At 37.9% G+C, this 130,677-nt stretch overlaps 11 protein-coding genes, 3 long non-coding RNA genes and 1 pseudogene across 18 annotated transcripts; 10 read left to right on the forward strand and 5 right to left on the reverse strand.

Annotated features, from left to right (window-relative positions):
- The first annotated feature begins 11,164 nt into the window (after nucleotides 1–11,164).
- Nucleotides 11,165–17,794, forward strand: LOC103400066 (probable sucrose-phosphate synthase 1). Its single transcript, XM_008338757.4, has 13 exons — nucleotides 11,165–11,748; nucleotides 11,848–11,937; nucleotides 12,491–12,732; nucleotides 12,903–12,966; nucleotides 13,100–13,798; nucleotides 14,010–14,126; nucleotides 14,279–14,410; nucleotides 14,547–14,723; nucleotides 15,364–15,417; nucleotides 15,528–15,590; nucleotides 15,701–16,636; nucleotides 16,847–16,974; nucleotides 17,260–17,794. The coding sequence occupies exons 1-13, from the start codon at nucleotides 11,563–11,565 to the stop codon at nucleotides 17,537–17,539; spliced, it is 3,168 nt and encodes a 1,055-aa protein (XP_008336979.3). The 5' UTR covers nucleotides 11,165–11,562; the 3' UTR covers nucleotides 17,540–17,794.
- Nucleotides 17,795–18,672: 878 nt separating this feature from the next.
- Nucleotides 18,673–19,612, reverse strand: LOC139191684 (uncharacterized). Its single transcript, XM_070812678.1, has 2 exons — nucleotides 19,328–19,612; nucleotides 18,673–19,215 (listed from the first exon to the last, which is right to left on the reverse strand). Exons 1-2 carry the CDS (start codon nucleotides 19,610–19,612, stop codon nucleotides 18,673–18,675), a joined length of 828 nt encoding a protein of 275 aa, XP_070668779.1.
- Nucleotides 19,613–26,529: 6,917 nt separating this feature from the next.
- On the forward strand, nucleotides 26,530–28,898 carry LOC139192329 (heptahelical transmembrane protein 1-like). 2 transcript variants are annotated; one of them, XM_070814271.1, is made up of 4 exons: nucleotides 26,530–27,017; nucleotides 27,224–27,316; nucleotides 27,803–27,851; nucleotides 27,986–28,898. In XM_070814271.1, exons 1-4 carry the CDS (start codon nucleotides 26,683–26,685, stop codon nucleotides 28,679–28,681), a joined length of 1,173 nt encoding a protein of 390 aa, XP_070670372.1. In that variant the 5' UTR covers nucleotides 26,530–26,682; the 3' UTR covers nucleotides 28,682–28,898. The 2 variants fall into 2 exon arrangements, with proteins under 2 accessions (XP_070670372.1, XP_070670373.1); XM_070814272.1 differs by having other exon boundaries at nucleotides 26,545–27,017; nucleotides 28,031–28,898.
- Nucleotides 28,899–36,580: 7,682 nt separating this feature from the next.
- On the forward strand, nucleotides 36,581–40,188 carry LOC103400069 (probable glycosyltransferase At5g20260). The gene is made up of 4 exons (XM_070814689.1): nucleotides 36,581–36,871; nucleotides 38,767–38,918; nucleotides 39,025–39,388; nucleotides 39,469–40,188. The coding sequence occupies exons 1-4, from the start codon at nucleotides 36,611–36,613 to the stop codon at nucleotides 40,129–40,131; spliced, it is 1,440 nt and encodes a 479-aa protein (XP_070670790.1). The 5' UTR covers nucleotides 36,581–36,610; the 3' UTR covers nucleotides 40,132–40,188.
- A 15,537-nt stretch (nucleotides 40,189–55,725) lies between these two features.
- On the forward strand, nucleotides 55,726–57,610 carry LOC103424896 (probable glycosyltransferase At3g42180; annotated as a pseudogene).
- Nucleotides 57,611–59,014: 1,404 nt separating this feature from the next.
- Nucleotides 59,015–61,425, forward strand: LOC103400348 (probable glycosyltransferase At5g20260). Its single transcript, XM_008338997.3, has 3 exons — nucleotides 59,015–59,163; nucleotides 60,223–60,577; nucleotides 60,763–61,425. Exons 2-3 carry the CDS (start codon nucleotides 60,236–60,238, stop codon nucleotides 61,423–61,425), a joined length of 1,005 nt encoding a protein of 334 aa, XP_008337219.3. The 5' UTR covers nucleotides 59,015–59,163; nucleotides 60,223–60,235.
- A 710-nt stretch (nucleotides 61,426–62,135) lies between these two features.
- Nucleotides 62,136–68,274, forward strand: LOC103400071 (uncharacterized). The gene is made up of 16 exons (XM_070813781.1): nucleotides 62,136–62,476; nucleotides 63,161–63,228; nucleotides 63,505–63,660; nucleotides 64,033–64,200; nucleotides 64,487–64,637; nucleotides 64,735–64,814; nucleotides 64,943–65,215; nucleotides 65,299–65,442; nucleotides 65,540–65,674; nucleotides 66,024–66,122; nucleotides 66,367–66,423; nucleotides 66,736–66,940; nucleotides 67,074–67,192; nucleotides 67,483–67,551; nucleotides 67,690–67,788; nucleotides 67,869–68,274. The coding sequence occupies exons 1-16, from the start codon at nucleotides 62,347–62,349 to the stop codon at nucleotides 68,106–68,108; spliced, it is 2,193 nt and encodes a 730-aa protein (XP_070669882.1). The 5' UTR covers nucleotides 62,136–62,346; the 3' UTR covers nucleotides 68,109–68,274.
- Nucleotides 68,275–72,531: 4,257 nt separating this feature from the next.
- LOC103424797 (putative clathrin assembly protein At5g35200) lies at nucleotides 72,532–77,216 on the forward strand. 2 transcript variants are annotated; one of them, XM_008362890.4, is made up of 16 exons: nucleotides 72,532–72,754; nucleotides 73,181–73,334; nucleotides 73,421–73,490; nucleotides 73,603–73,700; nucleotides 73,879–74,020; nucleotides 74,093–74,193; nucleotides 74,434–74,517; nucleotides 74,653–74,703; nucleotides 74,789–74,854; nucleotides 74,942–75,007; nucleotides 75,100–75,180; nucleotides 75,273–75,350; nucleotides 75,631–75,777; nucleotides 75,874–75,949; nucleotides 76,139–76,251; nucleotides 76,375–77,216. In XM_008362890.4, exons 2-16 carry the CDS (start codon nucleotides 73,239–73,241, stop codon nucleotides 76,741–76,743), a joined length of 1,638 nt encoding a protein of 545 aa, XP_008361112.3. In that variant the 5' UTR covers nucleotides 72,532–72,754; nucleotides 73,181–73,238; the 3' UTR covers nucleotides 76,744–77,216. The 2 variants fall into 2 exon arrangements, with proteins under 2 accessions (XP_008361112.3, XP_008361113.3); XM_008362891.4 differs by having other exon boundaries at nucleotides 72,575–72,754; nucleotides 73,207–73,334.
- An 8,885-nt stretch (nucleotides 77,217–86,101) lies between these two features.
- Nucleotides 86,102–88,651, forward strand: LOC103400072 (uncharacterized). Its single transcript, XM_008338763.4, has 3 exons — nucleotides 86,102–86,937; nucleotides 87,306–87,490; nucleotides 87,965–88,651. Exons 1-3 carry the CDS (start codon nucleotides 86,433–86,435, stop codon nucleotides 88,484–88,486), a joined length of 1,212 nt encoding a protein of 403 aa, XP_008336985.3. The 5' UTR covers nucleotides 86,102–86,432; the 3' UTR covers nucleotides 88,487–88,651.
- A 644-nt stretch (nucleotides 88,652–89,295) lies between these two features.
- On the reverse strand, nucleotides 89,296–89,701 carry LOC103400073 (uncharacterized). Its single transcript, XR_011576226.1, has 2 exons — nucleotides 89,562–89,701; nucleotides 89,296–89,464 (listed from the first exon to the last, which is right to left on the reverse strand). It is a non-coding gene; the product is annotated as an uncharacterized lncRNA (long non-coding RNA).
- Nucleotides 89,702–92,014: 2,313 nt separating this feature from the next.
- LOC103400074 (uncharacterized) lies at nucleotides 92,015–93,127 on the reverse strand. Its single transcript, XR_523752.4, has 2 exons — nucleotides 92,967–93,127; nucleotides 92,015–92,462 (listed from the first exon to the last, which is right to left on the reverse strand). It is a non-coding gene; the product is annotated as an uncharacterized lncRNA (long non-coding RNA).
- Nucleotides 93,128–99,810: 6,683 nt separating this feature from the next.
- LOC103400077 (36.4 kDa proline-rich protein-like) lies at nucleotides 99,811–101,297 on the forward strand. The gene is made up of 2 exons (XM_008338767.4): nucleotides 99,811–100,503; nucleotides 101,036–101,297. Exon 1 carries the CDS (start codon nucleotides 99,908–99,910, stop codon nucleotides 100,487–100,489), a length of 582 nt encoding a protein of 193 aa, XP_008336989.3. The 5' UTR covers nucleotides 99,811–99,907; the 3' UTR covers nucleotides 100,490–100,503; nucleotides 101,036–101,297.
- Nucleotides 101,298–102,041: 744 nt separating this feature from the next.
- On the reverse strand, nucleotides 102,042–103,702 carry LOC103400076 (uncharacterized). The gene is made up of 3 exons (XR_011576227.1): nucleotides 103,439–103,702; nucleotides 102,880–102,959; nucleotides 102,042–102,170 (listed from the first exon to the last, which is right to left on the reverse strand). It is a non-coding gene; the product is annotated as an uncharacterized lncRNA (long non-coding RNA).
- A 2,657-nt stretch (nucleotides 103,703–106,359) lies between these two features.
- On the reverse strand, nucleotides 106,360–113,523 carry LOC103400075 (uncharacterized). Of its 3 annotated transcripts, none has more exons than XM_017323100.3 (7): nucleotides 112,898–113,504; nucleotides 112,131–112,217; nucleotides 110,240–110,404; nucleotides 110,023–110,109; nucleotides 109,873–109,944; nucleotides 106,705–108,659; nucleotides 106,360–106,582 (listed from the first exon to the last, which is right to left on the reverse strand). In XM_017323100.3, the coding sequence occupies exons 1-6, from the start codon at nucleotides 113,084–113,086 to the stop codon at nucleotides 106,752–106,754; spliced, it is 2,508 nt and encodes an 835-aa protein (XP_017178589.3). In that variant the 5' UTR covers nucleotides 113,087–113,504; the 3' UTR covers nucleotides 106,360–106,582; nucleotides 106,705–106,751. The 3 variants fall into 3 exon arrangements, with proteins under 3 accessions (XP_017178589.3, XP_028949969.2, XP_008336988.3); XM_029094136.2 differs by having other exon boundaries at nucleotides 106,360–106,587; XM_008338766.4 differs by having other exon boundaries at nucleotides 106,360–108,659; nucleotides 112,898–113,523.
- A 12,260-nt stretch (nucleotides 113,524–125,783) lies between these two features.
- Nucleotides 125,784–127,091, forward strand: LOC139191686 (uncharacterized). The gene is made up of 4 exons (XM_070812679.1): nucleotides 125,784–125,958; nucleotides 126,187–126,372; nucleotides 126,550–126,652; nucleotides 126,788–127,091. Exons 1-4 carry the CDS (start codon nucleotides 125,784–125,786, stop codon nucleotides 127,089–127,091), a joined length of 768 nt encoding a protein of 255 aa, XP_070668780.1.
- The last annotated feature ends 3,586 nt before the right edge of the window (nucleotides 127,092–130,677 follow it).

A 130,677-nucleotide genomic window follows, 5' to 3' on the forward strand; every position in this document is an offset into this window, starting at 1 on the left:
TTACAAAAATTTCACCATCATATACACCAACATTGTTGAATTCTTGAATGGCATACATGACGATTGATCATTGCATTGTCGAGCCTTTCTAATTAATTCAAGTGGCGAAGAAATGTCAAATGATGTTTTTAAACGCAAACTAGGTCAGTGATTCGATTCCGTCGGGCGATAAAGGTGAAAAAAATTCATAAACAAATAAAAGTACCAAAATAAGCATGTTATTGGGCAAGGCCTACTTGTTGGCCCTTTTGATTAGATGTGTGCCAAATTTGCAAAAGCAACAATGTTCTATCTGAAGTCGTGTATTGTCGATTGGACGTGAAGGAACATATTCACTAATATTTTTTACTATACCTTCAAGTATTTAGCCCTATATCTATATGGCTATATGATAGTGCATTAGGTACCAAATATATGATAAGATTATGTGTTCCAATTGGCAATTAACGTGTTTTAATTGATGCCAATGTTAAATAACAACAATATCATAGAAGATATAAGGATATAGTATCTTAAGAATTTAGTATCCATGAGCACTAAGCATTGCTTACTTTACTACTGATTAGTCGCCTTTGCATATATTTTTGTGACGTTGATCTACTTGTCGACTTTACAAAGTTTTGTATGATTCATTGTCAATGATTTTATTCATTGACAACCAACCATAAAGGGCATAAAGCGTATAATGTATTATTGTTTTTCAGGTTACAATTGTTTCTATTACCATTAACGCATCCAACGCAAAACTAACATTGCTGCTTAAAAACGGAACTAATTGCATAACATTTATGCGATCTATTTTTGTAAAGTCAAGTATTGTTCGTAAAGTAAACCAGTCGGGTTTTTTTTTAGTAAACTATCATTTAACCCCTTGAATTATTGTGTAAGTGTCAATTTTCCCCTTTTAACTATTTTTTCAGACAATTTGACCCCTACCATTACGTTTTGAGGTATTCATCAATTTACCCCCTAAACTTGTGACCATTGGCCAATTTCCCCCATCAACTCTCATAATTAGTCAATTTGCACCCTACTATTAATTTTTAAAATTTTCCATCTATTATTCTGTTAAGTACGTATCCGCATGACTGCCTTTTAAGGGCAAAAAAGGACAATTTGCACCCTACTATCATTCTCCTTTAAGTAGGTTTCCCTACACCTTACCAGAGGTAGACGAGGCTAAGGGAAGAGGCGACGGGGTGTGGGCAGCTGCAAACTGCAAAAGCACCATATCAAATGGACTGAGCTGCAAACATCGGAGGAGGGAGGCGTTGGTGGCTGTCACTATTGAGTATATGTGACATGTCAGCAATTGCCACATCAGCATGGTTTTCTATGTTAGCTTATTTGATACGCCTAGTAGTTTTAAAGCAGATATATAAGACTCTTTTTCCCTCTTGTAATTCTGATGAATCCAATATTAATAAAAATAGATATAAAGTTTCCAAATCTTCTTCTCCTACAAGCTTCTTCTTATCCTCATTTCTTCTTCAATTCTCAAAGTCGGTGATTGATGTTCATCTATTAATATGGTATCTCAGAGCCTTTCTTGCTTACACAATTGATCATGGACGGATTTCCGCTGCTCCGTTTCTCGAGGTTTTTCTTTGTTCTTCGCTACTTCAAGATTTTGGTGAAGTTGATTTTCTGGGTTTTTTTTTGGACATTAGTATAATAGTTCTGTATATTACAATCTTGATTTTTGTAATGATGAAGGCCGATGCCAAACCTGCTTCGTTTGATGATGATAGTGATTTTGATTGATTGATGATAATCTGTTCTGAAGGCCGATGCCATTTTGTCTCTATTTCTTGATGAATTAAGGTCGATAACCATGTGTTCATCAGGATCTAACAGTTTTGATTGAGGAATTTTACGATTTCAAGATTTTTGTGAAGTTTTTCATTTGGGTTAATTTTGTTTCCATTTGGGTCTTCTCTGTAATTTTCTGTTTCCTGCCAAATCATGTCTGAATCGGTGAAGTTGGAGAGTCTTTTAGGGATGTTGACTATCAAACTGAATGATGATAATTTCATCAAATGGAACTTTCAGTTTTGTTCTGTACTTCGTGGGTATGATTTGTTTGATCATTTCACTGGTGATTCTGTTTGCCCTCCTAAATATGTTTTGACTCTTGAGTTAGGTGTTACCAAAGAAATTAATACTGCCTATAAAGATTGGATTAAGACAGATATGGCTTTGTTAAGTCTTCTCATTGCTACACTTAGTGATGATGCTATGGAGCATGTAGTTGGTTGTAAAACTTCTCATGAGGCTTGGATTGCATTACAAGATAGATATATGGCTGTGTCTAGTGCTAGTATTAATCATTTGAAGGCTGAGCTGCACACTATTCAGAAATGTGGTGATAGTGTAGACAAGTATTTGTTGCGGTTAAAGGTCATTTAAGATAAACTTGTTGCTGCTGGTGAGAAAGTCTCCGATAATGATATTGTTATAGCAGCTTTGACTGGTCTTCCAACTGATTTTGACATGATCCGAACAGTGATTCTAGCAAGAGAAACACCAATCACACTGAAGGAATTTCGGGCACAATTATTAGGGGCTGAAAAGAATCTTGAAACTCGGATGCAGTCTCTTGTTCATACTATGGCTGCAATGTATGGTAATGCCGGTTTGCCTACATTTAATCCTATGACTAGTTCGTCTGGTTCTTCTAGTGCTTCAGGGTCTACAGTCCAGTTTCCTCAAACTTATGGATATGGTTTTGTAGCTCCTGGTTCTTCCACTGTTGGGTTTTCTCAGTCTCCTAGTTTCTCACAACCTACTGGTCTTTCTCCGCAATATGGTTTTTCTCAGACTTCTAATGGGCCTAATTTTCAACCTCATGGAAATCATTTTCAACCTAATGAGGACAATTTTGGTGGTCAAGGCAATCGGTCATATAGAAATACTACAAGTTATAAAGGCTGAGGTTCAGGTGGTTTTAAACCCAAGTTTAATGGTTTTAAAAGTGGTAATGTTTGGTCTGGCAATACATCAAATAGGTAAGAGGTTATTCCTGAGTGTCAGATTTGCTTAAGGAAAAGACATACTACAGTCACTTGTTTGTATCGAAATGACAATACTCAACCACCTAAGGAGTTTCAAATTTGTGGTAAACGCGGTCATATTGCAGTTGACTGTAGACATAGGGGAAACTTTGCCTATCAAAGGGCTCCTCCACCTCATTCTCTCAGTGCCAATTATGCTTATCAAGATTTAAGTCCTGTGTTTTAGTATCTTACCTCTGTGCATCCTACTACATATCCTGTTACTTATGGGCTTCAAGGCAACACTTATACACAGTCTTATCCTTAAGGCTTTTCACCAACTCCTGCCCTTATGACTTAGGCTTCACAGTCTCATATGTTCTCTAAAATTCCAGGAGTTCCTATGCCACCAAATATGCCTGATTTACCTACACAATCTGTTTCTGAGGGTGAGTGTTGGATGGTGGACACTGGGGCTTCACATCATATGAGTCATGATATTAATCTATTAGAATTTGCCGTTCCTTATAATGGAGATAAGAAGATTATTGTTGGGAATGGTACAACTTTGGATGTTCAAAATATTGGCACTGTGACTATTCAAAGTCCACCTAATACTCTTTATCTTCGTAATGTTTTACATGTTCCCATGTTGACCGTTAATCTTCTTTCTGTAAAATAGTTGTGCAAAGATAACCACAGTTGGTTTATCTGTGATGATTTAAACTTCTTTGTGCAGGACAAGGCCACAGGGGTGATACTTTACAAAGGAAAGAGTAGCAGTAATGAACTGTTTTGAATCCCTGTACATGTGTTTCCCAAGCTACTGACTCAAGGTGTTTTCTGTTCTTCTGCGTTATTGGGAAAAGTTGTTAAGTCTTCATTGTGGCATCATAGGTTGGGCCACCCTTCTAATGACATTCTAGCAGCTATGTTAAAGAATTCTCAGGTTCTATTAGCTAGTGATGTAACTACTCATGTTTGTACTGATTGTCTTAGTGGCAAGATGAGTAAATTGTCCTTTTTCATATAAGATAGATAGAGTTGATATTCCATTTCATAAAGTTCATTGTGATATCTGAGGTCCTTCACCTGTTGCTTTTCCTGAGGGTTTCCGATATTATGTGTCATTTGTAGATGAGGCTACTTGATTTGTATGGGTTTTCCCTTTAATGAATAAATTAGAAACTTTTGGTATTTTTGTTCGCTTTTGTGCTTATGTTGAGAATCAATTTAATATCAAGATAAAAGTTTTTCAAACTGATGGTGGTGGTGAGTTCTTGAGTAATGTTTTTAAGGACTATCTTCATACTCATGGTATCCTACACTTTATTTCTTGTCCTTACACCCCATAACAAAATGGTTTAGTCGAAATGAAGCATAGGCATATTGTAGAGACTGCCCTTACTATGATGAATGCTGCAAAATTGCCTCTCAAGTTCTGGTATCATGCTGTTGCGCATGCTGTGTTTCTGATTAATCGAATGCCAGCTAAAAATCTTGGAATGCAGTCTCATTTTAGCATTTTGTTTCACAAGACACCTGACATATCTTCTATCAAGATTTTTGGTTCAGCTATCTATCCTTATCTTAGGCCTTACAATGCTCATAAGCTTCAGCCTAGATCTTCTTAATGTGTCTTTTTGGGCTATTGTTTTGGATACAAAGGTGCTATATGTTACAATCGTGTTACAGGCAAGATTTTAATATCTAGGCATGTTATTCATGATGATGAGTGTTTTCCTTTTGCTTGTACTTCAGTTTCTTCGCAGTATTATAATTCTGGGCTTGTCAATACTACTAATGTGTCTACAAGGCCTATTGTTGTGAATTTAGTATCTTCTTCTCTGAGACAAAGACATGCTTCTTCTAGTACTAATATTCCACATGTCTCTGCATAGTCTCATACATCAGTTGGTACTGCAAATTCAAGTCAATCTATTTATGAACACAATGTTCAGGATTCCATTCCTTCACCAAACAGTTCAGTTCAGTTTAATTCTAGTTTAGATGCTACTCTTTCCCATTCCCCTGTGTTGCATGTCCATTCTTCTAGACAGTTGGAAGTGTAGTTACCAGATATTGTTCCTCTGGGATCTGCAACATTATCAAATGACTCCATTCCTCAAGGTATTCAAACAAGGTTGAAGACTGGTACTATAACCCGAAAAGATTATAGTGCTCTTGCTACAATGTTTCCTCAAATTGAATCCTTGGAATTACATGACAGTAATCATTTTTTTGAAGGGTTTACATTTCTTGCAGATATTATAGATGCCTTTGAGCCTTCAAATTTCAGAATTGCATCTCAAATTCCTCAATGGCAACAAGCAATGCAAGAGGACTCTTGTTCCTTCTCCTTTAAATAAGAACATTATTGGCTGCAAGTGGGTATATAAAATCAAAAGAAATCCTGATGGGACTATTTCTAGATACAAAGCTAGATTAGTAGCCCAAGGTTTTAGTCAAGAAAAAGGTTTAGATTACACATAAACCTTTAGTCATGTGGTTCGGCATACCACGGTGCGGATTATTCTTGCTTTAGTAGCTACACCTCATTGGTCAATTAGGCAACTTGATGTTAAGAATGCTTTCTTACATGGTGAATTACATGAGGATGTATATATGAAACAACCTCAAGGTTTTTTAGACTCTAAGCATCATTCATATGTCTGTAAACTTGTCAAGTCTTTTTATGGATTGAAGCAAGCTCTAAGGGCATGGAATGCCAAATTTACAAGCTACTTGACTGTTCTTGGTTTTCAAGTGTCACTCTCAGATTCCAGCATGTTTGTTAAAGAAGTGAATACATATGTGGTCATTCTTTTACTCTATGTTGATGATATTCTCATCACAGGTTCGAATTCAGTTTTAATTCAATATGTGATAGATGATTTGGCTGGGGTGTTTGATCTTAAGGATTTGGGTCAGCTTACATACTTTTTAGGTTTACAAATACACTATAAATCTAATGGTGATATCTTTGTGAACCAAGAAAAGTATATCAAAGATCTGATACATAAGGCTGGTATAGACAATTGTAGGCCATGTTCTACATCATGTCAGCCACATCACTCTGTTCTTGTTGATGAATGGGACATATTGTCCGAACCTACACTTTATCGCAATCTTATGGGAGCTTTACAGTACTTGACATTTGCCAGACCGGATATAGCCTTTGTTGTCAACAATGTATGTCAATTTATGAGTGCTCCAACAGATGTACATTTTGGTTTGGTTAAGCGAATATTGAGGTTTCTTCAGGGTACTATGAACTGTGGCTTGACTTTTACTGCTGGAACTGATATGCAAATCAAGGGTTATAGCGATTCTGATTGGGCAGCTGATGTTAATACAAGGAGGTCCATTACTGGTTATGTAATTTTCTTGGGTGCTAATCCTGTGTCCTGGCAGTCTAAGAAACAAAATTCAGTTTCTCGTAGTTCCACAGAAGCTGAATGCAAAGCCTTAGCTCATGCATCCGCTGATATTGCTTGGCTCAGATTGATTTTAAAGGATTTGTGTGTTGTTTTGCCTAATCCTCCTTTGTTATATTGTGACAATCATTCAGCAATTGCCCTTAGTTTAAACCCAGTGCAGCATTCCAGAATTAAACATTTAGAAACATACTTTCATTTCATTCGTGAACATGTCCAAAAGGGTGATTTGATAGTTCACTATGTTTCTACCAAAGACTAGGTTGCAGATGTTCTCACTAAAGGATTACATGGTCTTGATTTTCTTCGACATACTGGCAATCTAAAACTGGGACTTCCCAGTTATGATTGAGGGGGTATTGAGTATATGTGACATGTTAGCAATTGCCACATCAACATGGTTTTCTATGTTAGCTTATTTGATACGCCTAGTAGTTTTAAAGCAGATATATAAGACTCTTTTTCCCTCTTGTAATTCTGATGAATCCAATATTAATAAAAATAGATATAAAGTTTCCAAATCTTCTTCTCCTACAAGCTTCTTCTTATCCTCATTTCTTCTTAAATTCTCAAAGTCGGTGATTGATGTTCATCTATTAATAGTCACAAGCTCAACATGGACACAAGGAAGAAGAAGAGAAAGTTCGAAGAAAAGGAAGAAGATCGAAGGTGTAGGGAAAATGACCTTTTTGCCCTTTAAAATCAGTCATGTGGATACTTACTTAACGGAAGAATAGATGAAAAATTCAAAAAATTAACAGTCGGGTGCAAATTGACTAATTATGAGAGTTGAAGGGGGGAGAAATTGACCAAAATTAAAGTTGAGAGGTAAAATTGACCAATCCTTACAAGTTCAGGGGAAAAGTTGATGAATATCTCTTAAGTTTTTCAAATTCCATCCTAATTGCCTTCAAAATTAAAGGCAAATGTGTCATTTAACAGGGTAAGATAAAATAAAATAAAAAACAAGAAATTAGTAAAGCCTAGATCTAGTCCACCACCTAGGCTTCCATCGCCCTCCGGCCACTGTCCACCTCGTGCCACATCACACACACGTAATTTCTTACCAAACTTTACGCTTTTTTCCTTGAGGTCTTTTGATATGAGTCAAAATAACTAAAAATTAGACATATTTCAAAAGTTAGCCTATAAAATTAGACCTATTTCAAATTTTCCCTTTTTACATTGCACTTACCAAACTTGTCTCCAAGTCCTTGGGAATATACAAGTAGATTCTCCTAGCTCCATTATTCTAATAATTAAAAGTATTTTCTCTTTTTCACTCAAGAGAGAGGATTTTTGTCGGATTTTCTTTGTGAAGATCTTGAAATCTTCCAATCACATCTTTTCATCGTGTATTGTGCGGTTAATTTTTATTAAGTACTGTTCATATTCAATTTTAAATAAAATAATTTATAATAATTTATGATCGCATGATGTACGATAAACATATGTAATTTGAGAATCTGGCGATGATGATCACTCACTCAATCATTAAGTTGACGTGAATTTCAAACACACACACTTTACGTGTAAAGGCCTCCTACTCTTCACATCTCTTCGACACCTGTCCAAACTAATCAACACTGTGAGTTTGGACATTAATTAACTATTTAAAATAATTACTTTATATGTTAGTCTTTATTTATTATTTATTTATTTAATATTATGAACTTACTTATTCGGACAAATAAAATACTGTCTTTTGTTGTTTTCAGATAATTTTTGTGATCTCCACCTAACGCGTATTTGTAATTTGCCAACAAACAAAAAAAGCTTATTAGTTTCCAAAAAAAAAAAAAAAAGCTTAATATTTGAATTGATTAGTTGGCTAAATAGCCTACCTTGTAAAGGTTCTCCTGTTCCAAACTTATAAATTATTCATATATACAATACAATATTATGTTTTTTTTTCTTACCAATCAACAATATTTATTAAAACAAATTCGACAATATAATGAAAGTGTACATATATAGATACGAAAAAAATCTTTAAAGAGAGAAACCTAAAGTGAACACAAATTACACAAACAAATTCTTGTGGTTAAATTGTCATAGCCCGTCCTGAATTAAAGTTATTGATAACGTGAATTGTTGAAATTGCCTTTGAACGGTTGGTGGTGGTGGTGTGTGTAAATGAGCTAAGGTTTGGACTCAATCAAATTTTAAAGTTTTAGATGTTTGGTTGGTGACCCAATTTGGACCACACACACACAAAAGTACATTTCTCTCTCTTCTCTCCTGTGCTCTCTACCTCGGACTCACTATCTCTCATTTTCTCCCGTACGGATTAACGACAAACTATTCGAAAGTTTGCAGATCGAGGGTTTAAAGGACACCATTGCGTTCCTAAGGTTCATATGAATTGAAGGGTACCATTTTTAGGTAAGAACTTCTTCGAAAACTCGTGAAACCCCTAACTCGATTTATGTCACTATTCATGCAATCGTAAAATCGTGCGTTTTTGGGGATTTCAAGCTTACAGGTGGCTTAAGGAGGTCCTCACGAGGCTCGGAATGGTTCGTTGGAAGAATTTGGACGTCGAATTATCGAGAATGACGAGTTTAAGATTTTCCAGAATATCGAGGCTTTTTCCGACGGGTTTCAGGGCTCGACTCATGTATGGTTTTGTTCGTCTTGGTGAGATCTTCAAATTGGTTCAAATTTCATGGAATTTGGTTAAGAAATGAAGAAGATATAAGGTTTTGAAATAAATTCCAGAAACAGGCGAAGTCACCAGCGTCCGGCGACATTCGGAGAAGACAAGGGCATATTCCCCCAGTTTTGACGGAATATGCTAACGGCATTAGATGATGCCGTTAATAATTGATGGTATATGCTTGCTTTTGGACAGAATATTCCTGACGGCGTTAACTGCCGCCGTCAATGTGCCTGGCACGTGCCCGTGCGTGGGCGGTGCGTCTGGCCGTGCCTTGGCCGATGCGTGGCGGCGCGTGGGTGGTCGGAAATTTTTTCTAAAAATATAGGGATGTTCGTGAGGTTGTGTAGATCACATTAGTATATTCAAACATCCCATTTGAACAATGTATGAGAAGTTATTAGCTAGTATTGGTTATGTGCTTTAAATTAACGTTTTTATAGTTGTTTCGCATATAGGGGAGGCTTATCCCGAGGACGAGCGCAGTCAAAGGCGACTCGGGGGCTACAATCCTTCGACATACCAGTGAATGGGTTTTTTTATTTTAAGTATATATGTATATGCTTGATATTTTCCCAGAAAATGCATTTAAATGAGTTATGATTTGAGTTGCCATGCCAAACGTTTTATATTTAGAATATGCATATGATGTTTGCATATATATATATATATAATTGTGGTGTTGTGGACGCTTAGGTAAGTCCAGGTGAGTTATGAATTGTGAATGTGATTAACGGTTGTGATTAATTGAGAAACATAGAGCTCATAAACCTGCACCCCAGTGTTAGTGATTAGGCAGAGATATGACACATGCTTGTATATAATGTCACCTCCCGCACCATATGCTCACATTGGATCCAATTTAGGTGCATAGTCTTGTCGTACAGACCATCGTAGGTGGTTCCGACTCGTAGGTGACTAAGGATTTATCGCCCAGCTATCATGAGAGCGTAATATTGAGTATAATTATATTACACCAGTCTTGTCGTACAGACCCTTGTAGTGGTTCCGACTTGTGTGCAGTGTAGTGCCGTATAGGTCATTGTAGTGACTCCGGCTAGATTGACTAATGAGTTATGAATTCAGCCGTACAGACTTTTGCAGGGGTTCCGGTTCATGTATTATTTTCCATGAATTTATTTTCACCTGAGTTACTTATCCTGTTTATATCTTGTCATGGCATACTTATGATTATGAATATGTGTAGCATGATTTGAATTGATATATATATATATATATATATATGCATATGTTTATATTCTATTTCTGGGAAAAAGTATACATGTTTTATGGCGAGGGGTTAGAGCATTTTGAAAGTTAAATGTGTTCTTAAAAGCTTTGTTTTTGCCCACTCACGTTTTCTGTTTTGCACCCCTCCAGGTATTAGGTAGACTTGCTGTTGGTGGCATTGAGGATCTCAGCGGTTCTGACAGAATAAAATATTAGTAGGATATCTTCTTATACTGTTTAACTAGTACTTGTCTTACTGGACTACACCTAGACTTTCTATGCTCTGATTAGGTGTATTTACACTTGTATTTCACTCCTAGCACTTCCTGTTTATAAGTGCACATTAGTAGCTTCCGGTTTTTATTTCTTCGTATATTTTTTCTCCTTATTGCTTCCGCACTGTGTACATGGCTATGTCACTCTCACATGACGGTCAGCATGCCTCGATCTCGGTCAGGGTATGTCATAAATTATAAAGATTCAAAATTGTTTCAATACGCAACTATTTCGTTTCATAGTGACATATAGATTAAAACGATAAAAAAGGAATTAAATTCCCATATAGAATATTCTTAAAAAAGAAGAAAACACATATATGGAATAAAAAATATCAATAGGTAAGGATAACCGAAGCAATTTTTATATATTTAAAATTATTGTATTTGTTATAAAAGAATTCAATTAATACCCGCGTAAGAGCACGCTAAGAAATTACTTTAATAAAAAAGGCATTGTATTCATAAAAAAATTCAATCCCGAAAGCGCGCCGAGAAGTTGATATATATATAAACATTTTTTTTATTTTTGGCAAGGGATCACTTCTAACTTCTCTTTCGTTAGTGTCCATTTTACAAAATGTATTTAAATCTAACAAAAAAATGGTTCAAATTTTGTTGTCCTAAACTTTAAACTTGAAAGCATCCTTTTGACTAGAAAGTAATTTTATGTAATTAAAGATCCTGGATTAGTCAAACAATTGTGGACAAAGCGAAAATCCCAAATTTGAAGGCGAAAACAAAACAGAGAAGCTCGTTGTCAAGGCCAACACCACCTCCTCCCTCCCTCCGCCCCCGCATTCACATGCATAAACACCCCCCCCCTCCCTCCGTTTCTCACTCTCCTCCACCGTCCACAGCTCTCTCTCTCTCTCTCTCTCTCTCTCATCTATCCTTCTCTCTCTGAATTTGCAATCGGAATCAGCTGCCGAACCAGCTGGCACTGAAAAGCTCAGATTTGGTGATTAATGGCGGGGAACGATTGGATAAACAGTTACCTGGAGGCGATTCTGGACGTTGGCCCGGGACTTGTCGACGACGCCAAATCCTCTCTGCTGCTCCGGGAGAGAGGACACTTCAGTCCCACCCGATACTTCGTCGAGGAAGTCATCACCGGCTTCGATGAGACCGATCTCCATCGCTCCTGGGTTCGCGTAAGTCTCACTCTCTCTCTCTCTCCTTTATTTCTCTCTCTAAATTATGTTTCTGCTCTGTTTTCTGTTTGATTGATGATGGGTGGGAATCGATGGCAGGCTGCGGCGACGAGGAGTCCACAGGAGAGGAACACTAGATTGGAAAATTTGTGCTGGCGGATTTGGAACTTGGCCCGCCAGAAGAAGCAGGTTTGTTGCTTTTCGCTTACGTTTCGGCTTGAAAATTTTCGATATAGATTGTTCTTCGTGCGCTTTGTGCCTGTTTGATTCGTGTGCTGATAGCTTGCAAGCTAAGATTGCTGGATGTGTGTTCTTGCATTAGTGAATAATAATTTTTCCGAGTGTGCTAAATCCAATGTTTTATATAAAAATTGTTCCTTTTAATTTCTAATTATTACTATGTACTAATTGTTCGTAGGGTCTTGTCAATTTTGGAATTTGGAAATTGCTGATACATGAATACGTATTAATTAACGAATGAGATGGTAATTTTTGGTGGAAAACAAAAGAAAGAGAAGATAATACTTATGATTATTTTGTTTAAATGTGATTTAACGAATGAGACGGTAATTTTTCGTGGAAAACGAAAGAAAGAGAAGAGAAAACTTATGACCATTTTGTTTAAATGCAATTTAACAAATGAGACGGTAATTTTAGGTGGAAAATGAATGAAATAGAAGAGAAAACTTATGACCATTTTATTTAATTTTTTTTTTCCTTCTCATTATCTATTCTTCTGCAGCTTGAGGGAGAAGAAGCTCAACGGATGGCGAAACGCCGCCTTGAACGTGAAAGAGGTCGCAGAGAAGCTACTGCTGATATGTCTGAAGACTTGTCCGAGGGAGAGAAGGGAGATTTGGTGAGTGACATATCAGCTCACGGTGATAGTCACAGAAGCAAACTGCCTAGAATTAACTCCGTTGACGCAATGGAGACATGGATTAGTCAGCAGAAGGGGAAAAAGCTATACATTGTACTAATAAGGCATGAACTGAACTTTAGTTTTTTAAGTTTTGCATGGGGCTTCTTAAATGATAATATCAGTTGATACAACCATCAGTATTTAACGGAAGCAGGGGGATGATTGTTTAACTAGCTGCTGCAGAATTTTTCTGTTTTCATAATAATGTTTTTGACAACAAGTATTCGTGCAGCCTTCATGGTCTTATACGAGGTGAACAAATGGAGCTCGGTCGGGACTCTGACACCGGTGGTCAGGTAATATTTTGTTGTTAATGTGGTTTCACTTCCAGTCCCGGTTTGCACTGTGCATTTGTTGTTTGATATAAAAATACATTTTGTAGTAGCTTATATAGCTACCTGCATAATGCTGGGTTTATATTCCATGTAGGTTAAGTATGTAGTAGAACTTGCAAGGGCTTTGGGTACCACACCAGGAGTGTACCGAGTTGATCTACTAACAAGACAAGTGTCTTCGCCGGATGTAGACTGGAGTTATGGTGAGCCCACAGAGATGCTGACTCCAATAAATACAGAATGTTTTGAAGAAGAGGTGGGAGAGAGCAGTGGTTCTTATATCATTCGTATACCATTCGGTCCCAAAGATAAATACATTCCCAAGGAAGAACTCTGGCCACACATACCTGAATTTGTTGATGGTGCATTGAACCACATAATGCAAATGTCCAAAGTTTTGGGTGAACAAGTTGGTGGTGGGAAGCCAGTCTGGCCTGTTGCCATCCATGGGCATTATGCAGATGCTGGTGACTCAGCTGCTCTTCTCTCTGGTGCTTTAAATGTACCGATGCTTTTTACTGGCCACTCACTCGGCCGAGATAAGTTGGAGCAACTTTTAAAGCAAGGCCGACTTTCAAGAGATGAGATCAACAAAACATATAAAATAATGCGTCGGATAGAGGCTGAGGAGTTAGCCCTTGATGCCTCTGAAATAGTTATTACCAGCACTAGACAGGAGATAGAAGAGCAATGGCGGTTGTATGATGGTTTTGATCCTATACTGGAGCGTAAACTACGAGCTAGGATCAGGCGCAATGTGAGCTGTTATGGAAGGTCCATGCCCCGCATGGTGGTAAGTGCTGAGATCTTCTTTCATATTCTTGATGAGTGCTTTTCCAAACTCTAGGGGAGGACTTGAAAAATTGGTCCAATATGAGTGGGGTGGGGTATGCTTCTGAGTATTTTTTTTTTCTTGCTAATCTTAGCAGCACTGTTTTAAGGTCTATGTACTCGTGGCTTGCTCGTTTTATATACATACCTTATAAATTAGTATCTCTGTGCAGATAATTCCTCCTGGAATGGAGTTCCATCATATTGTTCCGCATGATGGTGATATTGATGCTGAAACAGAAGCAAATGAAGACCATCCTACTTCTCCAGACCCACCTATTTGGTCTGAGGTGCTAGTTATTCTTTATTCATTTTACTCTGATTTCTTTCAGAGATATAGCTGATCAGTCAGTTTCAATGTGTCCTGCTTTGTAATTTTCAACCCTTGTGTTTTCATGAATTATGCATTGACTGGTGCCAACTGAATTTTTTCATGATGCAGATAATGCGTTTCTTTACCAATCCTCGCAAGCCTATGATTCTTGCCCTTGCTAGACCAGATCCAAAAAAGAACATCACAACTTTACTCAAAGCATTTGGGGAATGTCGTCCACTAAGAGAGCTTGCTAACCTTGTATGTTAGAATCCTTAATGGCACTTTCTTGCTGTAGATACCTTTGTGTTTTATTTGACCAGCTGATTGGCTTTGTTGCTGAGCCAATGGTACTTGCTTAATCTTTTTCTTTTCCTCTGTACTCTCTACTCTGCAGACACTCATTATGGGTAACCGCGATGGAATTGATGAAATGTCAAGCACAAGTGCTTCTCTTCTTCTCTCAGTGCTCAAGCTTATTGACAAATATGATTTGTATGGGCAAGTCGCATACCCCAAACATCACAAACAGTCTGATGTTCCTGAGATATATCGTCTAGCAGCAAAGACAAAGGTACCTATTGTTGTTTAGAATCTAGAAATGGGAAGTAAACTTATTTATCTGTGCACTCTATATAGGAAAAAGTGAAACACTGTTATAGATCTTCCACTAACATAGTTTTGTGCAGTGTGCATTTGGATTTACTTTTTTTCCTTTGTTTGGACTCTTTTCTATACAACTCATGCAAAGGTTTATTTAACTGTACTTGTTTATATCTTTTGCCATTCAATTTTTTCCCAAGTGTTCAACATTGTATACCTGCAGTGCTCTGGTAGAATTATTTTTAATTTGTAGCTACAGAAACTTTACTATTATTCTTACTTTATTGTGGCAATTAGTTTAATATTATTAGCTATTATTTCATACCCATAAACAAGAATCAACTCTCAGTCCACCTAACGTAAAACTGGTCCTGTTAATGCTCCTCTTCTTTTTAACTTAAACGTACTGTAGAAACTTTCTCTCATTTTTCTTAAGTCTATCATCACCACTGTGAGAAGTAGGTTTTTCAATCCTGCCTCTGCCATGCTACTTGCTGTGACTGCTGACCAGAGATTGCCTTAGCTCTTGGCATTTGGTTTGCTGGTTGTCTGCGGTGCTGTCCTAGGTTCTTGATGGTTGTTTAAATATTTCATTTTAATCCTTTTTGCAGGGTGTTTTCATTAATCCAGCTTTCATTGAGCCCTTTGGACTCACTTTAATTGAGGTGAGAGTCTAAAACTTATGACTTATGAGGAGTTGTGTGCTATTCGACTATTTATGATTTCTTGTTCTTTTTTCACGAATGAGTTTAACTTCTGCTCTTTCATTGTACAGGCAGCTGCTCATGGTTTACCTATTGTTGCCACAAAAAATGGAGGCCCTGTTGATATACATCAGGTATGCCTGCTCATTGGTCGTAAAGAATTAATAGAAGGTTTTACATGTATTTTACAATTTACATAGACTAGTTGTTGGAATTCGAAAACTGATTGGAGCTATTTCTGCAGGTACTTGACAATGGTCTTCTTATTGATCCTCATGATCAGCAGTCTATTGCTGATGCTCTCCTGAAGCTTGTTGCTGATAAGCAGCTTTGGGCAAGATGTCGGCAGAATGGGTTGAAGAACATTCACCTATTTTCGTGGCCCGAGCACTGCAAAACTTATCTATCCCGAATAGCCAGTGTCAAACAGAGGCAACCACATTGGCAGAGAAGTGAGGATGGAGGAGGCACTTCAGAATCAGATTCCCCAAGTGATTCCTTGAGAGATATACAAGATTTATCTTTGAACTTGAAGTTTTCAATGGATGGAGAAAAGAGCGGAACTAGTGTAAATGATAGTTTAGATTCTGAAGGAAATACTGCTGATAAAAGGAGTAAAATAGAGAGTGCTGTTTTGGCATGGTCAAAGGGTATTTCGAGGGACACTCGGAAGGCTGGGTTCTCAGAGAAAGCAGACCATAACAGTGCTGGAAAGTTCCCAGTTTTGAGGAGGAGGAAACATCTTATTGTCATTTCTGTGGATTGTGAAACCATTACAGAACTTAATGAAATTACAAAAAATATTTTTGAGGCTATGGGAAAGGAGAAGGCTGAAGGCTCTGTAGGATTCATATTGTCAACATCCTTGACCATAATCGAGATACGTTCATTTCTGGTTTCAGGGGGCTTGAACCCTAATGATTTTGATGCATATATTTGCAACAGTGGCAGTGATCTCTACTATCCATCTATTAATTCTGAGGAGCGCCCCTTTGTGGTCGACTTTTATTATCATTCACACATTGAATATCGTTGGGGTGGAGAAGGATTGAGGAAGACATTGGTACGCTGGGCAACTTCAATTAATGATAAGAAGACTGGGAGTGAGGAGATTGTTTCTGCAGCTGATCAACTTTCAACCGACTATTGTTATGCTTTCAAAGTGCAGACGCCAGGAAAGGTAAGTGTTCATCAATTTTTTTTCTGGATGAGTTTGGTATGAATTCTTAAATTAATGATAAAAATGATTGGTACATTGGTACATTAGTGCACTGGGCAACTTCAATTAATGATACAAATGAACCTCGATTTTTTATTGAAGCATGTAATATTTTATAGTGTATTACATTGGATTTACATCGTTGGAAATTCTTTTATTTCATCTTTGCAGCTACCCTCGGTAAAGGAGCTCCGGAAGGTGCTGAGGATTCAGGCTTTACGGTGCCATGTAATTTACTGCCAAAACGGGACCAGAGTGAACGTTATTCCAGTATTGGCGTCTCGTTCTCAAGCCCTCAGGTACAGTATTTATGCATAACTTCTTTCAAGCACATCTATTCTTATCTAAACTATTGAGTTAATTTAGTGACTTTTCGCTTTATGGTTTATCTGACAAGAATGAACTCATCACGTCCATGGTAAAAGTCTAGTAGAATCTAATTACATATATTACTTAAAAGTAATAAAGTGAATGCTTATGTCCTGTTGTCGACAAATCCAAATGATCATTGGTTTAGTAAAATTGTAAAACTGCTTTGAAATTGCTTTTGAATCTTTGATCACTGAAACGAGCATTTGCTTTAGGTATTTATATCTCCGATGGGGGGTAGACTTATCGAAAGTGGTGGTTGTCGCGGGAGAATGCGGGGATACAGACTACGAAGGGTTGCTTGGTGGACTGCACAAAAGTGTAGTGCTGAAAGGAGTTGCCAGCAATGCAATCAGTCAACTCCACACGAACCGAAACTACCCTCTATCCGATGTCCTGGCACTTGACACCCCCAACATAGTTCAGACCAGTGAAGGTTGCGGGAGCGACGATATCCGTGCTTCCTTGGAGAAACTAGGAGTTCTCAAGAACTAGAAATGTGCATTATTAAAGCCTTCTCAGTAAGCAGTTTTTTTGTTCTATATCTTGAACCCTTTGCGTTTTGGACCCCCCCCCCCGGGGGGAAAATTTGTCTGCCGGGGGATTCGACATAATGCTCAATACTTGTATTCATCAAGTTTAAACCTTATGTTACTTTCTGGCTATATTTAGTTAAGAAATAAAAGTAGGCAACATGTGTGGAGTTTTGGAGGAGGATGCTCTCTCTGTCTCTGCGATTTCATATTTTCATCTAGAGCTTGCTTTTACTTAGCTGTTGATGTCAAGACATAAAACTAGGAGAGCAATTTCCACCGGACTGGTACACCGTTATAGTGGCGTGCGCTCACACATAACATTTTGACATGAGACGTTACAGTTTTGGTGTATCCATATCATAGGATTCCTCTCTCCAAAAGTATGTTATTAAAGATGTGGATCTGGCTCACTATTTGTTTGTGGTCCTGTGGAGAAGATTTACATGAAATAAATTCATGGACGGTAATTGTGTTGAACTCGTTTCTTGGTAGTTTGGTAAATTGCTTTCATGTTGATGATTGCAAAAGTGTGGGTCCCCTCAACAAGTACACGTGTTGACTTGCCATTGCCAAACTTCCCCTGGAAGGGCATGTGTCCGTAGGGTGACATGTATATTTATGGAAACGTGTAATGTTTAACGTACAGCTTTTCACCAGTCGAGAATGAAGACAAAACACCAACTGAATTCACCAAAAAATAAATGCAAGAGATTTTTTTTATTAATACAACGATATATTTTATATTAAAGAGAATATGGAGTTCAGCTAAACCACATAATGAGCAAACTAATATGGTATCAAATTTGTCATTCACGAGATTTGAACATATGACCTCTTACGTATAAGTGAAGAAAAATACTATCAGACCGTATTTTTTTTTTTTTAAGAAGTACGATATTCATTTATAATAAGAACAACGTACAATCAAATAGAGAGTCCTGACAATGAGCCTCAATAAAAACCTTCCCAAAAAAATAACCTGAATGAAGGGAAAAAAACTCTCCCGCACCAAACAAAATAACAATTAAGACTGAATCTTCCAAGGAAATAAATACTAACAATGAACATTATCCTCCGCCAGAAGATCAGTAATTAAATCAGGGGATCCTCAAACCAAGAAACTGGGTGCTCCAAGGTTAGACCGAATCGAGCTAGTCGATGCGCCACTGAATTAGCATCTCTACGAACGTAGCCAGCTTTCCACGTTTTGAAAGACTGCAGGATCCTTCGGGTATCCTCCAACAAATGCCCAAATGACCCGTGATTAACCATCGCTTTATTTTGAATTGCGGCGATGACCAACAATGCATCCCCTTCTAATATAAGTTGCTCAGTCATCCATTGCAGCGCAAAGACAGCTGCTTCAGGAGCAGCAGCGATCTCAGCCTGCATAGGAGACCCAACAGCCGTCATTTTCATAGCCAAAGCTTCTATAAAATCTCTAGCTGCATTCCTGATAATGACACCAACACCACCCACTGCCGCACGTTCATCCCACGCTCCATCGACATTACACTTAAACCAACCTTCCTCCGACCTCCGCCAAGTGTGCACAACATTAGGTTTGTCATGCTTGTGTACCACGTTCCACTTTTTAAACTTGAGGAGCCAAGTATGCGCTTGCAGTTGGATTTCCTGAGGTTGTAACACTTATCCCTGCCAAATCATTTGATTATGAGTAGTCCAAATCTTCCATATCAAAACTAGTGCCAAATCAAAGCTCTCCCTTGAGAGAGACTGTGCCAACCGCGCCAGCCAATCTTGGAATCCAACTTCTCTGTGCCGCCACATTTGCAATCCCAAAGGACTGAAAAACCAAATTGCTACTACACGTGAGCAATACAATAGTCCATTCAATTGTTTCTGGTACATTGGCACAAAAAGGACAATAATTATCACTAATGACTCTCCTATTCCTCATATTAACTCTGGATGGCAAAGCATTCAAACATCTCCAAACACAAACTTTAACTTTGCCTGGAACCTTAGCCCTCGACAAAGCTTTCCAAAGAAACTGGATCTCCTCCGTCATCGTTGAAACATTCGGTATATTACCATAAATTTCACTACACGACCAAGCGACGAAGTAAGCACTCTTAGTCATAAAATTTCCTTTGGGTTATTTAAACCAAATCAGCTCATCAGGTGGACTAAACAAACTCAACGGAATACTCATAATAAGGTTGGCCTCCTCTTCAAAAAACATCTTTGAAATCAACTGTGTATTCCATTGAACGCGATCCAAATCCACCAAGAGAGATCTAACGGTTAGATTTGGATGCACACCTATTGGTATAGGACTGAGCACCTTTGCATAATTAACTCGCGGGAGCCAACTATCACCCCATATGTTTATACTCAATCCATCACCCACTCGCCAACGTGCTCCATGTTGAATCAAAACTCTTGTTGCCGCCACACTTCTCCAACAATATGACGAATTTGTCTTCACCGGAACTTGAAGAAAATCCGAATCAGGAAAATAACGAGCTTTGAAGATTTGAGCAACAAGAGAATGTGGGTGGTGAATTATACGCCAACCTTGTTTAGCCAGCAAAGCAAGATTAAAAGCATACAAATCTTTAAAGCCCAACCCTTATTCACTTTTTGGTTTACACAATGTCTGCCAACTTACCCAATGAAATACTCCGTTTACCCGCTTCTTTCCCCCGCCAAAACTGAGCCACCATCTGATTTAACTCATCGCACAACGTCTTAGGGAGAAGGAAAGTTTGCATTGTATATAGAGGAACTGCCTAAGCCACTGCTTTAATGAGAATCTCTTTTCCTGCACTACTAAGAAGACTCCCCCGCCACCCATTAAGCTTGTTCCACAGCCTATCCTTAATATAAGTAAACGTTGCCTTCTTAGATTTACTAGTGAGCACGGGCAAACCAGGATATCGATCATGGTATTCCACCTGTTTCATCCCCAGGCAATCATCAAGTAATTGAGCATCAAACTCATGAACATTCGCACTAAACGCCACACTGCTTTTTCCAAGATTAACCGCTTGTCCCGAAGCTATCTCATAACATTTCCACAACTCATTCAACTCACAACATTCCTGCAAAAAGCTTCTGGCAAAAATGAAGCTATCGTCAGCAAAAAGGAGATGATGAGTGCTTGGCGCCCCATTACAAATCTTAATTCCTTGTATCCGTTCTTTCGCTTCCCACACATCCAACAAAGCTGAAAGACCTTCCGCACAAATCACAAACAAGAATGGTGATAACAGATCCCCTTGCCGATCCCTCTTTTAGGCTGTACCAAACCCACGGGCTCCCAATTAAGCATAAAGGAGTAAGACACTGAACTGACACACATCATAATCCAATTAATCCATCCCTTCGCAAAACCTAATCGTCTCATTATTTGCTCAAGAAAAGACCATTTAATACGGTCATATGCTCTACTAATGTCTAATTTCAACGCCATCACACCATTCCAACCACTATTCTTCTTTTTCATAGCATGAGCAATTTCTGAAGCCACCAAACAATTATCTGAAGCCACCAAACAATTATCTGAAATCAGCCTTCCAGAAATAAGCACATTTTGGGATGGTGAAATAATGTTGGGTAAAAACATCTTCAACATGTTCGTAAGAACTTTTGAACAGATTTTGTATATCACGTTACACAAACTGATAGGACGGAGTTGAGTCATGGAAGTGGGGTCCGATTTCTTAAGAATAAGAGTGACATGCGTAAAATTAATTTTGCGCATCATATTCCTAGAAGAGAGGAGAGAACAAACACCTTCACATATATCATGACCAACAATAGGCCAATGTTTCTGATAAAATCCGAGTGTCATACCATCAGGTCCAGGTGCATTTGTAAGATGCATTTGAAACAATGCAATCTTGATTTCATCATCAGAAAATGGTGCCAAAAGACTAATATTCATCTCAGCCGTTATTTTAGGGGAAACGACACTAAGAACCATTGACGCCTCAACGTCCCCCGATGAGTCAAACAAGTTTTGAAAGTAATCCACTATTACCGTAGTCATCCTCTCCTTACTTTCATGCCATTGCCCATTATCATCGAACAACCCATACAACCCATTCCTTCGTTGATGACGAGTAGCTTTATGACGAAAGTACTTAGTATTATGATCACCAAGTCGCAACCAATTCTCTTTGGAACGCTAACGCCAGAAAGCCTCTTCTTATGCCAATAGCGAATGCAACCGAGTATATAGCTCGTGCCTTTATGCAATAGTTATTTCAGTAAAAGGCTTACCAAAGAAAACTTGTAGTTTATCTTCCATCTCGACAATTTCACCAGGAATAAAACGTTATGTGTTCTTGACCCATTTAAGTAATTGCATCTGTGTCGCCTTGATCTTTTCCACCACTCGATACATAGGAGAGCCCACGCAATTTGAAGACCACCCTTCCTGAACTACATACTCGCACCCATCCCTCACGGACCAGCGATCTTCATACCTAAACCTCTTTTTAACATTACCACATTTCCTGGTCTCCTACTCCAGTAAGATCGGAATGTGGTCGGAGGATGTAGGCTTCAAATGTACAACTCTGAACCCTGAGAATAAATCAAACCACTATTGTGATGCAAGTATTCGATCTAACCAAACCTTAATACCACCACCCCTCGTAGTTGCCCACGTGAACCTGTTACCAACAAACCTCATATCTTTCAATTCATAGTCCCTCAACGCATTTCGAAAACCTTCAATTTGTCTTTCACTACGTACATCCCCCCTTCCTGCTCAATGGCCTGAAGAACTTCATTAAAATCTCCTACACAACACCACGGTAAGGATGAATTCTCCTTAAGACACCGAAGCAGATCCCATGACTTGTAGTGATCAGCTTTAAGAAGAAAGCCATAAAAGAATGTAAGCCTTCAGTGAGCAGCATCTCCCATACCTCCCACTTCAAGATCAATATGATTGGAAGAATAGGTTCGAAGGGAAATTGGCACATCCTTTTACCACATCACATACAAACCACCAGACCATCATAAACTCAAAACCATAAACGCAAACCAAAACTGTAACTGTGATTTCAACTTCTCCATGTGTTTTCTGGAGCTTATAGTTTCGCATAGGAAAGTCACAGCGGGGTCTTTAAAGAGAACCAGTCTCTTTAGAGCTCGAATTGCACGAAGGTTCCCAAGCCCCCGACAATTCCAACCGATATAACTCATTGCACTCGGCGGGGCTGAACCTCGTCAGCCTCTTCCACTTTAACAATCATAGAGTTCGAGAAAACACGTTTTTTCGTAGTATGAAAACGTGTAACATAGTCCTTATTGCGAATCACCCTTTTCCCCAGCTTAGGGAGAACCATCTTATCCCTCTTCATCCTCATTTTTCCTTTACTCCATCCTAATCGTTGGGGTAACTTACTCCTCTCCAAGTTCCCAGTTCCAAAAATGAAAGGGTCCAGATTGAACGAATCAGAGCTCAGCGACAATAAGGGTTCGCGCAGGCTACCATTAGCCTTACCCTCCTCCATCCGAAACCCCTTACCTCCGTTACTAACTCAATACCAAACAATAACAAAGGTTGAGATGGGCAACCAGTAGCTCTCTCACTGGTGGCCTGTATGGCCATATTGCCACACCATTTGTTTCCTCCATAAGGTCAACATTAAGGTCCAGAATATCCTGAAAATTTTGCCTCCCATCAACCAAGCCCTCAGAGCATAACTCTAAACCACCCTTATCCGTATTCCCCTTCCACGGGGCTTGAATTCAAGATGCTAAGACAATCTGATTCCTTTAACCCGACTCCTCTACAGGACCCTCATCCTTCTTTATAGTCTCTACAGGACCATCATCCTCCTCCATAAACTCATCCATGTCTATAACCATCGGTACTGACATGGACCAACCCCCCTCAGGCCCTAAACCAAATTGTTTACCCACTGGCTTTCTATAATCCTTCCCTAAGACATCATCTTGAAACCACCTCTCATACGGCTTAGAATAATCATCATCCTGGCTTCCATGGTATTTTTCACATTGCTCCTCTACATGATCCATTATTCCATATAAAAAACAAGTAAATGGCAGTTTTTCATATCGAATATCAACATTCAATGTTCGATCGTCAAGCTACAATACCATATACCGTCTCAAGGGTTTTCGAATATCCAAACAGACCCTAACTTTGAGAATGCTTCCGAACTGTTCATCATTTCAACTCTGATCAGTGAGTACATACCCCCTAACTGGTTACCCAAGAACTTCCCCATCTGGCGTGTCATATAACATAATGGTAACCCCTTAACTTGGATCTAAAATTCCTGAAGAACCAATGGAACCATAGAAGGATAGGCCATATTATCTGCCTCCGCTAACACCATCAGAAACTGCTTATTAAACAACCAGGAACCCCCCCTCAGAATTGTAGTTCTCTCAGACTGAGAGTTGAAACTAAACGCGAAGCGATTATCTTCAAGGTTAAAAATTAGCACTTGCGCCTTAGGGCGCCATAAACTCTGCATCTGTCGCTTAAAGCTTTCCTTGTTAAATGGTTTCGAGGTTAATACCTTCCCCACCAGAAAAACCTTAGAAGATTTCAGCGACCCCATCTCATGCTTATCAACCACAATTACTTCCTATTCCTCATCAGTAATAGCAAACTTGCCAGAGAACTTTGAGACAATTTCTTCCATTGTCGTCAATCCTGTTGTAAACAACGACCAACCCCACTTACACGTAGTGAAACACCTTATAAAGAATTGTATGATGCACTTCAACACCATTAGAGACCTGGGCCGCACCTAACCTTCACGCCTGCCTCCTAGCTTGAACGAGCAGCCTGAAATAACCCCAGAACCAAGGTTTCCCGATACTAGCAACCAATGCTCTCCTAGGGTTTACGTAGAAAACCTAGAGAGCCTGATGAATAACCTAAGGGTTTTAACTCCTATAAGAAAGGGTATTAGACTGTAGTATTGAATGACAAAGAAAAAAATAATTATACCATTTTTTTTTTGTTTGGTCAAAATCAAATTTGTTTTCTGGTAAAATTTATTTTATTATTCGTACAGAAAAATAATAGAAACAGCTGAGCTTCCCACACCAGAATCTGAATGTACTAGATTCATCTCCAATTTGTTTAAACAAAAGCATTATGAATTGAAAATCCAAATTTTCTTGGAAGTTGTTAACCAACATTATCTCACAAATAATGCTAAGTAGATCTATTTTTTACTATTTAGATTAAATTTGTAAACTATGTGATGTGTCACAAATAAATAATAATCAAATCATAAAAACCATATCGTATAAAATTTAGTCTAAATAATTGGTCTCTCTAACATTATTTTTTACTCACAAATGTTTTATTTCTTCGTAAATATGAAATATTCGAAATATTGACATGCCTAAACTTAATTACTTAATAAATCAAAAATAATATATCGTTTTTGATCTTGACCAAAAAAACATAAGTGCTTTTCGATGTAAGGAAATAAAGACAAATAAAAGTATGCTTGTAAGTTAACCGTTAGGTTGGTAAATGACAGTATCAATGGTGTGTAGGATAACGAGTAGGAATTATAAAATAAAAATTCGAGGTTCGAAACTCTTTTTTTTTTTTCACTAAAAAACAAGTGGTTAGGTTTGTATATAAAAAGAAAAAGACAAAAAAGTAGTTAGGTCAATTTAAGGTGAAATAACTTATCATTGACCATCCACAATTTTAGAAGCAACAAGGTTATTTTTCATACAAATGTGTTACTGAAACCATGCATTGATCGATCCACGAGCCATCAGATTTACGTATATACATTTATAATTTTTAAGGGAATTTTAACGAAAAGCACCCGGTACTGTTCACTTTAACGAAAAACCACATTTTTACACTAAAAAGTCAATCCTGGTACTATTCACTTTACCCTTTATTTTGTTCTTATCATTAAAACTCAAAGTTTTCAAGCCTTTTTCATTAGTTTTCCTTATTTTTTTAGCTAAAATGATAAATAAGATTGACATACCTTTTATTTTGGTCCCTGGGGTGTAATAAAGTAACAATTATACCCTTAATTTTTGTCAAATCATTTTTATTCATTGTTTATAAAATGCACGGTATTTTTATTATTTTGATCCTTATTTAATAGATAATTTGCATGGAAGACTAAAATAATTGACAGTGGACAAACTCAAAGACCACTTATATCGATTTCGAATATTAAATATCAAAGTGAAGAGTTATGCCAATTTTAGACACTATTTTGACTAAAATGTCGTTTTAATTAATATAGTGATGAGTAATGTGAAATTAAGAATTAAACCAAATTAAAAGAGGATTTTTATGTAAATTGGTTGATCAGTTAGGCTTGGTGTGAACGTAATGAAAATATGGTTAACCAATTTGTAAGACTCTTCCTAGAAAGACCAGGCAAAGACGTCATGCATTATTAATGGTTTAGGTATGGATTGCTGAACCAACTAACCATGCCTAGCTAGCTGCTCGCCCCACGCCACCATTCCATGCAAAAAATTCTTCCATCTGCTAATAATACTACACACATTATTCGACTCAAATTATAACACGTAAATTTATTTTACCATGTTATTCACACATCATAACACGTAAGGTACTACCATGCGTGGCTTATGTTTCTGATACCCATAAAAATGTCTTTGTCAATGTCGAGAGATTTTTCACTATGACCGGTACACGGAATGGTATATCACATGTCACTATACAAATTGTGGGATATGTATGCTAAAAAGTTAATAACTTAAAAAATAAAATTTTCCACCACTCTTATTAAAACACGCGGTGTACCACTTATGTTCCCGTCACAATTAAAAATTTCTTGTCAATGTCCAACCATTTTTTTTTTCCATTTCATGTAATCAAAACCCTAAAAATTTAATTGAATGTTTGGCGGTTGGTAGGTGCAGTTGTGCGACCTCCAACTGCACTAAATAGGCAGCCCCGTTATCCCATCCAATCCTCTCCCCTTCTTCAAAACCATAACCCCGTCCCTCTCCATATAAATTTTGTCACCCTACAAGCCCAATTTCTCTCTCTCTATCGTTCTCTCTCTGAAGCGAAAGCCTCCTCCCTCCACAACCTCCTTGTGATTATTTTGTCCGGCGACAATGAGTCCCAAGGAAGGAGGAGCTCTTGCCAGGAAGAGATATTCATCAAAACAAACAGCTTCTTCTCCCACGTCTGCCAAACAAGAAGAAGAAATGAAGAATCATCAAACCCTAATCCGTAACATCTCTTCTGCAGATATTAAGAACAAGAGGAAGAAGAAGAAGAAGCAAAACAAGGTGAAACCGAAACGGTACGGGTTGATGTCGTATTGGGAGTTGCCGGAGTACATGAAGGACAATGAGTTCATACTCAATTACTACCGCGCTGATTGGCCTCTGGCGGAAGCCTTCTTCAGCGTGTTCCGGTGGCATAACGAAACCCTCAACGTTTGGACGTATGTTTTTTAATTTTGTTATGATCAATTCAAAATCTAAGTTAATTTATTCATCTGTTCATTAATCAACCTAATTTTCATATTCTTTGATGTATTTTATTTTGTTTGATGGGGTTTCTTGTTTAATTTCATTGAATTTGATTGTTACTTAAATTATGTTTTTTTCTTATAAAAATTTTGGATATTTGTTTTGGAATTATTTGCAGGCATTTGATTGGGTTTGTTCTGTTTCTGGGTTTGACCATGGCGAATCTGTTGGAAGTGCCTCAGGTAGCGGATCTCCTTGCCTTTTTTTCCAGGTTTGTTGAGGATTTTCTTTCTTTATCTTTCTGATTCTGTTTTTGGCAACTTGGAATTTTTAAAACTAATTTTAAAATTAGAATGGATAATGACTGATCATAAAATTAGAAACTTAGCTTTGGATTTTCTATCTTTTGTGGATAAATTTATTTTTAGACAAGCAAGAGTGGGAAAATAAGGATTGAACATTATTCCATATATTAGTCTCAAAACTGCAAAACCCTATGATTTTAGAGTACATCAATTCATTAATATAAATTGCTAATCTAATTGTTGGGTGTGCTCTAAAAAAATTTCAGGGAGTTTACTAATAGCTAATTTTGGGCCATTTAAGAGACAACGTATATATGTGATGGTACACAATGATGTATACTATTTTAAGTATGATTAAGTACTTGATTAACAGTTGTAGCTAGGAAACTGTACTCTTAATAATGCAAATTAATTCATCAACTTCTCATTTAATTTGTAGTTGTATGATGCAGGTCCACGCCTATTCGCGCAGTCACAAATGTCTCCCATAATTTCATTTCGGTAATTAACTTTAGCATCTAATTAAGTTCCTAATCCTATAACGTTATTTCTCGTATTTATATGAGATCACTACTTCTTGTGATCACAATTTGTTTTATATATGACTTCGAAAATTAATATTAGAACTTTAACAGGGGATGACAACAAATCTTACTGAACTGAAGCAAATGACATCTCAGGATATGGAATTTGCATCATCAGTAGCATCAGCTGAAATGGGCGTGACATATTGGCCATTTTATGTGTTCCTCGCCGGCTCTATGTTCTGCCTCCTCTCAAGCACCATTTGCCACCTCTTTTCATGTCACTCCCACCCATTAAACCTCATGCTCCTCCGCATCGACTATGCTGGCATCACCACCATGATCATCACCTCATTCTTCCCTCCAATCTACTACATCTTCCAATGCGACTCGCGCTGGCAGTTCATCTACCTCGGCGGCATAACGGTCATGGGCATTTTCACTATCGTGACATTGCTCTCGCCTAAGCTCTCAAGCAGCGAATTTCGCACATTTCGCGCCTTGTTGTTTGCTTCAATGGGGTTGTTTGGTATCATCCCTGCCATCCATGCCAGCGTTGTAAACTGGGGCAATCCAAAGCGCAACCTCACTCTATTGTATGAAGCTGCCATGGCGTTTTTCTATTTGACGGGGACCGGATTTTATGTCACTCGAATTCCGGAGAGATGGAGGCCGGGGTGGTTTGATTTGGCAGGGCACAGCCATCAGATATTTCATGTTTTGGTGGTTTTGGGTGCGTTGGCGCATTATGGTGCAATTCTTGTAATGCTAGACTGGCGAAACAGCTTTGGATGTGACAGTAATTAAAATTTAATCACTATGTAACATATCAGCAAGAAGCAACTTTATTTATTTATTTATTTTTTTTGGTTGTCTTAGGTTGAGGGTTGAGTCTGTGATTGAATTGTATTCATGGGGTAGGGGAAATTGTTAATGATTTGTTGATAGCCAGCTTAGAGAAAAGCTGAGGCTGTCATTGTGTTATTTCTTAGAAGAATTCCAGGAAAAAAGAAAAGTTGAAAAATTGTTTTCTGTGATTGATTTTTTTTTTTTTAAATTGTCTACTACATCATATCAGTTTGTATACAGAATGCACATATATTGAATGATCAAATTGTACAAAGCTTGTTCACATGTAAAACTTCTTTTCTTCACAACGTGTGGATACTGGAAGATGGTTACAAATATAACAAAAATATCTTAAGTAGAATTAACATGGTTCTCAGTTTCTCATCCAAAACAGAAACTGTACTAAGGAATTGAGAACTGATCGATATAGAGAGTATGGTAACAAACCTAGATGAATATTGGACTGTTAGGAGACATGGATAGCCACACTCTTTGCATGAAATGACAACATATAAACAAATACATATACTCCTGGTGTAAGGTACATTTACATAATGGGTGGAGTGGCCCAACTACATCATTCTTATGACTTTTCTCACAAGGAGGAATTCATGCATTAGGGATGGGAACAACATGGAGCAAAGTAAGAGTGGTCACACAACTAGTCAAGCCGAAAGTTCTTTGTTTAGTATGTTTGTAGTGGATTTTTAGTATTAGTGTTTGAATAGATCAATTAAACAATGGATAATGCTTGTGTCCTCTTGGGGTCGTGGGGGATTTACTTGTTCCCCACAAATGGTCAACGAACATTTATCGTCCGAACATCATAATTGAAACTATTTTATTTGTAAATAATTATTTAATTTGGAGATCGTTTAGTCATCCATATATGTTACATCAATTAACTGTTTTGGTAACAAATAGCATCCTCATGATGATCTTTCCATTTATTTTATGCATATGAATGCTCAAAGATCTCCAAATTGAATAAATTTTTACATATATATGATCTCTAGATGATGATAAAGAGAATGTTCAAATTATGATGTTCGGATGGTAAGGTTCTTTAATAGTAAATGGGGGACAAGTCTGTCACCCTATGGGGTGACACAAGCATTATCGTTAAACACTTGAGTCTAAAATTTCATAAAACTTAAAAGTCTCTCACGATGGGCTAGCAATAATGCGATTCAAATTCACCTTTGGCGAGAATCAAACCTAAGACCTATTACTTACAAATGAAGAGGAATACCACTAAACCATAGTACTAAGTGACATTTTGTAAGAATTCTTAAATATTTAGTTTAGGTTATAATATATACTTTGCTACGCTTATTATGATTATGTGTAGCACTGTCTCACATGGAATAGTTAAGAAAGATATCATAGCCTTATACTGTGACAAAAACCTCAAACTTTCTTTAATGACATTAACCATGGTTTGACCACCAATACAAATAAATTAGTTTTTACATCAACAAATGTAGGATTTACACATTGATCTATTATTCTAGTGAATAGAATATTGAATTTTTACTTATGCATCTAGGATTTCAAACTCTCCATTCTTAAATTAACATAATAGTTAGGAAACCCCCCCTTAACATTAATAAATTTATCCTATTTAATTTTTACAAGTTTTATTATTAGACCACTCTAACCATTAGGAAGACCCAATTTGGGTTCAGATTTGACACCCAAATCTTGAGCGGGCTCCAATTTTTTTGAATTTTAAATGTAGCTGAATATTAGAGTTAGTGGCCAACAGTCCAACAGTAACTGTAGGCCTTTCGATTCCTAGACCATTGGTTATCAATAGTTCAGATCAAACTCCATTTTTTGAACAATTCTTTGAAATTTATCTAACGGTCCATATTTGTTTTTGTCAAATCCAAAAGTAAAAATAAAATATAAAAAAATCCAACAGCTGAAATTAAAATCCAATAATCAAAATAATAAAATACATATTTGGTATATGTATTGAAGTTTGGTTAGTTAGAGTGTATATTGAAATTTGGTTGGTTAGTATGATTTGTTTGGTTTTGGAAATTTTGTTGAAATGTAAAGGTTAAAACATTCGTAAAACTAAATTAAGGTGGAAATGTGTTGAGTCATTGCATAACAGCGTGAGTTTGAACTTGAAAAAAGAATTAGAGTTAAAACTATTCCACAACAATTAATACATTTTAGGTCCTGAAATATAGGTCTGGAAGGTTGAGTGATGTTGATGCACAAAACTGGATGTCTTGGAACAACGTAAATCCGACCGTGAATCTGCAAGTAATGTAAATAACACAAGATGTATCGTGGTTCACCCCAAGGTTTGGGCTACGTCCACACTGATTGTATTGTATTTCTCTGTTGAAGAGGGAGAGAGAGAGCTTAGAGCTTAGGGGGTGTGAGGAAGCTTAGGGTTTGTGAGGGTGAGGATACCCTTTTATAGAATAAGGGCTCCTCCCCTAATTACATATTTGTCCCTTCCTTTATTACATAATTACATTTAAGTCCCTCGAGTATTTATACGAGGTCTAAATACGAGGCCCTGAATATGGTATAAACAGTAGTCCCCCAAGTCTTCAGTCAAGAGAGTCTTTTGGCTGGAGACTTGAAATTCAGTCCATGTGTGGGCCGAAGTAACTAGATGCTGTCTTGAACTGATGCTCGATATGAGGCAGTGCTCAATCTGAAATGACGCTCAATTAGAAGTAGCACACGCTGTGAGGCTGCTTAGCTCGTGGCTTATGTTGCCTTGGTTGGCTCGGCTTGCGGCATTTGAAGGTGAGGGAATCCATTTTATAGAATAAGGGCTCGCTCCTTAATACATAAATGATGGGTTAGGAGTGATGCTCGCGGCGAGGCGGTTGCTCAGCTGGTGGCGTTGCTCTCTAATGAAGGTGAGGGAGTCCCTTTTATAGAAGAAGGGTTCTCTCCTCAATACATGAATAATGGGTTAAGTCCCCCCAAATGCTTTCATGAGGCCCAAATGTAGAGGCCTAATGTGTGGTACTAAAGGTGATGCTTGTGGCGAGGCGGTTGCTCGGCTGGCGACGGTGAAGGTGAGGGAGTCCCTTTTATAAAACAAGGGTTCGCTCCTCAATACATAAATAGTGGGTGGTGCTCTCTCTAATAAAAGTGAGGGAGTCCCTTTTATAGAATAAGGGCTCGCTCCTCAATACATAAGTAATGGGTTAAGTCCCCCAAGTATTTTTTATGAGGCCCAGTTGAGGCCCAATATATGGTACATAATGTAGTCCCCCAAGTCTTCGGTCAATAGAGTCTGTTGGCTGGAGACTTCAAATTGAATCCATGTATGGCCCGAAGTGGCGGTTGTTCGGATGTGGTATGTGTATACCCTACACTGAAGCTTTGTAAGTGAAGCTTTGCAAGTGAAGCTTTGAAGCTAGAGCTCTGTAAATGAAGCTTTTGAAGCTGATTGACATGAGTGATGCTCATGAATGTTTATGTTGATTGACATGAGTGATGCTCATGGATGTTGTCATGAGTGATGCTCATGAATGTTAACATGAGTGATGCTCATGAATGTTGACATGAATGATGGTCATGAATGTTTATGTATGATTATCATGAGTGATGCTCATGAATGTTTATGTATGAATGACATGAGTAATGCTCATGTATAATTTGGAGTACTTGGCGTACTTTTGATCACCTGGTTGGTGGTATGAAGGAGAGTACGGGTTGTACATTTCATCACCTGGTTGGTGGCATGAATGGCGAGTTGCCAAATGATATTAGAGTACGGGTTGTACATGTCATCACTTGGTTGGTGGCATGAATGGCGAGTTGCCAAATGATATTAGAGTACGGGTTGTACATGTCATCACCTAGTTGGTGGCATGAATGGCTAGTTTCCAAATGATATTAGAGTACAAGTTGTACATTTCATCATCTAGTTGGTGGTAATAGCGGCAGGTTGCCGAATAATTGTGGAGTACTGGGCGTACTTTTGATCACCTGGTTGGTGGTAATAGCGGTGGGTTGCTGAATAATTGTGGAGTACTGGGCGTACTTTTGATCACCTGGTTGGTGGTAATAGCGGTGGGTTGCCGAATAATTGTGGAGTACTGGACGTACTTTTGATCACCTGGTTGGTGCTATTTCGGGCTTATGGACCTTCGCCCTCCACAACATGCCAGCCCATTTGTTTTGGGCTTTGCTGTTTTTTTTTTTTTAGTTACCCTCTGATGGAGTTTAAACAGATGTCTCCGAAAGATAGGAAAAATGAATTACATCATACAAAAATAAACGTTTCGACAGTTGCCATCCTCATCATGGTTGTGGACTACACCACCTCACCATGCATCCCATTAATATTATCTGCTGCAGCACCATGACCATGCATATGCAACTGCTGTCAGATCTGAATTCGAATGAGCTGGCTTGTTGGTCCATCATCATCATAGTTGTGAACCGCACCACCCCACTATGCATCCCATTAATATTATTTGCCTTTGCTTTTGTTTTTGTTTAACACTGCACATCTCCAAAACCGAACCCAGTATGCTTTGCGAGCCTTACAGCTCGGACAGATAAAATGTCTTATCCTGAGACCAACGTAGCCTTTCAGAATCCTCGAAACGGGTCTCTTTTTTACAAAGGTAGCCCTTACTTTCTGCTTTTTCGAAATCTGAGCACATGACTGCCCATCATTATGTTCCCCATTCAAATCGCTTTGCAGCTGAAGCTTCAAAAATTCATACACCTTCTCTTCTTTGGCATCTGCACATTTAGGGAGAAGGTTACCATCTTCCTGAACTTTCTTCTGTTTAAGTAGCACAGATCCAGGGAAAGGCCCAGCGGCACAGTGGTTCTCGTATGAGGCCCAGAAACTCGTCTGAGGCCAGGGAAAGGCCTAGTGACTTGTGTTGTAGATGAGGAACTCGCAACTTGGTCATCCAACGACAGGGTTGGGGTTGGCATTGAATCATGCCCCGTCTCTTGGCCTAGATCCCTTGAAACATCTTTCACAGGCACCTCGTCGGTTATGTCAAGATCCTTATCAGTCTCTGCTCCGTCAGAGACCACCACTTCATCATTGAGATGTGGGGCTTGCGCGGCAGCAAGAAGTAGATAGATGAACTCACAGTACACCCATGCCTACCCTCAAACTCATGAGCTCCAGGTCACCCACCATCTCCTGCATCAGCTCGCATGGACTGTCGGAGCGCCATAAATGAAGCCTCTCGGATCTGGACGCCTAGCCGTTAGCAGCATCACCGGCATTGAACTTGGTGCAGCAGCCGATGAGGTTGAGGCTGGGCTCGGCGATCAGGTGGTCGAGAAGCGTTAAGTTGAAGTCGCTAGGAGCGAAAAATACATCATGGGCTCCGATTTTGACCAGTCGCCGAGTCAGGTGGTGGCCCAGCGTTCCGCTGGAGGTGGCGGGTAGGATTGGCAGCGGAGCTCCGCTGTTTGTTGAGCTGATATGAGTAGCAGCTCAAAGCTTTCGAGATCTGGGTTAGGTAAATGAAGCCCAGTCAAGGGCACACGTCTCAGGATGCAATTGGAAAAGTCTTAAGCATGACCTGACCATCTTCGAGATATGGGTTTCTTGGCGGTCGTCTCAAGCACGGCCTCTCTCTTTGTTCTGTTCTTCTCGAACCTCTCCACCTTCAATTGCATAAACCCCCACCGATGGTTGCTTTCCCCTTCTGATGGAAGATCCAAAATCTTCTCGAACCTATCACCCCTGCTCTATTTCCTAATCCCAGCTCAGTGGATCAGTGGATCTTGGCTTCAAAATCAACGAAACCGAGGTCGGAGGCCAGTTCCGGCTGCTGTCAGAGATAACGGGGGTCTGCCAGCGACGCTCGTCGCAAGCATCGACAAAAGGAACCCATCGTACCACTTGAAATCGACGCCTCGGATGGCCACGGCGGACAGCGAGCTGTGCAGAAGAACCTTATGCATAAGACAACAGCGAATTCCAAGACCCGACGATGCTCATTTGAAGAGATAAAATCTTGCAATCCTTCGTACGCAAAGATTGGGATGAGGGAGATTCCGGAGAGAACAAAGCTTCCATGGCCAGATGCACCAAAGGTTGAAAAGGGCATAGCTCGCTTACAGAGAAAATCATTGCAGCTGATCAGCTTAAACTCTCTGGTTAGTGATCTGAGCATATCTGCAGTAAAGATCTGATGAAATTCTGAGGATGCAAGAGAAAGAAAGATATGAGAGAGAAGATGATACGATGGGGTGATTTGGGGGTTTAGAGTTTGCAAGTCTGAAGATTGGAGTGAGGAGAGGTTATTGGGTTTCTGAGTTTTTGTGTTCTTGTAGATTTACGGTGGAGGTGAAAAATTGAGAGATAACCGACATAGTTTTTTTGTGTCGATTCCCACAGACGGCGCCAAATGTTGATGCACAAAACTGGATGTCTTGGAACAACGTAAATCCGACCGTGAATCTGCAAGTAATGTAAATAACACAAGATGTATCGTGGTTCACCCCAAGGTTTGGGCTACGTCCACACTGATTGTATTGTATTTCTCTGTTGAAGAGGGAGAGAGAGAGCTTAGAGCTTAGGGGGTGTGAGGAAGCTTAGGGTTTGTGAGGGTGAGGATGCCCTTTTATAGAATAAGGGCTCCTCCCCTAATTACATATTTGTCCCTTCCTTTATTACATAATTACATTTAAGTCCCTCGAGTATTTATACGAGGTCTAAATACGAGGCCCTAAATATGGTATAAACAAGTGACATTTGCGGCTTACAGAGCTAAATTCTATCTTTTAATAAACCTAAATATTTGATTCAAATCCAATTTGTCTCCTTAGCATTATTCTACCTAAAAAGTTGTACAAAAACCAATTTTTTCAATGATATATAAATCGAACAAATTCCAAGGTATCCATTAGATTTTCAATTTTTATCTCTCTATCAATCAGAAGATTATGATTCAAGCCACCTTTAACAGCACATTACTTTCAATTCAATCAAAACGCAGCACCGCAGGAGTTTCGAGAATTAAATTGGTGCGTGGCGATCCAAGAAATGGACTTCAATGAGTTAAACGTAAAAAACTTATAAACAAATGAGTTGGACTTGCTAGTTAAGTACTCAATATACCTTTTGGGATCAGAGACGTTTCAACCCTCAAAATCCTAAAAGATATCATCCCCCTTCATTATGATACTTTATACTAAGTGATCATTGGACTTCTCATGTAGGTTAATATGTTCTGATACTATAAAAAAAGTTAAAGTTATACTATAAAATCAATTGTTAATATGAAAAGTAACTCAACTACTTATAAGCATATGCAAATTCCCTCATTTCCCCGATATGAGATTGCATCACTCAACACACTCCCTCACGTGTGATGAATTTTCAAGTCTAGCACGTGGAAACCACAATTGGGTGAGGTGGAGCATATGTGGCCGTTGAGCTTCACAAGTGTGTCAACCTGCTCTGATACTATAAAGAAAGTTAAGGTTTTATCCTAAAACCAATTAGCAATATGGAAAATATTCTTACTTATAAGCACATGTAATGTCCTTTCATTATCAGGCGTGAGACCGATACTCTCAAAATGTGTGAGGTCAAGTAAAAGTACAGAAAATATCATACTGTGTAAGGGAGGCTCTTCTGTGATCATATACATGGAAAAAGACCGATTTATAATTTATCTAATACATAACTTGCAAGATACTCATCTTGAAATTTTATGTAACTTTAAATTTATCGATATCTGTAGCAATTTTTTCCAAGTTCAATTATTTGCATTAGTATCAGTGTGTGATAATCTTCACACAGTTAAACCGCTAAGAGCTACCCATTTATATACAAGTAAAAAAATGCAGCTCTGCAGAGGTTCTTATAAACGGACACGACATTGAAGAAACAGTCAAGCTAGCTAGCCAGCCATGGCCATGAATTCAGCTTTCCGCTGCCCCACACTTTTTTGGCTAATTATCTTCTTTTTTCTCGTTTTCTTCGTCCTAACCTTCTCGCCTTTGCTTCGTGAAAACAATGTCATTATTCCCTTTGTTTCCTCTTTCAATACTACTACTATACCTTCCGGCCTAACAAAGAGAAACCACACATCTCTACCTCAAGTTTCATATTTTGATGAGCTTCTCACAGGCTCCATGTATCAAAGGAGACACAGGGATAATCTTACCAAAGTAAGCATTTCAATTTCAACTTTTCAGGTTGATAACTGTTTCAATTTTCATAACTTGTTAATTAATTAGTAACTGTTTCAGTTTTCAATTTCAAAAAATGATAGCCAAATTTGGAAAATTCATCATAAAAGTGAGGTTTATGTTTTCATTATTTTGAAAATTACTGTACCTACTATATATATAGATATGAATTTTGAAAATAAATAAAAATTAAAAACAAAATATTATGAAACGACCCTCAATGTAATCATTCTCATGCATGTATTTATTAGAATCAAGGGATGGTAATTATTTTGATAAATTAAAATACTTGATTTTGGTGAATGGTGATCCAAGGAATTCACTTCAACGTATACATTATTGGGATTTTAGCCCTTACAAATTAAACCCAAAAAACTGATAAACAAATGAGTTGGACTTGTTAGCTAGCTTTTGTTTTTATTTTATTTTTTTATTTTTTATTTTTGTCAAGCTAGCTAGCTAGTTAAGTACTCAATATATATACCTTTTGGGATCGGAGTTTAGTCTATCAAAACCCTTATATTTTGGTACTTTAACTAAGCGGTCGATGATGTTTATCCAGGTCATGCAAAAACCTAATAAAGTGATACGTGTTGACATACTCTCTAATAAATGTGAGTGATCATATCATTGTATGTAGGATCCACATATATTAGAGAGGGTCAAATGGCATTCATGATTGAGTAAACAGTGACTAAATACAAATGAACTAGCTAGATATTCTAATTAATTAGGGTAAATTCATAAAACTACCTCAATTATGGATCACAACAGAATCTTATACCTCATGTTTTAAACATTGATATGTCATATCTTAACTTATAAATTTGTTGCAATGTTAACCCTCCGTTAATTTATCTACATGGTCCTCCATGTCAGAAAAATATGGACCCTGCATTTGTCATGTCATCACTTAACGGCCTACTTAATGGATTAAACAACGAAGGTCTAACATTGCAACGAATTCATAAGTTTAGGTATGAATTTGCAATGTTTAAAACATAAGGTATGAGATTGTGGTGCGACCCATAATTGAGGTAGTTTTGTGTAATTTATCCAATTAATTAATTACATAGATTTGTTCTTGAAGATCTATCTATGTATGGTCCTATCCGCATACATTTTTTACCCTTAACACACTCATTGTTAATTTCTATTATGTGATCCTCGGCAATCCATTTAATTTGACGGCTAGAATTTGAGAAGAGTGTGAGAAAGGTAAAAAAGAGTGTGTGGATATAAATATCCTATACCTATATTATATACACTTCTCTATCAAAACCCTTGTTTTATTTTGTTGTTTCTTCGTGCATGGGTTGGTTTCACCTCCTAAGCCTTGATCTATTTTTCAACGCATGGGTTGTTTTATTTTATTGTATTTGGCTTTGTTTTTACCGTCTTTTTTCGTGTTCCGGCTTAATGCATATGCAATCTATATTTACCAAAAAATGAAAGACTGAAAGATTGTACGCGTGCGTATGTATATATGCTAGCTAATCCATAGAACCAGAACAATCAATCAGTACCATATGACGATTACTACTACTGCAGGCGCCTTCCGATCTCCCACAGTAATTTTTTTGTTAGTAACGTTCTTGTTTCTTCTCTTCTTCCTCCTAGTCTTCTCACCTTTCCCTGAATACCATCTCAATAATTTTCCCTTGATTTCCTCTTTCACTACGTCTTTCAATCGTAAAAAGAACAACTACACAACCCTACCACACGTTCTTTCGATGGGATTCTGGAAAATTCCATTGAAGGAGTAGTACGCACAAGGTTAGTGCATGGAACCAAAATTAAGCTCTGTTATAATTACGTATTTGGTAAGTTAACTTGCATTGACTAATTACAATTTTATTGTGTTCCATGATTAGAATAAGACTAGTTTGGAGAGAATCGAAGAAGATTTAGCTAAAGCACGTGCAGCGATTCGTGAAGCAATTCAGTCCAGAAACTATACTTCAGAGAGAGAAGAGACTTTTGTCCCAAGAGGAAGCATTTACAAAAATTCTTATGCTTTTCATCAGTTGAGTATCTATATTGCTAACAAAAACCTGCTTTTATTTTCTTCCCAAAGATAAATTTCATCATGATCGATGTTTTCTTATAATGATTGTGATGCTAATTGTCAGGAGTCACATAGAGATGAGGAAGAGGTTTAAGGTGTGGACGTACAAGGAAGGAGAGTTACCATTAATACACATGGGTCCTATGAAAGACATTTACGGCATTGAAGGACACTTCATAGATGAAATAGAGAGGGAGGAGAGCCCTTTCAGGGCTATGCATCCTGATGAGGCTCACACATTCTTCCTTCCCTTTAGTGTTGCCAACATTGTCGAATACGTTTACTTACCTATCACTAGAATACAAGACTACCATCTCGATCGCCTGCAGCGGGTAGTCATCGACTACATTGGCATCGTGGCAACTAAGTATCGATATTGGAACAGAAGCGATGGCGCTGACCATTTTATGGCATCATGTCATGATTGGGTAATGCTTTACTAAACGCTATCTTTTTGTGAAGGATATGTGTATAGGTCATCTCAATCAATAACTTTATCATATTTCAGGCACCCCGCATCTCATTAGGTCACTCTAAACTCTTAAAGAACTTTATTAGGGTTCTTTGCAATGCCAACACCTCTGAAGGATTTAAACCCCAAAGAGATGTCTCCATGCCTGAAGTTTATGTACTCCCTCGAGAGCTTGGACCACCAGATTTAGGTCAGGCCCCAAACAACCGCCAGATTCTAGCATTCTTCGCCGGCAGAGTCCACGGACCGATTCGAACCGTCTTGCTACATTATTGGAAGGACAAAGATGATGAAGTTCAAGTCCATGAGAAGCTTCCCCAGGACCAAAACTACACAAAATTAATGGGTCAAAGCAAGTACTGCTTGTGCCCCAGTGGGTTTGAAGTGGCAAGCCCTAGAGCTGTGGAGGCAATTCATGCAGGATGTGTACCGGTGCTAATTTCTGACAATTATACATTGCCTTTCAATGATGTTCTTGATTGGAGCCAATTTTCAGTACAAATTCCAGTTGCCAAGATACCAGAAATTAAGACCATCTTACGAGCAATTCCGTATGAAAATTATCTGAAAATGCAGAAGAGGGTGTCCAAAGTTAAGAGGCATTTTGTGCTTAATCGGCCGTCTGAGCCGTTTGATGTAATTCACATGATTCTTCACTCAGTGTGGCTGAGACGACTTAATTCTATGCTCAAAACTTGATCATGATTCATCAACCTAGTCATCACCTTGTGTATTTTTTAACCCCCTTCATTTTTTTTTGGGTATCTGATCAGTCTGTAGTCTTCCTTGTATGTAAAAATTTGTCAGCAGTAATTATAATGGGACACAAGCTAGCTAGCTATATACCTACGCTCATAAGAGATATATATATCAGATCTTGTTGCATTTTTTCCTCTCAAGCTCCATATCGATCTTTGGTTTTATAATAAAACCAACCTCATTTCTTATATATGCAGGGATATGTGGAACTCACGTGAGACCTAGCTACATATGCAAGCAAAGAATCCCATACCTTGATTAGGCAAGGTAGTTTACTAGCTAGGCACCATTTGACTTTTAATCACATGATAAACTGAGGAATTAATCTTAATGAATCGACTTAAGTCCACTCATCACCTGTATGAGAGTACTAAGTATTTTAAGTAGGCCATGTATAAATCCAGCACGGCTTAATTACTGTAGTACTCTTGAAAGTGTCTTTGAGTTCTACTTTACACTCTGAAAATTATTTTGTTTCACTTTGCCATCTAAATCATGTTTTTGCGTCCCAGTTTACCCTATGCTGTTAAATTCATTTCATTACTCCCGAAGATCAAGATATTCATCAATTTTCACATCTTGATTTCGAATTTTGATATGAAAAATATGGAAAAAAAAAGTTAAAGGAAATAATGGAGAGCTTGTGTGCGGTAGGTGAGAGAGAGATATGAAGGAAATTTTCCATGGGCAACTTCCAATCAAATTTGAGTTAATTCATACCAAAATCGTTTTCCGTCGACAATCTTTTTCTCCCTTGTTTTTATTTCTTTTTTCTCAACTATAAACTATGATTTAAACTAATCTTTTTAACAAACCAAATTTATTTATTTTTCTGCCCACGTGGTGTTTACATGGCATACACATAAGAAAATTATGAGTCCTTCACAGCCACTGTGGATGCAAATTTCTGCCTTCTTCTTCTTGGATAAAATTGCACCTATAAAACAATTAACACATTTGGTCAAAGCCAAGAGCCTCACGCGCCCACGATAAATGGAGAGGGCTTTGGCCAAAGAACCTCCGATGCCAAAGTTAGAATTTGAGGGAAAAGTGTTTAGAGAATTTGGAGAATTTGCAAGAGTCTCACGCGCCCACGATGAATGGATGGGGCTTTGGCCGAAGAACCTCCAATGCCAATATTAGAATTTGAGGGAAAAGTGTTTAGAGAATTTGAAGAATTTTGCAAGAGTGTTGAACTTAGGTTTTTGGAGAAAATTGGGTGGTATTTATAGTGGTGTGGTCGGCCCTTTTGGGAGAGATGAGAACCGGCCACTTTAGTGGTTTTTTTGGGTGTAATTTACAATTAATTGAGTGATAAATAAACTAATTAGCTAATTAATGTAATTTAGGAGAAATAGTTTGGGAGTTACATTCTGAGGGAGATTTGATGAGGATGGATGAAATAGGTTTTAAATAAATACCTATTTTGATCACTTTTGACCTTGTTTGTCCGTTGCTTGCGCGTAGAAGCTTCGATGTGCCTCGAGGGTACTTTTGTCTTTTTTGACCCTAGAATCACGTGTCGCCTCCATATTTTTCTCGATTATTTTTTACTCCATAAATGCCCCCATACCTGTTGGGCTGCTCATAGGAAAAGGCATAATATTAATATGTAGAGATCTTCAACTTTGATGTAGATTTCCACTTGGACTTGGAATTAGATTCTTCTAGAAAGGGGAAATAGATTACCTCTAAAGTCTATTTAGGACTACCTTAAGTATGGGATTAAATCAACTTCAGAGGGAAATTATTTGTCCATACAAGAAAGAAAGAAAGCTAGATGATATTTGTTCCCCCTCCCTTAGCACTCTTCTTTGCTTGCTCGTGCAAAGAACCGTCTTCTTTTAATTTCTTTGTCTTCTCCGCACTGCATCGATTTAAGAAAACCTTAATTTTCCTTGTCTTCTTCTTGGGTGGTGCTGCCACGGGGCAGTTGTCGGGGTGGTGCGGCACGTCAGCTGGCAAGGGCCAGGAGTCGGCTTGGCATGGGCAAAGGAGGAGGTGTGGCAAAGGCCATTTGCTTGTGCTACTTGGCTTGACTGAAGCCAAGGCCTGGCTCGACATGGGCCGAGGAAGTGGCGTGGCATGGGCCACGATTTGGGCTACTTGCCAAAAATGAGGAAACTGTTTGAGTTTAATTTCTCAGCTGTCGTAGATGAAGCAGTCAAGGATGGAGCTGCCAAGATCAAAGTTGCTGAAGATGAAGTGTTGGATGAGCGAACTGTTGGGTGCAAAGTGGTTGCTGCCCCCTGACCATTTGTTGCTTAGTTGGTCTTCAAGCATTCGATCTTTTGAGCTATGTGCCCTTTTTGCACTGGAGAGCTTACCCAGATAGGTGTCAAGGAATTAGTTTACCCTTTCGCACTGGAGAGCAATTAGTTTACCCTCTCGCATTGGAGAGTTTACCCATATGGGTGTCGGGGAATTGATTTACCTCTTGCATAGGAGAGTAATTAGTTTATCCTCTCGTACTGGAGAGCAGACCCTTTTGGGTGTCGGGGAATTGGTTTACCTTCTCGCATTAGAGAGCAATTAGTTTATCTTCTCGCACTAGAGAGCTTACCCAGATTGGTGTCTGGGGATTGGTTTACCCTCTCGGATTGAAGAGTAATTAATTTACCCTCTTACACTAGAAAGCAATTAGTTTATCCTCTCGTACTGGAGAGTTACCCATATGGATGTCATGGATTTGGTTTACCCTCTCGCACTGGAAAGCAATTAGTTTATCCTCTCGCAATAGAGAGCTTATCCATATGGGTGTTTGAGCAGTTGTTGTAGACAACAGTTAAGCTAGGCTTATGAATAACTTCTTGAATCTTCATTGAGAATAAAGAAAGGAATCAACTTTACTAGAAGATAGAAACTGCATAATAAGTTGGATAATCATCGGCTTGCGAGGCCTTGTTCGTTGAGCTGCTTGAGACTTCGAGCTTATTTGGAAAAGCCCTAACGGGGTTCAGGGGGTGATGAAGACTTCCCTTGCTTGTACAGGCCTTATCGTTGACCTGTCAAGATACTCGTCGCACCAGCCCTCATTTGTCAACTTCTCAAGGTATTGCTTCCACTTTAGACAGTCGTTGGTAGTGTGGCCTAGTCCTTGATGGAATGCCCAATACTTTGTATGATCCAGCCTGATAAGATTGCCTTTCATGGGTGGCGGCAGTTCAAACCAAGGTTCATTTTTGAGCTTGCGGAAAATTTGACTAATTGGAACTGTGAACTTGGTGAATGTTTCGGACACTAAGTCTTCTCTGGTCGGGGAACGTTCCATGCGTTTTTTTCAGACTTATTTTTGTTAGACTGCTTGGCCTCGTCCCATAGTGCATGCTTGTCCGTCAAAGCATACGAAACTGCTAGGGTCAGTTCTTCTCCTATGATCAGTTTTTTCGAATAAAGGGTGTTCGATGGGAAGCCCATTTCTAAATGCTGCCATTGTTATGTCCTCTTTGCAGCCAACAATCTTGGCCTTATCTGTTTTAAACCTCTTGATATAGTCATGAATTGTGTCCCAAAGGTCTTTTACGATGCTGAAAAGATGGTCGGATGTTCTTTTGATTAAGCGGTTAGATGAATACTCCTTAGTGAAAACTAAGGAAAGTTCGTTGAAACTCCGGATCGATTGCGGCGGTAGGGTGTGAAACCAGTCTTATGCTTTGCCTTGTAGAGTTGTGGCAAAATTTTTGCACATAAGCGCGTCGTCATTCTTGAAGAGGATCATGGTTAGATCTGTTCACTCAATCTCATCTGTGAATGGTAACATGCCCATGTTGGTCATGTCTCGTGGAAGCACATCGTCTGCAGCCTCGTTGTGCTGGAAATTACGCAATCGTTTAATCAGAAGGCTGTCAACTTTTTCTTAAATTTGCCTCTGCTGGGGCAATGGAACTTTCGGCTGCCCCCAGTCGTGACCTATTGGTATAAGCCGTTCTTCCTTATGTTTGACTCATCTATGATGTGGCTACGGTGCATGTGGTACGTTCATGGCAAACGAGCGGGCTGTTTGCAGGCTGCCAGTTGAACTTGAGCAGGATTGAGTAACTGCTTCTCTCAATCCGACGTGCTGCCTACTCCGATGTGAGGTAGAGAATGCTCATTGCTAGCCTAGTTGTGAATGAACACTTCACCTGGAAGGTTGTCCATGTTGATAATCGGAATGTGGCCTCAACCGTGAACGTATGCTCGTCCGTGGGCTTGATCGAGAGCGAACGCTCCTCCGTACGCTAAGACGAGAGTATATGTTATCTTGATGACCTATGCGGGAGCGTAAACTGCAAAAACGCTAGGATCGTGGCTGGTTGAGGGGCTGTTTGCCAGGACGCTGCTGGAGAGGTTCGTCATCTGCCCTTGTCATGCTTCAGGACACCTCATCTAGGGCACGTTGCATCTTGGTGCATTGCAAAAGTTAATTCACCAAGGTCGTCTGCTGTGCGAGGGTGTTTGTCAATCCTATGACTTGTTGAGACAAGTGTGGTTCTCCATTTAGGTTGGAAGAATTTGGAAGGAATGCATCTCCTTGAGCAATGGAAGTGTGGTAGACTCCGGACCCAAGATTTGAGTTGAGAAATGTAAAATCCATGGAGAAATGTGGTGAAAATGCCCCTGGTTCAATCGTAGGCCTAGAAATTTGAAGCCGGGACGATTGAACTAATCTTGGACTGATTTGGGCTGCTTGGAAGGCCACGGGAATGGGCTGCTCGGCGTGTGGTGCACGTGGGTGCGAGGCTAAGGCTCGACTTGGCAACGCGTTGGGTTTGCATTGAGCTTAAGTGGCTCGGGCCGTCTCGCCTTGGGCTTGGGCCTGTGTGGGTTTGAATGGCACAGCTTGGGCGATGGTTGTGGTGCCGTGAACCTTGCCAATGGTGGCTGCCGTGGTGGTTGCCACGATGGTGCCCCGTGGGGGTGGTGCCGCTCCACTTATTGTTGTGTTGAGCTTTGTAGATCGTCGCGATCCTAATCCTCAAACGTTGGAATTTCCGTTTGTTAAGGTTCTGAATCTCTTGCCATTGTACTTTTCTTTTACGTTTTATCAAAGAATTTTTAGAAGAAAAAAATCCAAGAATAAGAATGTACGAAAAATCTACAAATGAACAAGAAAACGAAAAACCTTGAATGCGAGAGTCTTCTACGAGCGTTTGATCAAGACTCTCAATGAAAGCACCAATTTGTGGATGCAAATTTTCGCCTTCTTCTTCTTGGACAAAATTGCACCTACAAAACAATTAACACATTTGGTCAAGGCCAAGAGCCTCACGCGTCCACGATGAATGGATGGGCTTTGGCCGAAGAACCTCCGATGCCAAAGTTAGAATTTGAGGGAAAAATGTTTAGAGAATTTGGAGAATTTTGCAAGAGTGTTGAACTTAGGTTTTTGGAGAAAATGGGGTGGTATTTATAGGGGTGTGGCTGGCCCTTTTGGGAGAGATGGGAACCGGCCACTTTAGTGGTTTTTTTTGGTGTAATTTACAATTAATTAGCTAATTAGTAAATTAATTGAGTGATAAATAAATAAATTAGTTAATTAATATAATTTAGGAGAAATACTTTGGGAGTTACCTTGTGAGGGAGATATGATGAGGATGGATGAAATAGGTTTTGAATAAATACCTATTTTGATCACTTTTGACCTTGATTGTCTGTTGCTTGCGCGTAGAAGCTTCGGTGTGCCTCAAGGGTAATTTTGTCTTTTTTTTTACCCTAGAATCCACGTGTCGCCTCCATATTTTTCTCGATTATTTTTTGCTCCACAGCCACATCAGCATATTTAACGGAATAATAAAGCACTTTATTAGCCGCAAATAAATTGGGACACAAAAACATGATTTAGAGGATAAAGTGAAACAAAATAACTTTCTGGGGGTATAATGAGACTAAAGACACTTTCAAAGGGCACTACAATACAACTCCCAGGTATTTAGTTAGATAGGAATGCTAGCAATCTTCTCATTATGAACATCCTCATTCTGCCTTCTCTATTCTCCTCCTCATCATGAAATTGGGGTTCCACCATAAAATCAATTGGCAATATGGGGGGTAGCCCAAGACCATATAAGCACATAGAAAACTTGTCCCTTCATCGATGTGGGACAACTCTCAACACGCCCCCACGCATGTGTGGCCGATTTTCAAGCCTAACACGTGGACAACACAATAGGGTGACGTGGAGTGCGGCCGTTGGGCTTCACACGTGGAACAACCTGGCTCTGATACCATGTTAATTACATTGAAATGTCTGGGAATTGAAGAGAAAATCAAGAAGGAAGATGAAGAAGGATGAACACAGAGATCTTAGAGAGAAAGAGTTTAGAGAGAGAAATATGACTTGTTTTAATTGAAAGAATGAAGATTACACACTTTGTTTTTATACTAGTAAGCCTAACAACTCTAATCAAATATTAACAAACTTGCTAACTATATTTCTAACTGTATTTCTAACTTGTACCCTTAATACTCCCCCTCAATCTCAACTGGGGAAACCCAGTTTGAGATTGGAAGAATTGAGACATGATAGCACTAAAACTGTAGATTTAGGAAAATCACCATTGGATTGATACCCAAACATCTGTCCACATGTAGCACTTTGACTAGAGTCGCCACTTTGGATTAGCCTGCTGCAAACAAGAAAGACAAGACTTGATTATCTTTGAAAAAAAAATCCGAAATTGTTTATTCATCTAACACTAATCCATGACGAAACCATATTTCTCATTTAAACACTACAATTTTAACAATATTGATTGAATAGTTAAACAATTTCTAATTTGATTGAATTTTGTACTGTCAATTTTTCAAAAGTGACTTGAAAATTAGACGATTGCGGTCATTAAGAAATATGACAAAATAAAAAAGACAATCGAAAACGTAAAATGAGAAAGTTTGAGTGAGGAATTAATTAGATATTATTCATATGAGGGCCGAAGGGCACACTCTCTATCTCTCTCTCTCACCATTGATCGATCGGATTGACGACTTATAACAGCACATTACTTGCAGTTTAATAAAAAGGCAGCAACATCAAGAATTCAAGATGTTTGCGATCCAAGAAATTCATTTCGACCTCATATATATATGCATGTTGGCCTCGCGCACACATTAAGCTGATAAATAAATTAGTTTGACTCAATGTACCTTTGGGATTAGGGTTTTTTTTGTCCATTCCCTAGGGAACTAGCCTCAAACTACGACTTTCTACTTTTGGTGAAATATATAGAATCACTTGACAATGATATATTCATTGGAGTCATTTCATTTTGACAACTCTCACGCAAGAGTGAGTTCAGGTTGAAGAAACTTGAGGTTCCGTTATAAAATTAAGGGAATTTTAACGAAAAACTTCCGGTACTGTTTATTTTAACGAAAAACCATATTTTTACAATAAAAAGTCAATCCTGGTACTATTCACTTTATCTTTTATTTTGTCCTTATCGTTAAAACTCAAAGTTTTCAAGTCATTTTTATTAGTTTTCCTTAAAATTAATTGTTAATAAAAGAAGTAGCGTAGCTTACTTATTAGTCTTGTAAGGTTTATTCTTTTTCCGATATAAAACTCTTTAAGCTTCATATCCTCACATGCGCTCTTACGTGTAAGAAAAATTTCAAGCTATACACGTGGGAAACAATTCAGTGACGTAGAGCACGTGCGGCCGTTGGGCTAAACACATGGACCAACCTGCTATGATAACATGAAAATAGTTGAAATTCCACCATAAAACCAATTGGCAATATGGACGGTAACACAACTATATATAAGCATATGCAAGGTCCCTCATTTCCCCGATGTGTGATCGCTCTTAACATGCCCTTTCATGTGTGACGAATTTTCACACCTAACACTTGGACAACACAATTGGGTGATGTGGAGCACCTGTGGCCATTGGGCTTCACACGTGGATTAACTTGCTCTGATATCATGAAGAAAGTTAAGGTTTCACCAAAAAACCAAATGGCAAGAGGGATAGTAGCCCAACTACTTATAAGCACATGTAAGGTCTCTCATTTCTCCGATTGTAAGATTGATAAACACGCCCCCTCACGTGTGGTGAATTTTCAAGTCTAACACGTGGGCAGCATAATTGGGTAGTGTGGAGCACGTGTGGCCATTGGGCTTCACATGTGGGCCAACTAGCTCAGGTACTACGGAGAAAGTTGAGGTTCCACCGTAAAACCAATTGACAATATGGAGAGTAGCCCAACTATTTATAACATGCAAAGTCTCTCATTTTCCCAATGTGAAATTGATATCTCAACGCGTGTCATGAGGTCAAGTAAAAGTATTTAAAATCTCATACTTTGTGAGATATGCTCTTTTAATGACATGGTCGAACACCCCTTCAAAATTAACTCTCCTCATATTCATCACATATGATAACGATTCTTCTTCCGCATGCTGTGATTTTATACACGGCAAATTACTGATCAATAATTTATCTAATACATAACTTGCAAGATACTCATCATCAAATTTTCTATAATTTTAATTTTATCGATATCTGTAGCAATTTGCCATGTTCAATTATTTTTCATTAATGTCAGTGTGTGATAATCTTCACCCAGCTAAACCACTAAGAGCTACCCTTTTATATACATGCAAGTCAAAAAATGCAGCTCTGCTGAAGTTCTTAAATAAACCCAGATGACCACTCAGATCATCCTCTTCCTCGCCGACTCGCCGACTCATCCCTCTCACTGATTCTTATAAATGGACACTGTTGAATGATATACCACATCAGCAATCCACATCAGCAAGGTTGTTATCCTGTCAGTTAGATAGTTAGTTGGGATTGTAGGAAGATATAAGGTGGTTATGAGTTTGTTAGAAACTGATTAAGACAGAAATGAGCATGTATAAATAGAAAGGTTCTCTCTAAGACTTGTATTCCAATACATTCTGAAATATACAAATCACCATTCATTATCTCGTTCTCTCTCTCTCTTTCTCTGCTTCTTTACTTAAGATTGTTCTGTTCTTCTTCTTAGATTCATAGTGTAGTGTTAATATGGTATCAGAGCCATGGGTGATCGTTTGGTTTCCGCTGTAGTCTCTCTGGAAGTTTGTTAATCTATGAAGAGTGTTCGTTTTGTGGGCAAGGTTTATATGCTTCGATATGGAGGTTTCTTGGGTCAGGAAGAGCAGTGCACGCCAGGTGTTTGATGTTTTGTCTCAGTGAGTTTTCTGTTTGGTATTTTCATTGCTTTACAAGGCCAATAGCCAATTGAATGTTTACATAGGCTGATTGCCATTTTCTTCTTGATTAGTATACTCTCTCCTTAAAGGCCGATTGCCGGAGTTAGTACAGTTTGTAGTAGTTTGATATTTTTCCTCTGTACAAGGCCGATTGCCAAAGAGGATTGCTTGAGTTGAAGTTTGTAGTCATCTGATATTTTGAGTTGAAGTTTGTAGTCATCTGATATATCTCCTCTGATAAAGGCCGATTGCCAAAGAGGGTTGCTTGCATTGATCTTGTTTTGTTCATCATATACAAAATCTTGGTTGAGAAATTCTTGAAATCTTGATTGTCAATATGTCTGCAAATACCATAGAATCTGTGAAGATCGAAAATCTTTTGGGCATGCTCACTGTGAAGTTGCAGGATGATAATTTTGTTAAGTGGAATTTTCAGTTTCAGTCTGTTTTGCGTGGGTATGACTTACTGGATTTCTTTACTGGTGATAATCCCTGTCCACCTAAATATGTCATACATACTGAAAATGGTGTGACAAAAGAGATCACTACTGCGTATAAGACTTGGGTTAAACAGGATATGGCTTTACTCAGTTTGCTTATTGCTACTTTATCTGATGATGCAATGGAGCATGTTATTGGCTGTAAGACATCACAGGAGGCATGGAGTGCTTTACAAGATCGTTATGCCTCTGTGTCAGTTTCGAGAATCAATCAGTTAAAGACTGAGTTCCATACTGCACAGAAATGAGGGGACTCGATTGATAAATTTTTGTTGAAATTAAAGGCTATAAGAGATCAGTTAATTTCTGCTGGAGAAAGAGTTTCTGAAAATGATCTGGTTATTACGGTTTTAACTGGATTACCACAGGAGTTTGATATGATTAGAACTGTGATTTTGGCAAGAGAGACACCAATTTCTTTGAAAGATTTTCGTGCACAGCTTCTTAGTGCTGAACTGACCATCGACTCTAGAGTTTCAGTTCTTACAGGTTCAATGGCAGCAATGTATATGGATGGGGGTAATGGTAAAGGTCATCCTGGTTCCTATCAAGAAAATGGTACTTATCATGGTGAAAGCTCTGCTATGGAGGCTAGTGGTTATCAAGGGGGTGAAAGTTCTAACATAGGGACTACTGACTATCAAGGAGGATATGGGTTTACTGGCAGTAATCAGAGGATTTTTCCTTCTCAGAATAGAGGGTCATTCAATTCTACCAGGAACTCTTATGGAAATAATGCTTCAAAACCTTATTTTGGCAACAAGAATAAGGGGTCAAATAGCACATTTTCTGATTCAGGCAGAAATTCTCAGTCCAGTTTTAATGGTCAGACATCTAATGGTGGATCAAAGGGTAGTTCAAATTGGCAGAATTGGAATGGGAATACTACTTATAGATCATCAATCACTCCTGAATATCAAATATGCTCACGGAGAGGTCACACTGCACCTAATTGTCATTTCAGAAGTACTACTACTGTCAATCAGTATCCAATCTTGGTGTGTCAGATTTGTGGAAAGAAAGGTCATGCTGCATTAGAGTGTTTTCACAGGAACAATTACGCATATCAAGGGGCTCCACCACCTCCATCACTCACTGCATTATCTGCACAAGGTCCATCTAGTTTCTCTCCACCATCAACTGAGTCTCACCCACATGGGTTTTCTGCTGCTGATACATGGGTGCTCGATACTGGAGCTACTCACCATATGACTGCAAATCTTAATAATTTGTCTCAAGCTACTGCATACACTGGAGATGAAAAGATAATCATTGGAAATGGTCAAGGTTTGGATGTGAAGCATATTGGTTCTACTAACCTTTTTACTCCGGATCATTGTTTATTCCTCAAAAATGTTTTACATGTCCCATATATTACTGTGAATCTTTTATCAGTAAAGCAATTATGTCATGATAATAACTGCTGGTTTATATGTGATGATACTGTGTTTTTCATACAGGACAAGGCAACCAATGTGGTACTCTACCAAGGAAGGAGTGATGGGGAACTCTTTACAATACCTGTGACAGTGTTTTCAAGATCTGGCTCTGTGAATAAAGGAACACAAGGTGTAAAGGCTGGTTTTGTGGGAAAGATGATCAAGACTGCGATTTGGCATAAGAGGCTGGGCCACCCTTCTGAAGAAATATTGACTGCAATGCTAAAAGCAGCCAAAGTACCAGTTAGTCTAGATTCTTCTCAGATGTTATGTACTTCCTGCATTTCCAGTAAAATGTGTAGGCAGTCTTTTCCTGTAAAACAAAGTAGTGTTACTTTTATGTTTGAAAGAGTACATTCGGATGTATGGGGGCCTTCTCCAAAAGTATCAATTGAAGGATATAGATATTACATCAGTTTTATTGATGAGTTTTCCAGATTCTTGTGGATATTTCCTTTGGTTAATAAATCTGAAGCTGTTTCTGCATTTATCAAGTTCCATGCTTTTGTATCCAATCAATTCAACACTGCCATTAAATGTTTGCAAACTGATGGAGGAGGAGAGTATATGAGTAAAGTGTTTGGTAATTTTCTAGAATCAAAAGGGATTGTTCATAGAATATCATGTCCATACACTCCTCAACAGAATGGCATTTCTGAGAGGAAACATAGACATTTGGTAGAAACAGCATTGACTTTAATGTCTGAAGCAAACTTGTCTCCATCTTTCTGGTATCATGCTTGTTCATATGCATCCTTTTTAATCAATAGAATGCCAAGCAAAGTGTTAAAAATGAAGTCTCCATATCAACTGTTGTTTGATAAGGTTCCTGATATTCACAATTTAAAAGTTTTTGGAACTGCAGTATATCCATTTCTTAGACCTTATAATGCTAATAAGCTGCAAGCAAGGTCTGCTCAATGTGTTTTCCTTGGTTATGCTTTGGGATATAAGGGTGTTGTATGCTACAATGTGGAAACAAGGAAGATGATTTTATCCAGGCATGTAATTCATGATGAATCAGTCTTTCCATATACGATCTTGCACAGTACTAAGGTCAGTGACAGTTCAAAGACTTCGGGTATAACTCAGAGGCCTATTGTTGTTCAGATTCCTATTGCTACTGTTCTAGAGGATCAAAATACTCAGAGGACAAATAATGGTGAGGCTGTCCAGGATATGTCTCTCTCTATATCCGATCATGGTGCACATTCTGCTGACAGATCAGGTTCCTTGAATGAAGTATCTGGTTCAGAATCCTTATCACTGTCACAGGGTATCTCATCACTTCCAGATTCCTCTCTCATCACTCCTAGCTCTATTGGTGTACCACAAATGTTGCCTGTCCACAATGATACACAGCTTGAGGTAATTCTACCTTTTTCATCTCCTATATCTTCTAATCTTGGTGAATCCAATAATGCTTCTGTTCATCCAATGGTCACTAGGTTGAAGAGTGGTACAATACCACATAGGAGTTATAAGGGCTATTTAGCTACATTTCCTGAACTTCAGTCACTCCAATTAGCTGAAGACACTTATTTTGGTGGAGGTTTTTCCTTTTTGGCTGTTCATAGTGATGATGCTGAACCATCAACTTTCAGAAAGGCTGCTACAATGCCACAGTGGCAGAGTGCTATGCAAGACGAGTATGACTCTCTTCGGGCTCAAGGAACTTGGGAATTGGTTCCACCTCCTAGTGATAGGACTATTATTGGCAGCAAATGGGTCTACAAAATCAAAAAGAATCCAGATGGCACAGTTTCAAGGTACAAAGCCCGGTTGGTGGCACAAGGTTTTTCCCAAGAGCAAGGTGTTGATTATTCCGAAACCTTTAGTCCAGTTGTGAGACATACCACAGTTCGAATTGTCCTAGCATTGGCTGCTATTAACCATTGGGACTTACGACAGCTTGATATTAAAAATGCATTCCTGCATGGTGAATTGCAGGAAGATATATACATGAAACAACCACAGGGATTTGTGGATGTCACTAAGCCAACACATGTCTGCAAACTGATTAAATCTCTCTATGGGCTTAAACAGGCTCCAAGAGCTTGGAACTCTAAGTTTACAAGCTATCTACCTGCCATGGGATTTAAAGCTTCAACATCAGATTCCAGTTTATTTGTCAAACAGTGTGAAAACGACATGGTCATTCTACTTCTCTATGTAGATGACATTATTATTACTGGTTCCAATTCCAGTACAGTTCAGAGGATAATCACAGAACTGTCTGAGGTATTTGAGCTCAAAGATATGGGTAGATTGACATATTTTCTTGGTTTGCAGATCACTTATAAATCCAATGGAGATATTGGGGTTAATCAATCTAAGTATGTCAAAGATCTTCTTCACAAGGCCGGTATGGACTCCTGTAAACCCGCATCAACACCATGCAAACCTCATACTCCTTTGCTTCTAAATGAAGGAGATCCTTTATCAGATCCTACTTTATATCGCAGTATTGTTGGTTCACTGCAATATCTAACCTTTACACGGCCAGATATTGCATATGCAGTAAACACTGTGTGTCAATTCATGGCTACACCAACTGAGGTCCATTTTGGGGCAGTTAAAAGGATATTACGGTTTTTGAAAGGCACTATGCATCATGGAATCACATTCTCCGCTCATACAGAAGTGGGAATTCATGCATTCAGTGATGCAGATTGGGCTGCGGATTTGAATACCAGGAGATCTGTTACTGGTTATGTAGTCTATATTGGATGCAATCCAGTTTCTTGGCAATCGAAGAAACAGGATTATGTGTCCCGCAGTTCTACCGAAGCTGAATATAAGGCCTTGGCTCATACAGCTGCTGATATAGCATGGATCAGAAGTGTGCTCAAAGATATGGCTGTCATTTTAAATTCTTCTCCTGTGATCTATTGTGACAACAAATCGGCTATTGTTATAAGTGCAAATCCAGTATTTCATTCCAGGATTAAGCACTTAGACACTGATTACCACTTTGTACGGGAGAAAGTTCAACAGGGAGATCTCCAAGTTCACTACTTGTCCACTGAAGAACAGACTGCTGATATTCTGACAAAGGGGCTGCACAGTCCATTATTTCTCAAGCATTCTTTCAATCTCAAACTAGGAAACCCAGTTGAGATTGAGGGGGGATGTTGAATGATATACCACATCAGCAATCCACATCAGCAAGGTTGTTATCCTGTCAGTTAGATAGTTAGTTGGGATTGTAGGAAGATATAAGGTGGTTATGAGTTTGTTAGAAACTGATTAAGACAGAAATGAGCATGTATAAATAGAAAGGTTCTCTCTAAGACTTGTATTCCAATACATTCTGAAATATACAAATCACCATTCATTCTCTCGTTCTCTCTCTCTCTCTTTCTCTGCTTCTTTACTTAAGATTGTTCTGTTCTTCTTCTTAGATTCATAATGTAGTGTTAATAGACACCACACTGAAGAAACGGTCAAGCTAGCTAGCCAGCCATGGCCATGACTTCAGCTATCCGCTGCCGCACACTTTTTTGGCTAATTATCTTCTTTTTTCTCGTTTTCTTCGTTCTAACCTTCTCACCCTTGCTTCGTGAAAACAGTGTCATTATTCCCTTTGTTTCCTCTTTCAATAGTACTACTACACCTTTGAATCTGACAAAGAGCAACTGCACATCCCTACCTCAAGTTTCATATTTTGATGAGCTTCTCACAAGCTCCATGTATCAAAGGAGACACAAGGCTAATCTTACCAAAGTAAGCATTTCAATTTCATTTTTCAGGTTAATAACAGTTTCAATTTTCAAAACTTGTTTAGTAACTGTTTTCATTTTTCAAAAAGTGACCAAGCCAAATTTGGAAAATTCATCACAAAAGAGAGCTTTATGTTTTAATTATTTTGAACAAAATGATTATGAAATGACCCCCAAGTGTAATCGTTCTCATGTAGTTATTAGAATCAAAACGATGGTAATTATCTTGATAAATTAATTAATTTGACTAATACTTGATTTTAGTCTATTTAATCTTGGTGATCAGGGTAAGACTAGTTTGGATACAATTGAAGAAGGCTTGGCCAAAGCACGAGCTGCAATTCTTGAAGCAATTCAGTTTAAAAAGTATGCATCACAGAAAAATGAGACTTTTATCCCAAGAGGAACCATTTACAAAAACCCCTATGCTTTTCACCAGTTAAGTAATATTAAGATTCTATGTACAATACGATTTATACTCTTCTCTTTTTTATCTTGCTAAGTGATCATTTGCTTTGACCAATTAAGAGGGTTTTCTTACTAAGGTTTACTTAAAGTTTGAATGGCTAGATTACGATTGTCAAACTTCAGCTGTGCAACTCCAATCGTCCACTGCACCAGTGCATCCTATACATTGTCATTCGTGCATTCTAAAGTTTTTGCTAACCATAATATGCATGGTGCAGGAGTCACGTAGAGATGATGAAGAGGTTCAAGGTGTGGAGCTACAAGGAAGGAGAGCATCCATTAATACATTTTGGTCCAGTGAATGACATATATGGAATCGAGGGACAATTCATTGATGAAATAGAGAGGGAGGAAAGCCCATTCAGGGCTACACATCCTGATGAGGCACACACATTTTTCCTTCCCTTCAGTGTTGCCAACGTTGTTCGCTATGTCCACATGCCTATCACTCGGAAGCAAGATTACCATCGCGACCGCCTGCAACGGGTTGTCACCGACTACATCAGCGTTGTGGCTGATAAATATCCCTATTGGAACAGAAGCAATGGTGCTGACCATTTTATGGCTTCATGTCATGATTGGGTACGTATATATGTTGCTTCAACTGTGTCATCAAAATTTTTTTTTTCTTTTTCGTATGAACCGTATTGACACTCTGAAATAGTCATTTCCAAATTTCTTATTTGAGACCACTAGTGTGGAGCCAAAAATATTCACTAGGCGACACGTGGATTTTAGGACAAAATAGGACAAAAATACCCTCGAGGCATACCGGGTCTCCTACACGCGAGCAGTGGAGAATCATCCATCAACCAAGTCAGGAGTACCCAAAATGGGTAACAATTCAAAACCTATTTCATATATGTTTTTACCTCATTTTTTCCTTATTCAATTAGCCATTTATTTCAAACATTCCATAACATCCTCAACCAATTAATATAATCAATATATTAAAGGCTATTTATATCACCAAATCACCCCAAAATCACACCAAGGTCCGGCCATTCCCATCCAAAAAGAGCCTATCATATTCTCTACCTTTTCCACCATTTTCCCTTTTTAATTACCCTAATTAACTAGCCAATTAATTCCAAAAACCACCAAAACATTCATTTTATGTTTAAATAGCCAAATAAATTGGCTAATTAAACCTAAATTAAACCTAAAAACCCTAGCCACCTCCTAACTCTATAAATAGGCACCTATTCTCATCAAAGGATCAATTCCAACACTTTGGCAAAAATCCCAAAATTCTCTAAACACTCTTTCTCTCTAAATTCTAACTTTGGCATCGGAGGTTCTTCGGCCAAAGCCCCCCCCATTCATCGTGGGCGCGTGAGGCTCTTGGCCTTAACCTAAGGTGTTAATTGTTTTGTAGGTGCAAAATCGTCCAAGATCGAGGAGGAAGAAATTTGCATCCACAACTAGTATTCATTCGTAACTCAGGCGCCAGAGGTTTCAATTGAAAATCCTGAGCTTTTCAAGAACTTTATTAGGGTTCTTTGCAACGCCAACACTTCAGAAGGATTTTAACTTAAAAGAGATGTCTCACTGCCTGAAATCTACTTACCCAAAGGAAATTTGGACCCACCCAATTTGGGTCAGGCCCCAAAGAGCCGCCCAATTCTAGCATTCTTTGCCGGTCGGGTTCATGGACCTGTTCGGCCCATCTTGCTGGATCATTGGAAGGACAAAGATGATGAAGTTCAAGTCTACGAGAAGCTTCCCAAGGGCCTAAACTACACCAAATTTATGGGGCAGAGCAAATTTTGCTTGTGCCCTAGTGGATTTGAAGTTGCAAGCCCAAGAATTGTGGAGGCAATCTATGCAGGGTGTGTGCCCGTCTTAATTTCTGACAATTACACTTTGCTCTTCAGTGATGTGCTTGATTGGAGCAAATTTTCAGTGCAAATTCCAGTTGATAAGATACCAGAAATTAAGACCATCTTACAAGCAATTCCATTCGACAAATATCTGAAAATGCAGAAGAGGGTGTATAGGGTTCGTAGGCATTTTGTGCTAAACAAGCCATCTAAACCGTTTGATGTAATTCACATGGTGCTTCACTCAGTATGGTTAAGAAGACTTAACTTTAAACTCGAGAATTAATTATATGTATCAACATAACTTTTTTCCCCTTTGCTTGTTTGATGTAAAACTGAGGCCAACAATGAAAACTAGGCCAATAGGTGACTTGCAATTTCAAAATAATAAAAAAACGTCATCTTGTTTTCAATATTGTCATTTTTTCCTTCTTTCACATACGACGTGTACAAGATCTAAATTTGTCTATAAATTCCTTGCGAGGCGAATGAGTTGCTAGTGGCTATATGAATTTGAATTATTTCCTTTTACGAAAAAGAAAATAATATTTGTGATTCTCCTTTTCAACCATGATTTGCCAAGATTCATATTCCTAATGGGTTTCATATGCATATGGTGAAACGGAGATTACATATATAAATTGGTAAATTTTGTTGTAATTAGAGTTATTATATAAGTGTGATTGTGTAAACTTAAATAAAATATAATAAAAACTAGGAGATCTTATCATTATATTTGTACCATTCGAAAATTTACTGTAAATAAAGGCCCGAAACCTAAAAAACAAATCACAATCTCGTATCAGCTGAACCCTTTCTTTTTCTAAGCCGGACCTCCCTTTCTTACTCTCAAACAAATCCATATATTACAACCTCCACGTACCAAATTTTCCTTTATGTATTTCACAATTAACCAGTCATAATTAATACAGTGCGTGTAACCCTTAAATAAATTAAAGACCAGAATCAACTCACTCTCACGACAGATTGTATTTTGATTACTTCATTACTATGCTACATAAGTAGGTCCCGCACATATTGCACGTATGTTTATCACTCCCCATACCAAATACAGTGTTCTTTCTCCTCCTCCTCCCTCCATTTTTTTCTCCTTCAAAGAAGTAAGAAAGAAAGTAAATCCATGGCAGAATTCGGTTCTTCTGCTCACATTGTTACTGCACTGCTACCAACTCTTTCTCTTTTCCTTTTATTTATCTTTTTCTTATCTCCATTAAATCAAACCAACCTTGCCAATATTATTTTCTTATCACCATCGTCGTTGCCATCGTCACCCATTTCATCACCACCATCGCCGTCATCATCGTTACCGTCATATTTATTGTCAACCAATGAATCAAGGAGTATCAATATTGGAATAGTGAAGGAAGAACGTAAAAAAGTATGCCGGGCAATGTATTTTTATTCAGTTTTTTACTTTAATCAAGTATTTTTAGGCACATGAATACAGAAAATGATTTCCACACTCGCTCGTCTCTTATTTCTAGTCACAACGTTGAATTAAACAATGATCAAATAAGGGAATGGAAATAAGCAGAGGGTACAAGTGGATAAAAGAATGTGAAAATCATTCCTTATGAATGTATGCACATGTTTATCAATTTGTTTTTGTCACTGATTACAATTTTCTCTTCTTTTTTTTTTTTTTTTTTTTTGATAGAAAATGAGTAATTTGGAGAGAATTGAAGCAGATTTGGGTAGAGCAAGAGAGGCGATCCGGAAAGCAGTTCATGAAAAGAATCAAACGTCTAATTACAAGGGAAACGACGATGTGATCATCCCAAAAGGATCAGTTTACAGAAACGCACAATCTTTTCATCAGTTAAGTTCTAAGCACAATTATCTCTCCATGGTTAATTTTGATTCAGTGATGTTAAACTTTCAATTTGAATTTAATTATCTATTCGAGGTTTGACCTTTGATGACCGTAAAGTCATGGGAAAAATTAATTTTTATCTTTAATTGTGGACAGTTAATTGGCATTATGAACTTCATAATGCTCGTTAAATCCTGTCTACAGTAAAGTTTCCATCGATTCGCAATAAAATTATTGATGCGTGGTAATTGTAAGTATGGAAGTAAAAAAATAAAAAATCTGCAGTTGCCAAATTTTCCCATATGAATAATTCGGATTTACAATTTATGTTGTCCTCGTCACACCTGAGAGATTTTTTAGTGTGACAGAAAACGGACTGAGAGATTTTTTAGTGTGGCAGAAAACGGTCCGATATATGAAATGTCATAATATAATTGGTTAAATATTTTTTTAAAAAAATTAACCATTTATATTATGACACTTGATGTATCAAGTCGTATTCTGGGCACACTAAAAATTTTTCGTCACCATTAATTTGAGCATTCAGTTGGTGCAAGAAAATCTTCTATATGGGGGAGACCGTGATAGAATACCAAGGGATGGTCAGGATTTTGGCTTTTGGCATCTGATAATTTATAGTCTTCTAGATTCATTTGACTCAATTGTCCATTAATTCGATTCAAATTACTAAGCCTATTTTACGCATTCCTGTCGATTCCTTTGCCTTGATTTCATGCCATGCAGCTAGATTGAATTTACCCCAAAATTTGTTCACCTTAATCAATGCATTATACAGTTTTTTTTAGCATAATGCATTAGATAGTTAACTAATCGATTTATCTATGAGAAATTTACGTAAATGAATCCAGATACAAACTTATAATCAAAAGTGGAACCCGAGTAACATGTACGATGTCAATACAAATGCACTAAATGGTGATTTCTATGCGGTTTATCAATCTTATTGAAAGTCAGAAACTAGCTAGTTTAATTTTTGTATATTTTACGTGCTAGAATTTACCAAAGTCTGACTGAGCACTATGATGATATGCACGATCGATCAGGAGCTACGTAGAGATGGAGAAAAGATTGAAGGTGTGGGTTTACAGGGAAGGAGAGCATCCGCTGGTTCACACCGGGCCCTTGAACGACATCTACGCCATCGAGGGGCAGTTTATAGACGAGATGGAGAGTGGTAAGAGCCGCTTCATGGCTCGCCATCCCGACGAGGCACACCTATTCCTCATTCCTATCAGTGTAGCCAACATCATCAACACTCTTTACAAGCCTCTTGTCACGTATAACCGTGATCAACTTCAAAGGGTGGTTATGGATTATATTGGCGTTATAGCTGAAAAATACCCTCACTGGAATAGAAGCCGAGGTGCAGACCATTTCTTGGTTTCTTGTCACGATTGGGTTTGCCTTCTTTCTCTTCTCGATCTTTCATTGCTGTCAAATAGAACTATTTGTAATACATTTACTGATAATATATTAGAGATAAAATGAATGTGTTGGTCAGTAAATATAGTATAAACAGTTTTGTTTGGTCAATATACTTCATTGTCGATCTATACAAAACTAACTAGTATGTTGGATTTCAGGCACCAGACATTTCACAAGTGAATCCTAAGTTATATCGAAACTTCATTAGGGTTTTATGCAATGCCAATATATCAGAAGGGTTTAAGCCACAAAGAGACGTCTCCATTCCAGAAATCAACATACCGTATGGAAAATTTGGTCCAACCCCGCAAAATACAAGCCTCGACAAGCGTTCAATCCTTGCCTTCTTCGCCGGAGGATCTCACGGCCACATAAGAAAGATCTTGCTTGAGCATTGGAAGGACAAGGACAATGAAGTGCAAGTGCACGAGTACCTAAAAAACAAGAAAGACTACTTCAAGTTAATGGGTAAAGCCAAGTTTTGCTTGTGCCCTAGTGGGTACGAAGTGGCAAGTGCTAGGGTGGTCACAGCAATTTCCGTGGGGTGCGTCCCCGTGCTCATTTCTGATGACTACGTATTGCCCTTTAGTGACGTTCTTGACTGGAGCAAATTCTCCGTTTACATTCCATCGAAAAAAATACCCGAAATCAAGACAATTTTAAGGGGGATTTCGCCCTCGAGGTATTTGGAACTGCAAAAGAGCGTGATGGAGGTGCACCGGCATTTTACGATCCATCGCCCTGCTCAACCTTACGATATGCTTCACATGGTGCTTCACTCGGTCTGGTTGAGAAGGCTCGATGTTTCGTTGCTATCTTGATTTACAATTATTGGGTGAGAGTTTAGTTCTCCCTATTGTTGTAGCTGAGGGTTTATAATTATTTTTATGTTTGTTGTTTTCTTATTCCATTACCTATATACTCGAAATTATTATACTCTTGTCACATATATAGATAGTGAACAAAATAAAAAGGGACTGAAGAATGCAAACATATGAAATTATCTTTTGATTTTTTTTGTTTGTATTTAGTGTTACGAAACTTCACAACGAGTCTCATACGTATATAGATTTTCATGTAACGTAAATGTCACTATGACATATTTGATATTCTTTTGGTAGTTGATGTAAAAAAACACATGATAACATGCTTAATTTTGATATTTTGTAGCAAATAGTATTCTCCATACATGTCACATCTTATAGCATCACGAGCCTCCACATAATTGCCCCATTTATATAATTATGCTAATAATGTAAAAAGCACAATGGTTCGCAACTTAAACTCTTTTGCATTTAAGTTCGCATGCTTCTCCTAATTTAAATTAAATTAGAATGATACTAGAAAGATCATATTTTTTTAGACTATACTCTCCAACTATTAACTGATACATAATGTGCTTTACAAAATATGATCTAAAAATATAATGTCCTGCATTCTCATTTAATAAAGCTAGATTATAGTATTAAACTATTGCTCGAATAAATAATAAATAAAAAAGTAGTTTAGGTTTTTCATTTTGTTTAAAGTCAAAATCAAAAGGAAACCGGGTGATCTGATACCAAATAAGATCCGACCCACTTGATGACCTAAAGTCGCCGACCCGCCCAACCAGTCCACGCGCACGCTCTACCATCCTCGTTCTTCTCAAGCCAAGTGGGCAGCACAGCAGCAACCAACAAGTAAAAGCAAAGAGACTGATATTCCTACGCAGCAGTGAAAAAAAAAAAGCATCTGCAACGATGGCCGGGACGACGAGTGCAGAGGAAGCTACCGTGAACCTCCCCTTACCCGACCGCGGCACCCCCATTCCTTCCGGCGATCACACCGTCTGGGCCGACGTCTCTCCCCTCCTCGACGCCGCCTGTAAAGGTCAGTGCTTTTCCCCCCTTGTTGATTGCCCTAAGCTTGAATCTCAGTTCCTCAGCTGCTCTGTTTGGTTCCCGAGAAAATGAAGGAAAATAGTAAAGAAAAGGGATGAAAATCCGAAAGCTTATTGGGTTTCCATATAACATAGTATTGGACTTTCGAATTCGAAGTAAAAACAATTACATAAAGGATAAGACTTTAAGTGGACATAGTAGTTTAATCGCATATTTGTGCAAAATAATGTGTGTGTGTGTGTATGTATATATATTCTATACAGGAATGCATATCTGTATATGTTGCGAGTGTGCGTGGTTAAATCAAGAGCAGTGATTTTGTTTCCATTAGTTCCATGCGATCGTAAGCTTTCGGCTGTTCTTGAAATCATTGATTGAATGCTGAGTTCGTATGCCGAAGATTGTTGAAATGTCGTAGTGTTTTCTCACGGAGGTTATTTGGATGGCAAGGCTTGTGTTGTTGATTTTCTTTGCAATTAGACTGTGGACTGTGCAAACCTGTATTGCTTCTTGTGTATAGAATAAGTGTAACATTTAAGGCAATAGTTGTGTGTGTATGTATGTGCATATTTTTAGTTTTAATGTAGTTGGTCTTGTGGACTGGATTGGTGTTCTACCCGTTTCTTGGGTTTTTGTGCTTAATTTGATTTCTTTTGATGGATTTTGGCCACAGATCTTCAAGATGGTATGCTCATTCACGGAGATAATTTCAATCTTTTTGCTGCCATGTCTGCCTTGGAGGTACACATTGTCTGCACTTTCTGTACATGCAGAATTATTGTAAACTGAATAATTCACACAGAATTTATGATCTTTGAATAAGTTGTTGGGAAACAAATTTAGTGTGAAACTGTTTCTTTCATTGGATCACGAGGTGAATCGCAATCCAGGAAATTAAGAATTAATGAGTTGCACAATCTTTCAGTTTAATGGTTTTGCATTCTATTTATGCTAATTTTGTTTTTCATGTATTAGCTTAGTCTATATTTAACACTTTCTGTTTGTGTTCCTTATTAGATAATGGACCCAAAGATGGATTCTGGTATGGTATGTAAATATTACTCTGTTGATGAAGCAATTGAGGATGGTGCTGCTCCTGTTCCTACTAGCTTTGATAAAACGGTTGATGTTCAACGTACTATTGATATCATGGATCATCTTCTAGCCTGTGAGGTATATGCTACAGAACTTTCCTTCACTGCTTAGGCTTGAAAAACAATCTTTAGATATTGCTAATTTGAAGTAAAGCCTTTTTATGCTCCTTCAATTATACTTTACTTGCTTCCTAATTTCGTAAACCAAGTGTCTTGTTTTGTATTTGGAAAAGATGATAACCATATATTTTTATTGTAAAAGATTACGATCTGCTATGAAATTTATGCGGACATCACTGCTACTTAGGGGCTTAATTTTTATTTTTTCCTCGTTATTTGCCCAAATCTATTCATGATATATGTTTTAAAGCACTATATTTCACAGTGGGATTTGTCTGTTCTACAGTCTTTCCTTTCCTTATGTTTCTATATGTAAATCTTTAAATTGCAGGCAACATGGCACAAGGGTCATTCATTGGCACAAACTGTCTTCTCGTGCATCTATCTTCTCAGGCTTGATAGGACATCTTCACATGCCTTACTGAATTCGTATTGCAGAGTCATACGAGCAACCTGCAAGGCGGTCATTTCAGTCGTCTCAGATGCACGCACTCATGAAGTAAAGTATTTCAACAGCTCTTTTGGCCTATGCTGTTTCAGTATTTCCGCTAAGTTGTAGTAATTTATCTTGTGCCTATGCTGTTTTAGTCCTTTTTATAAATACCTAACTGCTCCCACGAGTGAGTTGTAAATGATTGTTATCCTCAGAGTGAAATATAGTTTCATATTCTGGTGACAATTCAGTGCATTTTGTTTTTCAAGCCTAGTCTCTGAATAGTAATTTGCAGTGATGGTATACTTTTATATGTATTTTTGAATTTTGATCAAACTTGTCTCATTGGCAGGAAGAAGACCTTTTTACAATGACTTATGGTCTTCCTTTGAATGGGGATGGAGATGAAAAGTGCTTGTCAATGCTACATGCTGTTGAAGAAACAATTTCCCGCCAATTACGTGCCTGTAAAGCACCATCATCGAAAACCAGAGTGTTAGAAGGTAGATATCCATTCATTTTCGCAGAAATATTACTTTATCTTGAATTATAGCTTGGAACAAAGCACCACCGTCATCATATACTTGCTTTTTGTTGCAGACTTGGTGTCACTACAAAATAATTCTGAATTGGAGGAAGGTTACTGCAAGGCTTTGTTATGCCGCTTACGCTTTCGTAAGGTCTTACCCTGTGTTCATTTATCTTATATGCATTTGCTTCATCTGGGAACACATTTCCATGCATTTGAATATAAATGCCCCCATCTTGTAGAAGTTAAATAAAAAGAGCTCTCTTCTTCTTCTTTCAGCATTTTTACCATGTTCTTACATCTATGAAGCGGCCTCAAGGGAGAGGATTGGAGTTGGCCAGAAAACATATAGCCTCATGCATATCTGAATTAGAATACACTCTTAGCTCTTCAGAGATCCTTAGATCTAGTACTTTTGGAAGTCATGAAGGCAACTTAGAAGATAAAACTACGGCTTCTGGCTGTGAACCAATTGGCTTTGATGCTAGTTTAAACTGTAGATTATCTGCCCCTACACCACCACGTGCAATAAAAATTCTGAGTTGGAAAAAGGTGAGCATGAGATAATTGCTACCGATAATTGTAGTAGTTACTTCCAGTATTATGACATTTTTGCTTTGGTTTTGTTGTACCAGGCTGTTGAATATTTTATTAAACTTCTTCATGATCTTGATGTTATATGTTCCTACCCATTAGACCCATCATTAGAAAGTGTTTTGCACTTTGTTGTTGAGTTTCAAAAATCTCAGCCAGATTTAGTAGCAAGAGCTCATCTTCAGGTCGGTTTTGTCATTTGTTTCTACTTTATTCTAGATACTCATTGCTAAGAGTTCTGTTGGCATATTTGTGAATTATTGACCTGAAACTTTTGAACAGCGTCTGCTGGTTCAAGACGGGAAACTCTATGGTAGGGATCCTATCTTTGCTGTTATTATTCGAGCTGCAGCATTACCAGAGAGTACAAGGAACCATGATATTCAGAAACAGGAATCTATTATTCAACTGGGACAGGTGAAGTGAATTCTTTCTCTGGACTGATTTTAGATCTCTTTCCATTTCTGTATTTTTGGGTTATGATAGTTTCAAAATATGCTCATGTTATGTTATGGAACTATTCATTTGTTTTCTAATAAGGTGGGTCAAGGGCTATGATGATTTATCAATTTTAGCATGTGATTATTCGTGCATGAGAAGATAGAACATTTTTCTTTTGGGTACAAGATGGAACAATTAATGAGACTCTCTCTCTCCTTTTAAGCGTGCATGCAACAGAGGGGGAAGGCTGGTTTTAGTTTAGTATGCTTCTAGACACTTGCACTGGGTGCTGATTCTAACACGTGCAATATTTTGGGCACTGCAGTTAGTAATCAATTTGCTAAAAGTTTTATGCACAAATGGTGCATGGCAACGGCGTAAGCTTGGAAAGATTTTACAAGATTGGCGCGTTGTTTTTGTACAGGTATGCCAAACTATCTTCAAATCAAGATATTTATTAGTTTTTCTTCGGTTCCAAACTCATTGAGTTGCTCAGGCCTGATAAGGTATTGTGTTTCTGAAGTGATAATCCTATGAAGCACATATATCTTGTGTCTATCATTATCTAATTTTCCTGTTTATCGCTCTACTGATTGTCCAATTTGACTGGTGATTGGATTTTGTTTGGATAGTTTTATTTACTTTTTTTTTTAAATGTTGATTTGTAGATAGAGATGGCCTTCAGAAAGGAGTTTGGAGAAAATGCAAACATTTCAAATGATCAGGTATGCTGCTCTCTGAGAATATTACTTTAATGTTTTTTCCCGCTAACTTACTTGATCTGTTAATCATCAAATACGCTTGGATGCATTCAGGTTCTAGATAAGAGGCCGATGACATCATCATTTTTATTGTCTAATAACTTGAGAATGGCCATGTTTGTGTTGATTATATTATCTCTACCTATGCAGTGTTAAATCTTCTTGATGATTAAATTTTCCTTCATTTTTCGTTTGCTATTCAGCGATCATAGTGAAACCTAAATGCAAAAACCAGTATAATTTTGCTTATCCAATTTGGATATTGGATTTCTACAGAATGTCAGCGTGAAATTATTCCAACACATCCTTCTTTGGGTGGAAAAGCAAACATACTGGATAGCTTGTCGATTTCTCATTTTAGGTTTTGAATTGGAGCTTTATTCGCTCAGTGAATATTGCATGGTATATTGGTATATCTATGTTGTCCTGATCAAACTTGCAGAGAAAACAAGTCTTAAGACGGTGGTTTGCAATGACAGTGGTAAGTATTTTTATATTCTGTAAACTTAATCAATAATTCTGAATTCTCTTGTATATTTGCATGTGATATGGCTCTTCAAAGCTAATTTACTCTACTTATGCACCATCTGGTGCATCCTGTGTTTTATGATCAGGTAAACGGAAAGGAAAGAAGAAAAGGGATTATGTTAAAGATGTGGCACGAGATTATAGGATTCCACCTGCAGTCTTGTTTCTTCAGTGCCAAATATGTCTTGCTGAAGGACTTACAATGGTAATTGTGCTTTAGTTTCTGATTTATGAGTTGAAGAATGACCACTTCCAGGAAATACCTTTTAAGATGGCTGTCTAGAGAATAAGGTCTTTTTGGGCCTCTGACGGTACTAAGTAATATGCTTTTAGGTTTGGACTTTATCTGTAGCAATCTAGTTTTGTGGTTTTATATCATCAACCGGGCCATTTTATATTGTTAATCTAAGGAAAAATCCTGTCCGTTCCTAGAATAAATTTTTGCTTCAACAATTTCACCAAAAATCCTCAGTTTAATGAATCCAATCTATCCAGATGCTCGCTGCTTTGAAGAATGACCGCATGCTTGTACAAAGTCGAAGCCCTTTTAATACTGAGCATGAGGTATACTTGCACGATACAGTTCCAAAAAAAACATACTTAGAGGAAATGCATATTGGGAACTACTTTAGAAGTCACTGTTTATAGTTTGCACAAGTTTCTGACCTACATATGTCCTTTGTGTTCTCACCATTTCTTTAGAGGTTTATTCAGCAGTTTGAGCTCCTACAGAGAGCTTGCATTCCTGACCACGTCTCATTCTCCCTGTTTGTGGAATCTACAACCCAAGCTTGTTTATCGGTGAGTGAATTTTCTGCCAACACTGGTCGGAATTTCCTTGATATTCTGGTAGGCTTACTGTTACTTATTCCTTTTCACAGAACCTAGTAATGTATGATTACTTTAAGGATGCTCATAGGATTGCAAAGGAGATCAAGAGTAGTTTTTCAAACGACCCAGAAAAATTGGCCGAACTACGAAGGCTAGAGCAAGTAGCTGAGCACAATAGCATTGCCTTAAACGTGATTAGCCGAGCCGGAGCCCAAGACCCCTCGCTCAAGGTTTCTTTCGAGTTCAACCACCATCCGTGCTTTGCAACGGCTGTTGTTAGGCGATCGTGAAGGTGACGTTTAATTATCTCCACCAATTTTGAAACACTCCCTCAATCCAGATGCAGTCTTGTAGCATAGCACTTGTAACATCAATCTTTCAAGCATTATTTTCCAACTATTCTTTTCATTAATTTTGTAATTGCAATGAATAAAATACAAAACCATATCTAAGTGAGCTCTTGTCCGCTCCCTCTTTCTCATCGCCATTTATTTTCCTGCTTTCTACTTTGTTGTTATGGGAAGTCAAGTGGCAAAGAAGTGAATGCGATGCAAACGGTGACAGTATCTTAAGCCAATAACAAACTACAATATGTTTTAATTTTACCGTATGACAGTGTGTTATTGATTTAAGATATTATTCGAGTGGTTAACCATGGATATGTAGTTCTTTACGAGAGGCTTTTTATTGAAATTTCTCACTTTATGGTGATGAAGCAAAAGAACGTAAAGACGACGTGACTCACGCCCAACTTTGAATTTGAATCTGGATGGATCCACCTGAGCTAAAGGAAGTCCACCAAAACTTATTCAAAATCGATCCAACGAACACTTTCACCCACTATGTAAAATTCTTGGGTCCAGCGGATGGGCCATCGCTTGTTAGGCCACACACACAAGGTGAGAGACCTTCCTGCATTGAGAACGGAATCGGTAAAGAGTGTGTGGGACACTAATACAAGAAGGTCTCACCTTTTGTGTGTGGCTAGTTAGAGCGATGTGGTCTTTTTGGCGGACCTAAGAATTTCTCACAATTTCGCCAATTCATTGTACTTTAGAAGTTCCAATTTTCAAATGTTGAATTTCTTGATTAGAAGTTTGTAGTTGGACGAATCAATTGTCATTTTTCATTTGTTTCTTCATCTAGCATAGGTTGAATTATACGGATCGGGTCTTTAGACCTCCGAATTGGCAAAGTCAGCCGTCAAAAGAGCAAACCGACGAAATTTGGGGCAGCTGGTGCATGCATGCAATCCATATAATAATACAACAAAATCTTGTACCAAAAAGTGCTGCCTAGCACTTAGCAGTTGACATTTTTTAGTTGTTTTTATCATGTAGGGTTGATCGAAGTCTCTTTTTTTTTCTTGATAAGACGATATTCTAAAATCAAATAGTGATATTTGAACTTAAATACGAATGTGGTACACATTATTTCGAGTTGACCGGCACCTCTGAAAAATATCTACACTGAACGATACAGAAGGTCCCTCATAACCTCCAGATTAGTGGATTTAGTGTGGGTCCCAGAATTAAGTTGGAATTTCGGTACCGTTTGGTACGCAAACGGGACAGAACGGAACGGGACGGGACGGGACGGGACAGAACAGAATGGAACGGATGATGTAAATATTGAAAAAGATAAGGAGAATTTTTGTCATAAAATGTTATAAATTTGTGTTCCACGGATGTGGAACGGGTCGTTCCAAGGGGAAGAGGTGGAACGAAAAATCAGCCAAATTTCGTCCCATGGGACAACCCGTTCCACAGTTTTTAGACGCACCAAACGTGGGACGGAACGGCTCGTTCCGTTCCGTCCCGTCTCGTCCCACGTACCAAACGGTACTTCCAGAACGTGGTTTAAAAAACTTAATTAAAAAATGAAAATGGTATTGTTTAATTTGGAGGGTGCGATCGTCTTTTTCGCAAGTAGCTTAGGAAATTAGGATCTGTGCCGGCAATGCATTCAAAATGTAAATTATAAACCCTAACCATTTGGAGAACATAAATTAACACAAAAATGCATTGTGTAGTTCTTTTGGGAAATTGAGCATGTGTTATGGCTTTGTCTAGCTTATGAGTTGTCTATTATAATGACAAATTTTTACGCAAGGCATCTGGATCACGCATAATGTCTTATTCTTCTCACAAAACATAATTTCCTGTATCTTAATATCTCAACCGTCCTAATTAATCTTTCTTAGCGTTTGAATTGTACTAATCAATTATTCGTACCAACGTTTTTTCTCTTGTACGACATTCTAATTCTACACTAAAGAATTTTTCGCTTATCTAAAATAAACCTCCTCCATTACATCACAAGCAAAGAGAGTAATGTTTAATATGTTATGTAGGTTGTTGTTTTTAAATGTCACATCCGTACCAATGGCTTAATTTATGTTTTGTTTGGCTAAAAATGTTGGCGAGCTAATAAACTATAGAAAACTGGCGTGACTTATCAGCTTTGCTTTTGGAAAATTTATCCTACTTTGAATTCTTATATATAACTATTTTTCTATTTATATCCTAACTATTTTTTTTAGATGGTTGAATGACTTTTTTTTTCTTTTTTAATTAAAGAGAACAGTTCGTAACTTGATCACGACAATTCATTATTCCAAAAAATTATGTGCCTTTTTGCGTTTGAATAAATCTCTATCATTTTTGAAAAAGATTATATCCTAATTTTTGCAATACTCGATGGGTTAGTCAGTATTTTGTAGTCCATGATTGGAATTATGATAAAGAAATAAAGGGGAGTGGAGTTCCAACTATTTGGCAACCTGTTTATTTAGTATGTACTAATACATTTTGCAACACACGTGTCTTGGTCCGACAAGACAACAACAATTAAGCTTTATTCCATTTAGAGGAGTTGACGGTATAAATTTTAAAACATCGTTATGGTTAATTTTGCGCTAAGTTTTTTGTTATATTCTGAAGAGAAAAAGAATGATGGCCAATAATTGCTGGAATTTGATAAAATTTGATGTTTGCATATGATCTGGTTGAACGTTAAAGATGAATGCTAACTATATTTTAAGTTAAATTAATCCATTAAATAATAAGTTGGGTGGAAAATTTAAATTATATTATTTGCTAATAATGGAAAGGCCAGGATTGAGAAGAGTAGAATCATAATTGATATTCGAATTAGTTGGCACTAATGACTCGTTTGGATGTGCTTTTAAAATGACTGAAAGTGTTTTTAGAGAAAATATTTTTGGGTTCTAAAAACACTTTAAGTGTTTTGTACAAGAAGTACCAGTTATGTGTTTCTTCCAGGAAGCATTTGCAGTGCTTTTTCAAAATTTACTAACATTTTTACTAAGGATTGTTTTTAAAAATATTTTCATCATAAGCGTTTTCATTTATTTTAAAAGTACATCCAAATGAGCTATAAGTGTTTTTCTTGTTTCTAAGCAACTTCTATTTCTTGTTCTTGGACCATGGTTTTTCATATGGTATGGATTGAATTGGACTCTAGATTAGTTCTAAAGCGACTTCTAAAATATAGATTCGTTACTAACGTTCTTGCATTTCTTAAAACATTCTCATTTGTATCGTTTATTAGCTCTCGCCCCACCTCAAAGTGACATCGTAACAAATTTTGCTAATTCATGCCTTGTTGCTATGGAGTTCAAAATTTTACTTCATGTAATAATATCATTTTGAAAAGAAAAAAAATCTTTATATATAAATGAGTAAAAAAATTAACTTTCATATTAGATCAAATTGGATTTGCTACTCAATTATGACTTGATTAATCATTAATTGTTTGATTAATTAAGACGTACTCAAGGAATGTCCAATTAACTTAAACTGGGCAAAAAAATTAACTTTCATATTAGATCAAATTGGATTTGCTACTCAATTATGACTTGATTAATCATTAATTGTTTGATTAATTAAGACGTACTCAAGGAATGTCCAATTAACTTAAACTTTTCCTAAATGATTCTTTTTCACTCGATACAAATGTAATGTAAAAACGTTTTATCAATCTTTATTCATATAATAAAAAATCACCTTTTTCATGGCCAAATGAAATTCACTATATTCAAGATAAGAATAATACAACAACGACAACAACAATTTTTTCTCAGGTCTTTCTTTACTTTTTTTATCCCGATAGTTACGAGTACTTCGTATCTTTTATTAAAATCTCTTCAAAATAAGAATAATAACTAGTTATTTTTGTGTCTTTCTCCTTTGCGAATTTCTTCATTTCACATCTAGTTATTTTTTGTGCAGATTATTGTTATAAAAAAAAAAAAAAAACGTAACTCGTCAGATTGTGCAGTTCTTATTTTTACTTAGTCAGAAAAGGTTTCAGGTTCAACGTTTAAAAATACAATATAATATTTATGTGTTAATGAGATCATGTTTAGGGCATTTTGAATTTACTTTAAAAGAGTAATATTAGATAGACCAATTTTTTAAATCACATTTTGTAAATTATGTGATGTGACAACAATAAGAAATAAAAACATTAATTAATATTTAAATAATAATTCATTGTTGACGATCATGTTATATAATTTACAAAATATAATTTAAATGAATAGTCTCTCTGGTATTATTCACTTTATAAAAATCATATCGTTTGTGAAAAAATAAAAAGAAAAGAATATAAGATTTAAAGGTGGAGGGGAGTATAAAAGCACGGAAGGAGGCATCGTAGAGAATTATTACCCCATCTCAGACAGCCGTATTTTCTGTTCTTCTGACAGACGGGAAACTTCAGTTAAACTAATTAAATAATTAAACACAAAGAAATTTTAAATTTTAAATAAAAAAGAAAGTAATGGTCGAAGACGCCGACGGGCCACCCAAAACCGAACTCATCCTTCTGGTCGACTTTTCTTCTTCTTCTGCTGCTCTCTCTCAGAATCTCTCTCTCTCTCTCTCTCTCTCTCTCATCAACTGGTTCTCAGGTAAGTCATGTCCTCCGATCTCTCTCTCTCTCTTCCAGCTTTCCCTCTCCTCTGCCATTTTTCGCTTATTTCTGAGCTGCCACTACTGATTTCTGCAGCTGGGAAATTTGACTTTTGGTGTTTGGATTACGAATTTTTTTTATTGGAATTCAGTCGGTGATAAGTGTTTTATGCTGAACTATTCAACTTTTTAGTGTGTTATGTGGTTATCCGTTCACTTTTTAGCTAATTGGATCTGAATTATGAAGTTGGAATTTGGAAATTTAGGGTTTCGTGTAGCTTGTTGGAGTTTTCTGTCAGCTTGTATTTGAAATTATCGTAAATTTAATTTTTGGAGTGGTGGGTAAGCTGAGTACTATAGTTTGATTTAGTATTTTGGATAATTTCTTCTTATTTATTGGTTGTGATTTGTGGAATGGAGAGAAGATTGAGTTTTTTGGGTTCCGTTGAAGATTGGATTTTCGGTAGATAAAGGAGAGGGAGAATGTCGGGAGGTACACAGAAGAGCATCAGGAAAGCTCTTGGAGCCCTCAAGGACACCACCACAGTTTCATTGGCTAAAGTCAATAGTGATTACAAGGTATTATGGTTTGTTTGTGGTTGTTTTCGATGGTTCTCGCTGTTATGATGTATCCGATTTTCATGATTCGGGATTGATTCTTGCAGGAGTTGGACATTGCGATAGTCAAGGCTACGAATCACGTTGAGCGTCCAGCTAAGGAAAAATACATTAGAGGTAGATTCTCTCTCTGAAGATGAGCTGCATGTTGTACTTTTCATGATCTGTATCTGGAAGAAAGAGTTGGTAAATCATGACTGATACGGTTTATGTTTGTATTCTTGTGAAGCCATTTTTGCTGCTGTTTCTGCTACAAGACCTCGTGCTGATGTCGCATACTGCATCCACGCTCTTGCAAGGAGATTAGCAAAGACACATAACTGGGCGGTATGTGCATTTACTCATCTGATAAACATACAAGAATTCATCCATAGCCAGGAACTTTTTGTTTCTATATCTATAATAGCAATAGTCCTCATCTTCATTATCATTCTTAGACAAATATAGCAAGTTGCATTTTTTTCATGCTTGAAATTTCTCAAACTGATTATTGGTTGGTGTTTAGGTTGCATTGAAAACTTTAGTTGTTATTCATCGTGCTTTGAGGGAAGTGGACCCCACATTTCACGAAGAACTCATGAATTATGGTAGAAGTCGAAGCCATATGCTTAACTTAGCTCATTTCAAAGACGATTCCAGTCCAAATGGTACCTCCATATCTCCCTGTCTCTCTTTCTCATACTATTTATTTATTCAAAAACTGACCTTTCACTGCCCAGCATGGGATTATTCTACCTGGATCCGTACTTATGCCTTGTTCTTGGAGGAGAGACTGGAATGCTTTCGTGTGTTGAAATATGACGTTGAGATGGATCGCCCAGTAAGAAGTTTATTTTCTTTGTCATCTTTGTTTTGGCTTATTCTTCCATTTCAATTACATAATTTTGTCATATGGCACATTGACATTTCAAAACCGTTTAATTTATCAGAATCTCATTTACCTGCAATTGCTTTTAATTTTTCCCTCGAAGCTTTATTGCTATTTTTTTATTCACACATTCAAGTCACATTCTTATCCCTAAGCTTTGTTTGCAACTTAATAGTTAACATTATGGTGCAGAGGACCAAGGATCTGGATACTGCCGAATTGCTTGAGCATTTGCCTGCCCTGCAACAGCTTCTCTTTCGTGTACTTGGTTGCCAGGCAAGTCTCATATATCACCACTTCAAAATCAATGGGTTTATCGTATGGGGCCACTAATGCTTAAACACGAATATGGGTTCAATCATGTGTCAGTTATTGAAATATTGTTGACAGAACCAATTTTAAATTTTGCAGCCGCAAGGGGCAGCAGTCCATAATTTTGTGGTTCAGTTAGCACTTTCAATGGTAGGTGACCCTTGCAATAAATTCTAGCTGAATGACTAGCCAATATGATTTCTTTTCCTCTGATTGTCTTCTGTCATTAAATTAGGTTGCTTCTGAAAGCATCAAGATTTATCAAGCTATAAGTGATGGAACAGTCAATTTGGTTGACAAGGTAGGATTTGATCTTTGCTATGTTGGAATATACCATTTGAAGGTTGCACTATAAGCTAATTATGTACGATGATGATTAATTTCACAGTTCTTTGAGATGCAACGCCATGACGCTATGAGGGCCCTGGATATATATCGGAGGGCAGGGCAGCAGGTATTTTTTCTGCAAATATCTCTGTTCTAATCGATGGAGACTGGGGAGTTACAGTATGCATCAACATTTAAATTTTCATCTACATGTTTCAGGCAGAGAGACTGTCAGAGTTTTATGAAGTATGTAAAAGTCTTGATATTGGGCGCGGAGAAAGGTTTATTAAGATTGAGCAGGTGCCTTTGTACTAGCATTTCCTTTTACTACACATTGCATTCCTTGGACAATTTATAATTTTCTCAATTTGATTTCATTTTGGGTGATGTAGCCTCCTGCATCGTTTTTACAAGCCATGGAAGAGTACGTGAAAGAAGCTCCCCGGTTCTCAACAGTTCGCAAGGATCAGGTATGAAAGTGCTACCTCTTTAGTTCAGTTATTTTGGAAGAGATTTGCAATGTTATTCCTGATTAGGAAAGCGAATAGTGGATAATCAGATGCCCTTATTAGCAAAAGCTATGGTAACCTGTTTGACATACCTAAGTGGTTCAACCATGAAAAAATCGGATCCAAGTTCGGCTTTTTGAAGCTGTTGTAGTACTTGTGAAAATACTTAAATAAACCTTCGTCAACTCTCTACCAGCCGATGGAAAATGATGTATTGGCTACTCAATTTTTAATCTGGCAGGTGGTTGCCCCCAAAGAAATCTTGGCTATAGAGTACAAAAAGGCCCCAGAGGAGGAGGTGCGTCCACCTTCACCACCTCTACCTGAACCAGTGAAAGTTGAACCAGTGAAAGTGGAAGCGCCTGTAGCTGAACCGCCTGATTTGCTGGTAGTACACATAACCCTTCTTGAGTTATTCTCTCTTGAATATTGGCATTTTGTAGTCCCTCTGAAGTTTAATTAAGTATGCTTCCTTTGTTGCTAGGGTTTGAATGATCCTGTTCCAAATACTAAGGAGTTAGATGACAAGAATGCACTGGCCTTAGCGATTGTTCCAGTTTGTAAGCTCTCTCTCTCAAAAATGATCTATAGCTCATAATTATCATCAGAATGTTAAGGTTTAAACTAACCATAGAGGCAGTTTGTTTTTTCTATGAAACATGCACGAAACTCGTTATCTTCTTCTTTGGTTAAGAAGAAAACACACTAAATAAATTTGATGTTCAAAAATGCTATTGTGGTTCTTGCAGCGGATCAACCAACTTCCACGGCTCCAACTCTAGCAAATGGAGCTACAGGTTGGGAATTGGCACTTGTTACAGCACCGAGCTCAAATGAGAGTGCCGTGGCTTCTAGCAAACTGGTACGCTTCTCCTACCAATTTCCCTTATGTTAATGTTTACATGTATGACAATTATTTAGTCAGTAGACTTCATTTCTCTTTCCTTTTTCTCCCTTAATGACACCTTTCAAATGTTGAGTGAAGGCGGGAGGGTTAGACTTGCTTACACTAGACAGCCTATATGATGATGCAATCAGACGAAGCAATCAGAATGTGAGCCACAACCCATGGGAGCCTGCTCCAATGACTGGTGCCATGATGCAACAACCAGTTCATGACCCCTTTTATGCATCCAACAGAATGGCTGCACCGCATTCTGTGCAGATGGCAGCAATGGCAAACCAGCAGCAGGCCTTCATGTTGCAGCAACAGCAGCAGCAGCAGATGATGATGATGGGCCAACAACAGCAGATGTCTTCGAATCCTTTCGGAACTCCTCACGGAGCCCCCACCCACCCCTATGGCCCTGGCGTCCCTGTCCAAGCATACAACCCATATACAGGCCTTTTATAAACGAACCATACAAGCAACAGATTTTTATCAAGAATTACGGCCGGAGAAAGAAAGGGACATGAACAAATAGTGAGTTTTAGATGTCTGAGGCAGCCGATCTTCTGAGGGAGAGACGTTTACCATGTGTTTTGTATGTGCGGTAGTTGTTAGCTAGGATTAAGATTCTTTGCTAAATAAACAGTCAGAGGGAGGAGTTTGAGCTACTTGGCGATTCGCGTTGAAGGTCGAAAATAATGTTATTCAGATGGAGTGCAGTAAATTCTTTTGACATGCTCAGTTGTTGCTGACAAACTCAGGCAGGAGATGCTTGTGTTTCTGTTTTTCCTGTTCTTTTCCTCCCTCTGTAAAGTGATAGAAAATAATTATTTGTAAAATTTGTGATTGTTGATAAATATGTAACAAGGATATACATGAAATTTGATTTGTGTGTATAACTTGGCTATTTTTATTAATTATTATTCATTTGGACAACATTTTTATTCCTCCTTGTTTACTATTATACTAAAATGGCTTTTGTTATGGTATAATTACTTGTTTGGATTGTTTAGTTCACTAAACCGACTTTAAAATGTGTTGTAAGTTTTAACTCAGCTTTGGTGAAAATTTCACGAAAATATTGATCTATAATGAATTTTGACATATTTGCAAAACCGATTAAAAGCTGCGAGTTATTATTCACAATTCTAGTAAAAAAAAATGTGATTTTTAGTTTAAACAAGACCGAGTGACTACATGGCAAGGAAAATATTTTGAGAGTTTTAACGAAACACTTCCGCTACTGTTCACTTTTAACAAAAAACCATATTTTTACCTTTTCTTGGTACTATTCACTACACCTTTATTTGTCATTTGTCATTAAAACTAAAGTTTTTTTGAATTTTTCGTTAGTTTTTCTAAATATTTTACGTCATCCAAAAACAATTTTATTTATTTGTCATTTGTCATTAAAACCTTAATAGTATTCAAAGTTTGATCAAAGTCCATTGACTTTATACACCTCATTATATTACTATTAATATTTATATTTTTATAGTTTTGACATTAATTGTTTGATATTTTATGAGATTTATAATCCTATAAATTTAAAATCCCTCATTATAATTGTAGACATCGAAATTTCGGTAAATAAATGTTGACCGATAAATCAAAGTTTCAACGCTCATGTATTACATAAATTTTACACTTAGCGTGTGTCTAAACAAAAAATCGAAGTAAGTTGGAAAAGTCATCAAACAGGACACGTGTCAACACCTGGCAGAAACGACTTATTTCATCTGAAATATTATATTCAAAATTAGGCCTTGGAAAATTCTATAAATAGAAGGCTAATTCATTCATTTGGGGGGAACCAAAATCATTAGGCAAAATTCTTGAAGCTTTGAAGCTCTGAAACTCCGAAGCTCTCAAGCATCCAGGTTCCCAAAGAATCAAGAAAGCTCTCTTCGTTCTTCGTTCATCGTTCATCCTAAGATCAAGCCCCAACGGCCCTTTGGATCAACAATCATCCACCAATTCAAGATCAAGCCCCGACGGCCCTTGAAGAAAGCTCTCTTCGTTCTTCGTTCATCGTTCTTCCAAGATCAAGCCCCGACGACCCTTTGGATCAACAACATCAACAAATCCACACAACTGTTCATCCTAAGATCAAGCCCCGACGGCCCTTTGGATCAACAACATCAACAAATCCACACGTCCAACCGTTCTTCAAGATCAAGCCCAAAAGCCCTTGAAGATCCGCTCATCACTGTTATTCAAGATCAAGCCTCAACGGCCCTTGAAGAAACACTCATCCTTAAGATCAAGCCCCAACGGCTCCTTGAAGATTCGCTCAAATCCACCTTCAAAGATCAAGCACACGACCCTTGAAGAAACTTCCAACAGTTCATCCAAAATCAAGCCTCGACGGCCCTTGGATCAACAAAACATCCACAAATCAACACCTTACGGAGATCGAATCAGAGGATCAAATTAGAGAGAGATTGTAACCCAAAAATCATCAAATACAAATATTATTTTGTGCACGTTGTTCTTGTCTCTTTCGTTTCAGGAAAAATTCGTGTTCACAAATTTGGCACGCCCAGTGGGACAATCTCTACCTCTCATCTTTTTCTCCGTTCAAGGAATCCAAACACACCTCAAAGTCAATGGCATCAAGCAAGGGACAAGCCGTTCTCGCAACCACTGAGGGAGGGATCCTAAGCACTTCTGCCGCAAACAGACAATCCATTGGCGCCACAACCGCTCCTCAACATGCCACTTCAAAGTTGGTGCCGCTAAAGAAGCAAGGGGAGCATCAAAGGCGCGAGTCCGTCATCAACCTGACCTCGCTGGGGGCACCGAAGCATAATGCTGAGGCACATAAGATGACATCCCAAAGCAGCCAACGACGTTCTTCATCAGCATCCTGGATGTCTAAAGGAAAGTCACGTCTATTGGTCGCACAAGTCATGACTATCGGCGTTACCTCCATTGAAGAACAACTGGCTCAAATGAATGAAGCGATTGCAGGGCTAACAAAGATTGTGGAAGAAAAAGATTTGCAAATCGCTGCACTCGTCAGCCGACTGGAGCCACAGGACGGCGAGAACCCTAACCCAGAAGATGAGCCTACGGTGGAGAGAATCGATGTGAAGCTGGAGCCAGACCAAGCAGCGGCACTCATGGGATCTCTTTCTATCCAGCAGCTGCAGGAGATGATCACCAACACCATCAAGGCACAGTACGAAGGGAGCTCAAATACCTCCGGGTTATACTCGAAGCCGTATTCAAAGAAGATTGACGCCTTAAGGATGCCGAGGGGTTATCAACCGCCAAAGTTCATGCAATTTGATGGAAAGGGAAACCCGAAACAGCACGTTGCCCATTTTGTTGAAACTTGCAACAACGCAGGGACCGAAGGGGACTACCTCGCCAAACAGTTTGTACGCTCGCTGAAAGGAAACGCCTTTGAGTGGTACACGGATCTAGAGCCTGAGTCCATCAACAGTTGTGAGCAATTGGAGCGGGAATTCCTCAACCGCTTCTACAGCACCCGCCGCACTGTGAGCATGCTAGAACTGACGAGCACAAAGCAATGGAAGGACGAGCCAGTCATTGACTACATCAACAGATGGCGAACTCTAAGCCTCGACTGTAAAAACAGGCTATCGGAAACCTCTTCAATCGAGATGTGCATCCAAGGCATGCAATGGGGTTTGCAATACATCCTTCAAGGCATTAAACCACGGACCTTCGAAGAGCTAGCCACCGGCGCCCATGACATGGAGTTGAGCATCGCCCATCATGGGAAGAAGGAACCGATCACCGACTACAAGAACGACAAAGTTCTTGAGACAAAGGTGGAGAAGGCTACGTGGAAATCCACCAAGGAAGCAATGACAGTCAACATAGCTCCCGTCAAAATCGCTGCACGAGGCAAGGCGATTCAAGCTGAAGCTTTTCGTGATCAAGAGATGCATAGACGCACTTTGAAGGAACTTGAGGAAAAAACTTATCCATTCCCCGACTCTGATGTGGTTGCCATATTAGAAGACTTACTGGAAAAGAAGGTGATCGATTTGCCTGAATGCAGACGGCCAGAAGAGATGAATCGCACCGCAGTCCAAGGTACTGTAAATTCCACCGCTTCATCAGTCATCCAACGGAAAAATGCTTCGTACTGAAAGATCTCATCTTGAAGCTAGCACAACAAGGAAAAATCGAGCTTGACCTCGAAGACACGGTTGCGGTACACACTACTACTATCGTGTTTGGATCACTCGATCATGTGCCTCTCCGAAGCATGCATGACCATTCCCGTCAATGTTCAAGTCACGCGGCACTTCCTACACAACCATCACCGGGGGCAAGTAACCAAGATGCATCTACCGGTAATAAGAAATGGTGGACATCGACGACCTATAAAAAAACAAGGAAGCCAAGACCACAAGCCACAAGGCCAAAAGAGGAGCCTAAACCCGCCCCTCGAACTTTAGTCTTCGACAGGCTGGATCATTCAAAACCTAGAATTTCGGCACTTGATCGCATCAGTGGTCGAAACCGAACTTCTGTCTTCAAAAGGCTTAAGACGCCAACACCGCAAAGATCTGTCTTTGAAAGGTTATCAAAACCTAAGAAACAAAGCGGCAAAGCTAGATCTCCCCCGCAACAGTCGGTTGCGGACAGACTTGAAGAAACTAAGAAGTCTTCTAGAAACAGGAAGACAACACCAAAGGGAGAAAAGCTCGACAGTCTAGCAGGAAAAGACGATGTTCAAAGCTTGATTCCTTCAAGGATGAAGCGCCAAGAAACTTTGGAAGTCGACACAAAAGGACCACTGAAGGTAAGGAGGCGCACCATCATCTACACCGGCCAATCTTCACGCCAACAAACCCAAGAGGATTGCAATGAAGAAAAGGCCCAAGAAGACAAAGAAGAAAAAATCCCTGAAGAAGACCTCACTTCCAGCTCTGTCAACTCAAAATCTTCACCTCAATCGCTGGGGGCATGCTCCAAAACCATGCCAGTCAAGCCAAGCGAAGTTGAAGGATGGATTCATGTCACTCCGAAGAAACTGCACAAGAAGCATATGTCTTCTCCACAAGTGCACCAATCAGAAAGGGGGCAAAACAACTTTCGTCAACCTCCAGAACAATGTGAAAGTGTTGGAGATAATGAAACTTTGACACAAAGATCATCCATCCCCATCACGATGTGTGACATCTTTCCTGAAGACTTCTTTAACTACTCAGTCGAGGCTCCTTGCTATGAAGATTGTGAGGAACAACTCTCCCGGATTGCTTGACAAAATTCACAAATTCTCCTCGCCCGCACGAGTCTAAACTGCATGGCACAAAGCTCCTGGTCTGCACGAGCATAAAAGGCAACATCAACGCTCCTGGTCTGCGCGAGCATAAAAGGCAACACCAAATGCTCCTTGTTTGCACGAGTTGAAACTGCAAACGACATCAACGCTCCTGGTCCGCACGAGCATAAAAAGCGACACCAAAGCTCCTCGCCTGCATGAGCCTAAACTGTACATGGCAACAAACACTCCTTGCCTGCACGAGTTGAAACTACAAACGGCACCAAAGCTCCTGGCCCGTAAGAGCATAAACTATGTACGGCAAAATCATCATTAAAATCACTATAAAAATCAGCACTCGACGGGATTTCAGAGATCGAAGAGGCGAGCTCAGAATTCGAAGAGGCCAATTCAAAAATTGAAGAGGTGCTAGCTTTCTCAAAAGCTGGGCTTGCTCGAAAACCACGGGCCAATCTTCTTTTCCAGACACGTCAGCACCCGTCACACACAAACTTAGCTTTGCAGAAATCACGGGCAATTTGTCGAAGCGCCGATCCTAGATATCGAAGAGGCGCCAGTCTTTTTCAGCCTCGTCAACACCTGTCATATGCACACTCAACTTTGCGTAAATCACGGGCAATTTGTCGAAGATTTTCGGTGAAGGAGAAAACACGTGAAGTTTACTGTTCAATCATCCAACGGTTGCCGACAAGAGTGAAAGAACAGTACCGGTTATTAATCCATATAACTGTCCACCTTCACCCTTTATAGCAAGGCAGACATACAGAACCTTTCTTCATCTCCGAGAATGCCTTCCTAATGAAGCCTCTCGGGTCACTCAGTGTTCCTTATTCCTTGGGGTACCTCTGCAAGCCAATGACTCCAAAGCAAAAGTATTTCATATCACCAGGGTAGAAAGCAAGAGTATCTCATATCATGCGTTCTCCCTGTCCTTTCCTTTGTCCTTGTTCCTACCTACAAAGACAAGGATAAAGAAAACAATATGCCGGAACTTCCACTCAAACTCGGGTAAGGAACCGACTGCTGGGAACCCTTCCCTGATTGCCTACTTAGCACTGCTCTCGAGTACTCGTCTCCCACTGCTGCTGTACTTCCAAAGAAGCTGCCACATCTGCCTGAAGAACAGATAAGGCAAGTGAAAATGATACCTGCAGCATGTGGAGACAACGTGCAGAAGAAACAAGCAGAGAATAATGCAGCCTGCACAGTCAGCTCAGCAGAAGGGGTCCGAGCTGAGGAACTCAAGAAGCTACCACATCTGCCTGAAGAAACAAGCAGAGAATAATGCAGCCTGCACAGTCAGCTCAGCAAAAGGAGTCTGAGCTGAAGAACTCGATAAGATGCTACATTCTGCCAGAAGAATAGATAAGACAAGGGAAAATGATACATTGAAGCATGTGGAGACAAGCACAACAAAGCACGTGCCGATTCATCCGCTACTTCTTCAAAAGCAAAAGTATCTCATATCATCAGGGTTGCAATCACTCTGGACGGTGAACTCGTTTTGACCCTCAAATTCTTGGGTCGACTTACTAGGCGTTGTGAGCTGCACATGTCGATTCACCACCCTTGAATCAAATCCTTAAAGATCAAGTCACCAACTGGAAGAAGAGCCCATCAATCTTGAAGATCATACCGTTGACCAAACTGCTCAGGTGTGAATTAGAAAGATTGAACAAAGCAACAAGTTGTCACCTTCACCTCGTGCCTGTTTGCCATGTGTTCGAGTCAACCTTCAAGAATCAAGCCTTAACGGCCCTTGAAGAAGCTTCCAGCCAAATTCAAGATCAAGCCTCGACGACCCTTGAGGAAATCACAAGTCCGATTCAAGATCAAGTATCTACCACATTTGAATCAAATCCAGTTCAAGAATAAGCTGTGGAAAGTCAACAATTGGAGGAAACCAGAAAATCCTCCAACCCAGTTCAAGAATAAGCTGTGGAAAGTCAACAATTGGAGGAATCTAGAAAGTCCTCCAACCCAGTTCAAGATCAAAGCTGTCGAAAGTCAATAAGTGCAACAAAATACGTGCCGATTCATTCACTACCAAAGCCAAAGATCATCTACCACATGAAGCTCATTGTGGTCCAATTTCAACCTTCAAGATCAAGCCTCGACGGCCCTGGAAGAAATTTCAATCAAAAGTTCAAGAACAAGCCTTAAACGGTCATTGAAGAAATCTCAAACAAAGTCCAAGAACAAGCCTCAACGGCCCTTGAAGAAATCTCCAGCCCAATTCAAGATCAAGCCTCGATGGCCCTTGGATCGACATCTACAGTAAGGGACTTCAAAACGCATCTCCTACACGTGACAAGCACATGTATACGACGCGCCTTGAAGTGGGGGCATTTGTAGACATCGAAATTTCGGTAAATAAATGTTGACCGATAAATCAAAGTTTCAATGCTCATGTATTACATAATTTTTACACGTAGCGTGTGTCTAAACAAAAAATCGAAATAAGTTGGAAAAGTCATCAAACAGGACACGTGTCAACACCTGGCAGAAATGACTTATTTCATCTGAAATATTATATTCAAAATTAGGCCTTGGAAAATTCTATAAATAGAAGGCTAATTCATTCATTTGGGGGGAACCAAAATCATTAGGCAAAATTCTTGAAGCTCTGAAGCTCTGAAACTCCGTAGCTCTCAAGCTCTGAAACTCCGTAGCTCTCAAGCATCCAGGTTCCCAAAGAATCAAGAAAGCTCTCTACGTTCTTCGTTCATCGTTCATCCTAAGATCAAGCCCCAACGGCCCTTTGGATCAACAATTATCCACCAATTCAAGATCAAGCCCCGACGGCCCTTGAAGAAAGCTCTCTTCGTTCTTCGTTCATCGTTCTTCCAAGATCAAGCCCCGACGACCCTTTGGATCAACAACATCAACAAATCCACACAAATGTTCATCCTAAGATCAAGCCCTGACGACCCTTTGGATCAACAACATCAACAAATCCACACGTCCAACCGTTCTTCAAGATCAAGCCCAAAAGCCCTTGAAGATCCGTTCATCATTGTTCTTCAAGATCAAGCCCAAAAGCCCTTAAAGATCCGCTCATCACTGTTATTCAAGATCAAGCCTCAACGGCCCTTGAAGAAACACTCATCCTCAAGATCAAGCCCCAACGGCTCCTTGAAGATTCGCTCAAATCCACCTTCAAAGATCAAGCCCACGGCCCTTGAAGAAACTTCCAACAGTTCATCCAAAATCAAGCTTCGACGGCCCTTGGATCAACAAAACATCCACAAATCAACACCTTACGGAGATTGAATCAGATGATCAAATTAGAGAGAGATTGTAACCCAAAAATCATCAAATACAAATATTATTTTGTGCACGTTGTTCTTGTCTCTTTCGTTTCAGGAAATTTTCGTGTTCACAATAATACTATTAGAAATGGTTACAATAAAAATATTCAAACATTTTGATTGAATAAATGGATAAAAACTATGTAAAAATAATAAATAATAAATGGCAAAAGAATGTATCCATAATGTTAAAAAAATTGGTACATTTTTACAAACAAATTGGTACATTTCACATATAACAAAGTGGTACATTAATAAAGAAGAATGGGTACATTAGAAATAAATTAGGGTACATATAAAAGATTAAAAATTATAAATACAAATGAATTTTTAAAAATATAGGCGCTAAAAGAAATTAATACATGTGTACAAAATAAAACTAAAAAGAAAATACTACAAATTTAAAAAAAAATGTTGCAAATTAAAAGTGGGTACAAACTAAAAATATAAATATATGATACAAAGTTTAGGCATAAAACATGAATATACCATATGTAATTTTTCTATCATTGATTAAATGTCACGTGACGGTATACACATGACTACAAAAAAAAATAAAACTTTAAAAAATATGGGCACAAAAAGAAACTAATATATGGGTACAAATTAAAAATGAAAAGAAAATTGGTACAAATTAAAAAATATTTGCAAATTAAAAATAGGTACAAACTAAAAATAAAAATATATGATAAAAATTTAGCCATAAATATAAATATACTAATTGTAACATTTTTATCATTAAAGGAATATATTTAAAAATAAAAATATTTTATTATTCAAATAATTAATGATTTTATTAATACCCAAGAACCTTGATAAAAAAATTGAAAATGAATAGGATTTTAATCAATAAAGTAACAAAAAGAATGATGTGAACCTAATTTTCCCTATTATTAATCATGTATTTTACGCAATTTGGAAGCCGTTTTGTTATGTGGATTAGGACATCTTCAAAATGCCCTTCATAAAAAATGTTTGTAAATTTTCTAAGTGCAATGTGCAGCAGAAGTATCACCAAGATTTTCCGTTTAGTTTCATTTATTATCAATAAATTTGTTGAAGGAGGAACGGTTGAAGAGTTTCTGAGTGTAACGGTTCTTATTTCTTGGGCAAAGGATAGATGCTTTGCACACGACCATTACTGAAGAATTAATCTCACATGATCTTTCTCTATTTGAAGTAAACAAGTATCATCCAAACGAAGAAGAATACTATTGAAATACTAATAACCACAGTTGCTATCACCATCCTCACTCTTAGTAGTTAATTTAAAATCTTAAAAAGATGTTCGTCACCGTCTTCACTACGGAATCACCCAACAAAAAGTAAAAATCCAAAACACTAATCAACCGGTAAACCTCCTCTAATCACAGAAAGAAGAAAATTAAGAGAATATATAAAATTACAAATTCAAAAAATATAAATAAAAAAACGAAAGAGGAGAGAGAGCTTCTTCTTCACACCCTTCAATCCCATCATCATCATCATCATCATCATCATCATCAACATCATGATGTTGCTGTTGATTTTCTCCCAACAAATCCCCAAAAAAACAAGTTGAATTCCACCAAACAATGTCTTGGCTCTTCAGCTCTCCCCGCCAACCCGACGACGACGACCCGCGTGATGTAGAACAACCCAACCAACCGCAAAACGACCTGTCGTTTCTCCGCCAAACCCTCGGCCGCCAAATCCGCGGCGTCGCCACCTTCCTCGCTCCACCTCCATCACCACCATCACCGCCATCAAACGACGACGTTCCCTCGTCCAATTCTCTGTCGCAATCGCAGGCGCTTTTGGGAATCCGGAATGATCTGGTGGAGATCGGCGGGAGCTTCAAGACTGGCCTCTCCCTGCTCTCTACGAACAGCAACAAAGCCGTAACCGAGATCTCCAAGTTCGCGTCGAGCTTGCTGCAGCTTCAGAACGAAGCTTTAGAAGAAGGCGGAGCTGCTGATGACGACGGCGATGTTGGTGGCGGTCAAGTGCCGGGGATCACGGACGAAGTTCTCGGTTTCGTCGCCGAGATTTCGGTGTTGCCGGACTGCTGGATCGACTTTCCTATGACGCTCGATCATGGTAAAGTTGCTAACTTCCACTTCAATTTGAATGCAATGGCTTGTTTTGCCTGTTTTCTTTGCGTCTGCTGCTTTACATTTCCTATGAAGTTGTGGATTGTGAATTGGTAGCTGAGGAAGCTTTGAATTTGTTTCGAAGAAATCGAAATTTACTCAGACAGCTGTTAATGCAATCGCTGTTATAATTTTCATGCGGTTTGATTTTCGTGTTCTAATTTTGTAATGGTGGATACTGGAGTTGGTATCCAAGACCTCTGAATCTGTGTGTGCTTGGAATACAAAGATTTGCATTATAATTTGAAACAAACTGACGTGACATTCGTGCTGGCAATTTTATGCTGATTGAATTTGAGCTTGTTTTGTTAGCAGATTTCAGCATGACGGATGCTCAGAGAGAGCATGCGTCCGCTGTTGAACAATTGGTTCCGGGATTTGCAGATTTAAGAGTCCGACTTTGCAGTTCCATGAGTGAGGAGCAGTTTTGGATGATCTATTTCTTGTTGCTGCTTCCAAGACTAAATGAACGTGATTTTGAGCTTCTATCAACCCCCAAGGCAAGAAGTTTATCTTTCCCGTCTTTTGTCATGGTTCATATCCATATTTACATGCACGATAAATGCCTATGTACAATTTTCTTTTGAGGACACTTTGGAGATTGACTTTTAACCAGAATTCAGCGCGCCTGTGTGTCTCTTCATAAATTTCATTTTATTATATTTGAGATATTTATTTCAAGGTTCTACGATAACCATTCTAACTGCAGCTTGCACAAGTTAGAGCTCGAGAAATGGGCATGATGTGCTTAACCTGTCACCAGCTGCACTTGTACAACTTCGTTGGATGTTGTAGTTTCTCCAACTGTCTCTCCTTTGCTTGTTCCTCATATTTGTTAACCCTAAGTTTTACGTAACTCAGTAGCCAATTTTATAGTATCCTAGAACTTTGGACGTGTTCAATTCCACGTTGCAGCTTCGGAGAGTACTTGGGGCAAACCCATTATTTTGAAAATAGAACTCCTTTCGTTGCAGATTGTTGAAGCAAGAGATGTACTTCTGCACAAACTTCAAAACAAGACGAACACACAGGAGGATGCCCCAGAGAAGTCAATTCTCGTTTCACCTAAAAGGCACATCCAGGATGGGAAGACACGAGGGGAGGAAGTCTCATCTCAAGAGAAGGAAGCCTTGACTGAGATAGTTAATATTGCAGAAAGGTTAAAGACCGATGACAAAGAGGGCACTGAGCAGTGGTCTGAAGGGGCAAGTATTAGCTCTGGCACTTTAGTGGATGGCCAAAGAAAACATGAACCTGAAGACGATATCTCATTCAGTGATTTAGAGGACGATGAGAATGACCTTTCTAGCAGACAGTCAGGACTAAGGCAAGGACGGGATGCCAGGGCATGTTCACCTAATGGATCAAATGACTGGGTTCAGCTGGACCAAAGCTCGGAAACCGAGGGTGGCCAGAAAAAGGCTGGTCGGTCAAAAGGGAAAGATTCAGAAGGTGAGGATTCAAGTGACTGGTTTGCGGTAGATGAATACGATTAGACAAATTTGGCTGCAGCTTGCTTGCCAACTTATTGTAAAGTTTTCGTTTCTTCTTTTCGGTTTTTCGGGTTGGGTGGGCTGCATTGTGTACTTATATGGGGTATCAGCATCTTATACAAAGCTTCCTTGTTGAAATTAATAATGCAAATGAAGTTTATTTCAAAATTTGCCTTTTATTAGTATAAAAACACTTGAGTTTTCTGAGTAACAAAGAGGGTGGTTATTTTCGGATCTTCCTTTGTGCAATGGAGGATCTAGATAGAGAAAATTCTGGGCTATTTTATCCTGGGGACGGCATGGCATTGAAGCTGCTTGCACAGCTTGGGTAGAGCTGTGAAACGTCTTAAAGAAAGCGACATTGTCCATGACTCAATCCAAAACATTCACATTCATTTTGGATCACTGGTAATATTGTTCCTTGTTTAGTTTATACTGCTTCAACAATGTGAAACTGTAATTTGCAAGAAAGAACGAAACGAAGAAAAACTTTACATGCAGTCAACCAAAAATGCACCATTATATTGCTACTATGAACGAGAGAGCTAAAAAAAACTTCACCTTAGTAAGAACTATTACTAGGTAAATAGTAAACAAAGAAAGATCCTTAAATCCCGCCGAGCCGATGCCGAAAATCAGATTTCTGGACCAGGCCATAGAGCCAGAAATACAGCTACCATCACCATACAGTGCCACTATAATTTTAGCTTTCTTTCCCCCCATAACACTTTATCTTGTTGACATAGGAAGGCGGGATCGCGACATTAGACTTGTCAAAATGCAAATTCGGGTTACGAGAACGCTGGACAATCTGAAGCGGGGAAAATTTTCTGCTCTGCAACAATCTGATATAAACAAACGAAGTTTACATTAAACATCTACAACAGCAATTTGATGCAGTGAAGAGAAGATTCGAGGCCAAATGAAACACCGATTTAAATCCCGAGCCTTCGTTGAATGGTGAGTAACTGTAAGCCCAATCTGCAACGAAAGACAAGGGGGAGATAGAAGATAAATACAGCGTGACATGTTAGTTCGTTGAAAGCAAAACCAAGTAACAACAGAGTTTTGGGACTACCTCGGACAACTGCTAAGGTCTTGACATGGGGAAGTTGTTTCTCTAACCGAGTGTAAGTCGGAACCACATTAATTTCCAGCATCATAACATACACTTCCTCCAGATTGGGGACCAATTCGAAAGAGAACTCGATTTAATCACCCTTGTAAAGAAAACTGGTAAGGTTGGTGGCATTGAGCTCAATCCCCTTTAACCCTTCGCAGCGGATCACAACCAGTGCCTTCAAACATTGAAGAGAATCACCAATGCACAATCTTTCTAATCCAAAACACCGTTGCAATGTTAAATGCTCAAAGTTCATACAAGAAGAAAACATGTGCGGCTCAACATGTCCAGCAAGATTTACACCGCACAACACAAGAGTCGATAAGGTTCTGAAACCTGTGGTAAAATTTGACTTGAGCATGCATCCGCGCAAGGAAAGACGCCTTAATTTGGATTCTTCGTCATTCAGAAGGATCTGAGCAGGAAAATAGTCGACGCTACTCCAACCAGTGCACTTAGGTGGGTTGTCACAAGTAATGGCAAGGTCAAGATCTTCAACACCCTTTCCGATGGCAAAATCGATCCAGTCATTGACTTGAAGAACGTACATACTTGGAAAGAAACAGAGAACCTTGAAGGAGACAACCTTCGAAACCAAATGACATGCTAAGAATCTTTCAACGTTGCTAGAAAATAATCCACATTTCTCCTGAAAATTGTTCCATGGGGCATGACTTGGACTGGCACGTAAACTACGTCGCGCCAATCAAATTCAAGATTTTATGTGTATGCATACATGTTCCTCCACCTACGTGACAATACGCTCGTTCTTACAGCCTCCCTCGTACTCAATAACGAGATTATGGTATGAAGAACATCATCAGGCAAATTACTGTTTCCATCCTTGCCAATGGTTTCACACTGCATGAATATAGATCAAATATCAAAGTAATGCTCAAATACTCCTAAAATCGCATAATGTTGTTTCACTATCTGACAATCATCTTAATTTGTTTCGATGAGAATTTTTATTTTTTTAAAACCAATTGACAATAGGAGCGAGAGGCTCAAAATTATTTAAACAACTAAGGCAAAGCTTCATTTTACGACGTGGGACAACACCCAACACTCTCAACTTTGGAAGAAGTACCAAGGTTGAATCTCTGACTACTGATAAATGAAAAAAGAGTTACGAGTTTGTTTGGTATCCTTCTAGAATCCCTTTTTTCTTGTTTTCAAAACCAACAAGTACAAGTAATTTAGTTACATTTATTATTTTTTTTAAACCCAACCGAGTTTCGAATTGAATACCAAAGTTTCTAAAAATTTTGAATCAAACCTTTGAAAATTTATTTAATTCAAACATAAATAAATCATTATATATATTTTTAAATTAATAAATAAAAGAAAGTACCTTTGTTGGAGGAGAGTGCCCTTGTTCTTCATTGCCAGATGATATCAGGCGCTTTCTCTTCATCTCCAAGAGCTTAGGTTTTCTCATGGAAGGCCAGAAACGCCGCAAGGCCCAAATCTTCATCGGAAAAGTCGAAAAAAAACCTGCGAACAAACAATTGACCTGTGAATTTGCAAATGTCCGATCCCAACGATGCTAGACTGATCCCAGAGTGTTATTCTCTGGTCTGATAGTTGTCACACTTTCACGTAGGCAGATTCTCTACCCTCCCATTTCCCGTGTCTTTCTGTTTTGTGTAGTCACGGTTAAACCACGTCAATATTTTATATTATTTTTTTAATAGAGATAATAAGACAAAAAAGAATAGTAATATAAAATGTTGAAATGGCTTAACCGTGACCACACAAACAGAAGAGCGGCGGAAAGAAAACGATTTTCACATGTCAAGGATACTCTTCTCAGAATCTTTTGTAATTACCAAGGATGCTTTTTTGGTTTTTGTCAAATGGAAATTTCTATTCAACTTTTTTTTTTGCCATGTGTCAAAGGTGGAATGACCGTTTTACTCGTGAGAGCGGAAAGAAAACGATTTTCACATTTTCATTTTCGTCAATTACATACTTTTTTTCTTTTTGTGAGAGATATGGGGCTAATGCGCAAAAAGAAACTCCAAAATGGCACAACGCCTAGAAATGTCTAATAAATTGTCATCAAGAGAGGCTTAGTACAATCAGGAGGGTCACAAAATACATTGTATAGGTGACTATTGGCTAGTTATATTTACTTTCTTGCATGTAAGTTTTTCTTTTAGTTGTAGTGTTCTTTTGGTGAAAAAAAAAAAACACATCCACAATTCACATTTTGCGCTTCGTTGGATAAAAAAGGCACCAAATTATTTGCCCCATTTCTTGTGAAGTAGTCATTCATCACATATACTTGCTAAATACAGTTTGATATATTGCATATATTTTTAATGTGACGGAGATTTTGATTTCGGGTTCGTCATACGAACTTCTCGGTTTCGTCATCGGGGAAAGATAAAAACAAAATTAGCTTAATGTGACAAAGAGTAGTAGCGGTTTTATTCTATATGCTATCGGATAAGATAGTTTCGACAAGTAATTTAGATAGTGTCGGATAACAAAACAATATTGTCGCTTATATTAGACATAAACAATAAATGTTGGACATAACGGCACAGCACCCAGGCACCATAGAATTCGGGCTTGAGTCAGCCACCTCGATCGTTCTTCATATCCTTTGTATCAGATGCCTACGCAGCCCATGTCTTATATGCAGTAATCACCGTTTCAGATGCCAAGATACCAACTAGAGATACCTTCTTCCACGCTGACTCGTATCTTTCCATAAATTGTAAATTAATCAATTAAAATGAACTACACATACATATTCTTCCTGAACTCTGGCGAATGTCTTTGATCCTGTTGTGTGGTTCATAGTTTGCTACTACGATTGGCCTTTTTTTTTTTTTCAGCCTTCTCCTGAAAAGTAAGGAAAAAAAATGTTGTACAACTCAAGAAAGCATCTACAAATAAACTAAATATCACCGATTTCGGAATGCTCAAGTTGCTCTTCGAATTGTTCATCCATGAGTTCATCATTAATACTCATCTAAAATAAGTGAAAAAAACACTGTTTTTGGTTGAAAAAAAAAATCAAACATGCATATTTGTAAAAAATCCAGGATAAAGTAAGTTTTGAATGAAGTCACTAGTTTATTATACAAAAATTAAAAAAATATATATCTGAGATAAACTTTCAAGAATATAATTAATCACAAAAGTCTCTTTTATTAGGAATAATCAGAAACGTCGACAGAAAAAGAAAATTAATATTTCTCACCACAATATAAAAATTAAGAAAAAAAAGGGAAGAAAATAATGGTACAATTACAAATATAAGTTGGAAAAAGTAAGAAGGAAGAAATAATGAAGAGAAAAAAACTGGAAGGCAGTGGAAAAGCAAAAGTAGAATTGCAGCCGCACCAGTCCCTCTCGCTCTCCGAGTCCTACTTGATATAGAGTTCTCTGGAAAACATGGAATTACAAGATGAAGAGCAGCGGCGTGGGGAGAGTGAAGGAGAAAGAGATGCACGAGGGTTTTGAATTAGGGTATTTTTGTATTTCTGTCGGATTTTGCGTAACCTAGGCCACCGGATCAAGTGATCCAAGCTTTTTAAATTTCATCAAACTGTAAAAAATTATTACAGCTTTTAAGGCATCAAAACAGATGGACTGTTGGATAAAATTTAAAATGTCTGAATCACTTGATCTGGTGAGCTTGGTAGAAGAGATCCGAAGAGATCTCTTCTCTTCCGTATCCAACCGGGACAAAATAAAAAAATTAAAAAAAAAAATCACATCTGACAAGAATACTAAAGGGTGTACACAAGATTACACTAATCCTGTCAGCTACAACTGATAGGACATTTTCGTTAATAAAAATACAATCCGACATGAATAGTTTGAAAATAATGAAAATACTTAAAAGGAAAATTAGGTTCATATTTTTTTTTTTGTTACTTCATTGATTAAAATCCTATTCATTTTCAATTTTTGATCAAGGTTCGTGGGTATTAATAACATCATTAATTATTTGAATAATAAAATATTTTTTTTAAATATATTCATTTAGTGTTAAAAATGTTACAATTAGTATATTTATATTTATGGCTAAATTTTTTATCATATATTTTTATTTTTAGTTTGTACCTATTTTTAATTTGCAAATATTTTGTAATTTGTACCAATTTTCTTTTCATTTTTAATTTGTACCCATATATTAGTTTCTTTTTGTGCCCAATTTTTTAAAGTTTTATTTGTGTTTGTACCCATGTGTATATCTTCACGTGACATTGTATATTTAATCAATGATAGAAAAATTATATATGGTATATTTATGTTTTATGCCTAAACTTTGTATCAGATATTTATATTTTTAGTTTGTACCCACTTTTAATTTGCAACATTTTTTTAAAATTTGTAGTATTTTCTTTTTAGTTTTATTTTGTACCCATGTATTAATTTCTTTTAGCACCTATATATATATTTTTTTAAGTTCATTTGTACTCATAATTTTTTAATCTTTTATCTGTACCCTAAAAATTCATTTGTAGTATTTTCTTTTTAGTTTTATAATGCACCCATTCTTCTTTATTAATGTACCACTTTGTTATATGTGAAATGTACCTTTTTTTTTGTAAAATGTACCAATTTTTTTAACACTATGGATACATTCTTTTGCCATTTATTATTTCTTATTTTTACATAGTTTTTTTATCCATTTATTAAATCAAAATGTTTGAATGTTTTTATTGTAACCGTTTCTAATAGTATTATAATGAGTGATTTTAAATTTATAGAATTATAAATCTCATAAAATATCAAACAATTAATGTCAAAACTATAAAAATATAAATATTAATAGTAATATAATGAGGTGTACAAAGTCAAGGGACTTTGATCAAACTTTGAATACTATTAAGGTTTTAATCAAATAATGTTAAGGATTAGGGACCGCATCCAAAGTATCTCATATTTAAAAGTAAAAAACTATACGACAATAATACAAATGGCGGAGTTGAGAGCGGGAATTTTGCCGCTTCGCTAATCTTGTCAGATAATAATGAGTTAATGTCAGTTATATATATATATATATATATATATATATATATATTTATTGTTTATGTCTAACATAAGCGATAGTGTTGCTTTGTTGTCCGATACTGTCTAAGTTACTTGTCGAAAACGTCTTATCTGACAACATATAGTATAAAATCGTCACCACTTTACCTACACATTGAGATAATTTTATAGTAGTGTAAGCAGCAGTACTCGTACGCAGTACTATATTTGTGTGTGTGTTTATATGTGTACAGTACATATATAACGCGTGCTCCGCATGGGTTTGAGGGTTGTAGACTTGTAGTCAAATCTTTTGTCTCGTGATAAACTTTCTTCCCTGAGAATTTAGGGTTTGGGGTAATTAGTGATAGATAACCATTGTACAATCAAATTACAACGCCTAGAGCCCTGAAAAATACAAACTTACGCTTAAATATTATATATCCAGGCACAGAAAACTAAAACCAAGTGGGGATAATATTTTGTATATATATCCTGATCCGTCAGTGCATGCATATAATCAGTGGTAATATGTGTGTGTGTGTGTGTGTGTGTACACTACGATTTGGAAGTGGAGATATCATCAATTATTTGGTTCTCACTCTATGACAACTGAGAGATAAAATTGGAGAGATATTAGTTAATTAAAAAGTGCTTATATGGGCAAGAAACTATTTTTGTATATTCCTTTTCTATACATGCTCACTTTATTTTTAACATTTGGAATGAATAAATTTAAAATTAATCAAGGAATATAAGTTCAATTTTTTGAGTCAATAGTAGGAATAATCTAATTTATTAAAATAAGTCCAATTCTTTAAATTTAATTATTTTATTATCAATAATTATCTCATCAATGAAAAAATTTATTGTAAAAATCAAATTTCTTCCTATTTATCCCTTTGATTATTTCTTTTTATTTATTTTTTTGTTATTTCTTGTTCTTCCTTTGCTTTATCCTATTTATAGATTTTATTTTAATTTTTATAATCAACCTATATTATAGGTTAATTGTATTTATCTACCTATATGACAGATTTTTTTCATAGTCAACCTGTCACATATTTAATGTGTTTTGCTTGTAGGTATTCATTCACAAATTTGCTACTTATGTTAGAGTATAATGTTTTATAGATAGATTTATGTTAGTATATTAATTTTTTTGTTATAAGATATTAATTAGATATTTTGGAGTTGAAAAATGCATAATATTAAAAGATTTTAATTGATTTTTAATATTTTTGGAAAAAATTAAATGAGTATAAAAGAAATAAATACATATAATTAGATAACTTGACTCACTCCTAAAAACACTTTATGATTTTAGACCTGGATCTAAAAAAATGTAAAGTAAAAAAATACAATGTGCGAAAAATCATAGACACTTGGCAGTGGGACAGGAGACTGATCACATCAAGACGAGGGAAGCAAAATCACGGATACCACAAGCAACCAAAACCATACAGCTAGGTAGCTGCATCTGCATATGCTTTCTCAATTCATGTCCATTCATTTAGTCACGGACCATAATATACAAAGGGAGAGAGAGACTAAAACTATTGAGACCCATGAAACATATATAGTTGCATGCATAACATGCCTTTGATATATATAACTTAACTTTCATCCCCACCATGCATTTCAATTTGCATCCTCTAGCTCTTAACACTTTTCTCTCTCCATTCCTCAACCACCATTTCACATGCTTGCCTGCCTGTACTGTGTTTCCTAAAATCTACAGCACCACCAGTACTCTCTCTCTCTTTCTCTCTCTGTACGTGCACGTATCATCCTGTTGTCCAGTTCATTTGACTGTGACCAAGCAAGAGGCTCGGTTTGGACTTAATTGAACTTTGAGCTCCGAGTAGGCGTTTTGTTTACCACTTTGGGACGCACCAAGGTACTTGCGATCACAATCGGTTCAATCATATTTATATACGTTCACTCTTCATGCATGCGTAATCACCGTCCACATAATCAATAAATAATCAACCATTAAGTCAAAATATTTGCCTTACCAATCGTAAATTAATAAATGGGATATACTATTTGTGCTCCAATTGATAATTAATTTAGGAAAAAAGAAAGCCACATATATATGGGATTTCCTACGCACACACATGCACCGCTATATATAACAGCATGTGGTCAAAGATAATATAAACTAGGGATAATATTTTGGGGATGGTCACCAAACACATGCAATTTAAATTATAATAAACTATTATTACGATCTAGCTAGTAATATTTCTCTTCACTAGTAAATGAAGAGTTTTAGGTTTGACTCTTATAAATGGCGTGTCTAACACCATTTTATTATCATAGACCTATTGTATGGCTTAACTCAAATCTCTCAACCCTTAATGTAAAAAATCATTGACGCAAAGAAAACCAATCATATAAATAAATGTAAGTTTATAGGAGGGATATGCAGGAATTGCATAGAAGAGAGAAAACGAAGCACAGAAAGGGGTTGAATAACACTTGTGAAACTGGTTTAGGAGAGAAGAAATATAGAGGGGTCAATTAATTATTTGACACAAAAAGAAGTATACATTACTGGGAAGGAGATAAGATATCAGTTCACATTACTGCAGCTACAAATCTTATCACATTTCATAGATATACATCTAGTCACCTCCAAATCGAATATATGTCCAAATTGAAGAAATGTATAAAGAAAGATGCTCTTTGCACATGGTAAAATGCACTCATATCACTTAAACCCATTCCATCAACACGTGAAGATAAAAACAGCAGGGCCGGCCCTCAGAATTTGAAGGTCTTAGAGGAGATAGATATACAAACATGCTATTCTAATCTAATTTTTCACATCAAATATCATTAAAAATTAATATAAAAAGAAGATAGATATACAAACATTACTTAAATATTACATCTCACATTTTAGATACAAATGTACTAAATGTTGGCAGTGAGTCTAAGATTGAGAGTGAAGAACAATAAAAATTTTGATCAAGAGAATAAAAAACAATAAAATTTGATTGACGAATATAATAAATTCAACAACGCCATTTGTATCTCTTGTGTTTTTGTCTAAACCATTTAATAATAAATTATTGAAAAACAAAATATAAATTCAAAGTTTTGTTTACCTTAAAGTACAATTTTCAAGACCATGTGATAGTTGATTTAAACATTCGATAGAAATTGAGAGATTTGGAAGTTGAAAGACAAAAAGATTAAAGTACAATTTTCAATACCATGTGATAGCTGATTTAAACATTCGATAGAAATGAAGAGATTGAAAGTTGAAAGAAAAAAAGATTGCAAGGGGACTTGAGTTTTATAACTTTATTTGCATTTGGACACATGGATTAGGAGTAAATTTGAAAAGCAAGAAAAAAATTAGTGACTAAAAAGGCAGCTCCATGTTTTGAACTTAACACCCCAAAGAAAAGGAAGCCGAACATGTCCCCTGCACCAACAAATGAATTATGATTTTTCTTACTTTTTATGTATTTATATGTTCATTACAGGATGTATAGAATTTTTCGGGGCCCCTTCATAGTGAGGGCCCTAGGTGGGCGCCTACATAGACTACCCTCGGTGCCCACGTGCACAAGTGGGCGAGGCCACTAACCCAATGTTAAATCCTGGCCGGAATTTGCCCCAAAAATGAGTTTAGGGTTAAAACTCATGTTTGGCTCAAGGGTTGTAGCAAGTTGGGATGAGTTTAAAACATAAAATTTGATTTTTACTCCAAGAATTAAAGTAGTTCCTGGAGTATGTCTTACTAGGTGTAACTTTCTTTTTTGATTCAATAAAAATTTTCTTATACCATCGAGGTTTCTTTAAAATATTAAATAAAAATAAAAATAAACAAACATTTTCATACGTTGCAACAAAAAAGACCAGCCAAGGTTTTACAGAGAACATGCATGCAAGCTACCCATATTTGATCCGAATTAGGATCCTATCTGGATTCTCTTTTTTGAGATTTAGATAATCAATCAATCGTGTTGGTTTATCGTACATCGTGCGACTATAAATCATTTTGATTTTTTTTTATTTAAAATTGAACACAAACAGTACTTAATAAAAACTGACCGCACGATGTACGATGAACGAACATGATTTTGATTGATCTTCAGATCCTCACAAAGAGAATCCGGAGAGGATCCTCATCCATTGGATCCAACCTGGTCCCCATCAATCCCAAGATCACCAAAAGCTTCATTAATTAGTTTCATGCATGCATGCATGATCACTATCTCAGATTTTTTTTCACGATTGTAGTTTAACCAGGAAATTCCTTCTAAGTACATAAAATATAAATATCCATGATTATGCTTGTAAATAGGAAGGTCATCAGAAGAAGCAGATGAGATGTGCTTTTCCACAAAATCTTCGAGCTTAAGTGATTTTATAGAGAAACATCTCGTGTGCCTTTTTCTAGAAGTGATTATTTGGGTTTTGAATAATCAGCCGTTTCAAAGAAAACGGAATCATGATGAACTACATAGAAGCATAATTTGTTGTCAGATATGCATATTTTAGAATTTTAGGATGTTTTTGGTATTTTACCATTTGTTTAATTTGTTTCTTATTCGAACTCCTAGAAAGTTTGGAGCTAAGAGACATTATATATAAACCACCTTTAGGATGCTAGGATTTATTACCCTTCATATTATCAATAAATTGTGAGGTTCTCTCATATTTTATATATTTTCGATTTCAATTTACTCGTGTAATTGCAAATGGATTCATGCAAATATAAGGAATAAGTTATGCCAACTAGAGTTTTCCAAAAAAAGAAAAAAAGTTCATGCCAACTTGCAAAGTTTGACAGCTGCTTTTGAGCTTAGCTGCTTGCCCCCATGTTCACGTGATGTGCTTTCTAGGCTTTTTTGTTTTCTTCCTGTAATGTTAGAAAGATAAAATTTGTAGAAAAAATTTATAAATTAAATGATGTGTTACCGATAGGAAATAAGCACGTTAATCAAAACTTAAGTTATAATCTAATCATGAACTTTCAGGTCATTTAATTTACAAAATTTAGACTATACATTTAGTTTCCTTAGCATTACCTCATTTTTTAACTAAATTTGATAAACTAAATGATGTGGTTGTTATTAATTAGATTATTACTTAAGTGTTGATTAACGTGTTTATTTACTATTGATGACACGTTATTTAGTTTGTAAATTTAATTTAAAATTTTAGTGTCCTACCCCGTCACTATTCCTATATAACTCCCTCGTTTCACTCCAAACCCTTACCACAGCAGCACTCTGCCACTCTCTCTCTCTCTCCCTCCCTCTCTTCAAAGAGAGACAGACATGGCGGAATCCAGCAAGCTCCATGCTCTCTTCCTCATTTGCTTGCTCTTCATTTCCTCAGCCTCTCCAATCCTCGGTTGTGGCTATTGCGGCAAGCCAAAGCACAAGCCTATTAAACCTACCAAACCTCCCAAAGGCCCCATAGTCATTCCACCCATTCATGTCAAGCCACCTGGCGTCAAAGTCCCTCCAGTCACAGTCCCTCCCATTGTCAAACCACCAGTCACAATACCACCCATTGTCAAACCACCAGTTACAAATCCACCAAGTCCAGGGACACCATGCCCTCCACCTCCAGGGAAACCTAGTCCGGCTTCCAAGGACACATGCCCCATTGACACATTGAAACTGGGTGCTTGTGTGGATCTTCTAGGCGGGTTGGTCCACATTGGGCTGGGTGACCCGGCAGTGAACGAGTGCTGCCCGGTGCTGCAAGGGCTTGCTGAACTTGAAGCTGCAGTGTGCCTTTGCACAACTCTGAAAATCAAACTTCTTAACCTCAACATCTTTGTCCCACTGGCTCTTCAGCTCCTTGTCACTTGTGGCAAGAATCCTCCTCCTGGTTACACTTGCTCTCTCTAGAACAAGACATTTGGGTAAGTACTTAAGTTAATCATTAAGTAATTACTTAATTAGTGCTACGCACTTGCTTACATTATATTTCAAATCCGTAGCCCTAACTTGAAACATGAACTTTATGGGGTAGGTGGATTTTTTATTATATTCTTGTTTTCACAAAGTTATATTTTGTTTTGGAAAATGTTACTAACAGCCTAAGAAAAGTCCTATTAAAATTTAAACATATAAAATAATTTTTTTATTATTAAGAGTAACTTTTTTTGTTTATAATAATCATTCCTAGATCGCTATAGGCTAGGAAGTTGGAAAATGAGTATTCTTTTAGGGCTCCAAAAATCCAAGCAATTTTGTTCTATCTGAAGCAACAAAAACATCCCACACTAATATGTCATAACATATATAATTATTAATTAAAGAGGAATTTATTAATGAAATTTCTCTCTAGATCTATCTTTAGCTATCGTAAACAAAAAAAACACACTTGCACTGAAATTTTCTCTGATGAACATTGTCTGATCACAGAATTTGTCATGATTTATGGCATTGCAGGTTGCTAGATTGATGGATCCAAAGAAGGAGCTAGGGAGGAAATAATCGTCATGAGAGGATGTCGAGCCTCCCCTCCCTACGTCCATTTGTTTCACGTTCCCCCCAAACTTTTCTTCTTTTGATTATTAATGGTATTGAGCTGATGTTAATTTGGATGTGATATTGTACACACCATTTGTTTTTAATTATCAGAAGAGTGTTGCATGCATGTGTGTTTTATCTCAGGAATGCAAATGAAGCAATCAAAGATGCTTTTATCTTATCTTTTAATCTTATATATGTCGTACTCGATCGATCGATTCCTTTCCTTTTTCTTTTCTACATTTTCCAATTGACGTCGCATATCCTTATTATTTGAACGGGTTACAACATATTACAACATTTAGATCACGTCATTATATAAGGATTTCAAATTCCAAACTTAACCTACTTTATATTCAGTATTCATTGCTCAACACCGGATACTAATCTTAATGACAAATTGTGTCCTTGTAATTCTAAATTGTGACTTATTTATGTAAGGATTAATTTGGGATTGATATCATTAACTTGACCTAAAACACAATGGATGTAAATTCAGATTCGTATTAACTCAATCATATTGTGTTCACGAGCTAGCTGTGTCAAATATTGACAGCCATATGTATACTAGAAATTTTGACTTTACCGACAAAATGAATTTGTCGGTAAAGATTCTTTCACGACGAAAAAATTTGTTGGCCATTTTGTTGCGCAAGACTTTAGCCTACAAATTCAACATTTTGTCGGCTATGAAGTGGTTCTTTCCCAACAAAACATATTTCCTCGGCATTCTTAAACCCCAATAAAAAATTCTGTCGGAAAATGATTTTTAAGCCTACAAAATGCACCATTTTGCCAACAAGATGTGTTCGTCGGAAAAGATATTTTTTCGGCATTGCCTTACTCTACCGACAAAATTAACTTTGTCAGGAGAGAATTTTAATTTATAAAAAATAAATAAATGCTTGAAAACACAAAAAAAAAATTCTAATAATGCTACTTTGATTAGTAATATGTATATGTACAGTGGTTATACAAAGTATTATATTATACAATAATCCTATCCTACTCTCATTCCTCAGTATCGGTTTAGCAATAGCATCGCAATAATATCCTGCAAAAATAATACAAATGGTAATTATTATGTATGACAACATAAGAAAGAGCATCCTTAAAACCGAAACAATCAAATTGTAGCTAGGAATCTTTCTATAAGTAATAACATTATGGAGTTGCACTGATTCACACTACATCATGAAATAGATATATTCAATTGAAAATACTTTAATGCAATCAACAGCTCAGACCACCTACCATTTGAGAGGTACTCTTTAGTCCCTTAATAAGATGCAAATCAAAATGAACGAAAGAAGGTACAAAAAGTTACGCAATAATAATTATTAATAATGAAAAGATATTCAACTCTGGGATTAATTAGTAAGAAAGAATACAAAGAAAATCCTCAAACTTAAAAAATTTCTCACAACTTGATCAAAGGGGTGTGCTATCCACACACCTCATTTTACTTCTCACACACCCCTTGATAATTTATGTCCGTTGATCTTCTTCAATTTATCCGATCCGACGACCGAAAATTAAAAAGGTGCGTACGAAGTAAAATGAGATGTGTGGATATCACATCCCTTGATCAAATTGTATTAATGACAACAGTTGTAACTTATTGGGGAATCAAAATTGCTTACACAATGCTCCTTGCTCATGTCTAGCGTAGACATAATCAAACTATTCATCCATGTACTTAGAATAAACACAAGGCAAAGAAAGCAAAATATACAATATATTCCTAGTACGATCAAACTTACCTGTACAAATCTCCTTACTCAGTGTGTTCTTCACAATTCACAATTGAGGGACAAAATATACAATATATTCTTGGCATCAACTGAATGGGAGAGTAACATAAGTTAGCAACTCATAAGAAAATGTAATAGAGGGATAATTTATACGATATACTTGAGATAAAATTCATCATCACTAGCCTCATAAGCAAGTGCAACTATATTAACTTGAAGCACACACACCTGGAATAAAAATAACAAGATTATTAATTTAATAGTATTATTATTATAATTTTGATGAAGACAAGACTAAGTTAATATGGACTTGCACTTGTCAAACCAAGCTATTAGAAATCTTTCGAAAGAAGAACACTGGACTTGCACCCATTTTAGTTTAATAAAACCACATATAAGCCAATCAAAGGACTTGCACACCAAAACCCCCAAAATAGTACCATAATTTTGCAATGTGCAGGGAATATATCAAACAAAACTTAAACCACAGTCAAGCCCCATCTATGTAAAACAAAATAAGAACCCAAACCACAACCAAAATCTTTAAAATCGATAGAGAGAATCGTACAAAGAACCGATAGCGAAACTGCACCAGCAACGGAGAGCAGCTGACATGGTGGTAGACGAGAATCACTGCTAGGATGGTCAATCCAAGAAGAGCAACTAAGAAGGGAGATAGCAATGGGATCCAAATCCAGGGTGCGGCAACATTGTTATTTTTCCTTGTTTAGATTAAATTTTTTTCACTAGGTTGCGATAGTTGATAAGCTCTAAAAACCAACAGTTTTATCTTTTTTTTTTTCGTTTTCCCAGCACTTGAAAAACATTAACTTTTAAGAGAGGGAAACATCCCGCCTTTTTTAATAAAATGTACCGACGATATTCTCGATCAACTAATAGATATTTCTTCGGCTAAACCTACTACTATTTATTTGTCTGCTTAAATCTATTAGTTTCTAGCCGATAATTCAAATATTTCGTCCGGACAGGAGTGCCGACAAATTTTTGCTTTATTAGTTTAAAATTTGTCGGCAAAATAATATTTTCTAGAGAGCTGGCTTCTCTGCTCTCCCACTTCCCATACACTCTCATCCCCTTCTATTTGTACGGTTACGGTTAAGCCACGTTAATATTTTATATTACTATTGTTTTTTGTCTTATGATTTTTATAAAATATCAATATAAAATATTGACGTGGCTTAACTATGATCGCATACAATACGAGGGAATTAAAATGTATGAGAAGTGTGCCGGCAGAGAAGCGGGGTCTATTTTCTAGTAGGCATGCAATCATGCACGTAAAAGCACCTGGTTTTGGGATTCCTATGGGCTTTGAGGAATCCAGCTTTTTGCTAATCAGTGCTGTTATTGTTTCAACTTTCAACAAAAGAAGAAAGAGTGATAGACGTCTTCAGTCAGTTCAACTTCCGCGTACATACACAGTGGCGCTGTAACTTATAACGACAAGGTAGGTGGGGCGAGGCTTTCTCTAACAATTTTTTCTGATACGTGTTAACTTTAAAATTCAGTGAGTGGAGACCGCTCGTTACAGAACATGTTATGAAAGTTCACTTTTATCTTTACCCTAATGGGTGAGAGAGGAGAAAGTCTTAGAGAACTTAAATGAAAAAGTTCTGATATTATTCATTTTAACGAAAAATCACATTTTTATACTAAAAAGTTAATCTTGTTACTATTTTTTAACCTTTTATTTTATCCTTATCGTTAAATCTCAAAGTTTTTAAATTTTTTTTCATTAATTTTCCTAAAATTTTAGGTTAAGAAACCGAACCACCTATTTCGTCCGGCTCAGACTCTAAAAAATCTCTCGTGACCACCACATTCTGATTTGAAGGCCACTACTACCTAATGTTTTGACTCCATCCTCCATCCGCTCACATCATTCAGATTGGGAGTGCCGTAACATCTAGTGTGAGAGAGAGAGAGAGAGAGAGAGAGAGAGAGAGAGAGAGAGAGAGAGAATGCTGTAGCTTAATTAGAGTAAAGTTAACAGTAGTACAGTACCCAGAGATGATATAAAGCATTATATTTTACTGTAACAAAGTGTCACCGATTATTTGTGGCTAGTAATTTTAACGCTCATATTTTAGTAAGGTGGATCCACGTACCTTCGGCTCACCTCTGCTGACCCAAGGTGGACTTGCACAATTTCTTAGCCAGACGTGGTTAAAATTGCTACTTTTATTGTAGACATAACTGAGAGAGAGAGAGAGAGAGAGAGAGAGAGAGAGAGAGAGAGAGAGAGAGAGAGAGAGAGAGAGAATGCACCCATAAGAACTACAGATATTCTTTCAGCTGTGTACTTAATTGATTATATTCAAATTCTTGGTGGGGTAGTTTTTTTGTTTTTACAAGAAGCAATACCAATATTTCATTGATCAATAGGAAACAATTACAATGGGTGAACAAACAAAAGTAAAGAGTAAACTCCTACAAGGCACAAGCACAGCCAGTTTAACACTGCCAAAAAATGATAGACGCAACATGCTTATACCGGAGCACACACAATTCCGATTCCAGCAATCGATACCATGTCAAAACTATATCCGGGCAACAGACATGGTGGTGGGGTAGTTTATTATTAATCAACAATCAAGAAAAGAAAAGGGATATACCATCACAACAATATCCCAGTAAGTCTGGCCCTGGAAATGGGCAACAACACAGCAGGGATTAAAGTAGAGGAGGAGAGCGAGGGGACCAGTCAAATCTGTTGCACATGGCCATATCAACATGGTTCGCCTCCTATATATCACCATCATCATCTTATCGCAAAATAAAAAAAAAATACAAAAAAAATAAAAGATCAAAGAAATATCTAAGTACATCGTCGTGTCGCATGTGTTGATTGGTTTATTATTCATTTCTCTGAATTCTATAGTATCAATGCAGTACACACAGGAATGTGAATGTTTGATCAATCCACATCCACATCCACATCCACTTGTATTATTGGACTGTAAGTGTCTGACCGCACACACAAGACATTGCCCCTCGTAGAGGCGTCCAAACAAATGAATCTCTCTAAATATCACGGGGGGTCATGGTCGTCCATCCGCTTGGACTGGAGTGTACAAACGTCCGGCCCACCCAAGTGTCCGACCGCACACACAGGACATTGCCCCTCGTAGAGGCGTCCAAACAAAAGAATCTCTCTGGATATCATGTGGTCGTGATCGTCCATCCGCACACACAAGACATTGCCTTGTCAAAGAGTCATCTTGATCTTGTGGTCCAAGATTCCTCAAGGACTGATTTAGCAGTGTCTTAATTAACAATCTCCAGAGCATTAAAACAAATATTCATTCAAAGGGAAGCAAAAGCTAAGAGGACACCAAAAAACATCAAATGCTCAGTAATACATGCTAATGAGCTTAATTAGGCTGCATAATCGTCCACATTTGGACATTCAAATCGACAGAAACAGACTAGAGTCTAATGGCGGAATCAATACTACAAGAATGACAATTTGCAAGGGAAAAATGACTTCAATGTTGATACGGAATGAATAAACATTTTCAGTTCCTTTCTCTAGAACAACACATGAGATCTAAGCTAGCTAACTATGTTTAACCAACTCGATTAGCCGCTAAAACACAAATCTAATCAGAACAACTACATCTCAACGTGTGACCAAAAGGTGGGCTTCCGCACTAACCAAAACACAGCCCCCACCACCAATTAATAAGCCCTGCCCTACATATGAAAATTTCAAAAGAAAAGAAAACAGAAAAATTTATTTCTGAATTGAACTACATTATATGGTACCAAACAGAAAAATATATGGTACAAATCCTACCCCTACTAGCTTACCATTGAGAGGTGGGCCCGGATGTTACAATAATCCACCGATACTATGATCAAGAAGCTTTGTTCAATGTCAATCCGCTTGGTACAAATGTGATTCGACTACAGTGTTTCAGCTTGGCAAGAGCTTCCTGTGACTGACCGACCTTGAGATCCACATACACTGCAGTCAAAGTCGCTTCTGGACTGTTGGGTGTTATGGACAATGCCTGTGCAACAAACTGGCGAGCCTGGTCAAGTTCACCTTGCATAGCGTACAAGGCAGCAAAATTTACGTACAGGTTTGCCCGTGCTTCTTCTGGCTTGAGGAACGCAATACCTAATCTGTCTTCAGGTGATGAGTTTCTGGCAGCCATTGATCCTCCGTTTGACTCTTCATAATCATCGGCCCTGACCCCTTGCAGTTGTTCACAGTCCTCTTCACTGAATGGTAATTCAACGTCGTTACCACCTGACAAATATGTCATCAAATGGTCAGCAGCATCCTTTAGCCTGTTTAGCAAGCAAAGAGCCTCTGCGGCATACACATGACCTAGAAAGATGTAAATTCTCGAACATTCTGGAAGTTCCAAGAGAGATCTTGCAATTGTCAAGGCCTTCATGGGATTTTCCAATTCCAATTCTACATATGCCAGATTTGCCAAAAGAGCTTGTTTGATCAACAGATTTTCCTTGTTACGAACATCAGCGTAATATGAAAGCGAGTTCTGCACAAGCTCCTGAGTGGTTCCTGCCTTTTGCTCTTTTCCATCCCCATTTATGCCAACCTGACCCAAGCCTACAGATAGCACAGATGCCTCGGAATTCATGCTGTGAAAGTTCTTGTGGTTCGAATTCTTGGAAGCTGCCACTTCCCCTAATTCATTATCTTCTAAGAAGAAATTAGAGGGCAAAGAATTCTTACAGTAGCTTGACTCAGAACGGTTCAGTAAGGACATGGCATTCAAGAGACACTGCCGGGCAAGGGACACGGAGAGCTTAGGCTGCCGATCACTGCCCAAAAATAAATCGCCTCTTTCAAAAGAACCCAAGTTTCCATTCTTCGAAACCCCATCTTCCATTACAAGTTGCCTCCACTTTCCGTTGCCAATGACATAAACTCTAACTTCTGATGATGCCAGATTGGTTTTCATTAGTCCCTTCTCCAAAGCCATCAGACAGCACTCAGCAAATCGAAGCCACAGCAGAGGCCGATTGTAGAAAACTAAACCAGCCTTCTGAAAACAGCGCGCAGCAAGTAGTGGTTTCCCACAAGCCAAGTACTGCATACCACAGTTGTATACGATTAAGAGGGAATTGTCCTGTGAAAAAGTTGAGAGATTTAGAGGCCGGTCCTTCCGAAGGGATGAGCAATTAAGCAATGCATTGGAGAAGAACACTGATGATGTGTGATATTTCCCAAGCTGGTAATAAATGCAGCCTAGATTATTGTTGATCATGCTCGATAACCTTGTGTCTGTTCGATTACTAGATGCCATCAACAACTTGATGGCTTTACGATAATTACCACGAGCATATTCAAGCTGGGACTTCAAAAGGAGAGCCATAGAAGAATCTCTCCCACGTGCAATATTCATAGCATTCTTCACTTCACGTTTAGCTTGCTTTAAGTTCCTAGTGAGAAGCAGAAACTGAACCTTGTAAAGTTGCATCTTAAGCTTCAGGTAAACAGAAGAGGCAGATATGTCAACCGGATTCCTAGAAATATCGTTTGAAGATAATAGAACAGTAGGTTGTGCAACATCCATGTCAAAATCTGCATTATCATACTCGCTAGTCTCCTCAGGCTCCAAAGCATTTGGATCTGAATCTAAAGTAGGACCATCTGTGGCTGATGAATTGGTAGAAAGGGATGGCGGCCTTGCAACTGGGTTTGCAGGTTGTTGCGAAGCAGTGCTTCCACCATCTCCTTGATTCATACAACTCACACCAAAAGCTTTATCCAGATAAATCAAAACATCCTGAATAAATGGAATTACACTAAGAATTAGTTGGGAATCAAATCAACAGAATACAAACATAGCATGCTTATCTTTACCCCAACGTAGCTAACCACTAAAGGAGCCCCCTCTAATTATAGTGCATAACGAAGCGGGACTCGACGCATGCTTGGACAATTCATAAACAAATGAACAGAACGATTGAATCACTATTGAAAAAATCATAACGATAGAAGTTCTTTGACCATACTTAATAGTAGCATCTATATTGCTTTTGCAATTAGTAATAGGCTCAAACTTTAACCTCGCCCAAAAATAATTACATTCCCAACAGCCAACATCAAGAATTTAACCCAACAGATGCTTATTTACATTTGGTGGGCTGCTTGTTAACCTCTAAAGTAATTCAAATGTTATATATTAATTTTTAACAGAAGGTATAAAGAAACAAATAGCATTCCAAAAAGATGAGCTCTCCTCAAAACCTGATGAGATTGATGTCCAAAAATAAAATAGTAGTTTTTCACAAATTAAAGATAAAACAAAAGGTAAAAATAATACAAGTTCAGTTACAGGTAAAGCACTCGCAAAATCAAGCTATAAGTTAGATAATGCTTGAGAAAAGATCATCAAACCGTACAACAAACATCACCCATCCACATCAAAACAGGCAAGTTGAACACTAGCTCAAATATAACAATGTTATCTTCAACCAATGTACACTATACTTGACAGACATAAAAACCATTCTATCCCAAACTACTATCAAGAAGACAATTTTAAAAGAAAACTGACATAAACCCATTGAATGCACAAAATTCAAGATGAACCAAGGTGGAAAATCACAGTGCAATTAAATGGATTTTATTTTTTTTTTCAAAAAACAACACAAAACGACAGATTACAATCAAAGAAAAATTAGTACCCTTTCTTCCAGTAAACCAACTTACGAGACATATATCATCAATCAAAGAATAATTCATAAGTGATCATTGCTTCTTTCTTACACTGTTCTATCAACAACAAACAATTAGAATTTAGAAGAAGGCAAACATTCCTCCTCTTCCATTTGGGTGTAGAGAAGGAGGATCACCAGCTTGATTCTAAGGTAAAGGCTTCAGCACACATATAAAATTCAACAGTACCATGCCTTGAAAACAATGGGTGAACTAAATGACCACCATGCACAATTATAACAAAAGCAATTACACACACTATTAGTATTAGTACTTACAGCAGATTTCATTGCATCATGACAAGCCAGCCCAACATCCAGCAACAAAAGGCAAATATTAAGAGCAGTTTTCTGCATACAAATAAAGAAGCACTTAACACAAAATTACAAGTACAAAAAGAATATAATTTTAGGTAATAATTAATCTACCTCATCTATAGGTCCTCTGTTTTGAAAAAGAGGTTCAACAACAGACAATGCCTTTGCATATTCATGAAGATGGAACCAGATAACCGCCTGCATAAGCACAGAGTTCCAACAAAAAAATCTACTGAATTAGAGAAAGTTAATTGTTGGATACATATAATCAACAGTTAACACAGAAAAAAAAATGAAAAGTTAACCATGACATGATGAAGCAACATACAATGTTTAAGGTAGCAACATAAGTGTCAAATTCATCCATGTAAACAGCAGAAAAGGAATGTCCCATTGCACCACTTCCTTTGGACCCCAATGCAACTTTATCTCCAGTATTGCTGCCAGACTCCACCTGTTCTGCAGATGTTCGAGCAAGCTCTTCGCTTCGCTTCTAAACCAACACCAATTAGAAGAAATTAGAATAGAAGTTAACATGAACTTATCATATTGATGTAAATAAAAGCTCCTGCATAATGCTGGTGCTTGTCTAAATACCAAAATGCAAATTACTGTACTAACCAAATGATTGTCCCTACATGCTAGCTCTAGTAATCTTCATAGTTGCTACAATTCAGTACTACCAAGTAAACCAAAATTATAATAAATGGACTTAAATACTACCTAACTAAAGTTCACTTTCAATTTGATATGCTAGTTTCGTGATTTGATGTTTCCTTTATTATTTATTTTTTGGAGATGAAAGAACAACAAATACAATGAATAAAAAACTCCAAATCATAAGAATTCTAACTTATGTCTGATTTTCACTTTCTATCTTATTATAGAAGAGGACAACAAAGCCCTATCTATTCCTTTAAAACTTAAAAGATTATTCTCAGCACCATTCCTAGAACCTCGAGAATGCCAAAATCATCATTCAAATAGTTACCAACTCTGATGGAAAGCCCAGAATTATAACCTTGCTAAATAATATGAACTTGCTAATCATCAGTAGCCCCCTTTAACAGACTCACTACATAGTTAAATATAATTGTATAACACAGCCAATAAAGTTTCTAAGCTTCCAAAAACATTGTTAGTCAACATATACCATATCTAGCTTAAGGTTCAACTCTGCATGCTTCTGCATGGCAATAGTTCTAAATTGTTCCTTAACTTATAGTTCCACGTCCAACAACCTCTTAACCCTCTCTCAACAAAGCTTTTTGTTCCTAAGTAAGGTTCTAAAAGACGTTAGGCGCTAGTCGGGCGGGGGGCCGGGGCCTGGGCCTAGCGCCTAGGCGGACTAGATGGATTTAAGTAAACTTGTTATATACCGTATAAATAATTGTCTGTTTAAACTTAAAAAAATACATAATTCCATTGGAATACGCAAACTGCAAAATACAATGATATATAGATTATAAAGTATTAGAACATAATGAAAACATGGAGAACCAGCATATAATGTGTGTTCATCTAAGTATTTAACAAGTCCCTTACATTTTATGGAAAAAAATAAAATGCAAAATGAAATTTATTTATTTTCTGCTTAAGTGAGAGTCACGACCTATGCAGGTGCCTAGGCAGGTCTGGGCGGGCTAGGCAGGCGCTCTTTCTTAATTTCAAACGCCTAGGGAATAATCGAGGCGGTGGCCAACCGCCGCTTAGGTGGGGATTTTTAGACAGATAATACCTTAGACATCAAAGAAGGAATGAGTCTAGAATAGAAAAATGATAAACTCTAACCCCAAGAAAAAAACAGAAGTACTTGCAAGACTAGCCAGCTAAAACATAATCTCAATATATTAGCCATGATAGAAAAACAGAGAGTGCTCCAAGGCACCAAAATTCTACCACTGCTCCACCCATAAGCACTTAAGTATACACAAAGAAAGAACCCACCACATCTCCTCAAATCTCCCTCTCAGAAACTTTTTCCAGCATCACCCTAATACATTTAGAGCCACTCAAATGAAAAGTTAAACAATTTTAGAATTAAAACAAAAAATCTCATGACCTGTCCTTTGACAACTCAGATAGTTTGAGTGTATAATGACGTAAAGACGTTGCAAGAATGCCATATGCAATTCTGTACATATGTGAGCAGTGTAATACTATTTATATGTGTGTGTGTGTGTCTGATGATGGGAAGAAAAAGAGAAAATTTAAGATACCTTGACATCATTAAGCACATCAAGCAACCTCTTAGGATCTGAACAACCATCTCGATAGAACTCCGCAAGTCCAATATTATGAGATATCTAATAACAATGTCCATAATATGCAGATTAGCAATGGTATACAAAAAGTTGATAAAACACATGTTATAAGCCATTTGAGCCAAAATGCAGAACCAAGAAGCAACATAATCCAATCCCAATCTATGTAAGTAAAAATAATCTTACAATTGTTCTAAAGTACTCAAAATAAGAACTTTTGGTACAGCAAAGCTAGATTATTCCATCAATTAATCTGAAACATGATTTGATGTTCAAGATCACGGTATTTTAAACCATTCATTTCCTTATAGTACATTTCACCAAATTATCCTTTACAACCGGTAGATATATTTTTTGATCATTTTCACTCACATGGGGGAGCAATCAGCTTTTTCAAGAAGACGATATCAAACTTAGCATTAGCGTAAGAATTCGTATAATCCGCATTAGCTTAACTACAATTTTAGTAATCAAAGCAACCAAATCCCATAATTCAAAAGTCCTTAAAATTCTGATATATGATCCAAACACCAATTATAGATAATCCAGAACTAAACAATTAATTCAACTAAAGAAAAATAAAGAAATGACAAGAAACCTCAATCATTACAAAAATACAAAATTAAATCATTTATCGAATCATTTCAGAAATTGGGTTTTCGAAAAAGGAAAAAACTTAGCTTTTCAAAAAAAAAAAAAAAAAAAACCGAAAAGATAATTACTTTGGGATCGTTGGGCTTCCTCTTGAGGCACTCGGACAAGGCGGTAAGGCACTGATCGAACTTGCCCGACTGGAATTGCAGCAACGCATCCTGCGCAAAAGCTCGGGTCGCGGACATGACGGCTTCGACCTCGGCAGCTGAAGCAGAGCCGTCCCGATTCGCAGCAGTTGATGACGGAGACGAAGCCATCGGCGAATCGATCAATCAGAGCCCAGGAACCAATAAGCCTTATCTGAATACACAAATCCCCAAGAAGAAATGATCCAAAACAACGAACCCTAGAGGGTAAAAGGTGCGTTTTGGGGATTGATATGAAGTCGGAGTTGGGGGGTTTGGGGGTTTTCGAACCCTAAGAGGTTTGCAGGAGAGGACACCTGTTCGAGCGTCTTTTGCTCGAATGTGCTGATTTGCAGAGAGAGAGAGAGAGAGAGAGCGAGAGAGAGAGAGAGTAGAAAAGGATACGACTGAGAGGGATACAGATAGAGAGAGAGAGAGAGAGAGAGAGAGAGAGAGAGCGAGAGCAGTTGTTTTGGGGCTTTCTTAGGTTGCTGGCTATGGGAATTTCGACGGAGGGTGTTTGCCGGGTGCGCGCAACAATTGGGCTTTTTACAGATAACTCTGCTTCTGTTTCTCTTCTGTGCTAAACGGGCCATGGTTTGAAACTGACATTCTTTGTGGGGTGTGATTGGAATTTTGTGATGATCTTGTTTTTAGCTGTGTTTCATGTTTTGTTTGATTTAGTAAAGGGGTGTGTTAATTTATGTCCTTTGATTTTCTTTAATTTATTCGATTCGACAACCATAAATTAAGAAGTTGTGTATTAAGTAAAATGGGGTGTGTCTAAGCTAATGGTGGGAGTTAAGTTTTCAAAACAATGAAAGTGATTAGTATTGTATGGAGATTTGGAAAGCTGTTTTTTGACACACCGGTGTGTGATTTACATAATGAAATAATGATATTAACATGCTATTTTTAGAATTATAATTACACTTATCAAGTGGGTACCATGTTCAATTTCATTCATAAGGGAAACCAAAATTTAATTAGTGTGGGCTCTAGTCTACAAAGTAATCTTGTACCATAATTAATACTAGCCTTCATGCATGAGCTCACGCGCGTGCAAAAGATATTTTTTGAATCACGGCATGCTAAGCGCGACTTACACGTTTTAAATGTATTTGTATGTGTAAATTGACAAAAGGAAAGTCAAATATTTGAAGTAAATGAATAATCTTAGATCATGCTAGAAGAAACCCCTCATAAAGAATTCACATAATAAAATCAGTCTTTGTAGAATTTACATTAAGAATAGAGAAAATAATATTTAATAAACAACTGATTGAATCACATTATTGCTAGCCTATTGTGATGCTAAGCCCACCCCTCCCTCTTAGTGTAGATAATATCATTTGTTAAAATAAAAAAAATCATTTGACAACTAATTTAATCACATTATTATCCGCACGCAAAAGATTTTTTTTATAACCGGCATTTAATAAACAACTGATTGAATCACATTATTGTTAACTCATTGTGAGGTTAAGCTTACCCCTTTCACCTTAGTGTAGATAATATCCTTTGTTAAAAAAAACAATTATTTGACAACTAATTTAATCACATTATTATCTGCATGCGAAAGACCTTTTTTTTAAAACCGGTATTACTTGCTTCTTAAGATGTTTTGAACGTTTTTAAAAATAGAGAAAATAATATTTAATAAACAACTAATTGAATCACATTATTGCTAGCCCATTGTGAGACTAAGTCCACCCCCTCCCCCTAGTGTAGATAATATCGTTTGTTAAAATAAAATAAAAATCGTTTGACAACTAATTTAATCACATTATTATTCACGTGCGAATGACCTTTTTTATAACTAGCATTACACGCCTATTAAGATGTTTTGAACATGTAAAAAAAAATTATTTGACAACTAATTTAATCGTATTATTATCCGCGTGCGAATGACTTTTTTATAACCGGCATTACACTCCTCTTAAGACTTTTTGAACGTGTTTAAAAATAGAGAAATTGAATCACATTATTGCTAGCCTATTCTAAGGTACTAATTATTAAAAAAAAAAAACACACACACACACACACACATACACACAAATTAATTATTAAAAAAATACTATTAATATGACGAAAATGCCCCTGCCTTATTTGATGCATTATTTTGGGATGCCTTTAAAGTTTTTGTTTTTGGGGGCATTTTTGTCTAATTATTTTTGTTGAAGATTGGTGATGACACACCCCGATCCTGAGAATCAAGGCATGCTGGCCGTCACGTGAGCGTGACGTAGCCAAAAGTGCGACACGGAAGCAAGATACAATAAAAATATGCAGGGATTTAAACCAATCACTAGCAGAATAACCTACTAGCATAAAAGACTGAGTTATAAAGTAAAACACACGAATTCAGAGCGTAGGTATAAGTGCAGTCAAGTAGGACTATAATTAAAAGTACAACACCTGCAAGTGAGTCCTACATGCAGAACGTCTGTTAGAATGCGGAAAAAGACCTCGTGAGCCACCAACTGCTAACTAGAACCTGGAGGGGCGCAAAACAAAGATGAGTGGGTCAGTAAAACCAAAGATTTTCCAAAACATTTCATTTAAAACATTTCTAACCCCTCACCGTAAAACCTGTATACTTTCCTAGAAAAATAGTATATAAACATATATATACATATATCATCAAACTCGGCTCACCATCTATCAACACAACATCTCAGAAAGAATATGCCATGCCATGCTAAAATATAATATGAATGCATCAATATAAATCAGGTGAAATAATAAATCAACCGGAGACCCTACAGTGGTCCTGTACGGCTGATTCTATAGCTCAACATCCCACTCAGCCGGAGTCACCACAGTGACCTATACGGCCCAACTCTGCACGTCACTCGGAACTACGTATGGTAGTCTGTACGATGAAAGGTGTAAGAATACGCTCTAGTGCTTCTCTCATCAATCATCGGTGCGCATAACTAAGGTCACCCACTAGTCGGAATCACATCTAGTGATCTATACGACTAGCATGTCGGAACCCTCACATGGTCTGTACGACATCCACCTACTTGGATCCAAGGCGAGCGTGCGGTGTGGTGAATAATAATATAAGCACTAACACCTAGAGTGCAGGTTATGAGCTTTCAATACAATTCACATAAATAAATCACATGAATAATGTAAAAACTCACATGTGCGTCCACAGCGTCAATTCACATATATATACATCAATTATCAATTCAAATATCTCAACAATTGCATGCATGGCAAATTAAAACATATTTTCATATAAACGCATTTTCTGGGAAAAACAGTAGTATATAGGTAATACGAAAACAAAACTGCCCACTCACTGGTAAGTCGATGGGTCGTAACCCCCGTGACGTCCCTGGCTGCGCTCGTCCTCGGGATAGGTGTCACCTATATGCGAAACAACTATAAAAACGTTAATTTAAACACATAACCAACAATTCGAAATAACTTCTCATACGATGCTCAATTTGGGTATATGAATATACCACATTGACCTGCTCGACGTCACGGACGTCGAGAAATTTTTAGAAAAATTTTTAAGCTTGCCACGCGCCCCCACGCGCATCATCTTCCTCAGCCAGTCGCTGGACTGGTTTTTCCGGTGGCCGGATTCCGGCGAGTTTTAAAATCACTTGTTCTCCTTCGTTTCTCAACCGTTTTCTTCGAATTTTATATCAATTTGAAGCCCTCAACATGTAGAATCACGATGGACAAGTTTCAAGGTCTAAAATTCACTAGATTTTACCTGGGGAAGCACGATAGTTCAGAAATTTTGAGAACCTCCGTTCTCGGTCCTCCGACGTCCAAATATCACCAACGAAGTACCCCGAAGCTCGTGAGGATGTCCTTAAGCTCACTGTGAGCTTGAAATTCCCTGAAATGCAAGATTTCATGTGTGCATGAACAGTGCACATTTTCGGGGTTAGGGTTTCACAACAATTCCGAGGGTTTCACTTCCTAAAACTAGTACCAATCGACTCAGAACATCACAAGGATGAAGAATCATACCTTATTTGCTTCGATCTGCAAAGTTTTGGAGGGTTTTGGGCTTGTCCGTACAATCGAGGGTGAGAGAGAGAGAGTCGAGAGGGAGGAGAGAGAGAGAGGTACGGGGAAGAGGGAGAGAGCAGGGAGTGCGTGAGTGTGTGTTGTGTGGTCCAACACCAAACCACATCATCAATTTTTCATCTTAATTCCCTAACCACACAACAATCCCACATAAGCAAATTCCAAAGTTTATAAAGTTTAAGTCTAAATAATGTCACATACACACATACCTTAATACCCGTCAAGGGTAATTCTGTCATTTCACGTTCCCGATATAGAATTTTCGGGACGGGCTGTGACAATCTCCCCTTCTTATAGAATTTCATCCCCGAAATTCCCACAACCAAATAAACCGCTTAATACCCATAGAATAACCTTGGGTACATCTCTCTCATTCGATCTTCTGTCTCCCAGGTAGCTTCCTCTACAGAATGGTTCCTCCACAACACCTTTACCAAGCTCACCGTCTTATTCCTTAGAACCTTATCTTTCCAATCCAAGATAGTGACTGGTTCCTCATCATATGTCAAATCTGGATTAATCTCTAGCAGTTGAGGAGGGATCACATGTCAAGGATTAGAAATATAATGTCGAAGCATAGAGACGTGGAACACATTATGAACCTTAGATAACTCCGGAGGCAACTCCAACCTATAGGCAACTTCACCAATCCTCTCAGTGATCTCATAAGGCCCTATGTACCTAGGACTTAGCTTTCCTTTTTTTCCAAATCGTACCACACCTCTCCAAGGTGACAATTTCAAAAATACCCAATCACCCACATCATACACTCGATCAGTAGCATGTCGATCCGCTAAGCTCTTCTGTCGATCCTCGGTTGCTTTCAGGTTAGACTTAATCACCTGAATATTTTGAGTAGTCTCATCCACAATCTCTGGGCCTTCTAACACTCTTTCACCAACCTCAGACCAACACAATGGCGTACGACACGCCCTACCATAAAGTGCCTCAAATGGTGACATACCAATGCTCGAATGAAAACTATTATTGTAGGCAAATTCCATCAAGTCCAGGCGATCATGCCAGGAATCACCAAATTGTAACACTGAAGATCTCAACATATCCTCCAACGTCTGAATAGTCCTCTCTGATTGCCCATCAGTTTGAGGATGATAAGCAGTGCTATAAAGCAATTTCGTACCAAGAGCTTCCTGAAAAGCTACCCAAAATTTAGAAGTAAATCTTGGGTCTCGATCAGATATAATATTCACTAGAACTCCATGATACTTCACAATCTTCGTGATGAACAACTTAGCCAATTTATTCAGAGGGTACTTTTCCCTCACTGGAATGAAGTGCGCTGACTTGGTAAGTCGATCCACAATCACCCAAATACCATCGAATCCATTTCATGTACGAGGAAGCTTATACACGAAATCCATAGTTATATTTTCCCATTTCCACTGAGGAACGGGAAGTGGCTGCATTCGCCCAAAATGCTTCTTTCTTTCTGCTTTGACTTGCTGGCAAATAATACATCTACTTACATAATCTGCAATTTCCCTTTTCATACCCGGCCAATAATAAAATGATCGAATGGTATGATACATCTTAGTTCCTCCTGGGTGCATCGCATAAGCTGAACAATGCGCTTCATCCAAAATTTCTTTCTTTAATTCCTCATTATTCGGTACATACATTCTGTTCTCCTGCATAAGCATGCCATCTGATTCTCGAATCCTGAGGTCTTTCTTTTTCCCTTCATTTCTTAATTGAACCATTTCTTAAATTTCCTCATCCACCATCTGAGCTTCGAGTATACGATCAACCAAAACTGGCCTGACTTGAAAACTAGCAAGAAAAGCTTTGCTTCGATCTTCCAACTCCAACTTTACTCCAGTTGCCCTCAGTTCAGCAAGAAGAGAAACACAACAAGCATATAAAGCATTGAGTTGACCTTGAGGTTTCCTACTCAGTGCATCAGCTACCACATTAGCACGACCCGGATGATACTCAATAGTGCAGTCATAATCACTTAGCAATTCCATCCATCTTCGCTGACGAAGATTAAGATCATGTTGAGTAAATAGATACTGGAGACTCTTGTGATCAGTGAAGATCTTACACTTCTCACCATATAAATAATGCCTCCAAATCTTCAAAGTAAAGATAAGGGCTACCAATTCAAGATCGTGAGTAGGATAATTCATTTAATGATTTTTCAACTGCCGAGAAGCATAGGCAATCACTCTATTATGCTACATCAAAACACATCCCAAACCATTCAAGGAAGCATCACTGTAAATCTCAAAATTATAGCTATCATCAGGAAGTACCAATACTGGAGCATGAGTGAGGCAATATTTCAATTGATGGAAACTCCGCTCACAATTCTCATCTCACTCGAATTTAACATCCTTCCTGGTCAACTTCGTTAACGGCAAGGCAATTATAGAAAAATCCTGAACAATCCGTCGATAATAACCTGCCAAACCAAGAAAACTTCGTACCTCAGTGACGGTTCGAGGTTGTTCCCAATTCTCCACTGCTGCTATCTTTTGAGGATCTACTTGAATTCCTTGTGCCGATACAACATGCCCCAAAAATGCCACTTCAGTCAACCAAAACTGACATTTACTGAACTTGACATACAACTGATGTTCCCTCAATTTCTTTAATACCAAGTTAAGGTGTCGGATATGATCCGCTTTAGACTTAGAGTATACCAGAATATCATCAATAAAAACAATAACAAATTTATCAAGATATTGCTGGAATACCTCGTTCATTAACTTCATGAAAGCTGCAAGTGCATTAGTCAACGCAAATGGCATAACCAGAAATTCATAATATCCGTAATGGGTTCGGAAAGCCGTCTTAGGTACATCTTTATTTTTAATCTTCAACTGATAATAACCAGATCTCAAATCAATCTTAGAGAATACACACGCACCTTTCAGCTGATCAAACAAATCATCGATGCGAGGCAATGGATAATGGTTTTTAATCGTTACCCGGTTCAATTGCCTATAATCAATGTATAATCTCAGAGTTCCATCTTTCTTCCTCACAAATAATACTGGAGCTCCCCAAGGTGACGAACTAGGTTGAATGAAACCTTTAACAAGTAATTCTTGTAACTGAATTTTCAATTCTCTCAACTCAGCTGGAGCCATTCTATAAGGAGTTAGAGATATAGGATCAGTACCTAGAAGCAAATCAATAGAGAATTCCACATCTCTGTCTGGCGGCAACCCCGGTAAATCATTAGGAAATACATCAGGATAATGCCTGACCACACCAACTTCTTCTACACTGCTGGGAACAACATCATTTAACACCACATGTGCTGAATATCCTTGACAACCCTTCGATAATAACTTCATTGCTCTTATGGTAGAAATAACACCATGTCTCATCCCACTTCTTTCGCCAACAAAAGTAACCTCGGGTAGTCCAGGGCGATAAAAAGTAACTGATTTCCCATAACAATCAATATGGGTACGATTATAATGCAACCAATCAGCCCCTAGAATCACATCAAAATCCACAATATCTAACGGAATAAGATCAGCTGGCATAACTACGCCCTCTACCATCACTGGACACCCAAGATACACACCATCAACATAACATTTATCTCCTCTAGGTATGGCAAACTCTAAATCAAATCCTAGAGGTGAAGGGTGAGGTTGAGTCATTTGAGCAAACGTATGAGAAATAACAGAATGCGTAGCACCACAATCAATCAAAACTCTAGCAAAATGACCAAGAACATTTAACGTACCCATGATCAAATCTGGATGGTTTTGAGCATCTTGCAGTGAGATGTGATTAACACGCCCTTGAGCTTGCTGTCGTCCACCACGACCTCTGCTGCCTTGATTACCTCGCCCCTGAGAAGTACGTCCCTGGCCTGACTGATTGGACTGCCTAGATGATCCTGCACCACCAGCAGCAACTTCCCCATGACAGGGCTGACCTCCCTGATGCCATTGAGATCCACCCGCTGGCATGGATGAATAAGAAGAATAACCCCCAAAGTCCTAGGAATACCCCGTCTGAGAATAAGTCTCCTAGGGATACTGATAAGGTCCGGAAGCATACGGAGCAGCATCCCCTTGGTAGTGGTAAGCACCACCACGACCCGACTGGCCATAACTGCCTGGTCCAAAGCTCTGCTGAATCGGCGCTGGAGGTGGCATAATGGTCTGCTGAGGTCTCTGCTGACCCTGGGGACACTGAGAAGCCCGATGTCCCATTTGCCCACAAGTATAACAAGTACCACCACCTCTCATGCACTCACCATGATGACGAAAATTACAACGGCGGCACCACAGAGCACCAGAACCACCAGCACCACCGGAATCCCTCTGCCTCTGGAATCTGGGTCCACCAGAAAATCTTCCACCACCTCTCATCGGGCCAGTAATACTATATCCTCCACTAGAAGAACTCGAACTCGTTCCACTCTTTTTAAAATTCTGCGTCTTGCGAGGTCCCGGAATGGAGATACCCTTACCTTTATCATCCTTCTTCTGACCATCATTCTTGTCCTCGTCATTTTCACTGTTACTGGGAAGATTATCGGAGTCCTCCATCCTAACCAAAATCTTGAAAAACTCATGATAATCGGCGCAGGGAAGTGCACTGGCAAAAGTCTGCCATTTTCTCTTAGTTCCCAACTTGAAACGTCGAAGCATCTCTGCCTGATTACCAGCTGTATCAGGGTCATAACGAGACAAATCAGTAAACTTTCTGTAGTACTCACGTGCTGACATATTCCTTTGTTTCAATCGAGTAAATTCCTGTTTCTTGTGATCAATATACTCTGGAGGGACAAATCTTTTCTTGAAATTCTCCTTAAATACCTCCCAATCAGCTGCCATTTCTGGGGACATAAACTGAGTTTGATTCCTCCACCAACCTGCCGGCTCTCGACCCAAAAACCAGGTAGTGGTCTCCACCCACCTGTCAGCAGGAAAGTTTCCCTGACTTTGCATCACCTGAAACGTCTTCTCAATATGGTCTAGCCATTTCTCTGCCCCCTCGTGACCCTCATCACCCATAAAACGATCCAATTTCAAATTGTACATAGTCTCCAGGGGTGTCATCTGAGAAGGGGGAGGAGGACGAATTGCATTCTGAAAAGCCTGGGCCATTGCTTCCACTAACGGAGTGATATCAGGGAAATTAGGTTCAGGAGTACGGCGGGATTCCCTACGTTTCCTACGAGGCGGCATAATCCTGACAGAAAACATCAAAAGATCATTAGAGCATTAACAATTATACGGGACTGCAACCTAGGCTCTGATACCAAACTGACACACCCCGATCCTGAGAATCAAGGCGTGTTGGCCGTCACGTGAGCGTGACGTAGCCAAAAGTGCGACACGGAAGCAAGATACAATAAAAATATGCAGGGATTTAAACCAATCACTAGCAGAATAACCTACTAGCATAAAAGAGTGAGTTATAAAGTAAAACACACGAATTCAGAGTGTAGGTATAAGTGCAGTCAAGTAGGACTATAATTAAAAGTACAACACCCACAAGTGAGTCCTACATGCAGAACATCTGTCAGAATGCCGAAAAAGACCTTGTGAGCCACCAACTGCTAACTAGAACCTGGAGGGGCGCAAAACAAAGATGAGTGGGTCAGTAAAACCAAATATTTTCCAAAACATTTCATTTAAAACATTTCTAACCCCTCACCGTAAAACCTGTATACTTTCCCAGAAAAATAGTATATAAACATATATATACATATATCATCAAACTCGGCTCACCATCTATCAACACAACATCACAGAAAGAATATGACATGCCATGCTAAAATATAATATGAATGCATCGATATAAATCAGGTGAAATAATAAATCAACCGGAGACCCTACAGTGGTCCTGTACGGCTGATTCTATAGCTCAACATCCCACTCAGCCGGAGTCACCACAATGACCTATACGGCCCAACTCTGCACGTCACTCGGAACTACGTATGGTAGTCTGTACGATGAAAAGTGTAAGAATATGCTTTAGTGCTTCTCTCATCAATCATCGTCGCGCATAACTAAGGTCACCCACTAGTCGGAATCACATCTAGTGATCTATATGACTAGCATGTCGGAACCCTCACATGGTCTGTACAACATACACCTACTTGGATCCAAGGTGAGCGTGCGGTGTGGTGAATAATAATATAAGCACTAACACCTAGGGTGCAGGTTATGAGCTTTCAATACAATTCACAAAAATAAATCGCATGAATAATGTAAAAACTCACCTGTGCGTCCACAGCGTCAATTCACATATATATACATCAATTATCAATTCAAATATCTCAACAATTGCATGCATGGCAATTTAAAACATATTTTCATATAAACGCATTTTCTGGGAAAAACAGTAGTATATAGGTAATACGAAAACAAAACTGCCCACTCACTGGTAAGTCGATGGGTCGTAACCTCCGTGACGTCCCTGGATGCGCTCATCCTTGGGATAGGTGTCACCTATATGCGAAACAACTATAAAAACGTTAATTTAAACACATAACCAACAATTCGAAATAACTTCTCATACGATGCTCAATTTGGGTATATGAATATACCACATCGACCTATTCGACGTCACGGACGTCGAGAAATTTTTAGAAAAATTTTTAGGCTTGCCACGTGCCGTGGGTGGCACGGGTCCACGCGCCCCCACGCGCATCATCTTCCTCAGCCAGTCGCCGGATTGGTTTTTCCGGTGACCGGATTCCGGCGAGTTTTAAAATCACTTGTTCTCCTTCGTTTCTCAACCGTTTTCTTCGAATTTTATATCAATTTGAAGCCCTCAACATGTAGAATCACGATGGAAAAGTTTCAAGGTCTAAAATTCACTAGATTTTACCTGGGGAAGCACGATAGTTCGGAAATTTTGAGAACCTCCGTTCTCGGTCCTCCGACGTCCAAATATCACCAACGAAGTACCCCGAAGCTCGTGAGGATGTCCTTAAGCTCACTGTGAGCTTGAAATTCCCTGAAATGCAAGATTTCATGTGTGCATGAACAATGCACATTTTCGGGGTTATGGTTTCACAACAATTCCGAGGGTTTCACTTCCTAAAACTAGTACCAATCGACTCAGAACATCACAAGGATGAAGAATCATACCTTATTTGCTTTGATCCACAAAGTTTTGGAGGGTTTTGGGCTTGTTCGTACAATCGAGGGTGAGAGAGAGAGAGTCGAGAGGGATGAGAGAGAGAGAGGTACGGGGAAGAGGGAGAGAGCAGGGAGTGCGTGAGTGTGTGTTGTGTGGTCCAACACCAAACCACTTCATCAATTTTTCATCTTAATTCCCTAACCACACAACAATCCCACATAAGCAAATTCCAAAGTTTATAAAGTTTAAGTCTAAATAATGTCACATACACACATACCTTGATACCCGTTAAGGGTAATTCTGTCATTTCACGTTCCCGATATAGAATTTTCGGGACGGGCTGTGACAGGTGACACCAAAACATTATTCTCTTTTTCTTCTCTCTTTATATATAATAGCCTTCATGCACGCGCTCACGTGCGTACATAAGAAAATTTTTGAATCACAGCGTGCTACTCGCGACTTATATGTTTTAAATGTATTTATATGCATAAATTGACAAAAAAGTCAAATATTTGAAGTAAATGAATAATTTTATATCATGTTAGAAGAAATCCCTCATAAACCAATTAAAGCAGCTGAATTCACATAATAAAATCGGTCTCTGTAGAATTTACATTAAAAATAGAGAAAATAATATTTAATAAACAATTGATTGAATCATATTATTGCTAGTCTATTGTGAGGCCAAGCCCACCCCTCCCCTTTAGTGTAGATAATATCGTTTATTTAAAAAAAATCATTTGAAAATTAACTTAATCACATTATTATCCGTGTGCGAAAAACCTTTTTTATAAATGGCATTACATGCCTCTTATGATGTTTTAAACATGTTTAAAAATAGAGAAAATAATATTTAATAAATAACTGATTGAATCACATTATTGCTAGCCCATTGTGAGGCTAAACTCACCCCTCCCCTTTAGAGCAACTTCACCCTTAGAGCCTTCCCCCAGGCAATCCACTATTCAATCCACCCTGTAAACAGTACCTGCCATAATGAACAGTAACTGTCTTTTGCATCTCCACCCTTGCACTTAAATAGCCTTGGCAATAGGCAATAAAATATTTATTAATTTTTTTTTACAAAATAATACTAAATAATTTTTTTTGTAATTTCAGATAAGATATTTTAAATCGTTCTCGTTGCGCTACATGCCATTTACCCAAAATGACTATTATTGGTCAGAGATTTCGATAAGATTTTTATCCAATGTCATTGTGCCACATGTCGTTATCTTTTCAGAATATTTGAGGATAGATTTCGATCAGATTTTAAATCGTTCTCGTTGCACCACGTGTCATTATCCGAAAAGATAATTATTGGTGATGGATTTCGATAAAATTTTTATCAAATGTCGTCGTGCCACGTGTCGTTATCTTTTCAGAATCTTTTAGGATAGATTTTGATCAGATTTTTAATGAATGATGGCATGCCACGTGGCACTATCTACAACCTAATCATTTCAGAATTCTCCATATAATCCATTATCCATCCTTTTAAATCTCACACTAATTTTCTCAATATCTCTATCATTATTCATAGTTACCGCTTCCTTCTTCACCAAATCCAAATCTGTATCATTATTCATAGTTTCTACTTACAATGTCTTTTTCTTCAAGCATGATGTGGGAAATCAATCAAGAAGAGGAAGAATTGTTTAACTAATCTGAAGGAATGTTCAATCTCCATATAGCCCAATATGAGAAGGAAGAGGATGAGGAGCGGAGAAGGAGAGATGACGAAGCAAGAATGGCCAGAGACTCACATTCCCGTCGAGTCATCCAAGCTGTGGCTCAGATATGCAGGCCCACCAATTCCGGAAACCTTGATAGAAGCAGGCAACAACGAGGTGAGGAGGTGTTGGACGATTATTTTGTCCATAATAATGCATTTCCTGATACGTACTTCAGACGTCGTTTTAGAATGGAACGATATTTGTTCAACAAAATCATGATTGCTATTTGCAACCATGATTCTTACTTTGTGCAAAAGAATGATGCTTGTGGTGCTATGGGTCTCCTTCCCGAGCAAAAAATTATTGCTGCGTTGCGGATGCTTGCGTATGGAGCATCTGCAGACCAAGTGGATGAGATAGCGAGGATGGGGAAATCAACCATTCTTGAGTCCTTGATGAGGTTTTGCGAAGCAATCGAATCTACCTACACCGTAGAGTACCTCTGGAAACCTACTCACATGGACTTGGAAAGGCTTCTGAAGAAGGTGGGGATACGAGGTTTTCCTGGGATGATTGGGAGCATTGATTGTATGTATTGGACGTGGAAAAACTGTCCAAGTGCATGGCAAGGCGCTTATGGAGACAGAAAATGAGCAAAAAGTATCATTTTGGAGGCGGTGGCATCTTTTGATACATGGATTTGGCACGCCTTTTTCGGGGTTCCGGGAGTTCAAAATGACCTCAACGTCTTTGCCCAATCCCCAGTGTTCAATGATGTCCTGCAAGGAAAGACACCAAAATTCACGTATGAGGTTAACGGACGTATGTACGACGGGCCATACTACCTAACTGACGGCATTTACCCAAGGTGGTCAACATTTGTCAAAACAGTGCCACGTCCACGAAGTGCAAAGGAAAAACACTTTGCAAGATGTCAATAGGGGTGCAGGAAGGATGTGGAGCGTTGTTTCGGTATCCTCCAAGCTCGCTGGGCGATCGTCAGGGGTGCTGCCAGATTGTTTGATGTAGAGTTGCTTAGATCCATCATGATGACGTGCATCATTCTTCACAACATGATTGTGGAAGATGAGTACGATTATGAAGCCATTGATGAATATGAGCCAGACACGATGAACAATTCAAGAACACGTATATATTGTGCTCATGACGTCACCAATAAGCCCGTGCAACATGAGCCATTAGAAAGGGACAGACGTTACAATGAAAGGGGTATTCAACGATATACTGCATTTCAAAGGCCAGACATGCACAATGCCCGGCAAAATGACTTGATAGAGCACCAGTAGGCATTGAAACAAGCTGAAGATAATTAAGTTCATTTAGTGTGTTTTTTATTATTTGGTATGTTTATGTAATTTTATTTGGTGTGTTTTATTTTAGTTCATTTAGTGAGGTTTTTATTATTTGGTGTGTTTATGTAATTTTATTTGGTGTATTTTATTTTAGTTCATTTGGTGAGGTTTTTATTATTTGGTGTGTTTATGTCATTTGAATAAAGATTCTCTTATAGTATAAATATATTACCATATTAAATAAATTTATTCTCACTTTAAATAAAGTACTAAATTCAATAAATTCGAAACAACATAAAATACTCAATTCAATAAATAATAAATTACAACCCAAGGTGATTGGAAAACTATGGGCTACGATTACAAAAAGTACTCTAATCATCATCACTTAACCAATTTGTGGTGCTAGGATGATCTTCTCTTGTCGTGCTAGGACCATCTCCTCTTGCTCTCGCTTCTCTTGCACGCCTCCTACGCACCACATCTGATGCGTAAAATAAGTTAACACACAAAATTAAACCCTCTTTTTATCAAATGTAGTAAAGTATGTAAGTAGGGATCGTTCTAGGCCGGGGATTAGGAGGGATTGCTAAACACTTGAAAACTGACTTAAAAACATAAAAACAAAATTTAAAACACTAAACTAGACTCAAAGAATGCAAAACTATACTTTAAAATACTTAAACAAACATAAAACTCAAAACAGCAACCTAATGACTCAAAACTGCCTAAAAACCACTTTCTGGGCAGTTTTGAGAACCTAACAAGAACTTGGACGAAGTTGGATGAAAACTTGAATCAAAACACTTAGAAACATAAATCAAAACACTTTCTAACTAATCTAAGACTTCAAAATAAAGGGGGATTTGTTTTGGACGAAAATTGAAAACAAAACAGAAACTTTAAAACAAAACAGATTGTAAAACGTTTTTGGATGAAAAGGATGGATAAAAGGCTAGTTAGGAGGTTCTTCTCCACACATGACACACTTGCAAACAAAATGATTTTCAGTTGTTCTTTCAATAAATTATGAAACTCAACACCCCAAGTTAATTAGATACGCTTAAATTAACCTTCAAGTTCTCCTTAAGTTAATGAATTGGATGGAAAAGCGCATACAACAATTCAAAGCATTCCTCAAAGGTTCCTTACGTGATGAGCACAATAAAGATACAATCAAGAATCATGAAGCACAATGAGAACTATAAGTGTTGACGAGGCATTCGTTACTATGATGAGCATGAAACTAGTGCCAAGAATTCATTCAACGCGATCGTTTTCAAGCGACCTTCACTACTTGTGATTATAAGATTGTAACTATTAGGTGAAACTCCCTCATAATCTAGCATTATATTCATGCATGAAAACTAAGCGTGCACTCTCAATCAACATACACAAATAAGTTATCAATCAAGTAGATGAACGAATTGAATCCGCAACTTATGAAATAACAACTGAATGTAATCAAATCATATTGCAAGCATGTACATGGTTTCGAATCACCCCCCAACTAAGGGGGTTTAGTTCCTCATTCTTGCAATACAAAGATACATAAAATTAGACATTAAAATCAAAGGAAAGAAAACACCTAAAATGCTCCAACTTGGAAAGCAAATGCATCAATGGATCTCCCTTCCTCCTTGTTGCGGCATGAAGCTTGTGGACAGATTTTTGGGTGGATTTATGGTGTAGAATGGATGGGGAATGATATGGAGGGGTTTAGGGTGAGTGTGGAAGAGTGTTTGATGGTTGGAAGGTGGTGGAGAACTAGGAAAAGAGGGTGGAAGAAGGTGGAGTGGCTGTTATGTTTTCTAGGCACTAGAATGGTGTTTTTGGGGTGTTTTGCTTCCTAGGGTGTGTATGGACGAATTTCTGTGATAAAATGATGAATATGGGGGATTATTCTTTGGCCAAGGGGTGTAAACATGTATTTATAGGCCCCAAAAACCTTAGAAAATCAGGTTAGGTTAAGGATGAAATGCATGGCAATTTGTGTGTGTGGTGTGCAATGGTCCAAGGGTGAAAATGAAGTGATGATGCAAAGTGTGAAGGGTAAAATGGAGTGGTCTTGTAGCTAGGGGGAATGAATGATTGTGTACATTGCATAGAGATGGAAAGGAAGGTGAAAATGTGTCAATAAATGGGTCAAAAGTGCAGCAACATGTGGTACACAAGGCATGGGATTCCAAATGTGAATGATGGAGCATCAATTGGTGCATGTAATGGATGTAAATGTTGTCTAAAATCTAATGAGTGAAGGGAACAAGAGGTATCAAGCAATTGAGTGTAATAATTAAATGAATTGAAGCATGAAATTAGAAATTATGTAGGGGACAAGAGTGATCAAGCATGGCATGGAATCCAAAGGGAATTCTATGTGGTTTGCATGGCAAGGAATGCAAGTTGGGGTGACAGATTTTTGGGCTGTTTTCTTCATCTTTTGGACCATAATTCTTCATATTCTTGGCCTCTTTAGTTCTCAAATTCGTCCATCCACTTGGCCCATGCATTTGCTATCCATTCCAAGCCCGAAACATGCTCCAAAGGCGTCCAAAATGCATCCTCTTGCCTACTTTGTCCATAAAATCTGAAAACACACGAAAATGACTTTAAACATTAAAATAACTAAGGAAACACGACATAAATGCACAAGAACAAGCCAACTAAGTCGCATAAATATGCTCCTATCAACATCTTCTTTCTCCGACTTCCAAAAAATATTTAGAATTTGGAGACTTCCCTTCTAAAGGTGTGTTCATAATCTCACGATCTCATTGAGCCATTCTTTTTTCTCTAACCAGTTCCCTTTCTTGCCTAAGTAGCTCTCTTTCTCTCTGATTAACTTGAAATTCTCTCTCAACAGCTGCAGCTTTTGCCTCATCTCTAGCCTTATCAGCCTTAAATTTCGCCATTTTCCACGCCAAAGTCAATTCACTATGGCGAGTAAGTTCTTCCATGTACTTTGCATAATCATGCTTGAAAGCACTTCCTTTTCTTTTTGAAGCCTTCTTACCTTGAGGCCTAATTGGATAACGGGTCAAACCCGACGCTTGTTCAGGGATGGGCGTTTCGGGCACTTCTTCTGCATTATCTTCATGCGAGCCATTATCAGGTGTAGAGTATAGCGGGGTGCTGTTCATGACAACTTCTGGACCGACAGGCACAACTCTGAATTTAGGACAATCTTTGACAATATTCCAACATTCCCATTGGTTGAATGATTTATTTTTGGTTTTGGTTTTGGCACCATACCAAGCTTGTGCTTGAATTAGCTACACAATGGGGGAGAATAAATAATTATAATCAAAGTAGGTAACAAATAAATAATACAAACAAATAATTATAATTAAAGTAGGTAACAAATTATTGGTAACAAATAAATAATACAAACAAATAATTATAATTAAAGTAGGTAACAAATAAATAATAAAAAATAATAATTATAATTAAAGTAGGTAACAAATAAATAATACAAACAAATAATTACAATGTAAATTTGGGTATAGTACAAACAAATAAATAATATATTGTTACCTGATTCATGTAATTTTCCCTACTTCGAAGATTACTACTAGCTTGT

Source organism: Malus domestica, chromosome 15 (assembly GCF_042453785.1).
Source record: "Malus domestica chromosome 15, GDT2T_hap1".
NCBI lineage: Eukaryota > Viridiplantae > Streptophyta > Magnoliopsida > Rosales > Rosaceae > Malus > Malus domestica.

What these genes read in the sequence shown, in the direction of transcription:
- LOC103400066 (XM_008338757.4), top strand. Translation starts at nt 11,563, where the DNA reads ATGGCGGGGAACGATTGGATAAACAGTTACCTGGAGGCGATTCTGGAC. An exon ending in GTCTAGCAGCAAAGACAAAG is followed by an intron (nt 14,724 to 15,363) that starts GTACCTATTGTT and finishes TCCTTTTTGCAG; the next exon opens with GGTGTTTTCATTAATCCAGC. An exon ending in TTGGACTCACTTTAATTGAG is followed by an intron (nt 15,418 to 15,527) that starts GTGAGAGTCTAA and finishes TTCATTGTACAG; the next exon opens with GCAGCTGCTCATGGTTTACC.
- LOC139191684 (XM_070812678.1), bottom strand. Translation starts at nt 19,612, where the DNA reads ATGACGGAGGAGATCCAGTTTCTTTGGAAAGCTTTGTCGAGGGCTAAG. An exon ending in TTCCAAGATTGGCTGGCGCG is followed by an intron (nt 19,216 to 19,327) that starts GTTGGCACAGTC and finishes TTACAACCTCAG; the next exon opens with GAAATCCAACTGCAAGCGCA.
- LOC139192329 (XM_070814271.1), top strand. Translation starts at nt 26,683, where the DNA reads ATGAGTCCCAAGGAAGGAGGAGCTCTTGCCAGGAAGAGATATTCATCA. An exon ending in CTCCTTGCCTTTTTTTCCAG is followed by an intron (nt 27,317 to 27,802) that starts GTTTGTTGAGGA and finishes TGTATGATGCAG; the next exon opens with GTCCACGCCTATTCGCGCAG. An exon ending in TCTCCCATAATTTCATTTCG is followed by an intron (nt 27,852 to 27,985) that starts GTAATTAACTTT and finishes GAACTTTAACAG; the next exon opens with GGGATGACAACAAATCTTAC.
- LOC103400069 (XM_070814689.1), top strand. Translation starts at nt 36,611, where the DNA reads ATGGCCATGAATTCAGCTTTCCGCTGCCCCACACTTTTTTGGCTAATT. An exon ending in ACAGGGATAATCTTACCAAA is followed by an intron (nt 36,872 to 38,766) that starts GTAAGCATTTCA and finishes TTCCATGATTAG; the next exon opens with AATAAGACTAGTTTGGAGAG. An exon ending in AATTCTTATGCTTTTCATCA is followed by an intron (nt 38,919 to 39,024) that starts GTTGAGTATCTA and finishes GCTAATTGTCAG; the next exon opens with GAGTCACATAGAGATGAGGA.
- LOC103400348 (XM_008338997.3), top strand. Translation starts at nt 60,236, where the DNA reads ATGGAGAAAAGATTGAAGGTGTGGGTTTACAGGGAAGGAGAGCATCCG. An exon ending in TGGTTTCTTGTCACGATTGG is followed by an intron (nt 60,578 to 60,762) that starts GTTTGCCTTCTT and finishes GTTGGATTTCAG; the next exon opens with GCACCAGACATTTCACAAGT.
- LOC103400071 (XM_070813781.1), top strand. Translation starts at nt 62,347, where the DNA reads ATGGCCGGGACGACGAGTGCAGAGGAAGCTACCGTGAACCTCCCCTTA. An exon ending in GAAAACCAGAGTGTTAGAAG is followed by an intron (nt 64,638 to 64,734) that starts GTAGATATCCAT and finishes TTTTTGTTGCAG; the next exon opens with ACTTGGTGTCACTACAAAAT. An exon ending in CAACCCAAGCTTGTTTATCG is followed by an intron (nt 67,789 to 67,868) that starts GTGAGTGAATTT and finishes TCCTTTTCACAG; the next exon opens with AACCTAGTAATGTATGATTA.
- LOC103424797 (XM_008362890.4), top strand. Translation starts at nt 73,239, where the DNA reads ATGTCGGGAGGTACACAGAAGAGCATCAGGAAAGCTCTTGGAGCCCTC. An exon ending in CAAAGACACATAACTGGGCG is followed by an intron (nt 73,701 to 73,878) that starts GTATGTGCATTT and finishes GTTGGTGTTTAG; the next exon opens with GTTGCATTGAAAACTTTAGT. An exon ending in CCGTGGCTTCTAGCAAACTG is followed by an intron (nt 76,252 to 76,374) that starts GTACGCTTCTCC and finishes TGTTGAGTGAAG; the next exon opens with GCGGGAGGGTTAGACTTGCT.
- LOC103400072 (XM_008338763.4), top strand. Translation starts at nt 86,433, where the DNA reads ATGTCTTGGCTCTTCAGCTCTCCCCGCCAACCCGACGACGACGACCCG. An exon ending in TCCTATGACGCTCGATCATG is followed by an intron (nt 86,938 to 87,305) that starts GTAAAGTTGCTA and finishes TTTTGTTAGCAG; the next exon opens with ATTTCAGCATGACGGATGCT. An exon ending in AGCTTCTATCAACCCCCAAG is followed by an intron (nt 87,491 to 87,964) that starts GCAAGAAGTTTA and finishes CTTTCGTTGCAG; the next exon opens with ATTGTTGAAGCAAGAGATGT.
- LOC103400077 (XM_008338767.4), top strand. Translation starts at nt 99,908, where the DNA reads ATGGCGGAATCCAGCAAGCTCCATGCTCTCTTCCTCATTTGCTTGCTC.
- LOC103400075 (XM_008338766.4), bottom strand. Translation starts at nt 113,086, where the DNA reads ATGGCTTCGTCTCCGTCATCAACTGCTGCGAATCGGGACGGCTCTGCT. An exon ending in ATGTTGCTACCTTAAACATT is followed by an intron (nt 110,110 to 110,239) that starts GTATGTTGCTTC and finishes GTGCTTATGCAG; the next exon opens with GCGGTTATCTGGTTCCATCT. An exon ending in ACAGAGGACCTATAGATGAG is followed by an intron (nt 109,945 to 110,022) that starts GTAGATTAATTA and finishes ATTTGTATGCAG; the next exon opens with AAAACTGCTCTTAATATTTG.
- LOC139191686 (XM_070812679.1), top strand. Translation starts at nt 125,784, where the DNA reads ATGTTCAATCTCCATATAGCCCAATATGAGAAGGAAGAGGATGAGGAG. An exon ending in GATGATTGGGAGCATTGATT is followed by an intron (nt 126,373 to 126,549) that starts GTATGTATTGGA and finishes CCCAATCCCCAG; the next exon opens with TGTTCAATGATGTCCTGCAA. An exon ending in ACTGACGGCATTTACCCAAG is followed by an intron (nt 126,653 to 126,787) that starts GTGGTCAACATT and finishes GGCGATCGTCAG; the next exon opens with GGGTGCTGCCAGATTGTTTG.